The sequence below is a fragment of the Tasmannia lanceolata genome, unplaced genomic scaffold (assembly GCF_043159265.1).
Source record: "Tasmannia lanceolata isolate RefF3 unplaced genomic scaffold, GAP_Taslan_0.1 ptg000018l, whole genome shotgun sequence".
NCBI classification, from domain to species: Eukaryota; Viridiplantae; Streptophyta; class Magnoliopsida; order Canellales; family Winteraceae; genus Tasmannia; species Tasmannia lanceolata.
Window position 1 is genome coordinate 25,670,552 of NW_027518695.1, and position 144,179 is coordinate 25,814,730.

The window sequence follows — 144,179 nt, forward strand, 5'->3', positions numbered from 1 at the left end:
GGTGTAGCTAAGTTAGCTACACGTATGTGTAGCTACACTTTTCTATATATATATATGAGGAAACTGTTGGTGAGCTTAAGCTCACCAAACTTATGGTGAGCTAGCTTGCCCAATCACATGGGTCCCACATTTTGGGGAGTGATCCAAACCATTCATTTGCAAGGCCTTATCATAGATAGGGGGTGTACCAAAAATCAGCTCCATAGGATCATCCTAACCCCTCCATCTGTGGAGGACAAAAATGGGGCAGATTTGTGTCTGTCCATTTTTGTCCTCCACAAATGGAGGGGTTAGGATGATCCTATGGAACTGATTTTTGGTAAACCCCCCATCTATGTAAGGGACTTTCAAATGAATGATTTGGATCATCCTAACAAAGTGGGCCCCCATGTGATTGGGCAAGCTAGCTCACCATAAGTTTGGTTAAGCTCACCAACAGTTACCTCATATATATATATATGAGAACTTATATGATGGGTGGCCGTGAAAACACGTGAAGTCTAAAAAAGTAGGTACGGCCCACTTTTTTTGATGATCCAAACCGTTCATCTTTTTGGGCACAACGTAAATAGGTTGTGGCCCAAAAATCATTTCCATAGGATGATCTTAACCCTCCGATCTGAACTGATCTGAATATGGAGATTTCCAAAAATCATTTATGGAATCTTCTACAGATCGAAGGGTTAGGATCATCCTATGGAAATGATTTTTTGGGCACAACCTATTTACGTTGTGCCCAAACAGATGAATGGTTTGGATCATAAGAAAAAGTGGGTTGTACCTAGTTTTTTTAGACTTCATGTGTTTTCACGGATATATATATATATATATATATATATATATATATATATATATATATGAGAGAAAACAATAACAAGGAAAAAGTCCTTGTCATCAGTTTCTCAAGAGAAAAGACTCATTAAATATGACTACCATCCTTTATTATTGTATTCTGGTCGGGTTCTTGACTAACCCCAACTTACCCATAAAAAAAAAAAAAAAAATATATATATATATATATATATATATATATATATATATATATATATGAGGAAAATGATTGTGAGCTTGAAGCTCATATAGTTTATATGAGCTTGAGAGCCCAAACACATGTGGGCCCACATTATTAGGATGATCCAAAGCATTCATTTGAAAGGCCCTTACATAGATAGGATGTGTACAAAAAATCAGCTCCATAGGATCATCCTAACCCATCCAAAAGTGGAGGGCAAAATGGACAGACACCGTTTGCCACAAATCTGCCCATTTTTGCCCTCCGCATTTGGAGGGGTTAGGATGATCCAATGGAGCTGATTTTTGGTACACACCCTATCTATGATGGGGCCTTGCAAATGAATGGTTTGGATCACCACAAAAAATGTGGGACCCATGTGTTTGGGCCCTCAAGCTCATATAAGCTATATGAGCTTCAAGCTCACAATCATTTTCCTCTCTCTCTCTCTCTCTCTCTCTCTATATATATATATATATATATATATATATATATATATTTGACTACCAATTACAGTCCTTTTTGTCAAAGAGAGACATGTCATACAAGAAAAAAGACACAATTAACCCTTGTGAATTCATTGAAAAGCCATTTGTACTTTCTCAAAAAAGAAAATGAATTCTCTCTTCATTTCTCCCGTTCTTTCCATTATTTTAACATTTTACCTCTCTCTTTTGAGAAATCATATGTTGCCCAAGCATGAAGTTCAAGTATCACCCTTGATATTTGATCCAACAATAGCCCACTTTTTAAGAGGCTGTTGATCAGGCACCATATATTTGATCCAACAACAGCCCACTTTTTAAGAGGCTGTTGATCAAGCACCATATAAAAACTCTCTCTCTCTCTCTCTAAATATATATATATATACTAGTGGGTCCAACCGTGCGATGCACGATTTGGTAGTCCATTAAGATTGAAAATAAAATAAAAGTTGATTAAAGAACAAATCAGACGGGTTGAAAGAGATGGTGAAAGAAAAAATAAAAAATTTAACACCTAAATAGGTTAAAATAAGTTTGGAATCAGAGATGGTGAAAGAATAAATTGGAAATCCAATAACCAATTTCGCAATCACAACCCGTTCTCAAATTCATTAACAAAAAGGCTTAAATCACCCCAACACCCTATGTTACATTTTTAAAATATCTGAAAATCCTATCTTACTATAAAGAGAGTGAGCAGAGAAAAAGCTGAAACTCCAAGATTTCTCTCAATACCAACATGCTAAAACGGAAATGGATTCATAAAAGTGACATTTCCAAAAGGGGTTATCGTCATAAACACTGATTGTTAACATGTCACGGTGAAAATTTCAAAAGAAAAGCATGGATTTTGAAAAGCATGGAAACTTACATATTCAGGCCTTGGTTAAACAGTACTTTGGTTAGACTGCCCCAAAGAAATGAATAATAGATTAATTAGAATTTCTTAAGAGAACAAAACGATGCAAAAATAAATTATGAGCTAAAAAGAGACACAAGGCTAATTCTGATAAACAAATGTGTCCCGATCAAAACCCGCCACCATGTATGTAGGGAATACACGAACACATATACGTTATCTGATATATAAGGGAAAAATAAAAAATAAAATTGTCCATATGGGTGTTGGCTCTTCAGCATAAGTCACGGGTTTGCTCCCTGGAGACTTGTGATCGAATCCCACCCTGGATTATCTGATGCGCGTGGTTTATGGGCGATTGCGTGCATCCGTAGGGAATAGTCCTACTTCCAAAGGGGGTGGAGGCACCCTATATATATATATATATATATATATATATATATATATATATATATATATATGAGGAAACTGTTGGTGCGCTTAAGCTCACCAAGCTTATGGTGCGCTTAAGCGCTCAATCACATGGGGGCCCACTTTGTTAGGATGATCCAAAGCATTCATTTGAAAGGCCCTTACATAGATTGGGGGTGTACCAAAAATCAGCTCCATAGAATCATCCTAACCCATCCATTTGTGGAGGTCAAAATGGACAGACCTTGTTTGTCAACAAATCTGCCCATTTTTGTCCTCCACAAATGGAGGGTTAGGATGATCCTATGGAGCTGATTTTTGGTACACCCCCTATCTACGATAGGGCCTTGCAAATGAATGGTTTGGATCACCACAGAAAATGTGGGACCCATGTGATTGGGCGCTTAAGCGCACCATAAGCTTGGTGAGCTTAAGTGCACCAACAGTTTCCTTTATATATATATATATATATATATATATATGAGCAAAGTGTTCCTGCGCAGCTGCTCAGATAGCTTATCTGAGCAGCTGCTTCAAAAACTCATGTGGCCCCACATTTTTGGGGTGATCCAAAGCATTCATTTGGAAGGCCCTCTCATGGATAGGGTGTGTACCAAAAATGAGTCCTTTAGGATCATCCTAACCCTGCCATTTGTGGAGGGAAAAAATGGTCAGAAACAGTGTCTGTCCATTTTCCCCTCCACCTTTGATTGGGTTAGGATGATCCTATAGGGCTGATTTTTGGTACACACCCTATCCATGGAAGGGCCTTTCAAATGAATGCTTTGGATCACCCCAAAAATGTGGGCCACATGAGTTTTTGAAGCAGCTGCTCTTATAAGCTATCTGAACAGCTGTGCATGAACACTATTCTCTCCCTCTCTCTCTCTCTCTCTATATATATATATATATATATATATATATATATATATATATATATATAAGGGAATAACAAAATCTTGGAATATGACACAATTGTATTGAAACGACTTATTCCATAAACAGTGGGATGTATGCATTAGTAAAGTGGCCATGAATTTGGGAATACCAAATGAAAGGAATACCAAAGGAAAGGAATACTTCTATATTAAAGGATGGTATGAGGTTAATTGTGTCCTTTCCAAAATTTTCGAATTTGATTAGGGTAACTCAAATTTTAATAAGAGATTAATGGCTAAAATAAAGGAAACGTTACTATTTAAAGCGGTTACTTTCGAAAGGGAATAATATTTGGGACGGGAAAGGACACGTTAGGAAAAGAAAAAATACTTCTGATTTATTATTGCCACATTGGAATTTTATTGCCACGTAGATTTGAGGGAGGAACGGGAAGGCTACCACCTCAGCGGTGAACAGTAAACCCCCCATATATACATATGAGCAAAGTGTTTCTAGTCAGTCGACTAGAGAACCTTCTCTAGTCCGCCAACCAAAAACACAGTGGGCCCACGTTGTTGGGATGATCCAAAGCATTCATTTGATGGGCCCTGACATAGATAGGGTGTGCCCAAAAAATCATCTCCATAGGATCATCCTAACCCTTCGATTTGTGAACATTAAAATTGGACAATGGAGGTTAAAAACACAGTGGGCCCACGTTGTTTGGATGATCCAAAGTATTCATTTGATGGGCCCTGACATAGATAGGATATGCCTAAAAATCATCTCCATAGGATCATCCTAACCCTTCGATTTGTGGAGGTTAAAATGGATGCGTATAAACCTCCACAAATCGAAGGGCTAGGATGATGCAATGGAGCTAATTTTTTAGGCACACCCTATCTATGTCACGGCCCATAAAATGAATGCTTTGGATCATCCAAACAATGTGGGCCCACTGTGTTTTTTGGTCGGTGGATCATCCAAAGCATTCATTTGATGGGCCCTGACATAGATAGGGTGTGCCCAAAAAATCATCCCTGCCCCCACTCTCCTCTATCCCACTTCCCCTTGTTGTATGTCTTCTCTCTTCTCCTCTCCTCATGTTGAGTTTAAGTATCCATGTTAAGTTCGTTTGTCTAACTTAAAATTTTGGATAAAATGTCAAAAATTTCAAAAGAAATTCTAATAATTGCATGAGACTCTAACAAAACCATATCTCATTTTTCACTACTTTGTCTAATACGATAAAATACTAAAAAATTCCAAAAGAAATTTAAAAAATTATATGAGATCATAAAACTGCCCAATCTTCTTGCAATTTATAAAACCACCATTGGTTCTCTGTAAATGATCAAAATACCCTCATTTGATTGAATTTCATATTATAGTGTGGACCCCGATCCGAGGACGGTGAGGGAACGAGTCCCTAACACCCTCTGGATCATCCACGTGAATGGAGAGCTCTACCAAGGAACTCTCGAAACGGATGCCACCCTCACAGCATAGTATGAGTGGCGATATAAAAAGAAAGAGATACATCCTGATCCGGAGCCAGGGCTCAAAACCAAGAAAGAGATACACCCTCTGGTCCGTGCCTGATGACGAATGGGGAAGGTCCGAAGAGCACCCCCAATTCGACCGAGTGCGAACACTTGGTCTCTTATGCCATTTTCATTAACTCCAAAGAAGTTTGGGTAAAAATCATGTGAAATGGGAACAAAGTATCCCCGAAAGACGTCTACCTAATCATGCATGACCAGGGGATAAAATAATAAGCACACACAAAATAAAATAAAAGATGTGTCACCTAATGACAACTAGGTTATGAGTGACATGCCTAACTGGTGAGTTCTGGTGAACAAACACATACACGCTACAGCTAAAGGTATAGGATCAGTATAAGAAAATAAGAAAACACATCAAAACTGAAAATCCAAGGGTGGTCCCGAATTGGCAACTAATGAGGAGGTGAAATTTAGGTTGCTAACAAGTTTTAACCTTTTTAAAACTCAAACCCAAATTTAGAAGATTAAGAGATCAAGATGAAATTCAAGCACACAAGTTAAATCTAAAGGTGCAAATGCAAATAAAGAGCAAGAGTTTAAGAGAGAGTGCACCCGAGATTTAAAGTGGTTCGGTCCTCAAAACGCGAGGCCTACTCCACTCCACCAACCAAACCAGTTGATGGCTTCACTAGTGATCTTCTTAACTTCGGCGAAGATCAATGCCGATTACAATTCCAACCGCCTTTAACCTTGGTGGCGATCTTCACCACGGAGAGTGGGCTACGCTTCTCCGAACACTCGCCCGATACAAGTTCTTTTGAGTAAGAAAGAAAGAACAAAAAAATCTGTCACAAGGGTTTACAAGAAGTAGAAGATGTACAAATTTAGCCTATGATCCAAATCCCAATCTTAGAAGATGAGAGGCATAAACAAGCTTTGATTCACTCTTTGAATGTTCAAGTAAAGTTTAAGAGTGTTAGGATTCATCTTTGGTATGTTAGGAATACCCATATTTATAGGAAAACCAAAATATGACCGTTCAGTGGCATTGTTGTAATTCCTGGAAAATTTCCAACGGCTAAAAATCCGACAGTTATAGTGTTCTCGGAGTTCTGAGAAATTCTCGGAGTTCCGAGAAAAAATCTCGGAGTTCCGGGAATACAAACAGAAGTTGGAAAATGTCTACTGGATCATTTCTCGGAGCTCCGAGGATTCTCTCGGAGTTCCGAGAAGCCTATGTTGAGCAGATTTTCACTTCTTATTTTTGGGCTTCCAACTTTACACCAACTTGGGATTGTTATGAGGGTTCCAAAGTGTTGGAACACCACAAGTACAATCTCTTATACATTTAGGGTGTGTGAGATTAACTTAATTATGCCTCTTAAGATCTAAAAACTAAGATTGGATCTTATACATTCTAATATGACTTTGATCTTCAATGGATTCTTCAAGTCTTCAATTGTCTTGGATCTCCAATGTCTTTGGCCTTCATAAGCGGTTCAATGCGAGCTTCTTTGGCCTCAATCCAAGCAATCTTGTCTTAGCACCAATGTGATCTACAACTTAGACAATCAAACGCATTAGTGATTATAAATCACTTGTGTATTGGAATCATCAAATAAAGATGGGAATGCAAAGGTGGAAACCATTGGGCTTACAAAAACATATGATAACAACACAACAAATCCTAAGACTCTAAACCATTTAGCCCGAGTCTTTAGATGATCTGATATTCATCCAAAGAAGCCTATGTATCCCCGCCTCCACGAGAATTAAGGCAACGTAGTTCTTCGCACCTATTCTAAGCTATGATGCCTAAGACACCTAAACCTCTATCCTAGACTCGATCTAAAAGACCAGACTAGTTATTAAAGCTTCATGAACGATTATTTAGATTTCAGTGAATTGTAGATTTTAGGACACCCTATATGCCCTAACTAAATGCAGGTTAGCCCTAAGCTAACGCAGGTGGTTCCTACAACCTGTGTAACTAGGCTATATTTCCTAAGGAAAATAAAGGGTTGACTAACGCATCCTATTCTAGTCATCAGTCGGCGATGTGAATCGCCAACTGACCAGACGGAGGCGCTCCTATAACTCTAGGACAAACCCCTAACTCTAAAACAATCACAAACAAGCACACAACAAATCAAAGACAAAATCCTAACTCTAAAACTCTCTATCTAGGACAAACTCCTAACTCTAGAGGAAGATCTTGTTGAAAACAAGGTTTTGAAGAAAAAAAGGTTAAAGCATTTATTTACAAAGTTTGGCTGGACTTGGGATGAAGATCCCAAGCTGCACTACGTATCTCGTGGAAGAGGATCAAGCCAACGTAATTCGAAACGAACTCTCCTAACACTTCAAATGATTTGACGGTTTTAATGTTTTTTCAACTGTTTTTGATATTTTTAAAGTTTTTCAAATGTTTTTGATATTTTTAAAGTTTTCAAATATTTTTGAGTTTCAAATTTCTAATATTTTTTTGGATTTTAAAACTTGAAATGTTTTAGGACCTTTAAATGCTTTCAATCTTAAAGGGAACACGCAAGTAATACCACAAACTAGGGCAAAGCCCTAAATCTAAAGGGGAAACCCCGAACAAGCAACTAGCATATCAAAGAGACGAACCACAACACGTAAAGAAGTGTCCCAAGAACAGAGAAAACAATCTAAGATCCCAAGCAGGGAAGGCTCTATATGACTGAGTTAGTCTTTAATGGAAAAACTCCTAATTAATAACACTAGGGAGGGAGTACAAATGAGTCAGAGACTCTCTAATAACACTACCAAGTCAAAGACTCGTTCTAAAAGAGGAGGCCACTCTAACATGAGACTAGGTAAGCATCCTAAAGGGGAAACTCTCTATATGAGACAAGGCTTGTCCCTGAGACACAAATGACGTAAACAAGGGTTCTGATGAGACTGGGCAAGTCTCCTATATACAAAGGAGGGCTCAAAGTATCCCTATCATCGCCCTTTGTCTTACAATGACAAGGGAATCTAAAACTTAAAGGGATATCTAAAAGACTTAGAAAGTCTCGCTAAATAAAGAGGAGGACGCTACTAAGACTAAATAAGTTCCCCTAAAGAAATGGGCTTAAGAATGCGCATAAAACCGGAGCTAAACTACGGGACAGATTTGTGTTAACAGTGGCTGAACCATAGATTCACATTGTGCCAAAACAGGGAGCCAACCATGGGCTGAATTGCGAGTAGCTGAGCTGATAGAAAACTTTGGACTGAATTGCAAATAAATGGGCTGATTTTAGAATACTAAAATCACGGCTGACCTAGCTCTGTAGCATGAAAAATCATCTACTCTAGGAGATAACCCAAATGCGATCAGAATGTTAATCTCCTAAAATAAAATGAAAATTTAGCCAGAATATTTCCAACAAGGTTCTATGTAGAAATGGATTGGCATTATTCTACCTTCAAAGTATATCATCATATTAACCCATGTCTAATAAGAATGGCCAAAATGCCCATATACACTTTTAAAAGGAGCACGCGCCGGTCATCAACACATCAGCACTCATTGTGGACCCCGATCCGGGACGGGCGTGGAGGGACGTGCCCCCGCGCGAGTCTCTAGATCGTCCACGTGAAGGAGAGCCCCACCAAGGAACTCTCGAAAGAGTGCCCCTCACAGCATGAGCGGCGATGTAAAGTGAGATACCTCTCGATTCGGGGACTAGCCCGGATTCGAGACGCACCTTAAGCAAAGAAAGAGTCGCCATCCAAGGAAGTGGGCCCTGGATCCCATGCTGTGCTCTGTTGCAACAGATAACCAGAGATATAAAATAGGGTTCGTGCCTGATGACGAATGGGGAAGGGATTAGGCGCCCCCAATTCGCCCAAGTGCTAGCACCTGGTCTCTTATGCCATTTATTATTAATTTTGAAGAGTTTTGGGAGAAAATCATGCGAAATGGGAACGAATATCCCCGAGATAACGTCTAGCTAATCATGCACGTCTCGGAGATGAATAAGAAACACACATAAAAGAAGTGAAAGAAGTGTCACCTAAAATATCTAGGTTATGAGTGACATGCCTGATTGGTGTCTAAGTTCTGGTGGGCAAACACATGCATGCTACAGCTAAAGGTATAGGATCTGTACATAAAAATAAGAAAACACAGCAAAACACACAACACAACACGACTCGACACATGACCCGACACGACAAGCCCTAGACTCTAATGCAATACTTGACTCGGACCAGGATGGCCATCCATCCTAGCTGCACTACGTATCCCGGCCTCGGGAAGAATCAGAGCCAACGTAGTTCGGTGCCCTATTCTAAACTACGATGCCTAAAACTCTAGGACCGCTATCCTAGACTCGATCCACTAGACTCGACTGATGTTTAAAGCTTTTTGTGCGATTGCTTAAATTCAAGTGGATTGTAATTTTTAGGACTCTATATGCCCTAACTAATGCAAGTTGATTAGCCTTAAGCTAATGCAGGTGAGCCCTATATCCTATGTGTATCTAGGCTGTGCATTCTAAGGAAAACCATGGGTTGACTATATGCTTCCTAGTCTAGCCATCGGTTCGACTAAATGTCTAACCGATCGACTTGAGGCCTCCTAACTCTAGGGACACTCACACGACAGGACACACCATATCAATACAAATCAGGACCGACTCCTAACTCTAAAACACCCTAAATATCTAGGACAAACTCCTAACTCTAGGGGAAGATCTTTTTTGAAAAGGTTTTGAAGTTTTTTTGTATTTTTTTGGAATATTTTGAAGTTTTTTGTATTTTTGGAAATATTTGAAATGTTTATTTTTTAAAGGTTTGGAGATTTTTGTATTTTTCTGGAGTTTTGAAAATGTTTATTTTTAAAGGTTTGAAAGCTTATGGAAGTTTTGAAGTTTTTTGTATTTTTGGGAATATTTGAAATGTTTATTTTTAAAGGTTTGAAGATTTTTGTATTTTTCTGGATTTTTGAAAATGTTTATTTTTAAAGGTTTGAAAGCTTATGGAAGTTTTGAAGTTTTTTGTATTTTTGGGAATATTTGAAATGTTTATTTTTAAAGGTTTGGCTGGACCTGGGATGTGAACCCCAAGCTGCACTACGTACCCTGTTGAAAGGGATCAAGCCAACGTAGTTCGGAAAAGATGGTGAGAAATATTTGTAAAAAAATGGTGTAAAAAGGGGGGTGAAAGGGTGATGAAAAAAAAAGGTGACTGAACTCAGGGTGCCAGCAGCACGCCTGAGCTGCCTACGTACCCCTCAGCTAGGGATCAAGCCATCCGTAGTTCGGAACAGATTTTCCTAACTACACTCTAATGACTCGAGATTTTTGAGATTTTTGATTTTTCAGATGTTTTTGATTTTTTCGACACAAGAGGACAGAATCCTATCATCACAAGGGGAGGACAGACTCCTGATATCCCGCAAAGGTTGGACAGCATCCTATGCTTTGCGGGGGGAATGAACAGAATCACGACTCTGCAAGGGTTGGACAGCATCCTATACCTTGCAGGAGTGGATAGAAAAAAACGCACGACTTGATGAGAGGGTGACAGAATCCTAACCCCTATGATGATAGGACAGACCACTGAAAGACTGAAGGACTGACTCCTATGCTGAAGACTGACTCTGAAAGATTGAAGGACGAAATCCTAAATTTTATGAAGGGATAGGACATAATCCTAAACTCTACAGGGGTAGGACAGACACCTAAACCCTAGGATGGTAGGACTGACTCCTAAACTCTCTAGGACTGACTCTAAAGAGGAAGAAATCCCTTAACCTGCGAAGACTCTAAGGCAGGAAGGGAGGGGGTTGGCTCAAGAAGCATTCCGTCATAGCCTGGACCCGCCGAGGAAACCTCTGAAATCGATGGACAACCTCTTGAAAATCTATAAGAACTATGTCAATAGTCACTATGCAAGATTACTATACAAGATTACTATTCATAAGTACTATTCAAAACTACTATTCACAGTAGGACCTACCAAGTACTATTCATACATCAGCGGGCCCCACACCAGCGGGTCCCACATCAGTAGACTCCACATCAGCGGGTCCCACATCAGCGGGTCCCACATCAGTAGGCTCCACATCAGCGGGTCCCACATCAGCGGGTCCCACACAAGCGGGCCCCACACCAGCGGATCCCACACCAGCGGGAACCATCAATAATTGGAAACGAAATAATAATTAAATATTCCACCGACGAAAATAATACTTAAATAATATTATTCATCGCGACCGACAAAAATAATAAAATAATAATATTAATCACCGACAAAATAATAATTTAATAATATTAATCGACAAAATAATGATTTAATAATATTACTCATTCTAGTACTGTTCACACAACCTTTACTATGCACAAAAATAAATATTTCATCCTATTACTATTCAAACAGTTACTATTCTCGACAATTTAATATTAATAATCAACTTCAATAAAATAAAATAAAATAAAATAAAATAAAAAAGCTGGTTTGGTGCCATTATTAAAACTGGGTAGTCTCGCTATCAAAATTCAACCAAAGGATGCGAGATTACCAGTGTAATTGACGAGAGCTCAGCCAAGAATTTTCTGAAATTACCTCCTCATCGCTGTTCTCACTCTCTTTTGCTTCAACAAAATGATCCCTCCTTCCCAAAGAGAATGACCGAATCCTCCCCTCCTTTTCCCCCTTTTTCTTTTTAATTTCTTCACCCTGCTTATATCTCCTTCCCTCACAAATGGGGTAGATCGAAATTCCGATCCAATTTCGACAAAGACGACTGGGTCCCTCGGAGGATCGCCGGATTCCGGGAGAAATTTCACCGAAGGAGATGAGAAGGTGGGGTCTTCTCTAGGGTTTAAAGTGTCGGCTGTTGGGGAAGAGAAGGTGGCTGATGGCGGTGAATCTGGAGAGAGCTTGGTTTTTTAGAAAGTGAGATGGGAAAAAAGGGAAAATGGGTTTGATGGGAGGGTACGGTGGCTGAATGGGGGTGGGAACGGCAGAAGGTGGCGGTGGGTTGGATTTTTGGGTTTGGAAGTTTTTTTTTTTTTTTTTTTTTTTTTAAGAGATAAGAAATGGTGGCGGCTGGTGGTGGAGGAGCGGCGAGGCGGGAAGAGAAGAAACGGGGAGGGTTGCGGTGGCGGCTGGGGTGGAGGCAAAGGGTGGGGGTTTGGTGGGTCTCGGTGGAAGAGGCTCGGTGGTTTTTTTTTTTTTCTTCTTGAAATGGGTTTTGGATTTGCAGGAAAAATGCCGAATGATAGAGGTGGTGGTGGTGGTGGGCGGTTTTAATGGAGCTTGGGGTAGATTTTCGAGATGATGATGGGTGGCTGGGGGTTCGATGGTGGTGGCGGCGGGGCGGTTTGCCGGAGAAGATGGAGGAGGAGGTGTTTTTTTCGAAAATGGGGTTTGGGTTTGGGAGTTGCTGAGGGAGGTGGTAGAGGTTTGGGGTGGAGATGGTGGCTGTGGATGGTGGTTCGGCTGTGGAGGAGGAGGAAGGTGGTAGAAAAGAATGGAGGAGGAAGAAGGGGTTGTAGGCTTGCCGGATTCCGGCAAGCTCGCCGGAGAAGAAGGTGGCGGCTGTGAAGTGATCGGCGGTGGGAGGAAGAACAGAAAAGAAAAAAATAAGAATAAAAATGGGGAGAATGAGGGAGATGGCTGAGGTGGGTTTTTGGGGAAAAAAAGGGTTTTGGGTTTAATGGGTTTGGGTGGTGCGGTGGAGGATGGTGGAGAGTGGCTGTGGAGGAAGGGAGATGGGGTTTGAATGGCAAATGAGGTCGTGGGGTTGTTGGCCGAGGAAGATGGTGGTCGGAAGTGATGGGGGTTGCCGGATTTTTGCCGGATTCCGGCTAGGATGGCCGGAGAAGACGGTGGTAGAGGCGATTGGCCGGCGGTCTCTCTCTCTCTCCCTCTCTCTCTCTCTCTCCTTCTGTTTTGGTGGCTCCCCTCTTCGGCTCCCCTGTTGGGAGAAAAGATGAAGAAGCTCCCTCCTCTTGCTCTCCCTGCTGCTGCTGCCCTCTTTTTTTTTCTTTTTTTCTTTTTCTTCCTTTTTTGTTTTTTTTTTGAGAAAATCCTCTCTTATAACTAGGGTTAGGGACCTAGCTCTAATCTTCACCCTCTATGTGGCATCTTGCTTCCCTTGGTTGTTCTCAACCCTTGATCCTCTCCCTTGCTCTAATTCTATCCTAGAAACCCTAAAAACATAGAGTGCCTAGTTGATCTAAGCCCTACACCTCATCTCTTTAATCCAATGGCCTAAGTATGTTGCTTGCAAAGGAAGTAATGCCCATCCTTATTAAATGCCCCCAAGATAAAGCGATTTTACCCTATTGCCATTATGCCCTACTTGCTTTTATTTCCATCAATGAGCACCCTCACTTGGTTGTTTTCAACCCCCTCTTTCGTAATAAAGAGAGATAACACCAATACTACCCTGCTTCGATAGCCGCGCTAACCTGTTCCAAATTTTTACACCGATTGACCAATGGGCCGACATGGGCGCACCCTCATTTTGCATCGAACGAGGGGAATGATATGAGCACAGCCAGTTTTGATGATGGCACACACTCGCCCGTCTTGTTCTCCATTTTCTCATTTTGGGGCCACCCCTCAGGAATTTCGAGATTAATTTCGGGACGTCTGGGGACCCGAAATTCGGGAATTCTATTGGATTTTCAATTTTGGGGACTTTAGGGCCTTGTCAAAATGGGGTGTCTACAGATGCCCCTCTTTGGCAGAGTGCGCTTGTCGCACGAAAGCCAAAGCCGAGCAGACAGCACATTTTGACTGGCCCAAGATTTCAAACGGAAGGGATGCAAGGGGGGGACAAGATGGATCGACGAGACAGATTCTCATCGAGGGAATGATAAGATGAATTGACGAGACAGATTCTCAAAAAGAAAACTGAGATGAACTCTCAAGGGGTAGTGAGACAGACTCTCACAAATTGCAGAATGGAATAATTAGACAGCCTCTAATTAAGTCACTCAGGGATTTGGAGATTATAAAGCGGAATGATTAGACAGCATCATGATCAAACCTGAATTAGGATCTGAGAAGACAGCATCTTGACAGATGAACAAATCGGAATGATTAGACAGCATCATGATCAAACCTGAATTAGGATCTGAGAAGACAGCATCTTGACAGATGAACACAGCGGAATGATTAGACAGTTATCATGATCAAACCTGGATTAGGATCTGAGAAGACAGCATCTTGACAGATGAACACAGCGGAATGATTAGACAGCATCATGATCAAACCTGAATTTGGATCTGAGAAGACAGCATCTTGACAGATGAACACAGCGGAATGATTAGACAGCATCATGATCAAACCTGAATTTGGATCTGAGAAGACAGCATCTTGACAGATGAACACAGCGGAATGATTAGACAGCATCATGATCAAACCTGAATTGGGATCTGAGAAGACAACATCTTGACAGATGGACGAAGTGGAATGATTAGACAGTTATCATGATCAAACCTAAATTGGGACCTGGGAAGACAGCATCTTGACAGATCAATACGGCGGAATGATTAGACAGTATCACGATCAAACCTGGATTGGGATCTGAGAAGACAGCATCTTGACAGATGAACAAAGCGGAATGATTAGACAGTTATCATTATCAAACCTAAATTGGGACCTGGGAAGACAGCATCTTGACAGATCAACAGGGGGATCATTCCCAATTTGAAAATTTGATTTGAACGACGTGTTCAAGTTTCTCAAATCTTGATTTGTTAAAGCTGATATCTCAAACATCAATGCATGCTGGGTATCTTTTATGGTCTGACTTTCATCAGGACATAAAAGATGCCCCTAGTATAATTTCGCTTCCAGTTCAGGAGTCTTAACAAAACTCAAACAGATTCAAGCTTTCTTTTATGAAACTCGGGTAACAAAGATTTTGAAGGTACAAGAGACTGACTCTTGCTGAAAGGTCTACCACTTTTATGCCAATTGCAGGGGTTCCGGGCCTTAAAGGCTTTCAAAATGCACAAGAGACTGATTCTGCCTGAAATACCTTCAATTTTCTGCCAGCTATCAGAACTTCAGGTTGCAATGGTTTTCAACTTCCAAGCAGACTGATTCTGCTTGACACATCTTCAACCTCCTGCCTGCTGCAGGAATTTCAAATGGGCCTGAGAGCTTGCCGCGCTTCTAGACCATGTATAGGTCATCAATGCCTTCTGGAGATGCGACTTCATTTTCCGGTACCTGATACCCCAGCTTTTGAAAGGATACTGGACCAAACAGGTCATTTTGGGACACACCTGACTCGACTGAGTACATGACTTTGACTTGACAGAGAACGACCTTGACGACTGCTTGACAAAGGACTTTTGGTGAATACACGACCGAGTTACAAGACTGACTTTCAGGAAAGACTGAATCTGCTTCTCAATTTGATAATTGTTTTAAGATGGTACAGCTTACCACTCTTGGAACTCTTTGAAGACCGTGTTTTAAGGTGATCTCGCCTCTTTCTAGTATTTAGTCATGGTTATTATACCCTTTGGATTGCTCGGTTTTAACCCCTAGCTTAGAGGAATATCAAAGGAAGCCTTGCTAGCACTATTCAGACCTTGAAGTGAGGCCGATAAGGGTATGAAAGTCTTGCTAGCTTCTGAAATTTAGTCCTTTACGAGAAGTTACTGCCATGACCAGACTGCCCTTTTGGGTTTTCAATCCGGCGGACCGCTTGCCTTAATTTTTGCCTGGACTGCCTGCCCTTGCAGGTTTTCCATCCAGCAGGCTCTGCGCCCTGATTTTTGCCTAAGCCGCCCTTTCGGGTTTTCAACTTAGCGGGCGAATGACCCTAACTTTTGCCTAGACCGCCCTTTCGGGTTTTCAGTCTAGCGGGTCTAAGACTCCATTACTCTTTTCTTTTCTTTTTCTTTTTCAACAGCTTTGAAAGATTTGACCGAACCCGAGTTTGTCAGGTTGCCTACGTACCCTGTAGAAAGGGATCAGGTCACGGCGTAGTTCAGGCTTTGCATCTTTTATGACGTAAGACATAAAAGATGCCCCTGGTTTGAGTGTGACAAAGAAATTTTGATTATTGGCTCAAAGGGTTTGCAAACGGTTTTTGACTTTCCCTTCTTTTCTTTTTGAATGGGATTTTTGGCTTTGAAGCTCAGATCGACCAAGGACGGCCTCCTAGTGTCTTAGGCATAATATTTTTTTAGTTGATCAAGGTTTGTGGGTTCTGTTAGCTTTTCACCATTTTGATTAAGGAGTCTGACGGCTTTTCCAGGCAGGACTTCATCGACAATGTAAGGACCCGACCAGTTTGGTCTGAACTTCCCTCGGGGATCATGGACCGGTGCCCTGTAGGATTTCAAAACGAGGTCACCTTTCTGGAGATCTCTGATCTTCACCTTTTTGTTAAAGGCCTTCTCAATTCGACGCTGATACCCCTGGACATGATACAGAGCTCTGAGCCTCTTCTCATCAATCATTTGCAACTCCTGATACCGGGCCCTTGCCCATTCTGATTCTGGCAAACCAGCTTCCATCATTACCCTTAACGAAGGAATTCTCAGCTCAACTGGTAGGACCGCTTCCATCCCATACACTAGTGAATATGGCGTAGCTCCCGTAGAGGCCCTGATCGACGTTCTGTAAGCCCACAAAGCATATGGTAGCTTATTTGACCAGTCCCTGTACGTCTCTGTCATCTTGCTGATGATGGTTTTGATGTTCTTGTTTGCAGCTTCGACGGCTCCATTTGTCTGGGGTCTGTATGGTGAGGACTTGTGATGCTTAATCTTGAACTCCTCACATAGGCGTACCACTTCTTTCTTGAAGTGCGATCCATTGTCTGAGATCAGCTCATGCGGTACCCCATATCTGCAGATGATGTTCGTTCGAATGAATTTGGCAACTGAGGCTGAAGTCAGCGATGCGAACGACGCGGCTTCGATCCACTTAGTGAAGTAATCGATGGCTACCAGGATGTACTCATGCCCACTTGAAGATTTCGGAAACACCTTTCCGATAATATCGATTCCCCAGACTGAAAACGGCCACGGCGAAGTCAGAGAATGTAACTCAGAAGGCGGCACATGAATGAGGTTGGCGTAAACCTGACATTTATGACACTTCTTCACGAATGCGAAGCAGTCAGCTTCCATGGTTGGCCAATAGTACCCAAGTCTCAGGATCTTTCTTGACAGCATCTTCCCGTTCATGTGAGGCCCACAGACTCCTTCATGCGTCTGTTCTACGAGATTAGCTGCTCGATCTTCATCTACGCAAAGAAGCTGGATTCCATCAAATGACCTCCTGAAGAGCTCATTGCCGCAGATAATGAAGTTAGCCGCCAACTTCTGGAGAGACCTCCGCTCTTTTCCTGATGCTTCAGGGGGGTGCCCTTGGCCTAAAATGAGATTCTTTATATCAATGTACCAGGGCTTTCCATCTGGACATCGGGCTGCTATCTCTATAGCGTTCACATGCGCTGGAGCCCATTGTAACCGCACTGCTAGAGGCTGAACTTCCATTGATGCAGAGATATCTAACATTGAGGCTAGCGTAGCCAAAGCGTCCGCGAAATGATTTCTTGTCCTCGACAGATGAGTGAATGTAACATTCTTGAACCTCCTGACCAGGGAATCCAGGTGCGTGTGATACGGGATCAATCTATCCTCCTTTGTTTTCCATTGACCATTGATCTGACAAATGATCAAGATCGAGTCCCCGAAAACATCTATCTCTTGAATATGCAGAGCCAAGGCTGCTTCGAGACCAGCAATGCAAGCCTCATACTCGGCCTCATTGTTGGTACACTTGAACTGCAATTTGATGGACACGGGGATGTACTCTTTCTTCGGAGATATCAACACTGCCCCAACTCCTTGACCTCGGTTGTTCACAGCACCATCAAAATACATCAACCATCTGGTGCTTTGGACCTCCTCTTCTACAGCCATGATCTCTTCATCAGGAAAATCTGCCGTCAGAACGGCATTCTCATCTACAGGCGCATCAGCCAACTGCTCAGCTATCACACGCCCTTTAACTGATTTCTGGGTTACATAGGCAATATCAAATTCGGACAATAGCAGCAACCATCTGGATGTTCTCCCGGTGAGGGCGGGCTTCTCGAACAAGTACTTCCACGGATCCATCCGTGAGAGTAAGAGAACCTTGTTTGATAGCAGGTAATGCCTAAGCCTCTGAGTTGCCCAAACCAGTGCCAGACAAGTCTTTTCCAAGATAGAATATTTGATTTCGTACTCCAGCATCTTCTTGCTGATGTAGTAGATAGGCTTTTCTTTCTTCGACTCAGGGTCTTGCTGGGCTAACATGCAACCCATAGCTGTGTCAGTGACAGACAGGTACAGCAACAGTGGCTGGTCCGGAATAACTGGTGACAGGACAGGAGGCAAAGTTAGACACTGCTTGACTTTCTCAAATGCTTCCTGACACTCATCATTCCACTTCTTTGGAGAATTTTTCTTCAGCAGCTTGAAGATGGGTTCGCACGTCATTGTCAACTGATTTATGAACCTTCTGAGGTACTGAACCTTTCCCAGGAAACCACGGATCTGCCTCTCGGTCCTCGGTGGCTCCATCTCTTGGATTGCTTTGATCTTTTGAGGATCTACCTCGATCCCTCTTTCGCTGACCATGAATCCCAACAACTTCCCTGAAGTAACCCCGAAAACACACTTGCTCGGGTTCAAGCGAAGCTTATACTTCCGGATCCTTTCAAAGAACTTCCTCAGGACTACGGCATGCTCTGGTCGAGTCTTAGATTTAACAATCATGTCATCGACGTAAACTTCGACCTCTTTATGAATCATGTCATGCAATAAGGTGGTAGCCGCCCTTTGATAGGTTGCCCCTGCATTCTTCAACCCAAACGGCATCACTTTGTAGCAATATGTTCCCCATGGAGTGGTGAACGCAGTTTTTATCATGTCCTCAGGGGCCATCTTGATCTGATTATATCCGGAAAACCCATCCATAAAGGATAGCAAAGCATGACCAGCTGTACTATCCACCAGGAGATCGATGCTCGGCAAAGGAAAGTCATCCTTGGGACTCGCCTTGTTCAAATCTCTGAAATCCACGCACATTCTGACTTTTCCGTCCTTCTTGGGCACCGGTACTATGTTAGCCAGCCATTCCGGATACTCAACCACTTGAATGAAGCCCGCATCTAACAGCTTCTTGACTTCATCATGGACTTTCAATTCCCATTCTGGTTTTAGTTTTCGAAGTTTTTGCTTTTTCGGCTTGGCACCTGGGATTAGGGGAAGACGATGCTGGACTATGTCTTCGCTTAATCCTGGCATGTCATCATAGGACCAAGCAAAAACTTCTTCGTATTCTTTAAGCAAAGTGATTAATTCTTCACGCTCCTCCGGGGATAACGTTTTGCCAATCCGTATTTCCCGGATTAAGGTTTCATCACCTATGTTGACGATTTCAATTTCTTCTTCAAGTGGTTTAGCCCGACGCTGCTCCTCCTGAGTAATCATGTGTTTGATCTCAGGGGGAGTTTCGTCGACATCCTCGTAAGAGGGGGAGTCTTGATCATTGTTATTAGTTTTATCAATTTGAGAAGCAGAAACAGAGACAGGAAGATACTGAAACGAGTCCTTTATTTCATTCATAGAATCAAAGTTTACATCATTGATCAACTGGCCCACAGCAGGCTTTACAGTATGCTCAAAAAGAAAGTTTGCATCGTCAACTGAAATGCTGACACTTGACTCAACTGGACCATGTATGGACTTTGTAGTATATTCCATAACAGACTCATCTTCATAGACAACATCTATACCGGAGGACTCGCCACCCACACCAGGAATGTCTAAGCTTTCTAAGGTACCTGCATCCAAAGAATTGTTAGAAATAGCAGACTTTATATTTGACTCGGAAACAGACACATACTCAGAAACTTGAGACTCTTTTGGAGGAACATGACCACACTGAAGAACTAATTGAGGAATGACCTGAGAAGTCCAGTTATCAAGGGGTACCTCAGCTGGGGTAATTCGGCCCTTCGGATTCAGGAAGCGTGCATCTTTTCCGATCATAGCAATGACCGGTGCCTCAACCTCGAAGAGGGAGTCCAGAAGCTGCGACTCTAAGTTCTTAGCCCAATCAGATTCCTGCTTTTCGACGGCTACAATCTGTCCATGGAAGTATTCATCTGGCAATTCATCAGTGGAGAAGATTTCAAAACCTGGTAACTCTTTTCCAGACTCATCAAACCACGGCTCGGGAAAACCATAGAACGGGCGATCGGCTCCTTCTTTCCTGTACTTACCATTCATCAACAGACTGAACGGCCCCATAGGCAGCTCTAGGCCCCGACGACGCAGCTCTGCCCACTTCAGCATGTACTGCTTTCTCTCCTTGATCTCTTTCTGGGTGGGTTCATATCCTAACCCGAACAAATTGTTTGCGACCTTCAGCTCCGGCCACTCAGTTAAACCTTGCAGGCTTCTCCCCAGACCAGTTCCAGGAATATACCCATACTTGCGCATTATTCGGGCTACCTGCGCATTTGTACTGGACATAAACAAAATTTCCTCATTCATGGCTTCTTCCATAGTAATGGTTGAAACTTCGAGTGAAAACCCAGTCAGACTGACATCTATGGTGCTTGAACCGATCTGCTCTTGGGAAATCTGCCCAACCTCTGGTTCTGGATCCCCTCTAACAGTGATAATTCTGTTATTCTTGATGAACTTGAGCTTCTGATGGACAGTGGAAGGAACTACTCCGACTTTGTGAAGCCAAGGTCGGCCGAGAAGGAGAAAGAAAGAGGTCTTGATATCTAGAACTTGGAATTCTACGTCAAACACTTCACCTCCGATCTCAATTTCGGTGACCAAGGTGCCGATGACGTCTCTCCTAGTCCCATCATAAGCTAGTATCCCCTGCTCCGACGGAATATAGTCATTCGGCCCAAACCCCAAGGCAGTAGCGGTGCTCAAAGGACACACATTCAGAGCTGACCCGTTGTCGACCAAAACCTCTGGCACTTTCTTCTTATTGCACACGACGGTAATTCTGAGAGATTTTGTGTGATTCTTACCCTCCGGGGTCAAATCTTCATCCGAGAAGGACACGGTCATAGCTGATCTGGCCATAGATACGAGCCCAACCAGCTCATCAGGGGTTATATTCACAGACACCTGTGCTGTATTCAGTTCGCGAAGCATAACCTGACGATGTTTAGGTGATGACATCAACAAACCCCAGATAGAAACATTGGCTTGGGTCTTCCTAAGCTGCTTCAACAGAATGTCCTCATCTTCCTCAGGACTCAGTCTCTGATTCTGGTTTTCAACTGCTCTGGCGATCTCAGCAGGATTCTCTGCTCTCAACTCAGGAGGCTTAAAGAAACGTCCACCGCGGGTAACATGGCGAACCTCATCACACTGATCGTTCAACAGCAGCAAGTCCTCATCTTCAAGCTTAAGGACATATGGGACTTCGCTTTTCTCCTCCTCCCCCTCGAATCTGAGGACATAAGGACATCCAGAGGATTCCCCAACTTCGTGCGCAGAGGATAAGACATAAGGCTCTTCGCGCTTTAATTCTTCATCATCGGATTCCCATCTCAAGATATATGGCTCATCAGAGATGACTGCGCATATACGAGAATGGTCCAGGACAACCTCTTCAGTAAGAATGGCATAGACATTTGGAGGAGGCATAGTATGCGTCGGCAATGGATTCCTGGTGACATTGGGAAGAGCTTCCACCACAATTTCTTTTGCCTCGATCTTATCCTGGATCCTATGCCTTAGTGCCAAACATCTGTCAGTCAAATGCCCAACACTCTGGTGATATTCGCAGTACTGATCTTTTCTCCAGTATTTCGGGAGAGGATTGGGAACTTCCCGGGGTTCTAGTAGAGTGATCTTCTTGTCTCTCAACAGCTTTTTGAGAGCTACAGACAGGGAATAAGGTAAAGGAGTGAACTGTCTGGGCTCATTTCTTTCCGGACGAACTCCTCCGGGACCTTCTCTCCTAACTGGACGAGCAGTATTCACGTTGTTAACTTCCTTCGGAGGCGCCATAGGCCTTTTTCCCTCTCTGACATCTGAAGTGGAGGCCCTAGTTCTCAGGCCGCCCTTAGCCAATATGTCTTCGATCCTAGTCCCGGTCTTAATCAGGTGATCGAAGTCATTGAAGTATTGGATTGACATATGGGGAAAGTAAAAGGGGGAAAGGTTCTTGACGGCAATCTTGATAAGATCGTCATCCGGTAACTTGTGGGTCATTTGTGCTGCCTTTCTCCTCCATCGCCGAATGAAGGAAGTAAAGGTCTCATTGGGTCCCTGCTTCAGCGATTTCAGGTCCCTTTTTGTCACATCAATCCCCTCTTCCATGGAGAATTGCTGGACGAATTTGTTGGCTACACCTTCAAGGGTCCTGCTTTCTTCTGGTTTCAGATGCAAAAACCACTTCTTCGCTGTCCCAGTCAAAGTTCTAGGGAACACTAAAGCAATCTGTTCTGGGGATAAACCGTGTTGCTGCAACAAAGGAATGACTGACTTGAGATGGCTACGAGGGCACCCCATTCCGTCGTATTTGTCAAAGTCTGGCATTTTGAACTTGGGCGGAAGTACGACCCCTGGAGCTATCATGAACTCAGACATATCCAAATTTTTGGGACCTTGGCACTTCATGGTTTCCATATCCCGAGTCAGCTTCTCAATTTGGTCAGCCAATTCCTGTGCTTTATCAGGATTTCCCAGGTTAGGAAGACAGTTCTCTGCTGCGTACTGGCCCTCATCAAAGTCTTCGATTTCAGGCAATACAGCTGGCCTGGGAGAAACAAGAGGAACAGAAGGTATAACTGAAGGCTGCTGATTGGCCGGGTCTTTAGAGGTAGAAAGACGATCATTTTTCAGGAGGGCTATATCATCCTTCATGGCACTCAGCTGAAGAAGAATAGCCTTCATCATCTCATTCGTATCAGGACTGTTGTTACCGGTCCCTTCCATTGATTCAGATGCAAGTGAAATGGGTGAAAGAATTTCTGGACGACCAAGGAGAAGCGGCGCAGGAGAAGTAAAGGATTCTGGGGAAAGAGAAAGTCTATTCAGCCTGGAATCTGAAGACTGACGGGACCAGGCCGATTTTGAATTGGCTTTCTTAGGAGCGATGATGTCCTGCTAAGACTCCAGAATGGAAGTTAATAAGTTAGATTGCACATTTGATAATTGAGATGGAACACTTCACGTAAATTCAAGACGAGAAAAATAGAAAAGAACACATTTTCATTGATCACAAATCAAACTGTAGTTACGATTGATAAAACATGTCACTTTTAATTACAAGTAGATGGAACAAAATGAGTATAATGAAACTTGAAATTAAAATGACAATTGTATGAAAATGGTCTTCAATGCTCCATGATCCGAGCTCTCTTTCCCGCAGGCTCTTCTGGTAACTCCTTTCGATGGACTTTAGATGATAGAGCAAATCTCCTAGCGGTAACCTTGTTTCCCCAAGCAGTTACAATAGACTTTATGAGATCGGGAGTAAGCTTTTCGCAAGGAGGAGGGGTTACAAATCCGGGAGGACATGGACTTCCCGTGATCTGGTAAAGCAGACGAGTGGGAGCATAAAAGGTTGACTTTTCCAAACCCATAAGATACACAAATGGGTGTGGGCAGGTGCTAGTGATAACATGTAAGCATGAATGACTCACCCAGTGAAATTGATCCTTCTCCACGTGTTGCAACCAATTACGCCACTCATCAATGGATTGGGGTTTATTGGCCATTGGTTGCCACGAAAGATGATCCTTGAGGGTGTACTGAAGGGAACTCTGTGGCCGAAGGATGGTGAGTTTTTCACAGAGCCATAAATAAAGTAACTTGACGCACCCATGGAAATTATCCTTCACCTCTTGCCGGGCGATAAGATCCAGCCCAGAGAAGGTTTCTGCTAGCATGAGTGGGACAGGATTCCTTCCTTCACTAATTTGATCGACCACACTCAGTAAGGTCACAGGGGCAATACTGGAGTCTTCACGGACAACGTGACGTGCAAGGACACCAAAGATTAAGGCACTGCGTCTACAATTTTGAAAACGGGTATCAATAGGGTCAACGTTTTTAGAAAAACGCTCAATGAGGTCATCGAATTGCACGTACGTGTCTTTGAAATAGGGCATAGCATCAACAGTTTGGTTCTCGAAAAGCTTACAGAAAAGGGAACGAGGAGACGCTACACTCGAAGGTTGGATCCAGAGTCCCTCAGGTGGGAGTTCTAATAAGGCGCACCAATCCTCGAATATAGGACAGATTTCAAAGGGACCAAATTGAAAAACATGAAGAATAGGATCCCAGAGTCTTGCAGCTGCTTGAAGAAATTGCCAATTCACACCGGATGCGCTCAAATTATTAAACGTGCTGATGAACCTGTCGGCCGTACTCCACTGTGCACGCTCGCGCGGGAGAGCTCGAATTGACTCACTTATCCAAACCCTCATCACTTTGTTCGACATGATTTAACCTAATCACAGATAGGATAAGATCAGAAGAGAGTGAAGATAACCCTGAATAACGAAATAATAGGGATAATTTTGACCGATCATATGGGAAGGATACAACTGGTGACAATGATTTTGTTCATCAATAATCATAGACTTTCGAATAGATCAGAAAGGTAGACCACGGCCACAAAATGACAGAAGTAGGTCATAGACTGGATCTCAAATCTGATGATGGACATTGACAACTGTATGATCAAGAGGATCGATAATGATAGATCATGGTCATAGAGACAGCGGACAAGCCATCAACCATATCTAAGACAGAGCATGCAAGTAGCGAAAATCTAACCCAATGAGTAATATCCACACACAACACGGATCTATGACACATGAATAGACCATGGCTATGAGAGTGACGAGTATAGACCACTAACCAGGTGACTCTGAAAGAATGTACATATGATTGATTGAACCAGGAATCCCTCACTGGAAAAGAGGGTTCTGATCTAACCAATCGACAAAACGGGACATACCAAAGAGATTTGTACAATCTGAAGACAAAACGACAGATATAGTCTCAACAAAGGTAAAAGAAATACTATCGACTGCATCGAAGGAGTGCAATAGGATGGATCAGACCTGGAACACCTATTGTAAAAAGGTGGCCTGATCTGAACGACCGACTCGACACATAGGGTATGCACAAGAAGATGGCAAAACTGTACATCGACTCAGCGAATAATACATGTACAAAGGAACAAGACCACCGTACACTCAGGAGACAAAACATAGACCATGATCAGGACAAAGACCAGGGAAAATGATTAACCATTTTGAAGACTGAGGAATGAAACTATGTAGCTGATAGTTAGACCAGAAAATTCTATTGATAGACAGACCCTGGTCTAACAGGTTAGCACAAAGACCGATCAGGAAAATAAGGAATCAAGGACTGGACCATGACCATGAAAGGCGGTGAACAAAACCGTCGGCCAGACCCAAACTGAAAGAAGGAATAGACTTTACCTGATGTAATGGATCAGAACAACTCAAACACATGAACCCAACACACCGGGGTGACCGTATGATAAGAGATCACAGGGTAAATCACGATCTAGCTGACAACCGAGCAAGAGTAAGGGTCATCGATCAGGTCTGAAGGAATGCACGACTGCGACAGATACAGAAACCTAATCTAGGAGACATGTCCTAATCTGAGAATAAATATAACACATACACGTACATATATACATACATATCCTAACCAGGGGCACCAGCCCTAACCTGATCTAGCGGAGCCCAGATAATCTTGACTCAAAAGTGCTTGTGAGTGTACTAGAAAACGCGCGGGTAACCACGGTGTGACTTACCCTTCTACACTACATGGGTAGGCTGACTTCTATCCTAGGCTCACATATGCTGGTCGCACATGTTCGTCCTATATGAGTACATATATATAGTGTCCTAGCAAGGGTTCCCTAATTTTGGTTCTAAAGGGAGCAACTAATATATACATACATAATATAATGAAATAAAAGTAGGGCCCAGGCATCTCTGCAGGGTACTATGCTTATGACCATACCCTTGATGTATAATGCCAGCACACCCAGCATTATACAAAGTATGTTCATTGCTCATCGGCTGCTGTAGAACACCAGCACACCCAGTGTCTACGGCTGCAGCTCCGGCGCATAGCTCGGAAATAGATACAACGGTTCCCAACTGGTACGCGTCACATCTATTCCCTGAGGCCAATAATGAAAATAATGAAAGAAATAAAGAATATGACAATGTATGATGTGCAGTGTGTGAATCCCTTGTTTTAGTTACGCACCTACTTGGTGCCCCTGGATTTCTAACGATAAAGTTCCCATTTAACTTGGTTTTGACCCAAATTTCCTCAAAATTAATTAAAAATGGCATTTTTACAGAGTTAGGCAATGTTTCAAAGATTCCCCAGCAGAGTCGCCAGCCTGTGGACCCCGATCCGGGACGGGCGTGGAGGGACGTGCCCCCGCGCGAGTCTCTAGATCGTCCACGTGAAGGAGAGCCCCACCAAGGAACTCTCGAAAGAGTGCCCCTCACAGCATGAGCGGCGATGTAAAGTGAGATACCTCTCGATTCGGGGACTAGCCCGGATTCGAGACGCACCTTAAGCAAAGAAAGAGTCGCCATCCAAGGAAGTGGGCCCTGGATCCCATGCTGTGCTCTGTTGCAACAGATAACCAGAGATATAAAATAGGGTTCGTGCCTGATGACGAATGGGGAAGGGATTAGGCGCCCCCAATTCGCCCAAGTGCTAGCACCTGGTCTCTTATGCCATTTATTATTAATTTTGAAGAGTTTTGGGAGAAAATCATGCGAAATGGGAACGAATATCCCCGAGATAACGTCTAGCTAATCATGCACGTCTCGGAGATGAATAAGAAACACACATAAAAGAAGTGAAAGAAGTGTCACCTAAAATATCTAGGTTATGAGTGACATGCCTGATTGGTGTCTAAGTTCTGGTGGGCAAACACATGCATGCTACAGCTAAAGGTATAGGATCTGTACATAAAAATAAGAAAACACAGCAAAACACACAACACAACACGACTCGACACATGACCCGACACGACAAGCCCTAGACTCTAATGCAATACTTGACTCGGACCAGGATGGCCATCCATCCTAGCTGCACTACGTATCCCGGCCTCGGGAAGAATCAGAGCCAACGTAGTTCGGTGCCCTATTCTAAACTACGATGCCTAAAACTCTAGGACCGCTATCCTAGACTCGATCCACTAGACTCGACTGATGTTTAAAGCTTTTTGTGCGATTGCTTAAATTCAAGTGGATTGTAATTTTTAGGACTCTATATGCCCTAACTAATGCAAGTTGATTAGCCTTAAGCTAATGCAGGTGAGCCCTATATCCTATGTGTATCTAGGCTGTGCATTCTAAGGAAAACCATGGGTTGACTATATGCTTCCTAGTCTAGCCATCGGTTCGACTAAATGTCTAACCGATCGACTTGAGGCCTCCTAACTCTAGGGACACTCACACGACAGGACACACCATATCAATACAAATCAGGACCGACTCCTAACTCTAAAACACCCTAAATATCTAGGACAAACTCCTAACTCTAGGGGAAGATCTTTTTTGAAAAGGTTTTGAAGTTTTTTTGTATTTTTTTGGAATATTTTGAAGTTTTTTGTATTTTTGGAAATATTTGAAATGTTTATTTTTTAAAGGTTTGGAGATTTTTGTATTTTTCTGGAGTTTTGAAAATGTTTATTTTTAAAGGTTTGAAAGCTTATGGAAGTTTTGAAGTTTTTTGTATTTTTGGGAATATTTGAAATGTTTATTTTTAAAGGTTTGAAGATTTTTGTATTTTTCTGGATTTTTGAAAATGTTTATTTTTAAAGGTTTGAAAGCTTATGGAAGTTTTGAAGTTTTTTGTATTTTTGGGAATATTTGAAATGTTTATTTTTAAAGGTTTGGCTGGACCTGGGATGTGAACCCCAAGCTGCACTACGTACCCTGTTGAAAGGGATCAAGCCAACGTAGTTCGGAAAAGATGGTGAGAAATATTTGTAAAAAAATGGTGTAAAAAGGGGGGTGAAAGGGTGATGAAAAAAAAAGGTGACTGAACTCAGGGTGCCAGCAGCACGCCTGAGCTGCCTACGTACCCCTCAGCTAGGGATCAAGCCATCCGTAGTTCGGAACAGATTTTCCTAACTACACTCTAATGACTCGAGATTTTTGAGATTTTTGATTTTTCAGATGTTTTTGATTTTTTCGACACAAGAGGACAGAATCCTATCATCACAAGGGGAGGACAGACTCCTGATATCCCGCAAAGGTTGGACAGCATCCTATGCTTTGCGGGGGGAATGAACAGAATCACGACTCTGCAAGGGTTGGACAGCATCCTATACCTTGCAGGAGTGGATAGAAAAAAACGCACGACTTGATGAGAGGGTGACAGAATCCTAACCCCTATGATGATAGGACAGACCACTGAAAGACTGAAGGACTGACTCCTATGCTGAAGACTGACTCTGAAAGATTGAAGGACGAAATCCTAAATTTTATGAAGGGATAGGACATAATCCTAAACTCTACAGGGGTAGGACAGACACCTAAACCCTAGGATGGTAGGACTGACTCCTAAACTCTCTAGGACTGACTCTAAAGAGGAAGAAATCCCTTAACCTGCGAAGACTCTAAGGCAGGAAGGGAGGGGGTTGGCTCAAGAAGCATTCCGTCATAGCCTGGACCCGCCGAGGAAACCTCTGAAATCGATGGACAACCTCTTGAAAATCTATAAGAACTATGTCAATAGTCACTATGCAAGATTACTATACAAGATTACTATTCATAAGTACTATTCAAAACTACTATTCACAGTAGGACCTACCAAGTACTATTCATACATCAGCGGGCCCCACACCAGCGGGTCCCACATCAGTAGACTCCACATCAGCGGGTCCCACATCAGCGGGTCCCACATCAGTAGGCTCCACATCAGCGGGTCCCACATCAGCGGGTCCCACACAAGCGGGCCCCACACCAGCGGATCCCACACCAGCGGGAACCATCAATAATTGGAAACGAAATAATAATTAAATATTCCACCGACGAAAATAATACTTAAATAATATTATTCATCGCGACCGACAAAAATAATAAAATAATAATATTAATCACCGACAAAATAATAATTTAATAATATTAATCGACAAAATAATGATTTAATAATATTACTCATTCTAGTACTGTTCACACAACCTTTACTATGCACAAAAATAAATATTTCATCCTATTACTATTCAAACAGTTACTATTCTCGACAATTTAATATTAATAATCAACTTCAATAAAATAAAATAAAATAAAATAAAATAAAAAAGCTGGTTTGGTGCCATTATTAAAACTGGGTAGTCTCGCTATCAAAATTCAACCAAAGGATGCGAGATTACCAGTGTAATTGACGAGAGCTCAGCCAAGAATTTTCTGAAATTACCTCCTCATCGCTGTTCTCACTCTCTTTTGCTTCAACAAAATGATCCCTCCTTCCCAAAGAGAATGACCGAATCCTCCCCTCCTTTTCCCCCTTTTTCTTTTTAATTTCTTCACCCTGCTTATATCTCCTTCCCTCACAAATGGGGTAGATCGAAATTCCGATCCAATTTCGACAAAGACGACTGGGTCCCTCGGAGGATCGCCGGATTCCGGGAGAAATTTCACCGAAGGAGATGAGAAGGTGGGGTCTTCTCTAGGGTTTAAAGTGTCGGCTGTTGGGGAAGAGAAGGTGGCTGATGGCGGTGAATCTGGAGAGAGCTTGGTTTTTTAGAAAGTGAGATGGGAAAAAAGGGAAAATGGGTTTGATGGGAGGGTACGGTGGCTGAATGGGGGTGGGAACGGCAGAAGGTGGCGGTGGGTTGGATTTTTGGGTTTGGAAGTTTTTTTTTTTTTTTTTTTTTTTTTTAAGAGATAAGAAATGGTGGCGGCTGGTGGTGGAGGAGCGGCGAGGCGGGAAGAGAAGAAACGGGGAGGGTTGCGGTGGCGGCTGGGGTGGAGGCAAAGGGTGGGGGTTTGGTGGGTCTCGGTGGAAGAGGCTCGGTGGTTTTTTTTTTTTTCTTCTTGAAATGGGTTTTGGATTTGCAGGAAAAATGCCGAATGATAGAGGTGGTGGTGGTGGTGGGCGGTTTTAATGGAGCTTGGGGTAGATTTTCGAGATGATGATGGGTGGCTGGGGGTTCGATGGTGGTGGCGGCGGGGCGGTTTGCCGGAGAAGATGGAGGAGGAGGTGTTTTTTTCGAAAATGGGGTTTGGGTTTGGGAGTTGCTGAGGGAGGTGGTAGAGGTTTGGGGTGGAGATGGTGGCTGTGGATGGTGGTTCGGCTGTGGAGGAGGAGGAAGGTGGTAGAAAAGAATGGAGGAGGAAGAAGGGGTTGTAGGCTTGCCGGATTCCGGCAAGCTCGCCGGAGAAGAAGGTGGCGGCTGTGAAGTGATCGGCGGTGGGAGGAAGAACAGAAAAGAAAAAAATAAGAATAAAAATGGGGAGAATGAGGGAGATGGCTGAGGTGGGTTTTTGGGGAAAAAAAGGGTTTTGGGTTTAATGGGTTTGGGTGGTGCGGTGGAGGATGGTGGAGAGTGGCTGTGGAGGAAGGGAGATGGGGTTTGAATGGCAAATGAGGTCGTGGGGTTGTTGGCCGAGGAAGATGGTGGTCGGAAGTGATGGGGGTTGCCGGATTTTTGCCGGATTCCGGCTAGGATGGCCGGAGAAGACGGTGGTAGAGGCGATTGGCCGGCGGTCTCTCTCTCTCTCCCTCTCTCTCTCTCTCTCCTTCTGTTTTGGTGGCTCCCCTCTTCGGCTCCCCTGTTGGGAGAAAAGATGAAGAAGCTCCCTCCTCTTGCTCTCCCTGCTGCTGCTGCCCTCTTTTTTTTTCTTTTTTTCTTTTTCTTCCTTTTTTGTTTTTTTTTTGAGAAAATCCTCTCTTATAACTAGGGTTAGGGACCTAGCTCTAATCTTCACCCTCTATGTGGCATCTTGCTTCCCTTGGTTGTTCTCAACCCTTGATCCTCTCCCTTGCTCTAATTCTATCCTAGAAACCCTAAAAACATAGAGTGCCTAGTTGATCTAAGCCCTACACCTCATCTCTTTAATCCAATGGCCTAAGTATGTTGCTTGCAAAGGAAGTAATGCCCATCCTTATTAAATGCCCCCAAGATAAAGCGATTTTACCCTATTGCCATTATGCCCTACTTGCTTTTATTTCCATCAATGAGCACCCTCACTTGGTTGTTTTCAACCCCCTCTTTCGTAATAAAGAGAGATAACACCAATACTACCCTGCTTCGATAGCCGCGCTAACCTGTTCCAAATTTTTACACCGATTGACCAATGGGCCGACATGGGCGCACCCTCATTTTGCATCGAACGAGGGGAATGATATGAGCACAGCCAGTTTTGATGATGGCACACACTCGCCCGTCTTGTTCTCCATTTTCTCATTTTGGGGCCACCCCTCAGGAATTTCGAGATTAATTTCGGGACGTCTGGGGACCCGAAATTCGGGAATTCTATTGGATTTTCAATTTTGGGGACTTTAGGGCCTTGTCAAAATGGGGTGTCTACACTCATATAAACCTGTATGCTCACAGAAACATATAGGTGCAAAGATATATACTCATCCAATGGAATCATGATATCAAAGTGAGATTGCGAAAGATTGACCTATAACCCAAAGCATGCTCAATTTCTCTTATCTTGACCATATAGTAAGCCGCACGAGCATTATCATTATATATTTAAAATGAGCCATGATAACCCATTTAAATAGAAAGGACAAGTTAATTTGTGTTGAAATTTGCTAATGCCAATATTGCCGCCCCAGGGCACTGATATGGGCACTATCGTATTTTGATAAACACATCAAATTCGTCATGTCCTTTACCATTAACAGTCATCAGAAATCATAAAAAAATAAAATAAAAATCTCAACCTACATACATGAGGAAGACCAGCTATCGATTGGGAGATGACAGAAGAAGATACTTATTTAACTAATAGCAATGGAGGATACTTATCTGGGTGAAATATACGATCCAATTTTCACAACAATTAAGCAAAGATATGAACAAGAAGAACCCAAAACTGATAACTAGCAAGAAAGTCTGTGGGCTGAATTTCACAGCTTACTAATACCAAATGAGTCATGAATATGAAGAATATAGATCAAAGAATTTGACCCACATTCAAATCTCAATGCAGAAAAAGCTTCAAATATGAGAAATCTAGCCGAGGAGTTTGATTCAGATCCAGCTCTCTATGTCAAAATGAGCAACAAAATATGAAAAATCTAGACTACATGCCCTGATCTAGATCCAAATCAAAGAACCCAATGGTCTGTAAATGAAAATATTAAAGAGAAAATACCTCGAGCAAAGTTATTGGGCTACTTGAACATTATCCAAATTACCAAGAGTATTATCCTTCAGGAGTTATCTGAGCAATTTAAAGACATTGAACTTGATTTGCTGCCATAGTATGTTGGCAGCCACTATATAATTTCAATGTATGAAATCAAAACCAATTCCTAACACAGACCATTGCTCAATCCATTTGTAATCATAGATCATCAAGTTTAAAATCATAATAACTCCTAGGAACTAAGTAAAAATCCAATCCACATTATACCATAAGAAACAAATTCCTTCCAGGCAAACAAATGGGACAGACCTTATAATGTAAGCCATGGAAGAAAATGAAATTGGAACAGAATTACTGAATGGACAAAGAATCAAAGTTATAAGATGAGAAAAGAAAGAAGAAAAAAAAAAACCTTAAATGGTGAGGGCCGAACCTGAGTTGTCGGTGAAGATCCACAAGGAAAAATTAACCAAAGCAGAAATCTAAAATGTTGCCCCAAATGTCCAGCCAAGAAGGGTGAGGATTGGATTCGGGAGATGGTCAGAGAGATCACGGCCGGATCGAATGGATGCCGTCGGAGATACAAGTAATGGCGATTTAACAGGGCGGCTCGCCGTAATTCATGGAAGAAGCCTTCAGATGGGGTTTATAGAGGGTAAGTAGAGGGGTTTTCCAAGATGGGTTTTGATGGCTGTGAAGATGGTATTGGGATGGCGGTGGGTGAAGAGGGTTTCGGATTTGCAGAGATTGGTTGAGATGGTCGGATTTGATGGGTTTCGGTCGGAGAAGATGGTCTTGCCGGATTCCGGTACGGTTTGGCCGGAGATGGAGATAGGCTTAGAGGTAAAGGGAAAATGGGTATGGATTTGAAAGAGGGGTTCAATGGAGGAGCAATGGGGGTGGGTTTAATGGGGTTGTGAAGATGGAGGTGGTCGGAGATGGGGGTTTTACTGGGGAAATGGGAATGAGAAGCGGTTGAGAATGGAGGTGGCCGGCCGGAGTTGCAGAGATGGGTTTGATGGAATGGGCTTAAATCTGGGTGGAGTTGAAGATGGGGGTTGGAGATGATATGGATGGTCCAAGGAGCACATAAATGGAGGTGGATTTAATGGTGGTTGGCTCGGTTAGGGTAGATGGTGGACGTGGCTGGCCGGAGATGGTGGTAATGGGTCGGTGGTGAAGAAGAAGAAGAAGAAGAAGGAAAAGAGGGAGATGGCAGGGGATGGGGTTGTAAAAGAGGGAGATGGCAGGGGATGGGGTTGTAAATGAGAAGAGATGGGGCAAAGAGATGGTGGTTGAGATTGAAGATAGAAGACGGTGTCGAAGGTTGCGAAGGTGGACACGGGTCGGATGTCCGGCGGATTTGCCGGAGAAAATGGTGGATTGAAATGGGTTTTTAGCAGAAATAGGTGGAAGATGGCGATAGAAGAGAGTAGTGATGGTAGATGTGTGGCTAGATTGAGCAAAACGAAGTGGGCTTGGGGTAATGGGTTTTGCAGAGAAATGGGAATGGGGTGGTGGTGGTGGCTGGAGATGGTGGTGGTGGCTAGAGGTGGGTTTGGATATTAGGGGAAATGGGTATGGATGTGGTTGAGGTGGTGGGATAGAGGTGGAAGGTAGCAGAAAAGGGGAGATGGTTGTGGAGCTCGGGTTCCGGTGGCTTACCGGAGATGAGGAATGGCCGGAGAAGAGGGTGGTCGGAGGTGGGAAGAAAATCTCTCTGTATCTCTCTCTCTCTCTCTCTGCAAAATGTGTTTTTCTCCTTCTTTTTTTTGTAAAAAGCCTAACCGATTGGGTTTTGTAGTGATATATGGTAAATTCGACCCCCCCAAACCTTCCTTGGACAACCACCTCTAGTGCATTTTTATACTTTTCCTAACCTACAGGGGGGTGTCTCGGGTAAGACAAGCCCAAGCAAAAATAAGATATAATTGCCCCCCTCCTTTTCCATGGACAAACAACCCTAGTGTATTTATAATTACTTTTTCTACTAGCAGGGGGACCAAGTAGAAAACATGGGGGAAATAATCTTTGCAAAAAAATACCTTCTCTCCCTTTGATCTTAACCCTTCAAATCACCTTTTGATTCAAGGGTTAAGATCAAAGAAATCCTAACCACCTAGGAAGCTTCCTAAGATTCTCCCCTAACTAATTTTGTTACACACTAATCCGCATACCCCTTGTTTCGCCATGTACAACCTATTACGGAAAATTTGAACTGGTTTTCTAGATTCCTGCGCACCCATGTTTCTGGCTGAATCCCCATCCTTATTCCTACACTACACTACTCTACAAATGTCGTCCGTTTGCTAGGCAGACCACGACGGATTTTGATGAAATTTTATGGGGATTCTAGTGGGACCCTAAGCTAACCTGGGGCACAATTTGGGACCTTAGAACACTAGTTTATTAGGGCAATTATTTAAAACAAAACATGAAAGGGTTCGGTCAAAATGGGGTGTCTACATATAGTTGAGTATTTTGGTCATGTTCTGATAAAATCCTTGGTATTTTCCTATTTTACTGGTATTTTAAGACTTGCAAATGTTGGAAAATTTCAAATTTTTATACGATTTTTAATTATTAAGTATTTTAACTATCCACGTTGGCGTGTTTATGAAATACAAGTGTGGCAACCCAAGAGCGGGGGGGGGGGGGGAATTGGTCAATTTTAAATTTTTGCCTTAACTACAAGGGTTTGTGAGATTAATCTTAGATTATTCTAACCCTTGTTTAAATATGCTTGGTTGAAATTGAAGAATGACATAATATCAATTTTAAGCCATTTATATCTAACCCTTGTTCAATTAAACATAAACACAAGTAAGGTTAGAGATTACCAATCACCACATCCAAGAAGGGGGCAAGCAAGAGAAGAAGAGACACCAAGATTTATAGTGGTTCGGTCTATAAACAAGACCTACTCCACTCTTCCAAGTTTGGCTCCTTGGGTACTCCACTAATGTTGAGATTCTACACACCGAATCTCCAAGCGTTACAAACGTCTTCCCCTCCTCCGAGAGGACAAACCCTCTAGCTCCGGATTCTCCTTTCTTAACGGGCCGAATCAGAGACCCTCTTACAATCAAGCTTCTCATTCTAAGGCCGAAGAGAAAGCCCCTCTCCACAATGTTGATTCACCTTTCTTACAGGGCCGAATCAGAAGCCCTCAATACAATGAAGAACAAGGAAAAGGAAAAAATCTCTTAGCCTCTTAATAGGCATGATACAAAGATAATAGCTCACAAAACTCTCCAAAAGATTAAGCAAATAAAAGCCCTATGGAGATCTTCTTCAAGTATGGAAAATGTAAGTTCAAAGTTCTTGAAGAAAACCAATGGATTTGAAGGTTTAAGCTCAAATGAGGTTTTCAATAAGTCCAAAAGTCTTTTAATTCATGATAGAACAACATATTTATAGCCCACAATGATTCATGACCGTTTGGGGGTAGTTTGGGCAAGAAAAGATAAAAAACGGGTCAAAAAAGCAACTAGCTGTTATGCTCCAACGGCTAGTTTCTCCCGCTGTGGCGATCGACCGGGGTAGGGCGGCCGCCTGCGGGAGAGCTGCTGGAATTCTAAAAAATAGATTTTTTACTGCCCCGGTCGATCGGGGTTCCGAGGTCGACCGCGGCTGCAAAAACTAGTTTTTTACCGCGATCTTGTAAAATTCATATCTCACTCGTTTCTCGTCAGATTTTAAAGTTCTTGTACTCTACGGACATGAGAAAAATGAGAGCTATCTGTTAAAAATATTTTGAAAAATATTAGAAATTGGTCTGAACCAATTAAAATGGAAATAAGCTGATGTCCACTCAAGTGCCAATTTTGTCATTATTCACTTTTCAACTTAACTTAGCACTTTAGATTTAAATTCTTAGGCAATGACATTTTGTTTTAAGAATGTTTAAGACCTTTGAAAATAATTTTTCATGAAATATAATTTGGTCTCAATGGTGGTTTTGAAAAAGGTATGAAAAACTCTTTGAAATACAAAACCACATGAAAAATATCTCCAGTACAATCTAGAAATGTAAACTACTTAGCACCTTGATTGTATTGGCTTCAAAGGTCTTCCTTAGGCTCTTGGGCTTGGAAGTGAACACTTAAATTGCTTAGGTCATGTGACTCTCTCTCTATTGGATAGATCTTCACTTTGAATGCATGAGTAGGTCACCAGTGCTTGTTCATCTTCAAGCTCCTCTTGGCATATGGTAGGTTTGCTTGTTGGATCATCAACTTGAGCTCATTGACTTGAACATCTTCCAAGGATAATGTCTCCAATGTGTATACAAGATCTTTGGTTTGTGTGTGTTGATCCGCAAGCTATGTGTTGTGTTGAGTTGTGTAATGACGATATGACATGTCAAGTTCCTATCTAAGGCACAACACTAAAAACAACACATTAGTCTATACAGACTAATCAATTTGGGTTTGCTAGCAACAAAACAAGAAACTAAAGGTGAATGATTGAACCCATGGGAACCCTTGGGCTTACATTCTCCCCATTTTTATGATAGCAAACCAAATTAAATAGGGAGGTAGGAGATATCAAAAGAATAGACAAATAAGCATTAAATGATATAACCATAGAGCATAGCTCGGCCTCACTATATGCACAAGTATAATATATGAATGTAAAACATGTGGTGCATATAGACTATAGACTACCTAATCAATTCAAAAAATTCTCCCCCTTTTGGCAGCAGCAAAAATGGAGGTTTCAACAGTGAAAGCTCAAACTAATATGCTCAGATGTGCAATAAGTACTCCCCTTATCTACTTGTCATGAATATGATGTGCTCAAAGTGAATAATGCATGATAAGAATGAAACATCATAGGTAAGCAAGATATCCACCCCGTTTTATTTTTTTGAGGTATGCAAGTATAGACAACTTAAGAACAACTAAAGGGTATTGAGCAATATAACCATTTTAAACACAATCCTATGAAGCATACGAACACAAAAGATTTGACAGTTAAGCACTCTCCCTAAATTTTATTATGCATGAACAAAGATCAATCAAGGCATGGCATAACAAGTAAAGTGATTGAGAAGATATGACATTTGAAGGTTTTATTGAGAAACTATCATGATTATAAGGTAATCAACTTGAATACACATGATAGAAATAGGGACAAGCAAAAATATAGAGATATGATTGTCATTTGCAAGATAGTTCTATGTTTGGTCCTATGTAGAGCTATGCAAGATGGGCACAGGAAAAAGGGTAACAACAAAGTAACCTTGTGGCCCATGAAATATGAATGATATAACATTTTGAGTTCTCATAATGCTTATCATAAAGGATTTAGCAAGAAGCATTGAGTACAAAGCATGCCAAGCAGATTTTTTATATATACAAGATTTGCAATATAAGCACAACTAATGAGGTAATGGACAATGTGAGCACATCACTATAGTCCATATAAACATGAAAGTAAGACAATTTGGCTCTCCCCCTAAGTATTTGTCATTGGCCTTGGGTAAAACCTATGAGGCAAGGCATGACAAAGCAAACTGGCTATAGATGTGATAGTGAGAGCATAGCCAATGGATCTTATCATGGTAAGTGATGTACTTAGCTTCAAAAGCACATGATAAGAGTGAAGACTCATAGGATATAGGATTTATCAGGTAAGATAAGATCATATGAATAAGATTTCAAGGATTTGCAGGATAAGACACAAAGATATAAACTTATCAATGGCAAATGTGATAACTCTCATGAGGCCATTTAAGATAAGTTTGAAGCTTAATAAAGATATACACTAAAGCTCAGGCTATGGGCTTTTGTCATAAATGAGAGATGATCTCAGAATGAAAGCATGAGACATGCCCTAACTACAACACAAATGGAGCAATAAGGCTCCAAATGAGTGTACTTATCATATGTAATGTAGTATACATATCAAACAACATATGATAAGACTAACAAGGACAAATATTACATATATAGCTCCCCCTTTGTTAGAGACTCATATAGAATATGAATCCAAAGAGCTGTCCAACACAAAGTCACCAAGGGTTTGAGAGGTGAATAATTGAAAAACAACCCTTGCTCTACAACTACATGTTTGCTAAGGACACTCAATTGATATCAAATGAGATGATGAGGTATCCTAGCAACACATGCTCCCCCTAACTATGTGCGTATAATACATATATAAATAACAAATCAAGGTACATATGTCTTATCATGGTGAAGATGCTGGCAAAAAGCCAAAGCAATTAGATGTATTAATTAAAGTGAAGGTACAGTCTCCCTCTTAACTAGTAAGAAGGCTAAAAGTACCAATTGAGTAGCTTTTAACTTTAAGGTTTAACATTTTACCATGTAGTTAATACCACACAAGGTGAATATTACTTATATATGAAGTGCTATAAATAAGCAAATAAACAACACACCAAGGAGAATGAATTCAACCATCTAAGCAAACAAACCTAGGGCAAGCAACTCTATTTCAGTGTGAGCACAACTAGATCTTTAAAGATTTCTTATAAAACCAAGCTAGTTGTTATCTTTTAGGGAATGTTCAATTTCATTTTCATGTTCATGTTCCCTATTTGCTTATTATATGTGTTTTGATTGATTAAGTTCAATTTAAATGATTGAGTGTGATTTTCAAAACACATTTCATTTCATTTCTTCTTCTTTAAAGCCAATTTTACATATTTCTCAATTTTGAGTAAACTTTTGGCTTTTTAGGTATAATCTCATGATTTTGAAGATGTTCACAATTTACAATGAACTCATGAAATACAAGTTTGAGTATATGATAGATATAACTCAAACTTATAGAGATCTAGCTTGTGAGTCTTTTACTATGTCATACATAGATCACATATAATAGGCAAATGTGTGAATATATCATTTTAAATCACATGCCTCTTATTAAGTGGATTTTTATAATCATAACTTTTAAAGATTCCACTTAAATTTTGAAGTTCACAAGCATTTGTATCTTTCAAGTTCAATAATTCTTGTGAACAAATCAAGGTCATATGGATGATATATATATATATATATATGTTATCAAACATCATGTACACTCCATAGAGACCATGTGTTCTAATGTGCACACTTAGAGGATTTTACCTAAATTTTTATTTTTCTAGTGCTCATAGGTTTGATGTGAAGAGATTAAGATAATCAAGGTTTCTTAGCACCTCACATCCTTAAATCAAATTTCATTTGTTTGTTTGATTTATTGTTCAACTTATACTCATTTCAAAACAAGTGAGTTGCATGTCATAAGTGAATGATCACAATGAAGTTTTTAGACATGATTAGTTCAATGATGGGTTCATATAGCTTTTATGGATTTCTCACATTGAACTAAATTTCAATTTTTCTTAAATGTTATAAGGTTTCAAGTTCCAAGAGAATTATATAAAAAACCAAGGACATTCAAGAGTGTCTCATGAAAAAAAACCACTTTGGGCTAATGAACCAACTTGTGAATTTTTAATGATATTAACAATAGTTTGTAGAAGTTCACTAAGTTTTGTATTTTGACCCAACCTTGTTTGTTTAAAGAAGTCTAAGGATTGATTTTTAATGATTTTGCTTAGACATCATATTTTAAAATGAATTTTCTTTCTATTTTCAATTTTCTTTTAATTTCTTCTATGTTTGCTAGAATGACATATCAATAACTCTAAACGAATGAAATATAGCACTAGCAAGACTTATTTATATTTAAGTTCATGTTTCAAGGTATTAGACTTAGGGACCTAGCATGAACTAAACTAAGCTATTCCTTTGGGTCAATGAAGGTGCTAAGTGCATGAACAAATTTTAAGTGAGACATCAAACAGTTAGACCAATATACACGGTCATACCAAAACAAGAGTGAGTAATCTATTGTGTACAATAACATGAGCTTTTAGATATTAATATAAAATATTATGTTATCAATGGTAAGAACTCTAATATATAGATACATATAGATCATGCAAGATTAGCTTGTGTGTATCTATAAAACATTTTTAAAAAGATTTGATCTTTTAAGCACAAACATCTAGACATATAATATTCAAGCATGTCTAGAATAGAATTTCAATGATTTATCATTTTGGCATAATATGTTTAGATACAAATGATGATAAATTAGTATTATGTATCTAACATTCATTTACTAGATACAAAATGAATACACACTAAGTATAATATATCTAGTAATCAATTTTCAGAAGAATTAGCATTTAAGCACAAACTCTAAGTCTACTAGAATCAATAGTAGATCAAATAGGGGATTTTGGAACCCAAACCATCTTGGGCCCACTCAAGTTTGTTCTATATAATGAATCATTTATAATCCATACAAACTTAGTATCTTTTACAAATCTAAGCCTACACCTAGATTTGTAATGTCCATTTCTACCACAATAATCACACGTTACAATTGAATAGGTAGATGAACATGATGAAACACAAGGGTGCTTACATGGATGTTTACCTTTTTCTTCTTGTAGCTTGTGGTTATTTAGGGCAAGTTCTTCATTTTTTATTTTCATCTAATTAATTTCTTCTTTTAGAACATTTAACTCATGAGATGAGTTTGCTTTATGTTCTTCTTCTTTTAGTTTCAATTCCTCTATTTCTTTTTCCAATTTCTTATTATTTTCAATTAACTCATTTTCTTCATCTAATAGATCTTGATAGTCTTTCTCCGATTCTAATAATTAATTTGAATAGATGTAAGAGAGTGTTTGAGTTTTTTATTTTTAGAAAGTTCAATATTTAAAGCATTATTCAATTCTTCACATTTAACAATAAGTTCTTTGATGTTTGGAGTTTCATTAGATATACTATCATTTGAATTCTCCAAAATAACAAGACATTTTGCATTAAAATTGTTTTCAAGTTTAGTCCATATTTCATTAACGTTTCAACAAGTAGAAATACTATCAAATAAATATGCTGGTAAAGCACAACATATGGCATTCATGGCTTTAGAGTTTAGAGCAAAATATTTTTTGTCATATTCATTAATTCTTTTAGATTTGCATAAGGTGAAACCATTTTCAATTATTTTTATTAAGTAATTATCTAGACCCTTTAGATAAGACCTCATTTGGATCGACCAAGATCCAAAGCCGGTTCCATCAAAGCTAGGAAGCCTAGATGCCATTAGGTTGCCAATGATCTTTTCTCTACTAATTTTTAAATTAAAAAGCCTTTTAAGAGCCTAGGCTTTGATACCAAATGAAATACAAGTGTGGCAACCCAAGAGGGGGGGTGAATTGGTCAATTTAAAAGTTTTTCCTTAAATACAAGGGTGTGTGAGATTAATCCTAGATTATTCTAACCCTTGTTCAAATATGCTTGGTTGAAAATGCATCAATTTTAAGCCATTTATATCTAACCCTTGTTCAATTAAACATAAACACAAGTAAGGTTAGAGATTACCAATCACCACATGTAAGAAGGGGGCAAGCAAGAGAAGAAGAGACACCAAGATTTATAGTGGTTCGGTCTATCAACAAGACCTACTCCACTCTTCCAAGTTTGGCTCCTTGGGTACTGCACTAATGTTGAGATTCTACACGCCGAATCTCCAAGCATTACAAACGTCTTTTCCGCCTCCGAGGGGATAAACCCTCTAGCTCCGGATTATCCTTTCTTAATGGGCCGAATCGGAGACGCTCTTACAATCAAGCTTCTCCTTTCAAGGCCGAAGTGAAAACCCCTCTCCACAATGTTGATTCACCTTTCTTACCGGGCCGAATTGGAGACCTCAATACAATAAAGAACAAGGAAAAGGAAAAACCCTCTTAGCCTCTTAATAGGCTTGATACAAAGATAATAACTCATAAAATTCTCCAAAAGATTAAGCAAATAAAAGCCCTATGGAGATCTTCTTCAAGTATGGAAAATGCAAATTCAAAGCTCTTGAAGAAAACCAATGGATTTAAAAGTTTAAGCTCAAATGAGGTTTTTAATAAGTCCAAAAGTCTTTTAATCTATGATAGAACAACATATTTATAGCTCACAATGATTCATGACCGTTTGGGGGTAGTTTGGGCAAGAAAAGACAAAAAACGGGTCAAAAACCCAACTAGCCGTTATGCCCCAACTGCTAGTTTCTCACGCCATGGCGGTCGACCGGGGTAGGGCGGTCGCCAGCGGGAGAGCTGCTGGAATTCTAAAAAATGGAATTTTTACTGCCCCGGTCGACCGGGGTTCTGAGGTCGACCGCGGCTGCAAAAAACAGTGTTTTGCTCGAGCTTGTAAAATTTATATCTCACTCATTTCTCGTCAGATTTTAAAGTTCTTGTGTCTACAGACATGAGAAAAATGAGCGCTATCTGTTAAAAATATTTTCAAAAATATTTGAAAATGTTTTGAACCAATTAAAGTGGAAATAAGTTGATGTCCACTATTCAAGTGCCAATTTTGATGTCATTCACTTTTCAACTTAACTTAGCACTTGAGATTTAAATCCTTGGGCTATGACATTTTGTTTTAAGAATGTTTAGGACCTTTGAAAATAGTTTTTCATGAAATATAATTTGGTCTCAATGGTGGTTTTGAAAAAGGTATGAAAAACTCTTTGAAATACAAAATCACATGAAAAAAATCTCCAATACAATCTAGAAATGTAAAACTACTCAGCACCTTGATCGTATTGGCTTCAAAGGTCTTCCTTGGGCTCTTGGGCTTGGAAGTGAATACTTGAATTGCTTAGGTCCATGTGACTCTCTCTCTCTCTCTTGAATGGATCTTCACTTTGAATGCATGAGTAGGTAACCAATGCTTGTTCATCTTCAAGCTCCTCTTGGCATATGCTAGGCTTGCTAGTTGGATCCTCAACTTGAGCTCATTGACTTGAACATCTTCCAAGGATGATGTCTCCCGTATGTGTACAAGCTCTTTGGTTTGTGTGTGTTGATCCGCAAGCTATGTGTTGTGTTGAGTTGTGTAATGGCGATATGACATGTCAAGTTTCTGTCTAAGGCACAACACTCAAAGACAACACATTAGTCTATAAAGACTAATCAATTTGGGTTTGCTAGCATCAAAACAAAAAGGTGAAGGTGAATGATTGAACCCATGGGAACCCTTGGGCTTACAGTTTGTCAAGGCTTCTCATTTTAACAAGGCGAGAAACAGATTGGTGAGATCTGGGAAACAACTCCGAGTCGCTCCACAGAATCCCATTTTTTTGGGGGTGTAAAACGCGTAAAAGTGTGAAAATTTAGAGACGGGCTTCAGATGGATCAGGTGTGCCAAACAAGATTCTAGGAGTTCTTATTTTTTGTCATTCTCCACCCCTAAAAAATAGGCGGAAGTCATTATCTAGATGGTTGCCGAACACACGTTATCCACATTAAATTTGTGTGACTTAGTTACAAATCTTATAAAAATACCTGAAAATTGGGAAAAAAATTGTGAGACCCTATAACACCCGTATCATCTTTGCTATTTATAAATATACTAACATTTTTGTAAATAACCAAAATGCCCTCCTCTAATTGAGTTTCACACCCTTGTAGGGCATTTTAGTTATCATTCCATCAATTTATAGTATTTTTCCCAATTTCATTGTTTTATTGTTACCGTAAGGATATTATATATTTTTTTAGAATTTTTCCCCTTTTGAATAAAGAGAAATGATACACCCCCTGGTGGATAAAATCATCCCCCCTGACGTTATTTGGTAAGTTTTAAAGGGAAAAAATGTTAGAGGGATGAATTTATCCTCAAGCAGTGAACCATTCTCACAGAAACCATTTAGTGGGGTGGCGGAGGATATCATTAACCAAAAACTATCACCGAAGAAGATTCGTATTTGTACGAAGCCTGTGATCTCAAGTCTCAACTGTTGAGAATATTATAAATACGGCCGTATAGTCCAGTATTTTCTCAAAAATTACATCCAAACTGTCCATTTCTAAAGCCAAGATTTTATATGGTATTAGCTCTTATAGTCCCTTATTTTTCAAAAGGTACTGTTGAAATCCGAGGGGTGACTCGGTTTGGCAACCTAGAGGGGGGGTGAATAGGATGTTTATAAAACTTTTACCTTTTAAAAACTTTTACTAATTTCACCCTAGTTTTATCCCTTGTTTAATTAAGTTTGAAATGGTTGAACTTAAAACAATAATACAAATTAATATAAGTTCAAAACCCTTTTTGATTAGCAAACTTAATTAGGTGATTTAATAGCCTAGTTAGCAAGGTTAAGATTATTTAATTAAAATCAAGATGCTAACTACTCACTCAATTCTAAATATGTAAAAATGCAAGCACAAATAAATAAGAGAGTGAGAGGGAGTGAGAGAAATACCAATCACACAAGTGACACAAAGATTTATAGTGGTTCGGCAAACGGCCTACTCCACTCTACTCAAGGTCGCACTTGAGGATTTCCACTATTGAAACCTCCACGACGCCCGGTTCCGAGGCTTTTACACTCTAAGGGAATTAAATGAGGATGCCCTTCCACCTTTACAATCACTCTCCTACTTCCCCGAGTTCTAAGCGCTCCACCCAAGGGAATTAACACCGGATGCCCTTCCACCTTTCTTGTCTCTCCTACACCGCCGAGATCTAAGTGCTTTCCGAAGAAGATAGATAGCTTTGCCTCTAAGTAGGCTACAATGCACAATGAAGCTCTCACAATGTTCTCTAAGAAATAAACAAGTTTAAGCCTAAACCAATCTCAAATGATTTTCACTAATCAAGGCACAATGAGTTTGGTTGAGAGAAATTAACCCAAAAATGATTGCAAGTGTGTTTCTAGGGTTTCTTAGAGTTGGACAATGTTCATCTTGATGTTTTGAAACCATACAACTTGTATATATAGGTTCCCAACTCAATATGACCGTTTGAAGGGCAAAGTGGTACTTTTAGGGTCAAAAAATCCACTAGCCGTTGTAGCCGCAACAGCTATAATTTTTTGTCCCTAACTGTTTTCTCGGAGCTCCGAGAGATTTCTTGGAGTTCCGAGCTCGGAGTTCCAAGAAAATTCTCGGAGCTCCGAGACTGGTTTTCCAGCAGGATGTTTCTAACTTGTAAAATTCATATCTCCCTCATTTCTCGTCGGATTTTGACGTTCTTATGCTCTACGGATATGAGAAAAATGAGAGCTATCTGTTAAAAATATTTTCAAAAATATTTAAAAATATTTGAAATAAGTTTTGATAGGATTTAGTTGCTGGTCCAGGTTGTTGCTTCGGAACTTTATTTTGTTCAATGTTGGGTTGAATGCCATATGGGTCCCAACATGTTGGTACACCACCATGGCCATTCACTTATCCATCTAAGTCCTTAAAGGGTGTGTTAGTCTCTTTGAAAAACATATTTTTAGGGGTTTTAAGATGTGCCTTGATCAAGAGATAACACAAGAGAGAAAGGTGATACATACTACCCTTTTGAACACTCTCTTGAATGAACTCTTGAGCCAATCTTCATTTGATCTTCAATGTGGTTCTTGGATTGCTTGTGGGATCTTCACTTGAGCTCCTTGCTTTAACATCTTCCAAGGATGATGCCACCAATGTGTTCAAGCTCCTTTGCATGTTGATCCTCAAGCATGTGTTGTGTTGCATTGTGTAATGGCGATATGACATGTCAAGCATGTCAAGTTCCTGTCTAAGACACAACACTCAAGGCAACTGATCAGTCCATAAATGACTAATCAATTTGTGTTTGTTAATCATCAAAACAAGGTGATTGAATGAACCCATGGGGAACCCTTGGGGAACCCTTGGGCTTACAATCTCCCCCTTTTTGATGATGACAAACCAAATTGATTAGATAGGTGGGAGGAACCTCTTATGAGGATTAGATGGACAATTTAATCATGACTACTCCCCCTCAACATATGCATGAGATATATTCAACAAGGTATAATACAAGAATGCATATGATAATGGATCTAATCAATTATACAAATTCTCTCCCTTTTGGCATAAGCAAAAAGGAAGAATTAAGCACTTAAGCACAATACATAAAGCATCAAGATATACAATGAGAATATGATGCTCCCCCTAGTTTCTTGTCATGATTTACCAATTAAATTAATGTATATATGGCATGATAAGAGATAATCAACATAGGAAAGGAATGACACAAAACAAATCAAGCCTATGTTGGAAAAACAAAGAGACATTCCAAATTTAGCACAACTTTTTAGGGTATATCTTAGTATATATATAATTCCAATATAAATCTACCCTATGACCCATAATATAGTAATAGATTAGCAAGTTAAAGCTTATATTTTACTTATCATGAAAGAAATTAAGCAAGTTTTAGACTTAGCATGATAAGCCCCCTTTTATTTTTAAAATTCCTATTAGAATCTTATCATGAGGTGATGTGTAAGTATAGACTCATCATGATAAGCAAGAATATATATATTTCAAGTTAAAAATATATTCTTAAATTGTCATGCATAGAAATGGACATTTGATCCTAATATGGTTAACTATTAGGATATATGGCATGACAGTGAAACTTATCATGAAAATACAAATTTTCAAGTGAAAGTACACATGATAAGCAATCAAATTCATAGAGATTAAGATTACAAAGTATAATTTTCTCCTATGAATGGGAAACAAGAAAGATATTCAAGATTGAGCACAAAATTCAAAAAGATGAACATTTAAGCCTTTTTTTGTTTTTTTTTGTTAAAGTATGAACATATAAGCACATATAGGTGGGGAATGAAAAAATGAACTATATAAGCAAGTCATTATAGTCATTTTAAACATGAATATAGCAAAGGTAATCTCTCCCCTTTGACAATTGAATAACAAGGTATGACATTACACAATAGGCCAAAGATATGACAATTGAATGCTTGGCCATCAAAACTTATTCTTGGAATAGATGATACCAATCTAGATCATCCAAGATATGTCTAAAAGCCTAAAAGATATGACTTTAAGTCCTAGGCTATGGGCTTTTTGTCTTAAAACAGTCACATGCTAGATGATACCAATTTAGGAGCATAAGACAAGCCCGAACTAACCACATATGGAGCAATCATGGCTCCTAATGGGTGTACTTATCATAATCCAAATGATATATACATTGAGTATCATATGATAAGCTACTAAGGATAAATCTTGACCTTTAAGCTCCCCCTTTGAAAGAGAGTCATGCAATGCATGAATCCAAAGGGTAGTCCTAATATAGACTCTAAGGGATCTTCAAATGAATGATTTTAGATCAACCCTTGGGTTACGAAGACACTTTACTCTCCAAGTTTCGGTTTATCATGATAAAATGATAGTCATAGTCTAGCTCATCATGATAAACAAGCATAGCACAAAAGATGTTCAATCTTTGGCTCATGCTCCCCCTAAATGTGATATAATATTTTTCAAATTTAAGTTTTACTTCCCTAAGTATGCAACATATATAACTAGCCAGGGAGATCACATGTAAATGTATACCTATTCATGTTTGAGAGGTTGGCACAATGCCAATTTGTTAGATATTTTAATTATGGTGAGTGTACCATCTCCCTCTTAGAATCTAAGAAGGCTAAGGGCACCAATTGAGTGACTTTTAAGTTAAAGTTTGACATCTCATACATGTAGATATAATCAACCAAGGGGTGATATCTATAGAATATATATATAAGAATTCCAATTTGACTTGATTCTATAGAACTTAGACATAGAAGAATGGACATTAAAGAACCATGTCTAAGAGAGACATCCATGGCTCATGAGTGAGAGTATACCACTATGGGTAATCATGAGGAAGATATGATCTATATCAAAGCTTCCATGGATAGTCTACCATGTTTGGACACAATGATCATGATACATAAGGTACATGGTCCAAACATCTTCTTCCTACATTCGCATACCACAAATGTAAAGATAAGGCATTAAGCACATAGTGCATAAGCCCATTGAAAACCAAGATGTGTGGGAGATATATGTTCCCATCATAATCTAGTGTACACAACCACCATAGTGAATTTTAATTTTACTCAAGTGAGTAAATGCCCAAATATGATTCTAGATTCCTATGATATTTTCATTTCAAGTGATACATTGAATCTAGGCATATTTTCAACTTCCTTACAAATTATATCCTTTTATGAATTTTGGGAAGAGACCAAGGATTTTAAAACCATTTAGGTTCAAGTCTTAAACCTATGGGTTTCCTTTGGTTTTGCTAGAAAGATGTGATCATTTAGTGCGTGTTTGGCGTACCGTTTAAAACGCCGTTTGGCGTTTGAAACACCGTTTTGGGGCCAAACGGCCGTTTGGGAGTGTTTGGGTGCGCAGCCACTGTTTGAAACTCCGTTTGAAACACCGTTTTGAACCCTCAAAACGGCGTTTTGCAAACGGAGGGAGGGAGGTCCGTTTGCAAAACGCCGTTTTGAACGGAGTTTTTGAGGCTTGGGTTTTTACATGTTTACCCTCAACAAACCCATTTTTACACCTTCATTTTTTTGGCACAAGTTAAAAACAAAATTTTCCCCGACTCTCGCTGTGCTCCAAAGAAAGAAGACACGAGACTTGTCTTCCACCTCCAGACGTCTCCTTGCAACCTCAGACTCTCCAAGCTTCATAGCAGGTACGGAGATCTCTCTCTTCTTTCCGTTTATTTTTCCTTTTTTTTATCTTGTTAAATCTCATAAAATAGGGTTTCTAAAAACCCAAAATAGGGTTTTGTGGTTCTCTATTTGTTGGGGTTTCATGTTTTTTTATTGTTCCTGTATCTGTTATCTTGGTGAAAAACCCAAAATAGGGTTTTGTGGTTCTCTCTGTTTGTTGTGGTTCTCTGTTTGAGGATACCTTATAAAACAGAGGAGAAAAACGTGAGTTTTTTCTCATCTTGGTATGTTTACCCTGCCATTGGAAGGTTGGGGAGGAAGCTTTGATATGTTTATATGGGATTTTGTTCAATTTCTATGTGAACTGAGATTCATTGATTTCCTTCCGTGCTGCTCTATTGCTAAATCTGCAAATATGCTCGCCATCTAAAGTCATATGTACTGAACTGAGTAATAATTTTTTTTAATGGTTACTGAGCCGAGTAAGTTTGACTCTATTTAAGATGAATGGTGCTTTAAACAATTGTAAAATTGGGCTCATATATTGATTTGATCATTGGTAAGTAGTGACTACTTGTCACCAAAAGCATCAACTCTTCTGAGCTTGGCCAATTAACCTATTATAATGATGACAGAGAGTGAGTTTCATGTTCAGGGATGGTAAAACACCCTCTGGTCTCTTATGGATCAACTTTGTGGCATGAATTTTCATAATCTTCTTTTAGAAAGCATGGTAAAACACCCTCTGGTCTCTTATGGATCAACTTTGTGGCATGAATTTTCATAATCTTTTTTTAGAAAGCATGACTTCTGGTAAAAATTCTGGTTTTGACACCATGCAATGGTCTGAACACCATATTTTAGGGGAAGCAGGTTGTCAACCCACAAATCGATTTTCTAAGTATTGCAGGCTAAAGTGGAGCCTACACTAGGTGCCTCTTTTGTTTTTTGTTTTGTACTGAGAAGTAATTTTGAGTCCAAAACTGATTACTCGACTCAGAATTAAGGCCAGTTTGTTTTGGAGTTTGAGAATTGATTTCGAGTCAAAAACTGATTATTGGCCTCAAAATTAAGGGCTGCTGGTTTTGGATTTTCAGAATTGATTTTGATTCCTAAACTGATTATTGACTCAAAATTAGCTGGACATTGAATGGCATTGACCGGCTCTTGTCAATAGATTGTTTGAGAATTGAATGATTCCAAAACAGATTATTGAACTCAAAATTGCATATAATTTTTGAGTCCCCAACAATAATCAGTTTTGGACTCGTAACCAGTTTTTTCATAATCCAAGATGAATAGGGAATAAACGTAATTTTGAGCCCAATGATCAGTTTTGGACTCAAAATCCAAAACGAACATGGCCTTGTAGAAATCTATTCTGAAGAAAATTTTGAAGGATATGATATTTCAACCTCCTTTTGCAGCAATTCAAAACCCTGCTGTGGGATTTTTAGCCACATCTCATTGCAGTGGCATTGGGACTCCTTTTTCTTTCTTCCTTTTATCTTTCTCTTGTTAATTCTCATGGTGGGTAGAGAAAGCTAATCAAAAGGCATTGGGACTCTTTTTTCTATCTTCTTTTTGTTTTTCTCTTGTTAATTCTCATGGTGGGTTCTGTTTAAATGCCTATTTTCTGGGTTAGATTCAATGGTTTTTTCTCCATTCATTTATTAGAATCTTGATAGCAAAAGCCCAGTTTGATTTTAAAAACCCACGTCCAAAATCCAATTTTTTTATTGATTTAAGTGGTGTTTCTCATTTTCTCTGGTTTGTAACGCTTTTGGTTTTGCATTGTCTGTTATTCTACTTAGAATTGTTGGGAAACTCAGATCTCCTTGATAAGCACAAACCTTAAAAACTTCTAATCTTTTGGTAGTGGTTTTCCTTCTGTTCCTTTCTCCTTTTTACGTTAGCAATTCCTTGATAAGCACAATCCTACTTTGAATTTTTTAGATGGAAAGTGATCAAGCAAAAAAATCTTCCCAGACTACAAAAGGGAAGGCAAATGGAAAAGAGATTATTAAGAAAGCTCAATGGGACACTGATAGCCATTATGCTTGGATTGACATATGTAAGGACTTAGTTAGGAGGGGATTTAGACCCGGTTCACACTTGAGTAAGGAAGGGTGGGCGCTAGCAACTGATGGTTTTAATGAGAAGACGGGCAAGGGATTCACTAAGGAACAAATGAAAAATCATTGGGACTCGACTAAAAAGGAGTGGCAGTTGTGGCATTCTTTGTTGACCAGTGCAACTGGTTTGGGTTTTGATCATGCGAAGCATTGCATAGATGCATCAGACGATTGGTGGGATACTCAAATTAAGGTAATCAATAAACTTAAACTTAATTTATTTTTATTATAAGTTTTTTTTCCATTTCAGTAAAAGGATAATGTTTCTTTTTTTGTTTTGTGTAGAGAAATAAAAAGTATGCGTGCTTTAGGAGTCGAGCCTTGGAAAGGTGTTGGGATCTTGAGGAGTTGTTCTTAGATGTTTCTGCAACTGGAAGACTTGCATTTTCTCCTTCTGCAAGCCAAGTTGAGACACAAAATAGCAAACCATCTACCCCATTTGATATAGAGGAAGAGGGAGATGAAGATGTAGGCACACCAGTATCTTCGAATGAGCCTTTTTATGGTGAAGATGAGACAGAACCAGATGTAGTAGCAAGGAAGAAAGAGCCTAATGTAAAACAAAGGGTTGCAAAAAGAAGATCGGTTGCAAATCATATTTCCAAAAACTTAGAGCGTCTTGCGACTGCAGTGGAAAGCAGGAGCACGACTACATCTGTCCGTATGGAGAAGTTTGATGCTGACATGACTAAAATCGTGAGGCAATTAGCCTTGTTGCCAGGTTATGAGAGGGGGTCACTAAATTTTTATGCCGCTTGCAAATTGTTTAAGGTGAAAGAGAATCGTGCATTGTGGGTGGCTATGGGAGATGACAAAACAAAGATTGGTTGGCTACATTATGAGTTGGGAGTCCCATTGCAACCGTCATTCGATGATGACGATGTTTACTATCCCCAGCCCATTGATTAGTTTTCTATCTGTTGGTTGTGAACTTGTGTTACTTGGATGTTGACAAGTCACGTTATTTTTTATCTTGTGATCGATGGTTGTAAACTTCTGATAGTTTTTTGGGTATTGCAACTTGTTGGTTGTTACTTTTATTTCTAACTGGTTGGTTTTTATATGTTAGTTGAACAAGCTCAAGACAATGTATAACTTTTTCATTCGTATACAATTTATTTTGAACTGTTTTTACACTACAGAGGCCTCGAGCATACCAGTAACATCTTCCCTTGGTGTGCCATACGGGATTTGAATATGCTAGTTGCTGGTTTTTTATTTGCAGGGAATATGGATTCAGGAGATGGGTCAGATGCATCAATTGAATCAATTGACAGTGACGAAGATTATGATGATGAAGATTTGATGGCCATGGTTGTTGAAGGTGTGCAAGATGCAATTAGGTATTATTCTATGTATTTTTGCAAGACACCTTGCCGAACAAGTAAATACACTGGGCATAAATTTATCATGGACCTATTAGATGGTGCACCAAACCGATGCTATGAGCAACTTCGTATGGAGAAACATGTATTTAGGAACTTGTGTAATTTATTCAAAACAAGATATGGGTTAACACCAACGAAAGCAATGTCTATTGAGGAGATAATGGCAATGTTTCTGATGACATTAGGACATGGCGTTTCTAATAGGTATATGCAGGAGCGGTTCCAACATTCTGGAGAGACAATTAGCCGGCAATTTCATAAAATCTTAACTTGTGCAATGCGATTTTCGTCTGATATGATTAAGCCAGAGCCTAATTACAATGATATTATCCCTGCATACATCCAAAATAGGGCAAAATTTTTTCCATACTTCAAAGATTGTATTGGAGCTATTGATGGCACCCACATTCAAGTGATTGTGCCTCAAGCAGAGCAAATTCCATATCGAGGAAGGAAAGGTTACACCTCAACAAATGTCATGGCATGCTGTGACTTTGACATGTGCTTCACCTTTACATGGGCAGGATGGGAAGGTGCTGCTCATGACACAAGGATTTTTTCAGAGGCACTGCGTACGCCGGATCTTAATTTTCCTCACCCAAGGGGAGGTAAGTACACAAATAATACTATAAATTTAATATAATATAATATATAATATCTTACATAACTTTCTTTTCAAATTTTGATGTAGATAAATATTATGTGGTTGATGCCGGCTACCCCAATATGAAGGGATACTTGGCCCCGTACAAGGGAGAAAGGTCACATGTTCCAGCTTTTCGACATGGTACTCAACCAATAAGTGGTTCAAATGAGCAATTTAATCAAGCACACGCCTCTCTTAGGAACATTATAGAGCGCACATTTGGTGTATGGAAAAATAGATGGGCCTTGCTATCCAGAATGCCTAAATTCGATTTAAAAACCCAGATACAACTAATTGTAGCATCAATGTCACTACACAACTACATCAGAAAGCATGCAAGTCGTAATGAGGAGTTCGATAGAGCTGACCATGATGATACATATATGCCTACTGTTAATGTTGGTTTGGGTTATGATCATGCTATGGATCATAACGATACATTTGACTATGCAGATGATGATGCTTTCATGGGTTCAGTTCGGGATCGCATTCGTGATGAATTATGTTCTATATAAATTACTCATTGTGCCACTTTTTAAATTTTGTTTTTTGGAACAATAGTATAACTATTTATGGCAATGATGTTTAATTTTAATTGTGTTGAATGAGATCCTAATGACCTTCTAATATTGAGCCTAATGAGAGAATAATTGAGTTACATTGAGGCCAACCAAACAATGCCCTTTTTGGTCATTTAACCACTAAAACTCCGATTTGGGGCATTTGCAACCAAACACACAATACCTCCGTTTGCCGTTTAAAACGCCGTTTAGATCTGGCCAACCAAACACCAAAACACCGTTTGGCAAAACGCCGTTTTGAACCAAAACGCCGTTTTACAAAACGGCGTTTCAAACGCTATTTCAAACGGTACGCCAAACACACCCTTAATGTAATTACTAGCAACTACCAATATGGGTTCAAATGCTAAGGATATACTTGTAGATTTAATTTGAACACATGGGCAAGTGATGTGGTTGTATATTCTATTAGGATCAAATTATGATTTTCACATTAAATTCTATAGTGGCATGAATGTGGATGAATACTAAGTGCAATAAGATCTAAATCATAGTGTGTGCACTTAGAGTAGAACGTATAGATACATGAGAATCAAACAAAAATAAGTACATGGTATCTACACAAACAAATCTATCAAAAGATATTTCATTTTAAGCTCATTACCCCTAAATCTACTAATCATATGATGTGATTCAAGTAGGGGATTTTGGAACCCAAACCATGTTGGTTCCAAGCAAGTTTGTTCTAGTTAATTTATCTTTTCTAACCCAAATAAACTTACTACTTTTTACAAATCTAAACATGCATTTAGATTTGTAATGTCCAAATCTATCACAATAGTCACAAGATGCATAAGGGTAGGTAGATGGACGGGATGAACATGATGAATTACAAGAGTGATAATGATGGCAATTGAATTTTACATTCTCTTGTAACTTATGATTATCCAACTTTAATGTTTCATTCTTAATTATCAAATCATTGATTTCCGTTTTAAAATTCATTGATTCAAGAGATGAAAACATTTTGATTTTCTCTTCTTCTTCTTTAAGGAGTTGGTTTTCTTCTCTTAGTGAAGCAATGGTATCACTTAGGTCAATAAAATCTTTTTTAAACATTTTATTTTCTTCACTAAGATGTGCATGATCTATTTCTAGTGACCTAAACTCCTTATTAATACTAGCCAAATTATTTTTCAAGTTTGAATTCTTAGCTAGTTGATCCTCAAGTTTCTTATGTAATTCTTGGACATTTTCAACAAGTTCTTCAAATGTGAATTCGGCATTATCCAAGGAGTCTTCATTAGATAATCCCATTAAGCACATGTTTTGATTTTGAAGATTTTCAATATAGTCCAAAACATCTTTAGCATTTTTGCAAGAGGATACTTTCTCATAAATGTTAGGTGGTAATGCACAACATATTGCAATTAGGGCTTTTGTATTTAGTAAAGATAATTTCTTATTATATTCATTTAATCCTTTAGATTTTGAATTTAAAATAAATCCATTTTCAATTATCTTTACCATATCTTTATCTAGACTTTTAAGATAAGTCTTCATATGAATCAACCATGATCCATAATCTGAACCATCGCAAATAGGTAGTCTAGATCCCATCTTTTAAAGTTGCCAAAAATTCGATCGATTAACTCTTAACCGGTTAGGGTCTTAATCAAGAGCCCAAGCTCTGATACCAACTGAAATCCGAGGGGTGACTCGGTTTGGCAACCTAGAGGGGGGGTGAATAGGATGTTTATAAAACTTTCACCTTTTAAAAACTTTTACTAATTTCACCCTAGTTTTATCCCTTGTTTAATTAAGTTTGAAATGGTTGAACTTAAAACAATAATACAAATTAATATAAGTTCAAAACCCTTTTTGATTAGCAAACTTAATTAGGTGATTTAATAGCCTAGTTAGCAAGGTTAAGATTATTTAATTAAAATCAAGATGCTAACTACTCACTCAATTCTAAATATGTAAAAATGCAAGCACAAATAAATAAGAGAGTGAGAGGGAGTGAGAGAAATACCAATCACACAAGTGACACAAAGATTTATAGTGGTTCGGCAAACGGCCTACTCCACTCTACTCAAGGTCGCACTTGAGGATTTTCACTATTGAAACCTCCACGACGCCCGGCTCCGAGGCTTTTACACTCTAAGGGATTAAATGAGGATGCCCTTCCACCTTTACAATGACTCTCCTACTTCCCCGAGTTCTAAGCGCTCCACCCAAGGGAATTAACACCGGATGCCCTTCCACCTTTTTTGTCTCTCCTACACTGCCGAGATCTAAGCGCTTTCCGAAGAAGATAGATAGCTTTGCCTCTAAGTAGGCTACAATGCACAATGAAGCTCTCACAATGTTCTCTAAGAAATAAACAAGTTTAAGCCTAAACCAATCTCAAATGATTTTCACTAATCAAGGCACAATGAGTTTGGTTAAGAGAAATTAACCCAAAAATGATTGCAAGTGTGTTTCTAGGGTTTCTTAGAGTTGGACAATGTTCATCTTGATGTTTTGAAACTATACAACTTGTATATATAGGTTCCCAACTCAATATGACCGTTTGAGGGGCAAAGTGGTACTTTTAGGGTCAAAAAATCCACTAGCCGTTGTAGCCGCAACGGCTATAATTTTTTGTCCCTGACTGTTTTCTCGGAGCTCCGAGAGATTTCTCGGAGCTCCGAGACTGGTTTTCCAGCAGGATGTTCCTAACTTGTAAAATTCATATCTCCCTCATTTCTCGTCGGATTTTGACGTTCTTATACTCTACGGATATAAGAAAAATGAGAGCTATCTGTTAAAAATATTTTCAAAAATATTTAAAAATATTTGAAATAAGTTTTGATAGGATTTAGTTGCTGGTCCAGGTTGTTGCTTCGGAACTTTATTTTGTTCAATGTTGGGTTGAATGCCATATGGGTCCCAACATGTTGGTACACCACCATAGCCATTCACTTATCCATTTAAGTCCTTAAAGGGTGTGTTAGTCTCTTTGAAAAACATATTTTTAGGGGTTTTAAGATGTGCCTTGATCAAGAGAAAACACAAGAGAGAAAGGTGATACATACTACCCTTTTGAACACTCTCTTGAATGAACTCTTGAGCCAATCTTCATTTGATCTTCAATGTGGTTCTTGGATTGCTTGTGGGATCTTCACTTGAGCTCCTTGCTTTAACATCTTCCAAGGATGATGCCACCAATGTGTTCAAGCTCATTTGCATGTTGATCCTCAAGCATGTGTTGTGTTGCATTGTGTAATGGCGATATGACATGTCAAGCATGTCAAGTTCCTGTCTAAGACACAACACTCAAGGCAACTGATCAGTCCATAAACGACTAATCAATTTGTGTTTGTTAATCATCAAAACAAGGTGATTGAATGAACCCATGGGGAACCCTTGGGCTTACAACTGTACGGACCAAATGATAGGATGATCCATACCACAACGTAAATAGGTTGTACCCATAAAAATCATTTCCAGAGGATGATCCTAGCCATCCGATCTATGAGGAACGACTTATTATGGAAACCTCTATCGATCGGAGGGCTAGGGCCATCCTCTGGAAATGATTTTGGGGGCACAACGTATTTACATTGTGTTCCACCAGATGGATGGTTTGGATCATCCTATGATGTGGACTGTACAATACCTTTTTGAAAAATAAGGGACTATAAGGGCTTGCAACATATAAAATCTCTCTAAAGTCACACTGTTAATGAGTTTTTATATGGTGTAAGCCTGTTTAGGCCAGTATTTTTCAAAAAGTACTTTATATGCCACACCATAGGATGATCAAAACCGTCCATTTGGATGGGCCACAATGTAAATAGGTTGTGCCCAAAGAAATCATTTTCCATAGTATGATCCTAGCCCTCAGATCAGAATCTACATATTATGAAACCCTCTAGATCTACGAAAATAATTTTGGGGCAAAACCTATTTATGTTGTGTGGCCCAACAAATGGACAGTTTGGATCATCCTATGGTGTGGCCGGTACAATGCTACTTGAACCCAAAAATTCATTTTCATAGGATGATCCTAACCCTCCAATCGCTATTTAAACCTCTACAGATCAGAGGGTTAGGATCATGGTATGTAAATAGGATTGGGGCGCAACCTATTTACATTGTGTCTTTACAGATGAACGGTTTGGATCATCCTTGAATTACGGCGTATAGTACTTTTTGAAAAAAAATATTGGACCATATACGGCCACACGCCATGTAAAATCTCTATGTGCATAATATAAGAAGTTTCTTAAGGGGGGCATCAATGTGAGATCAAGACCATGATCTTACAGGTCATCAGTAGGCGACCCATGATATTCATCCCATTCTGAAAGGAGTACAAAATCAACGATTTAGATTTACTTAGTTGAACCCTTAATGAGTATCGTTTGATCTAGGGCCGGGGTCTTTTGTCAAGCGCATTTGGCATAGATCAACGGATCGGATGACATTCAAGAGGCATAGGGTTTTTAGGGATAAATGATAAACCAAAGGCACCCTTACAAAAAACAGCCCCAAGGTCACCCCTATTTGTAGTATCTTTGTGTAGACATCCCATTTTTCCAAGATCAGACTAGCTATAGTTTGGCACGATGATGGTCCCAATGATGAATCCATGCTTGGGGGACCATCCTGTAGACACCCTCATTTTGCTACACTTTAACCAACAATAACCTAATATATTGATCCGTGGAATTTCACTGGTAAAATATTCTGGACCCCGATCCGAGAGAGAAGCGGAGGGACTGGCCCCACACAAACAGTCTCAGGATCATCCACGTGAATGGAGAGCTCTACCAAGGAACTCTCGAAAGAATGTGCCCCTCACAGCATGAGTGGCGATACAAAGGTGAGATACCTCTCGATTCGAGGACAAGCCCAGATTCGAGGCGTACCTTAAACAAAGAAGAGTCGCCATCCAAGGAAGTGGGCCAAGGATCCCATACTATGCTCTGTTGCAACGGATAACCAGAGATATAAAAGAGGGTTCTTGCCTGGTTACGAATTCGGAATGTCCAAAGAGCATCTCATCCGCTCAAGTACAAACACCTGGTCTCTTATGCCATTTACTTAATAATTTTGACAGTTTTGGGCGAAAGTCATATGAAATGAGAACGAATATCTCCGAGAAAATGTCTATCTAATCATGCATGTCTCGGAGATGATTAATAAGCACACATAAAAAAGAAATGAAAGAACTGTCGTGTAATAACCGGTAAAATATATATATATATATATATACAAATAAATAAAAATGGCCTCATAGGTGGGTAATCATCGGCCATTACTCATTTTTCCCCGAGTTAATCGGGCATGAGGACATCTGGCATAATGGGGCGTACGCGATTCGAACCCAACGCTGAGCGAGGATTGAACGGCTTCCTACCACTAAACCACCGTCCCAGATGTCAACTAAAAATGAGTAGATACTTACACATATTAAAAATTACCAATAGTCACTATTCATAATTACTATTCACAATAGTCACTATGCAAGATTACTATGCAGAAATACTACGTAAGATTACTATGCAAAAATACTATGCAAGTTCACTATTGAGATAAACTATTCAAAATTACTATTCACAGTAGGACCCACCGAGTACTATTCACAAGCGGGTCCCACCAACAGTGGGTCCCAGATCAGCGGGCCCCACACAAGCGGGTCCCACATCAGCTGGCCCAACACAAGCGGGTCCCACATCAGCGGGCCCCACACAAGCGGGTCCTACCACCAGTGGGACCCACAACAAGCAGGACCCACAAATAGCGAGACCCAACGCCAGCGGGACCCATCACTAGTGGGAACCACTACCAGAAGGACACACCGCAACCACTTTCATTAACTCATTGGTTAAGCGGGTCACTCCATAACCACTATCATTAATGAGTAGTTGCGCTTCACCGACGAAAATAATAATTAAATAATATTAATCATCCTGTTACTATTCAAGCAGCCTTTACTATTCATTTATTTATACCTTTACTATTCCTATATTTTTGTAAAAGCATTTAAGAGAAGCATTTAAGAGAGTAGTTGTGAATTTAAGAATGTAGTATCTATAAATAGAGGCTCTCATTTTGTTATTTAGACAAACCCTAGTAGAGCTAAAAAAATTTAGAGAAGAAAGAGTAAGACAGAGAGGGAAAAAGAGAGAGAGGAGAAGGAAAAGGAAATCCACTTCATCACTACCAAGGTAAGTCTTTCATAAAAATAGTTAAAGTATTTATTATGGGTAATATGGTTGGTTCTACAACCTATGTAAATATTAGGATAAAGCATGCATAAGAGGCGATAACTCGCTATAGATTATGCAAGTTTTATCATCTTATTTGAACGGTGAAATGCTAGCATAGTAACCGTAAAGTAAACTTTAATCAAAGAAAGGCGAACTGCTGAGCATAATAGCCCATCTTATTTGAAAGGTAAAATGCTAGCATAGTAACCGTAAAGTAAACTTTAATCAAAGAAAGGCGAACTGCTGAGCATAGTAGCCCATCTTATTTGAACGGTGAAATGCTAGCATAGTAACCGTAAAGTAAACTTTAATCAAGGAAATGCGAACTGCTGAGCATAGTAGCCAAGAAATAAACTAAATCAAAGAATGGTGAACTGCTGAGCATAGTAACCTGTGGGGTCCACATGAATAGTAACATGTGGGGTCCATATGAATAGTGCATGCTGGGCCCCATGATTTTAAAAATTTAATAGAAAGAACACTGAACACAGAGAACATTATCTTGGACATAGATGGACATTACCTGGACAGAAAGGACACTGCCTTAAAACATGAATTTGATAAAATTAGAATATATTTACAGGTTATCCACTCCAAGGTGTAAGCTCAAACAAACCTGTGATCGGAAAGCTATAAGTAAGGGTTTTCTTCCATTGATTCTCTTTTGCTATATGTAAGGGTTTTCTTCCATTGATTCTCTTTTGCTATATGTAAGAGTTTTCTCCATTGATTCTCTTTTGATATACTGGATGTGAATATTTCATATTCTTTGATTCTCTTTATACGCAATTGCTATAAGAGTTTCTATCCTTCTAAGATCCCCAACTGATGAGAATCCAAGGGGGATCCTTTCTTTCAGACCCCATTCCTTTCAGATAAATGATTTTACTGATAAAGTTATAATTCTATTTTGTATCCTCGAAACTTGTTTCCGTGAGATATGTTTATGTTTAGGGTTTATCTTGTGATACCCTAATTCTGGATATGGACTGAGTTATGATATGATGACGGGTGGACGCGTTATAGTCCTCCATGTGCACGTGGGTAAAGACGACTCTAGAGAGTGTAAATCTAGAGGATTATGAGCCGAGGTATGGCTATGAATGGGCCGAGATATGGCTATGAATGAAAGCATCTATGCTTAATGAAGTATATATATATAATTCTATATATATAATTCTTGATATCAGTTCTGTAAGTTTTATCTATACGTTTGGAAAGTATGTTGTGCTTATTCCTTCTTTTCATGTTTATAATGTGAGATGTCTTATCTGCAAAATATCATGTTCTTATGAGTTTGACAATTCTACATCACTTGTTGTTTATACCCTACTGGGCTATTTGAGCTCACCCCTTTCTTTTTCTTGTTTTATTGTTCCAACCCCCAGGTGAAGTATAGATGAAAGATGAAGAATGCTAGAGTTGAATGCAGAACTGTTCTAAAGGACAAATATGTTTTAAATATGTATCAACTATGTCTTGAATTAAGATGTAATAAGTTAGACCTAATTTCTGTAAACCCTCTAAACGTAGTTGTTGTATTTGAGATCTTGGAAATAATGAAAGTTTTTGAAAAAGATGATGTAATATTCTTCTACGCACCGAGTTGGTATTTCCAAAAATCCGGGGCGTTACATTTGGTATCAGAACGAAGTTTAGTCGATTTTGGAAATTAGGATTCAAAAAGATAGGATTAGAATTTACCCTATCTAAATGTTAAGTTAGAATATGTTAACTATACCGCTAGTCGTTGGTTAATATAGAACTTATGTGCTATTTATGACTTCTGTGATACTTCTGTATATAAATGCTTTTAAATATGAGTTATAATTTAGATTACTAATGTGATACTATGATATGAAGATGGTGGAGAATCAGGAACAGATTTTTGCAATCGAGGCTGAGGCAAGGAGGGGACGTGGCAGGCCACGCAGAGAAAGGCAAGCAAGAAACGAACAACCTACAGCCAACGCTAGAAACAACAACGCAGGAAATGATGCCATTGCCACTGCATTGGCAGAGCTAGCCCAAGCAATGACAGCAAACATGAACCAACAACGAGCCCCATCTGCTCCACTTCAAAACGAAGGAGCTATACTGGAACAGTTTATAAGGCAACATCCTGCTGCCTTCTCGGGAACTACAGATCCCTTAGAAGCTGAAAGATGGATTCACTCCATCGAAAAGATCTTTTCGGTGATTGACTGCACCAGTCAACAACGTGTAAGATTGGCGGCGTATAGATTGGACGGTGACGCGGATCAGTGGTGGAATTTAGTCCGAAATACAAAAACCGAAGAAGAAATGAACGCAATGTGTTGGAATGAATTCAAAAGAATCTTCCTCAAAAAATACTTCCCACAACCACTAAAAGCTCAGCTAGTGAGAGAATTTATTTCATTAAAGCAAGAAGAGGGAGAGACAGTCTCCCAATATGAAGCAAAATTCACAAGACTGGCTCGATATGCAACCCATCTAGTGACTGACGTTCAAAGGTGGACAAATTCCAATACGGATTAAAGCCTAGTGTCAGGCGAGCATTAGCAGCTTTAGATTTTCAAAGCTACGAAGCCGTGGTGAGATGTGCTTTGAAAGTGGAAATTGAACATTTGGACTTTCAGCAGTCCAAAAACAAGTTGACCGGCGTCAAGAGAACGAATGAAAGCCAACCAGGAGGATCTGGAACAAAGAGACCTAATGTCAAGGAAGCAGGAGACCAGCAACATTGCTCAAAATGTGGAAAGAGACATGGAGGTGTCTGTTACGTGGGGACACGAAAATGCTTCTAATGCGGAATGGAAGGACATGTGGCAAAGGACTGCAAGACGGTCCCAAAACAGGAACAAAATCCAACTTTGACTCGGAACAGTCAGCCAACCCTCAAGCAGACTCTGAATGCTCACCCAGACATCAAGTGTTTCAATTGTAACGAAATGGGACACTATTCAAATCAATGCACCAAGCCTAGAGCAGTAGGAGGAGGTCGACAACAACAGCAACAGCCAAGGGGACAGGCCCGTACTTTTGCTATCACAACTGCTGAAGTGGAGGCAACGAATGATGTGGTGACAGGTACTTTGTCTGTAAGTTCGAAGAATGCACATATATTATTTGATTCTGGCTCTACGCATTCTTTCGTTTCACCAAAGTTTGCCAAGCATTTGAGCATACCACTTCAGAAGTTAGATCTTGAACTTTCTGTTAAAACGCCTGGTGGAAATTCTCTAGTTACATCAGGAGTTTATCGAGCATGCTCTGTTGATATTTGTGGTAGAAACTTATCGGTAGATCTTATCTCCTTACCTATTTTAGAATTCGATGTTATATTAGGAATGGATTGGTTGACTTTAAACCATGCTAACATAGACTGTTACAGGAAAGAAGTCAGGTTTACTATTCCTGATCAACCCCAACTTGTATATAAAAGCCTTGACAGAAACAAAACTCCAGCACTAATATCATCGTTGCAGGCAAGACGATTATTAAAACAGGGCTGTGAAGGATATCTCGCTCAAGTTCAAGTTGTGGACACGAGTAAAAAGAAGATGAAAATGGAGGACGTGCCTATTGTGCAAAAGTACGTGGATGTTTTCCCTGACGATCTACCAAGAGCCCCACCGAATCGAGAACTGGAGTTCTCTATCGAGCTAGTACCGGGAGCAAATCCAATATCCAAAAGACCGTATCGAATGGCGCCGATAGAATTGGAGGAACTAAAGAAGCAACTGCAAGAACTATTAAACAAATGATTCATCCGGCCCAGTGTATCACCCTGGGGAGCTCCCGTCCTGTTCGTAAAAAAGAAGGATGGATCAATGAGGTTGTGCATTGATTATCGAGAACTGAACAATGTCACAATAAAGAACAAGTACCCGTTGCCCAGAATCGACGACTTGTTCGACCAACTTCAAGGTGCCATGTACTTCTCCAAGATCGATCTCAGATCTGGTTACCACCACCTGAAAGTAAAGAAGGAAGACGTTCCAAAGACGGCGTTCCGCACGCGATACGGACATTATGAGTTCATTGTCATGCCATTCGGACTAACGAATGCCCCAGCCGTATTCGTGGATCTAATGAACAGAGTATTTCACGACTATCTTGACAAGTTTGTCGTGGTGTTTATCGACGACATTCTTGTCTATTCTAAGAGTCGCGAAGAACATGAGGAACATCTGAAGATTGTTTTACAAACACTTCGACAGAAGAAGCTGTATGCCAAATTCAGTAAATGTGAATTCTGGTTGCAGCAAGTGGCGTTCTTGGGTCACACAGTCACCCGAGAAGGAATTTCTGTGGATCCAGCGAAGACTAAAGCCGTTGAAGAATGGCAAAGACCCACGACAGCAACAGAAATTCGGAGTTTCTTGGGACTTGCCGGCTATTATAGAAGGTTCGTGGAAAACTTCGCTCGATTAGCAAATCCATTAACGAAATTAACTCGGAAAGGCGCGAAGTTTATCTGGACCAAAGAATGCGAGGAAAGCTTCCAAACGTTAAAGAAGAGACTCGTCAGCGCACCTGTGCTAGCATTACCAACACCAACCGGAGGATTTGTGATCTACAGTGACGCATCAAAAGAAGGGCTCGGCTGCGTATTAATGCAAAATGAAAAAGTTATAGCTTATGCATCACGCCAACTAAAATACCACGAGCAAAACTACCCCACGCATGATATGGAATTGGCGGCAGTAATCTTTGCACTGAAGATCTGGCGACATTATCTCTACGGGGAAAAGTGTGAAATTTATACTGATCACAAGAGTCTCAAATACATATTTTCCCAGAAGGAGCTTAATATGAGACAAAGAAGGTGGCTAGAGTTACTAAAGGATTATGACTGCACCATTCATTATCATCCTGGAAAGGCGAATGTAGTGGCAGATGCATTGAGTAGAAAAACTTCCGGAACCTTGGCAAGAATGCTAACCACTCAAAAGCATTTACTCCAAGATCTGAGAAAACTGGATATGGAAATAGTAGCACCGCGAACCAAGGGCTACATAGCACAGATGGTTGCTCAACCATCACTATTGGAGAAAATCAAGGCCACTCAAGTCGACAATCCTGAATTAAAAGGAAAGATCGAAGCAATTCGGAAAGGCAAACTTTCCGAATTCAATGTTGATAAAGATGACATCTTAAGATTCAACACAAGACTGTGTGTGCCCTCCGATCCAGAATTAAGAAGGAAGTTGTTAACTGAGGCACATAGTTCGGCATTCTCCATACACCCAGGGAGTACGAAGATGTATCGAGATCTTCGAACCCATTATTGGTGGAATAATATGAAGAGAGAGATTGCTGAGTTCATGTCTACATGCTTGGTTTGCCAACACGTTAAAGCAGAACGACAGCTACCAAAGGGAGCCTTACAACCACTAGAGGTGCGTATATGGAAGTGGGATATGATAGCAATGGATTTCATTACGGGACTACCGAGGACTACGAAAGTAAATGACGCAATATGGGTCATCATTGATCGACTGACGAAGGTAGGTCATTTTATCCCAATACGAGAAAATTTTTCCTTAGATCAATTGGCAAAGCTCTACATCAAAGAAGTAGTCCGTTTACACGGCATACCAGCATCCATTGTGTCTGATCGTGACCCGCGCTTCACATCTAATTTTTGGAGGAGTATACAAAAGCATTGGGGGACAAAGTTGAACTTCAGCACTGCCTTTCATCCTCAAACAGATGGTCAATCCGAACGGACAATTCAGACACTGGAGGATATGCTTAGAGCTTGCATAATAGACTTCCAAGGTAATTGGGACCAACACTTACCATTGGTTGAATTTTCTTATAATAACAGTTATCACTCTAGTATAGAGAGTGCACCCTATGAAGCTCTCTATGGTAAGAGGTGTAGAACACCGACGTGTTGGGATGAGGTCGGAGAAAGAAAACTTCTAGGCCCATAGTTAGTACAAGAAACTACTGACAAAGTACGTATGATCCAACAACATATGAGGACGGCTCAAAGCAGACAGAAGAGCTACGCGGATCATCGACGTCGAGACCTAGAGTTTGCAGTGGGTGACCGTGTATTCTTAAAAGTATCACCTTGGAAGGGTGTGATAAGGTTCGGAAAGAAAGGGAAGCTCAGTCCCAGATATATTGGACCATACGAAATACTTGAACGAATTGGACCAATAGCATACCGTGTAGCTTTGCCACCAGCCTTGTCACATGTTCACAATGTGTTTCACGTCTCACTTTTAAGGAAATACTTGGCGGACCCATCACATGTACTGCAAACAGAACCAATGCAGTTGGAACAAGATTTGTCTTATGAAGAGCAACTAGTACAAATCCTTGATCGAAAGGAACAAATTCTTCGGACAAAAAGAATATCACTGGTGAAGATTCTGTGGAGGAGCCAAGCCACCGAGGAAGCAACATGGGAACCGGAGGAGGAGATGAAACAAAAGTATCCTCATCTATTTACTTCTTAAGGTATGTAAAATTTCGAGGACGAAATTTTTTTTAAGGGGGGTAGAATGTAAAAACCGGTAATATATATATATATATATACAAATAAATAAAAATGGCCTCATAGGTGGGTAATCATCGGCCATTACTCATTTTTCCCCGAGTTAATCGGGCATGAGGACATCTGGCATAATGGGGCGTACGCGATTCGAACCCAACGCTGAGCGAGGATTGAACGGCTTCCTACCACTAAACCACCGTCCCAGATGTCAACTAAAAATGAGTAGATACTTACACATATTAAATATTACCAATAGTCACTATTCATAATTACTATTCACAATAGTCACTATGCAAGATTACTATGCAAAAATACTACGTAAGATTACTATGCAGAAATACTATGCAAGTTCACTATTGAGATAAACTATTCAAAATTACTATTCACAGTAGGACCCACCGAGTACTATTCACAAGCGGGTCCCACCAACAGCGGGCCCCACACAAGTGGGTCCCACATCAGCGGGCCCCACACAAGCGGGTCCCACATCAGCAGGCCCCACACAAGCAGGTCCTACCACCAGTGGGACCCACAACAAGCAGGACCCACAAATAGCGGGACCCAACGCCAGCGGGACCCATCACTAGTGGGAACCACTACCAGAAGGACACACCGCAACCACTTTCTTTAACTCATTGGTTAAGCGGGTCACTCCACAACCACTATTCAAGCAGTTGCGCTTCACTGACGAAAATAATAATTAAATAATATTAATCATCCTGTTACTATTCAAGCAGCCTTTACTATTCATTTATTTATACCTTTACTATTCCTATATTTTTGTAAAAGCATTTAAGAGAAGCATTTAAGAGAGTAGTTGTGAATTTAAGAATGTAGTATCTATAAATAGAGGCTCTCATTTTGTTATTTCGACAAACCCTAGTAGAGCTAAAAAAATTCAGAGAAGAAAGAGTAAGAGAGAGAGAGGGAAAAAAAGAGAGAGGAGAAGGAAAAGGAAATCCACTTCATCACTACGAAGGTAAGTCTTTCATATAAATAGTTAAAGTATTTATTATGGGTAATATGGTTGGTTCTACCACCTATGTAAATATTACGATAAAGCATGCATAAGAGGCGATAACTTGCTATAGATTATGCAAGTTTTATCATCTTATTTGAACGGTGAAATGCTAGCATAGTAACCGTAAAGTAAACTTTAATCAAAGAAAGGCGAACTGCTGAGCATAGTAGCCAAGAAATAAACTAAATCAAAGAATGGTGAACTACTGAGCATAGTAACCTGTGGGGTCCACATGAATAGTAACATGTGGGGTCCATATGAATAGTGCATGCTGGGCCCCATGATTTTAAAAATTTAATAGAAAGAACACTGAACACAGGGAACATTATTTTGGACATAGATGGACATTACCTGGACAGAAAGGACACTGCCTTAAAACATGAATTTGATAAAATTAGAATATATTTGCAGGTTATCCACTCCAAGGTGTAAGCTCAAACAAACCTGTGATCGGAAAGCTATAAGTAAGGGTTTTCTTCCATTGATTCTCTTTTGCTATATGTAAGGGTTTTCTTCCATTGATTCTCTTTTGCTATATGTAAGAGTTTTCTCCATTGATTCTCTTTTGATATACTGGATGTGAATATTTCATATTCTTTGATTATCTTTATACGCAATTGCTATAAGAGTTTCTATCCTTCTAAGATCCACAACTGATGAGAATCCAAGGGGGATCCTTTCTTTCAGACCCCATTCCTTTCAGATAAATGATTTTACTGATAAAGTTATAATTCTATTTTGTATCCTCGAAACTTGTTTCCGTGAGATATGTTTATGTTTAGGGTTTATCTTGTGATACCCTAATTCTGGATATGGACTGGGTTATGATATGATGACGGGTGGACGCGTTATAGTCCTCCATGTGCACGTGGGTAAAGACAACTCTAGAGAGTGTAAATCTAGAGGATTATGAGCCGAGGTATGGCGATGAATGGGCCGAGATATGGCTATGAATGAAAGCATCTATGCTTAATGAAGTCTATATATATAATTATATATATATAATTCTTGATATCAGTTCTGTAAGTTTTCTCTATACGTTTGGAAAGTATGTTGTGCTTATTCTTTCTTTCCATGTTTATAATGTGAGATGTCCTATCTGTAAAATATCATGTTCTTATGAGCTTGACAATTCTACATCACTTGTTGTTTATACCCTACTGGGCTATTTGAGCCCTTTCTTTTTCTTGTTTTATTGTTCCAACCCCCAGGTGAAGTATAGATGAAAGATGAAGAATGCTAAAGTTGAATGCAGAACTGTTCTAAAGGACAAATATGTTTTAAATATATACCAACTATGTCTTTAATTAAGATGTAATAAGTTAGACCTAATTTCTGTAAACCCTCTAAACGTAGTTGTTGTATTTGAGATCTTGGAAATAATGAAAGTGTTTGAAAAAGATGATGTAATATTCTTCTACGCATTTGAGATCTTGGAAATAATGAAAGTGTTTGAAAAAGATGATGTAATATTCTTCTACGCACCGAGTTGGTATTTCCAAAAATCCGGGGCGTTACATGTCGCCTAATAATAGCTAGGTTATGAGGGACAAGCCTAAAGAGCTAAGTTATGAGTGTCATACCTAATTGGTGTCTGAGTTCTGATGTGCAAACACATGCATGCTACTGCTAAAGGTATAGGATCTATACATGAAAGTAAGAAAACACATCAAAACATAAAACACAAATCAATCCTATATATGACAGGACAAGACAAATCCTAACTCTAATGTGACTTGACTCGGACCAAGATGGCCGTCCATCCCAGCTGCTCTACGTATCCCGGCCTCGGGAAGAATCGGAGTTAACGTAGTTCGATGACCTATTCTAACTACTATGCCTAACTATCTAGAACTGCTATCCTAGACTCGATCCACTAGACTCAACTGATTTTTTAAAGCTTTTTTTTTGTACGATCACTTAAGTTCATGTGAATTGTAATTTTTAGGACTCTCTATATGCCCCAACTAATGCAAGTTGATTAGCCTTAAGCTAATGCAGCTGGGCCCTACATCCTATGTGTAACTAGGCTGTGCAACCTAAGGAAAACCATGGGCTGACTATATGCTTCCTAGTCTAACCATCGGTTCGACTAAATGTCTAATCGATCGACTCGAGGCCTCCTAACTCTAGGGACACTCACACGACAGGACACACCAAATCAAACAAATCAGGACAGCCTCCTAACTCTAACACACCTCAAACAACTAGGACGGACTCCTAACTCTAGGGGAAGATCTTTTTTAAAAGGGTTTTGAAGAATTTTTGTATTTTTTTGGAAGATTTGAAATGTTTATTTTTAAAGGTTTGGCTGGACTTGGGATATGAATCCCAAGCTGCACTACGTACCCTGTTGAAAGGGATCAAGCCAACGTAGTTCGGAACAGAATTCCTAACTACTCCTAAGGACTCAAGATTTTTGAGATTTTTGGTTTTTCAGATGTTTTTGATGGTTTTTGACACAAGAGGACAGAATCCTATCATCATAAGAGGAGGACCGACTCCTGATATCCCACAAAGGTTGGACAGCATCCTATGCTTTGCGAGGAATGAACAGAATAACAACTCTGCAAGGGTTGGACAGCATCCTATACCTTGCAAGAGTGGATAAAGATCACATGATTTGATGAGAGGTTGGATAGAATCCTAACCCCTATGATGATAGGACTGACTCCTAGTGCACAACCCTAAGAGGGGAGTGCCAATGAGACTAGGCTAGTCTCCTAAAAGAAGAGGAGATAAGAAGGGTGCTAGTGAGACTAGGCTAGTCTCATAAACACAGAGATGGGTTCCATTGCCCTTGCAAAGACAAGATGGGTACAGTTTTTAACAGACCAAGTCGGTCTTTAACCTAAAGGAGGTGTTCTACTTGAGACTTGGGTAGTCTCCTATGTATGACTCGCTAATGAGACAAAGCTTGTCTCCAAAGGGGGTTGATTTTCCTGAGACACAGCTTGTCTCCTAAAAGAGGGCTCTAGATATCCCTTTCATTGCCCTTACAATGAATGGGCTTCTGATATTCAAGGTTCTTGTCGAAAAGACTAGGTTAGTCTTAAATAAAAAGAGGGGAGAGTTATTTGGACTAAGCAAATCCCCTAACCTTTATCAGATGCTTTTCATTCGATCATGGACAACAAAGTTAGATTTGTTTAGCACCAAAACAAGGTAAAACAACTAGCATGGGTGCTACTTCGTTTCTCCTTGCATTCGAATCAACACATACTAAAAGTGACAAAGCAACAGGTGTTATATTTTGGACTAAAAATATAATCAAGTATAAATAATCAATACATGCTATGCATAGTATGGTTTTGACGAGAACCGTTCCTCCTTGAAATACATTAAGAAATGAATTTATGAACATTTTTTCCCTACCCCAGGTCCATCAATTATACATTAGCACAATTGGGCTAGCAACTATTTGCAACTTGTAAAACAATCAAATGAATTTATCTGGTAATAATTATTTAGTATTGACAAAATTTATATTTCATGTAGACTATAAAATTCATACACAAATCAGCACTTTATAAGCAAAATCCACAACTTAACAAGAAACAATAATTCTCAATGAAAAAATCTTATGAACCATAAAATATTACAGGCACACGAATCAGAACTCGATAAACAAGATCCACAACTCATCCAAGAAAAACCATTATTAATGAGAAATTTGATGAATTTAAAGAAAAACTAAAAAATCAAACTAAAAAAAATGGAATCGACTCACCTGTGTTGAGCTGAAGCAATATCCAAATCGAAATAGGTGCTTATAAATGTAGAGAATTCCCAAAGCAAAATCTTTCACCGAATAGCAGATTTACCAGATCTGACGAATAATCTTACTGTAGCTGAAATTATTGCAATTAGATCCGTACTATCCGAACTAAATTGAAGTTCCAAAAGGAAATTTTCAAATCCAAACTAGATGATCTTCACTCATAAAATTAGAAGCATGTATTTAACAAGTGATGATGTATATCTAAAGCTCTTCATTTCAAAAAACACTGGATCGAAGGTTCTTTATAGAGGAAAATATGGCAGATCTGAAATTTGTGACCTAGTTCTAGGGTTTAGAAGGATGAAAATGATAGAAATGAGATAGATTTAAGGTTCCTAAAACTGGATCTAGAGTTTTACAAAATGAATATGAGATTAGGATGCTCAAATCTCAATCAAAGCTCAAGAAAATAAGATCTGCTACAGGAATGAAGAGAACAAGATGATCAAAGTAAAAATCCGGCCAGAAAGCTTACCGGAGACTCGCTGGAAAAAATGAGCTTCGATCGGAGAAAAGAAAGAGATAAGCTAGGGTTTCAAGAATTTAGGGAAAAAAATCTCTTGCTCTTTCTCTCTGCCAAATTTTTTCTCTCTCTCGCTCTCTCAAAGATTTTTCAGATCTAAAAATGAGGCTCCTCTCCGATCTCCTACTCTTTTCTAAGATTGCAGATCTCTCTCGGAGTTTAAAGGAATGGCCGGAGCTGAGGTTTCAACAATAAAATTTGAATTTTTGGAGAAATTTAGGGCTTCTAGCTAAGAGGAAACAACAGATGTATTAAAAGAAAAGAGATTTAAAGGATTGAAACCTTGGACGGAGCTCTGACAAACTCACCGGAGAAGAGGATCTGAGCCTTGCCAGAGAAGAAGGAGAAGGTGATACCGATCCTTTTTCCCGGAAGAAATGAAATCGCAGCAGATGATTTTTTTGCCGGAAAATGGCAATCGGAGATGATCGAAGAAAAATGGGGATCTCTCTCTCTCGCTCTCTACTTCTCTCTTTCTCCAACAGATTTTTTTTCTTTTTCTTTTTCTTTAAAAAAATGACTTAAACTAGTATTTATAGAGAATTTTCAGAATCGATATTGGCACCCCATTGATGGGCGCACAAAAACATGATAAGGCACGCCCGTAACTCTTGTCCCATTCGGCCCAGGTTCAAACACCATTCAGGATAATTCGCCCCCCTTTTCTGAACTTGCACTACGACTTTGCTCGACTTGTTCGCTAGGCAAACGCGCTCGGATTTCAACGAAACTTTGCAGGGACCTAGCTGGGGCCCTAACCTAGCTTAGGGTGAATTTTGGGACCCTAGCTCATTGATTTGATGGGGTTTTGCACAAAATTGGAAGGTTTAAGGCACGATCAAAATGGGGTGTCTACAGATGCCCCTCTTTGGCAAAGCGTGCTTGTCACGCGAATGTCAAAGCTGAACAGACAGCCCATTTTGACTGGCTTAAAATTGATTGGAGAGAAAGAAGAATGAAGAAGATGATTTTGTGAACATTGAACTGTTGGAAGGATCAAATACCTCAGGGGTTGTGATATGGAATGGATGCCTCAGGGGTTTTAAATGGAAGAGATGCCTCAGGGGTCTTCATTTGGAAAGGTTGCCTCAGGGGTCTTCAGATGGAATGGTTAATTTTGGTTGTTTACTCGGTACTCTCAGAGACTTTGGTTCTTTCTACGCTCGGAGAGAATACTATCAAGAAGAATTTAGATTTTACGTTCAGGACGAAAACTTTCAAGGAAAATTTGGCTTCTTCACTCGGGGTGAATGCTCTCAAAAAGAAATTTGATTTTACATTCAGGACGAAAACTCTCAGGTGAAATTGGATTCTACGCTTGGAGCGAATGCTATCAGAAAGAATTTTGGTTCTACGCTTGGAGCGAATGCTTTTCGAAGAGACAAATTGATTTTACGCTTGGAGCGAATACTTTCTGGAAGAAATTGGGTTCTACGCTTAGAGCGAATGCTTTTCAGAAAGACAAATTGATTTTACGCTTGGAGCGAATGTTTTCAGGAAGAAATTGGGTTCGACGCTTAGAGCGAATGCTTTCGGGAAGAATTTTGGTTCTACGCTTGGAGCGAATGCTTTTGAAAGAGACAAATTGATTTTACGCTTGGAGCGAATGCTTTCAAAGAATAGGTACTACGCTTGGAGCGAATGCTCTCGAGGAGAAATTGGTTTTACGCTTGGAGCGAATGCTTTCAAAGAATAGGTACTACGCTTGGAGCGAATGCTCTCGGGGAGAAATTGGTTTTACGCTTGGAGCGAATGCTTTTCAAAGAGACAAATTGATTTTACGCTTGGAGCGATTGCTTTTCAAAGAGACAAATTGATTTTACGCTTGGAGCGAATGCTTTCAGGAAGAATTTTGATATTTTGCTCAGTGCTGATGTTTTCTGGGATAATTCGGTTTCTTCACTCGGGGTGGATGCTCTCAGGGAGAAAATGGTTTCTTCACTCGGGGTGGATGCTCTCAGGGAGAAAATGGTATTTTCACTCGGGGTGGATGCTCTCAGGGAGAATATGGTTTCTTCACTCGGGGTGGATACTCTCAGGGAGAAAATTTGGTATTTTTCACTCGGGGTGGATGCTCTCAGGGAGAATTTTTGGTATTTTCACTCGGGGTGGATGCTCTTAGGGAGAATTTGGTTTTTTCACTCAGGGTGGATGCTCTCAGGGAGAATTTGGTTCTTCACTCGGGGTGGATGCTCTCAGGGAGAAAATTTGGTATTTTCACTCAGGGTGGATGCTCTCAGGGAGAAATTGGTTGTTTCACTCGGGGTGGATGCTCTCAGGGAGAAAATCTGGTATTTTCACTCGGGGTGGATGCTCTCAGGGAGAATATGGTATTTTCACTCGGGGTGAATCTAGGGTCCATGTCAAGAAACCATGAAGAGCCAAGCATTGAATCTGGGGTCCATGGCAATAAGCCACGAAGAGCCCAGCAGAAAGGAATCAAGGGTCCACGGCAATACTCCGTGAAGAGCCAAGAAATGACAAGGATAGTGGGTCCATGATACATCGTAGAAGACAGATCACGAAGAGCCACTCAAGAAGCAAGGGTCCATGGTATACCTGGATAGTAGACCACTAAGAGCCTTGGGAACCAACGGGTATTGCTCATAATTGATTGATTTTGAATGATTTTTTCAGACTGATTGCCTCTTGCCGAGGAAATTGGGAGTACGAGTTTCTTGCTGAGAATTGGACTCAAATAATTTGCAGGGATTTGGATATTGGCCTTTCGTTGACAGGTGAAAAGCATTATGCTAAGGTTTTGAAGCTTGTGGGAGCAAATTCTAGAGTCCGCTGGGAAAATTGATTTTTCTTTGAAAATTGACTCTTTTAGAAAGAGGGCTCATTTGAGGAGTTTAGAGATTTGGCTTTAGATGTGCTCGCATCTCTCTTATCTCAACTTATTGAAAATATTGCATTTATTGCCTTTTCTGCTTGATATCTTTTATGATGCAAGTCACAAAAGATGCCCCTAGTGTATTATACTTCCATGACAAGAGTCCTAAGGAAAGTAGAACCATGATAGGTAAGAAAATTTGGGTTTACATGTGTTTCTTCTTTGGAATCAAGATAGGATGATGGCTGAGCAAGAAAAATTTCTTATTCTATTGACCATTATTTGAGGTTCACTCTTTCCACCACCTACTGCTTGAAATTTGACATCTTCGCCATGTCTGAACAGGATATCTCTTGCCTTTCTCTGATACCTAAACTAGGGGTTTATTCATTTTTATCACTTCAGAATGTATACACCCATTCTTCCAGTGCCAGACGACTTGGATCTTGAAGGAAAACAAATATGAATGAGGAACAGACTTTCAAGGACTCTATCAAAGAAGACGTACATTATTCGAGAGACTCGACTCACTTTTGATTCACCCTTAGACCTGATGCGTATTTTTAAATGGTAAGGCTAGCCGCTCTCAGAATAATTTTGAAAACCATGTCAAGAGGCAATAATTTTCTCCATCAGGATTTTTGTCATGGTTATTAGCCCCTTTGGATTGTTCAGTTTTAATGCCCCTAGTTTAGGGAGGTGTCAAAGTAAGTCTCACTGACACTACTCGGATTCCAAGATCCTGCCCTGTGTAGTGATTGTTTCTCCATCTCTTCGAATCTCCTCTGATTGGAACTCATGATTATTGCATTCCAGGTTTCTGGTCTAGCAAACCATTTGCCTCAGCTTTTGCCTGGAATTCTCACACTATTCAAACGTCAGAGTTCTTCATAACCGAGGAAACTCCTTTCATGCTTATCAGCTCACTTTTTGGAAAGTCTTTGCCCCTGACTGGATTGTCTTCTTGAGTTTTCAATCTAGCGAACTGCTACCCTTTCTTTGTATAAGCTAATTGTTAGCCCAAGGGTTCAATAAGTACTCCTATTGAAATGTTTTGATGATTAACAAACTCAATTTGTTATAAAATAAAGGTTTTATACACTAATGATTTCCTTTGGCAAAGTTATAATGTTCACAGCATAGCATCCTCAAGAGTGCATGACAAATGGCAATTCATTCAAGCTCAAAGGGATCTCAAAGGCATGAAGAAGGCATCACCATCTCAAAGGTATTCAAAGACAAGGTTGAACTCAAGCACAAGAATGGCATTCAACTCAAAAGTTCAAGCTTGGCTCAAGCATTAATGGAGTTGAGTGAAGACATGTCAAAGCCTCTACAAGGTGCCAATAAGATTGAAGACCAAGTAAATTTAGAATGTAAATGGTCCTTAATGTATAGTCTAAGTCTATGGCACAAAGGAGATTTAAAATCAAACTAATTAGAACTTAATGGGTTTGTGAATGATCATAGTGGTGTCCCAACATTGTTGGACCCTCATGACATTCCATTTCACTTGAAAAATTAAAGTTCCAAAAGCCCAAACAAAAACAGCAAAAATATAAGAAAATATCTGTTGTCGTAGGCTTCTCGGAACTCCGAGAATATTCTCGGAGCTCCGAGAATTGTTCCAGGTTAAAAAAAATAGACTCGGAGCTCCGAGCCCGGAGTCCAAGAAGACCGTTGGGGAGCGAAAAAATTGTGTATTTTTCTCCCCTCTATATATGAACCTAGGGACTCTTGGAACACTACCTAAGGAGTTTACAAAGATTTTAAGAGCAGTAAAAGGCATTCATTCTCCTTCTCTTCAAGATCTTCACTCTCAATCTCTCTCTTGTGCCATTTACCTTAGATTATTCTTGAGAGACTTTAGGACCTTCATTTGTTCATCTTGTTCTTGTGAGAGTGAGTGAGCTTTACTTTAAATTAGCTTATCTAGAGGCAAGCAAGCTTTTTCATTTCATCTTCTTTGTATTTGGCACAAAGGGCGCCGTAGAAGACCCTTGGAGCGTGAAGCTCGATTTGTACAAGGCGGAAGGAACGCCGTATTTAAGTTCCTTGGAGAAGATAGTGGAATCCTCAAGGAGAGTAACTTGAGAAGAGTGGAGTAGGTCTTGAGCTAAGACCGAACCACTATAAAAATCCTTGTGTCAAAGCTTCCTTGTCTCTTCACCTCTTCTCTTGTGGTAAGCTTTTTACTATTGCTTTAAATACTATTTTTGATTTCCTATTCAATTTAAAACTAGTGCAATCTAAGTTTTCAAAATCCTTAAAATTTGAAAAGAAACCCAATTCACCTCCTCTTGGGTTGCTAAGTGGAATTTCACTTGGTATCAGAGCATAGGCTCTTACATAGGATTTCTCTTTGAAAACCTACAAGGGAAATATCCAAATGGCAACCTTTTCTCATAGCAATGAGGGGCAATCCACTACTAGACCTCCATTCTTCAATGGCTTAAACTATGCATATTGGAAAGCTAGAATGAGAGTGTTTTTAAAATCCTTAGATTTTGATGTTTGGAGAAGTATCCAAAATGGATATAATGAACTAGAATTGATATGGAACTATGGGATGAAAATGAAAGAAAAGAATCCACTATCAATGCAAAAGCAATGAATGCCTTGATTTGTGCCTTATCTCCCAAGGAGTTCAATCGAGTTTCTACTCTTGAAACCACTAAGGAGATTTGGGATATGTTAGAGATAGCTCATGAAGGGACAAATCAAGTGAAAGAGTCCAAGATGAATCTTCTCTTGAGAGAGTATGAACTATTCATGATGGATCCGAATGAAACCATTGCCGAAATGCATACTAGGTTCACAAACATAACAAATGGGTTGAGATCATTAGGTAAACAATTGTCTAGCAAGGATTTAGTTACCAAAATACTTAGGTCATTACCTAAAGACTGGGATCCCAAGGTCACCGCCATTGAAGAAGGAAAAGACGTTTCAAAAATGGGCTTAGAAGACTTAATAGGTTCATTAATAACTTTTGAAATGGTTTTAAAAGGAAGAGAAACCTTAAACAAACAAAAGGAAGATACAAAAAGAAAAAGAATAGCTTTCAAAGCCAGAGTTGAGAGTGAAGAGGAAGAGAGTGAAGATGACACGCAAGATGATCTTGCTCTCTTCACCAAGAGATTCAAGAAATTTCTCAAGTTCAAGAAAGGAGGCAACTCTAGCCAAGGAAGAAATAGGCCTTCAAGCAAAGAGGAGATGAGATGCTATAAGTGCAACAAGGTTGGTCATATACGACCAAATTGCCCACTCATCAACAACAATGACAAGGATAGGAAGAATAGAAGGAATGAAAAAAGGCTTTGTGTGCGGCGGCTTGGGATGAAGGGAGTGCTTCATCCGGAAATGAATCCAACGGAAAGGATAAAGATGACCTTTGCTTCATGGGACTCGCCGATGTGACACAAGATATCTCCGTATCCGAGGTAAATGATGTTGATGATATGTCTCATGAATTCTCTAATGATGAACTAATATTTGCTTGTGAAAAACTTCATGAAAATTTGGATTTACAACTTGCCAAAAACAAAACAATGAAAAAAATCCTTACAAGATATCACTAGGAAATTTGGGCTCTTGAAAAAGGAATTCGATTTGCAAACCAATACAAGTGAAAAATTGATTTTGGAAAACAAAGCTTTGAATGAAGAAATAGACAAATTAATCCTTCAAAACAAAAGCTTGAAAGAGGAAAATGAGACACTTGTTTTGAAATGCAAAGAACTTGATTTAACGTTTAGAAAATTCTCATGTGGCAAAAACAAACTAGATGAAATTCTTGAAAATAAGCTTGTCTCTTTAGAAAAAAATGGTCTTGGTTACAAACCCTTTTCTAAAGGAAAAACTTCATTTAAAAATAAGTTTATAATAAATTCCTCCCACATCCATGCTAACACTAGTGCCTTTATTCCTACTTGTCACTATTGTGGTAGAATAGGACACTTAAGGTTTGCATGCAATGTTAAGAAATCAAAGGCATCTAAATTTATGTGGGTTAAAAAAGATGAGCTTTATGATGTTGCTAACCTTGAAGGACCCAAGAAAAAGTGGGTACCTAAAACTTCAACATGAGCTTTGATTCTTGTAGGTGTGCTTGAAAGGAAAACCCTCAAAGGACAAGTGGTTCTTGGATAGCTGTTGCTCAAGGCACATGACGGGAGATGTAACCAAGTTCGCCTTTGTCACCATGAGTCATCAAGGAAATGTCACCTTTGGAGATGATACAAGAAGCAAAATCATCGGTGAAGGTAGCATTAAAATTAAGGACATTAAGGTTGATCATGTTTTGCTCGTTGACGGTCTGTCATTTAATTTAATAAGCATTAGTCAACTATGTGATCTTGGTCACAAAGTTCTTTTTGAAAAAGATAGTTGTAAGATTTTGAATGCTAAGAATAATGAAATTGAATTTGTTGCATATAGAGATGGCAATATGTATTCATTAGCATTAGAAGACCTTGAAAATCAAAACATCCAATGTCTTTCCGCCATGGATGATAACCCTTGGTTATGGCATAGGAGACTTGGTCATGCTCATATGGATTTGATTTCAAGATTATCTTCTAAGAATCTTGTGAGAGAGTTACCTAAACTTAAATACATTAGAGATAAAGTTTGTAATGCTTGCATTCATGGAAAACATGCTAAAGACTCTTTTAAACCCATAAGTGTATTATCTACCTCTTGTCCACTACAACTCCTTCACATGGACCTATTTGGTCCCATGAAGACTAGTAGTAGAGGAGGCAGTAGATATGTATATGTGATTGTTGATGACAACTCTAGGTTCACTTGGGTATTGTTTTTAACTAGTAAAGATGAAACCTTCAAGAAATTTGTCAACTTGTGCAAGCGAATTCAAAATGAACAAGGGGTTTTCATAAATGAAATTAGAAGTGATCATGGAACCGAGTTTGAGAACATTGAGTTTGATACCTTTTGTAATGAAAATGGAATCAAGCACAATTTCTCGGCTCGAAGAACTCCCCAACAAAATGGGGTAGTTGAAAGGAAAAATAGATCACTTATTGAAATGGCTAGAACCATGTTAAATGAGCACAATGTTCCAAGAAACTTTTGGGCGGAAGCTGTTCACATGGCTTGCTATCTTTTAAATATAGTGCTTATTAGACCTCACCTTAACAAAACACCTTATGAATTATGGAGTGGAACACCCCCCAAAGTTAGCTACTTCAAAGTTTTCGGTTGTAAATGTTTTATATTAAACATGAAAGACACCTTGCACAAGTTCGATTCAAAATCCGATGAAGGTATCTTCTTACGTTATTCAACCCATAGTAAAGCTTATAGAGTCTACAACAAAAGAACTCAAGTTGTGGAAGAATCCGTGCATGTCAAATTTGATGAGTCATTTGAACCTCCTAAAGTCATTAATGAAGATGATGACGGTGTCAATCCTCTATAGCCTCATAGCCAAGTAGAGTCTATTGTTCAATCCTTAGAAAATCTTGATTTAGAAGGTCAACCTATAGAAGAACTTCAAGTTGAAGGTCTTCCCAAACATAGTAGAATCATGTCTAGTCACCCTTCTACTCAAATCATAGGTGAAACCTCACAAGGAGTTAAGACAAGATCTCACTATAGGAATATTTGTGCCAACACGGCCTTTATCTCCCAAATAGAACCCAAGTCCATAAAAGAAACTGAAAATGATGAATTTTGGATGATTGCTATGCAAGATGAACTAAACCAATTCGAGAGAAACAGAGTATGGAGGTTAGTTCCTAGGCCTAGTGATCACCCAATTATTGGGACTAAATGGGTGTTTAGAAACAAACTCGATCAGCATGGAGATATTCAAAGGAATAAAGCTAGATTGGTAGCCCAAGGTTACAACCAAGAGGAAGGTATCGATTATGATGAGACCTTTACTCCGGTTGCTAGATTGGAAGCCATAAGGATGCTACTTGCATTTGCCTCCCATAAAACTTTAAGTTGTATCAAATGGATGTAAAGAGTGCATTCCTAAATGGGTATATTATGGAGGAAGTTTATGTTGAACAACCTCCCGGTTTTGAGGATTTCAAATACCCTAATCACGTATATAGGTTGGACAAAGCCTTATATGGTCTAAAGCAAGCTCCTAGAGCTTGGTATGAGAGGCTTAGCTCCTTCCTATTAGAGAGTGGCTTTCAAATGGGCACGGTTGACAAAACTTTGTTCATTAAAAGAAAAGGAAAATATATGCTTATTGTTCAAGTCTATGTAGATGATACAATATTTGGTGCTACCAATGAAAAGATGTGTGAAGAATTCGCACAATTCATGCAAAAAAAGTTTGAGATGAGTATGATGGGAGAGCTTACCTATTTCCTAGGACTTCAAATCAAACAAAGTAAAAATGGAATTTTCATCTACCAAGAGAAGTATACTAAGGAACTCCTTAAGAAATTTGGCATGGATAGCTCACAAATCAAGCCAACTCATATGAGTACTTCCACCAAATTAGAAAATGACGAAATTGGCAAACCGGTTGAGGAGAAAAAGTTTAGAGGAATGATAGGTAGTCTATTATATTTGACCGCTAGTCGGCCGGATATAATGTTTAGCGTATGTATTTGTGCTAGGTTTCAATCGGCTTCTAAAGAGTCTCATTTGAGTGCCGTTAAGAGGATATTTAAATATCTCAAAGGAACTTCTTTAGGTTTATGGTATGAACGATCGAATGAATTCAACCTAGTAGGATTTTCAGACGCCGACTTTGCCGGTTGTAGAATTGATACAAAAAGCACAAGTGGCACTTGTCAATTTCTTGGAAGGTCTCTAGTGTCTTGGTTTAGCAAAAAACAAAACTCGGTAGCCTTGTCTACTACTGAAGCAGAATACATTGCGGCCGGTGCTTGTTGTGCACAAATCCTATGGATGAAGAACACTCTCATGGACTACAATCTTACATTTAGTAATGTTCCAATCCATTGTGATAATACAAGTGCCATCAACTTGACAAAAAATCCAATTCAACATTCTAGAACTAAGCACATAGAGGTAAGGCATCATTTCTTAAGAGATCATTCTCTAAAATGGGATATTGAAATTAAGTACATCCACACCAATGAACAATTGGCGGATATCTTCACAAAACCCCTTAATGAGGATCAATTTTGTGACCATAGGAGTGGACTCAACATTTGGAGTTTGGATCAAGTGAAAGAGTTTGCACATGAAGCATGAATAGAAGACAGAATTCTCCTTATATATATATCTATATATATCTCTTGTTTTGATAGTGACTACATGGTTTTAGATGATCCAACCCTAACTCTAAAACTCACTCAATTGGTACCCATAGCCCACTTCATTTCAAGGGGGAGTCGGTACTATCACCCTTAATTAAGATATCTAAAACTTTGGCAATGTGCCATCATCTAAACCTTCGGTAAGTCGTATGTGTGATTCATGCATTGGATCATGGTTTCACTTGCAATTTAAAATATCATATGTAACTATATTCTCCTTCCATTCAAAAATAAAATAAAAAAATTCTCGGAACTCCGAGATAGAAAATGGACAGAGGGAACCTGGATCGGTTCTCGGAACTCCGAGACAATTTCTCGGAACTCCGAGATCTCGTCCAGGTTGTCCTCAGAGCTCCGAGAAAATGTCTTGGAACTCCGAGAATCGGGACAGTAGAAAAAAAAATGCGTGTGTTCTCCGAACTCCGAGAATCGGGCCAAGAGCATTAAAACCCTGGACCCGGTTCAGTTTTTCTCATTTTTTCTTCTCATCTTTCCCTCTTCCTTCCATTTCCCTTCAAACCCTACCTCCATTTTCGTTATTTTTCTTCATTTTCTCCCTTGATCTTCCTCCAAAACCCTCTTCTCCTTTCTAAATCCCCCTCTTCTCCCTAAAAGCCCTAGTTTTTTCTTCAAAATCCCACTCTTCTTCCTAAAACCTTTTTTTTCCATTCAAACCCTAGGATTTCCCCCATTTTTTGTTTTTTCCTTCCTCCTTTCTCCATTTCTCCTAATTTCCTCCATTTTAGGGCTATTCTTTCTTTTAACACATTATCCTTCTCCATTTCTCCTAATTTTCCTCCATTTTAGGGCTATTCTCTTTTTTTTTAACACATTATCCTTCTATACACCCCCATTTCCTCTCACCATGCCTCCTAAAACCAAAAATCTCAACATTGGAGGCTCCTCCCAAGCTGCAGACCCCGAATACGTTCCTGAAGAATTTCCTGAGGAGGAAGGGCCTTCACGGAAGAAGGCGAAGGCCAAGGCTGTGGTGGCCGAGGTTGTGTCCAACTCCTTTTTCACTGGGGATAAGGCCAAGAAACTCTGGGCCGATGTCGGTACTCGGGGCATCCTCACTCGCAGGTACATTGACCCCCCTGTCCTTCAAAATTTTGATTTACAGGCCAGATTTGATGCCCTTCATTGGACACTCATCCTTCACCTCAACGAACCAGTTTACCCTCGATTGGTGCTTCTCTTTTATGCAAATCTCACCATTTCCCCTTCCTTCTTCAAAATCGAATCCAAAATCAAGAAAACAGTAATCAAACTCAACTATCACACTTTTGCCACCCTTCTTGGGATTAGCTCTGAGGGCCTCTCCCACTATTTCTGGCCGGAAGATGGGACCCATTCACTTGATGATATTGATCATGACACTGTCTATGGTAGGATTATGCGGCGCTACCACTCTAATATGCCCGTACAATCCGCCGACCTCATTCCGGTTGCGCGCATGCTTCACAACTTCATGTACCACATCTTCATCCCTCGTGCTGGGATGCGTGAAGCCCTACGACCCTTAGAGGCCTATATTATCTACAGCATCCTAGAGGGCCGCCAGCTCTGTCTGCCTTATATCATGTTTCGCTACATGTTTCAGACCCCTGGCCGTTATCGCTCTTCCTTGCCATATGGCATGATTCTCACTCGTGTCTTCCGCCACTTTGGCATCATCTTGGATGGAGAGATGACCATGACTCCAACTGCCCCGTTTGATGTTCAGACCTTTAACCGCATGGCTCTCAATCAAGCAGCGATTGACATTGATTCTGACAATGGAGGCGGCTACGAAGCCGAGGCCCAGGCTGCACCAGCACCCCAGCCATCACAGGATACCTCTCAGTTCTGCACTCGCCAGGATTTGGCTCACAGTTTGAGCGGCTGTCTACCCATGTCGATCAATGGCCTCACAGTTTGAGCGGCTGTCTACCCATGTCGACTCTGAGATTTCGACTCGCTTCCAGACCTTGACCACCCATGTTGATGACCAGTGGGCCGCCTATTATTGCTACCTCTCCGGTGACCAGTGGGGCCAGGCGCCGGGCAGTTCTTCTCATCAGCCACCGCCTCCTCCGCAGCAGTAGATGGCTCTCGTTCTCTGATGGTGGATCCCATTTTGCTCTGATTTAGGCTTATCTATCTGTTTCTATTATCTGTTAGTTGTATGGATCTTATTAGCTAGATCCTTCTCCAGTCAGTTGGATCTTTATGGTGCTGTATTCAGTTTATCTAAATTCTGTCACTGTTGTAATGTGTCGTGGATGCTATGTCCTTTGACTGGTTGTATGCTCATTTATGTATGCCATTTCACATCATCTATATATCTATATATCTTTTTGGTTTACTGTGCGGTGTGCTTCTCTGTTTTATTTCTTTGCTTGCATACCTTGTCTTATGCCTGCTTTCTCTATTGAATTGCACTTCACTTGTCTCATTGGCTCTCACCTACACCCTTTCCTTTTATTCCACCTTTTTGGTGATGACAAAAGGGGGAGAATATTTGAGCTCCCAATGCATATATTAAGGGGGAGCAAAGCTCTACGCTTATAATTTTGCAATCAAAATTCAATCATTAAAAGTAATGCCTTAAATGTTCAATTAAATCAAACTCTTAGGGGGAGCCCAAATTGTTTTATTCATCCCTAAAGGGGGAGCTCCTACCCTAAAACAAATTATGTTTGTCATCATCAAAAAGGGTTTGATGATTAACAAACTCAATTTGTTATAAAATAAAGGTTTTATACACTAATGATTTCCTTTGGCAAAGTTATAATGTTCACAGCATAGCATCCTCAAGAGTGCATGCCAAATGGTAATTCATTCAAGCTCAAAGGGATATCAAAGGCATGAAGAAGGCATCACCATCTCAAAGGTATTCAAAGACAAGGTTGAACTCAAGCACAAGAATGGCATTCAACTCAAAAGTTCAAGCTTGGCTCAAGCATTAATGGAGTTGAGTGAAGACATGTCAAAGCCTCTACAAGGTGCCAACAAGATTGAAGACCAAGTAAATTTAGAATGTAAATGGTCCTTAATGTATAGTCTAAGTCTATGGCACAAAGGAGATTTAAAATCAAACTAATTAGAACTTAATGGGTTTGTGAATGATCATAGTGGTGTCCCAACATTGTTGGACCCTCATGACATTCCATTTCACTTGAAAAATTAAAGTTCCAAAAGCCCAAACAAAAACAGCAAAAATATAAGAAAATATCTGCTGTCGTAGGCTTCTCGGAGCTCCGAGCTCGGAACTCCGAGAAAATTCTCGGAGCTCCGAGAATTGTTCCAGGTTTAAAAAAAAAATAGACTCGGAGCTCCGAGCCCGGAGTCCGAGAAGACCGTTGGGGAGCGAAAAAATTGTGTATTTTTCTCCCCTCTATATATATGAACCTAGGGACTCTTGGAACACTACCTAAGGAGTTTACAAAGATTTTAAGAGCACTAAAAGGCATTCATTCTCCTTCTATTCAAGATCTTCACTCTCAATCTCTCTCTTGTGCCATTTACCTTAGATTATTCTTGAGAGACTTTAGGACCTTCATTTGTTCATCTTGTTCTTGTGAGAGTGAGTGAGCTTTACTTTAAATTAGCCTATCTAGAGGCAAGCAAGCCTTTTCATTTCATCTTCTTTGTGTTTGGCACAAAGGGCGTCGTAGAAGACCCTTGGAGCGTGAAGCTCGATTTGTACAAGGCAGAAGGAACGCCGTATTTAAGTTCCTTGGAGAAGATAGTGGAATCCTCAAGGAGAGTAACTTGAGAAGAGTGGAGTAGGTCTTGAGCTAAGACGGAACCACTATAAAAATCCTTGTGTCAAAGCTTCCTTGTCTCTTCACCTCCTCTATTGTGGTAAGCTTTTTACTATTGCTTTAAATACTATTTTTGATTTCCTATTCAATCTAAAACTAGTGCAATCTAAGTTTTCAAAATCCTTAAAATTTGAAAAGAAACCCAATTCACCCCCTCTTGGGTTGCTAAGTGGAATTTCACTAACTCTTTGACTTAGCAAATACATGAACCTCTTTTCTCTAGGCCGCCCTTTCAGGTTTTCAACCTAGTGGGTCTTCAGACTCTCATTCTTTTTTTTTCTTTCTGTTTTTGTTTTCAATTGCCTTGAACCTTTGCTCGTTTCACCAGAAGAACTTTATAGGTAGGCTCGGGTTCAAAAGGGTTAGATATCAAAAGTTCAAATGATTTGGACCGAATCTGGTCTTGCCAGATTACCTACGTACCCCAAAAATGGAGGATTAGGTCCGCGTAGTTCGCTTTGGGTTTAACAAAGAATGGTTTAGCTTTTCAGCTTCAAAAAGATTGAAGGGGAATAAGTTTCCTTTTATCCCAAAGGTTGACCGAACCTGAATTGATCAGGTTGCCTACGTACCCCTGAAGAGGTGGGGATCAGGTCCGCGTAGTTCGGGTGCATAAAATTCCCCTGGTTTATAATGTAGTTGAAAGAATTGTTTGGTTTTAAAATGTTGGCTCAAAGGGCTCACAAAAGGATTTTTTAAACGTTGGGATTTTGGCTATAAATGCTCAAATGTCCAAGGATGGCCTCCTGGTGTTTTGATGTACAAGTTTTTGAATGTTTAAGGTTCAAGACTTTGAAATTTTTTTTTTTTCGAGAGTCTGGCTGTATTTGCAAGCAAGGCTTCAACCACGGTGCTCCACTTAAACTTGTGCGCTTCTCAAATATCTTGAATTTATGCTCAAGATTATACCGCTCTCGATAGTTTCTAAATGTTGGAGACAATTCTGATATTCAATCTATCTCATAGACTCCATCACTTGGGTCTTTGATTTTTCTAAGGAGTTGTCTTAGGGACACATTCCCTTCTCCTTTTTATCTTTCTCAGGTTCTTGTTTCTTTTAGAATATTCTCTTTCTTTTGGACATAAAAACTGTCCTTACTATCTAAATACAATGACTTGAAATCCCACCAAGATGTACAACCCGAATGTTCTTCTTGGGAATCAAGTTCTATGAATACAACTTTGCATCTGAAAACCTTCTCTCAATGTTCTCATCAGCTTCACTTGATGTCGGATGCTTCACTCTCTTGAATTCTTTGCTTTTGACTAAATGTCTAAAGCTGATGGAGTCTTGCTTTTCACAACAACAGGGCGTTCACCCTGTTTATCCTTATAGGATCAAGCAAGACTACTTCAAACCCCTCTAAACAGGTTTATCAATTCCTCGCGCTCCTCGGGAGATAAAGTTTTGCCAATCCATCTTTCCCGAGTTTCGGATTTCAATACCACTATCAACAGCTTTGATTTCTTCTTTAAGTGGCTGTGCCCGACGCTCTTCCTCTCGCTTGATCATGTTTCAGATCTCGAGGGGAATTTCGTCTGCATTCTCATCCGAGAAGGGTGTGTTTAATCATTTAAACATTAGATCTAAGAGTAAATCACAAGAATATTGAAGATACAAAGTGAACAACTTTATTGAATTGAAGACTCTTAAGTACATCAATAACTCTTTTTTTTTTTCAACGCGCCTCAATGGGCTCTTCATTGAACTTGACAAAGGATGGAAGCAACTGACTATGAATGAACACGACTAACAAACATGACACTTCTTCGTCAGTAATGCACTGGCACTGAAAGTTTATGGGTAGCACCCCTTCCTCTATGATGTATGACTGGGAAGTCTAATCCTGGTATAGGTTCTGTTGACCTGGCTGGATGAAATGAAAGAAAACTGGTTCAACAAATGGGTGAAGTCAGTTAGGTCTGACTCCTGTCATGGAAATGACAAACACTAATTTTAGTGTGAGACAATCTCGTTGAATGTTATACACAAGTTGAAATAAGAGATAATGCAAACACATCTCTCCCTTGGGTAAGAACCGACGGCATAAGAATGGTAAGAAGGGTTATGGTAAGATAAACACATGATTTATCAATAACCCTAAACGATAGCAATCACACTGAAAATATTTTGGGTAAAATTCGGCAGTATGACGGCAACACAAAGGGACCCCACAAGTCATCATAAGTGTATATGGATAAACTCGGTAGTATAGGACTTCCAGCAAGGATACTTGCACTCAAATGATGGTGGCAAGATATGCTCATGAGCGAAAAACAGAATATGGTCATCAGAGGGATGTGAGGGACTGACCATGAATGACGACATTTAGAGATGGGTTGAATTTGCAACCAAAAAATTGAAGGATAGATCGTGACCATAAGAATGATGATTAGAAGCCATCGATCTGATCATAATCTAAAAGAATGAATAGATAGGGATAATTGATTATATTAGGAAGGAAAACATAACTAAGAGGTAAACCCTAATCTAACAATGAAAAACAAGGATCAATTTTAAGACCAATAGATCAAGGAATAGATTATGGATAAAGAACCAATAATCTAATGATAATCCACAAAATGGATAAATAGAAAGAATTGATTAGATTAAGAAGAAAAACCTAACTAAGAAATAGGCCCTAATCTAAATATATGGAATATGGATCAATGACACAAGGTATGAATCAGATTTATGATCAAAAGATCAGAAAAAAGACCATAGTCATAACGATGACAAGTAGAAGTCATCGACCAAATCTAAATCTCAAAGAATAAGACTGATTCGATTAGATAGGAAACATTACAAAGAAATAAGCCCTAATCTAATAATTAATGTATAGATATATACATATATATCCTAACCAGGGGCACCAGCCCTAAATATAATCCCGCAGAGTCAAGACACTTGACTCAAGACAGACATGTGAGTGTACTAGGATTGCGTTGTAGCCACATAAGGTGAGCTACAATAATCTATGGATAGGACATGGCTCCTAAATCTAGGCTTCAACATGAGTCAGCAACACATGTTCGTCCTTATATGAATGCAATATATATATAAGCATATGCAGATCCTAATTGGGTTTTACTAACTCAACAAATATATCCATGTACATAATATATGTAAAATGAAAGTAGAGCCCCGGACTCAATATATCGGGTACTATGCATATGATCCATACTTTAAGTATATAACACAAGTACACCGAGTGTTATATACAGTATGCTTCATTGCTCACCGGCTGCTGTAAACACAAGTACACCGAGTGTTTACGACTGCAGCACTGGCGCATAGCTTGGAAATAAATACAACAGCACCAGCAGGGTAATGACATCCCATCTGGCACGCACTGTATCTATCCCGTGGAGCCAATAATAATAAAATCAATAAAAGAAAAAGAAAAATAAAATGATGTATGTTGTGCAGTGTGAGAAACCCTTATTTTAAACACCTATTTGGTGCCCCTGGATTCTAAGCGATTAAATTCCCATTTATAATGATTTTAGCCCAAAATTCTTCGAAGTTAATAAAAAATGGCATTTTAACAGAGTTAGGCAATATCTCGAAAGAATTTCCCAGCGGAGTCGCCAGCCTGTGGACCCCGATCCGAAAGAGGCGGCGGAGGGACGGGCCCCACACAAACAGTCTCAGGATCATCCACGTGAATGGAGAGCTCTACCAAGGAACTCTCGAAAGAATGTGCCCCTCACATCATGAGTGGCGATACAAAGGTGTGATACCTCTCAATTCGGGGACTAGCCCAGATTCGAGGCGTACCTTAAACAAAGAAGAGTTGTAATCCAAGGAAGTGGGCCAAGGATCCCATACTATGCTCTGTTGCAACGGATAACCAGAGATATAAAAGAGGGTTCGTGCCTGGTTACGAATTCGGAAGGTCCAAAGAGCACCTCATCCGCCCAAGTGCAAACACCTGGTCTCTTATGCCATTTACTTAATAATTTTGAAGAGTTTTGGGCGAAAGTCATATGAAATGAGAACGAATATCTCCAAGAAAAAACGTCTATCTAATCATGCATGTCTCGGAGATGATTAATAAGCACATATAAAAAAGAAATGAAAGAAGTGTCGCCTAATAATAGCTAGGTTATGAGGGACAAGCCTAAAGAGCTAAGTTATGAGTGTCATACCTAATTGGTGTCTGAGTTCTGATGTGCAAACACATGCATGCTACCGCTAAAGGTATAGGATCTGTACATGAAAGTAAGAAAACACATCAAAACATAAAACACAAATCAATCCTATATATGACAGGACAAGACAAATCCTAACTCTAATGCGACTTGACTCGGACCAAGATGGCCGTCCATCCCAGCTGCTCTACGTATCCCGGCCTCGGGAAGAATCGGAGTCAACGTAGTTCGATGACCTATTCTAACTACTATGCCTAACTATCTAGAACTGCTATCTTAGACTCGATCCACTAGACTCAACTGATTTTTTAAAGCTTTTTTTTTGTACGATCACTTAAGTTCATGTGAATTCTATATGCCCTAACTAATGCAAGTTGATTAGCCTTAAGCTAATGCAGGTAGGCCCTACATCCTATGTGTAACTAGGCTGTGCAACCTAAGGAAAACCATGGGCTGACTATATGCTTCCTAGTCTAGCCATCGGTTAGACTAAATGTCTAATCGATCGACTCGAGGCCTCCTAACTCTAGGGACACTCACACGACAGGACACACCAAATCAAACAAATCAGGATAGCCTCCTAACTCTAACACACCTCAAACAACTAGGACAGACTCCTAACTCTAGGGGAAGATCTTTTTTAAAAGGGTTTTGAAGAATTTTTGTATTTTTTTGGAAGATTTGAAATGTTTATTTTTAAAGGTTTGGCTGGACTTGGGATATGAATCCCAAGCTGCACTACGTACCCTGTTGAAAGGGATCAAGCCAACGTAGTTCGGAACAGAATTCCTAACTACTCCTAGGGACTCAAGATTTTTGAGATTTTTGGTTTTTCAGATGTTTTTGATGGTTTTTGACACAAGAGGACAAAATCCTATCATCATAAGAGGAGGACCGACTCCTGATATCCCACAAAGGTTGGACAGATCCTATGCTTTGCGGGGAATGAACAGAATAACAACTCTCCAAGGGTTGGACAGCATCATATACCTTGCAAGAGTGGATAAAGATCACATGATTTGATGAGAGGTTGGATAGAATCCTAACCCCTATGATGATAGGACTGACTCCTAGTGCACAACCCTAAGAAGGGAGTGCCAATGAGACTAGGCTAGTCTCCTAAAAGAAGAGGAGATAAGAAGGGTGCTAGTGAGACTAGGCTAGTCTCCTAAACACAGAGATGTGTTCCATTGCCCATGCAAAGACAAGATGGGTACGGTTTTTAACAGACCAAGTCGGTCTTTAACCTAAAGGAGGTGTTCTACTTGAGACTTGGGTACTCTCCTATGTATGACTCGCTAATGAGACAAAGCTTGTCTCCAAAGGGGATGATTTTTCTGAGACACAGTTTGTCTCCTAAAAGAGGGCTCTAGATATCCCTTTCATTGCCCTTACAATGAATGGGCTTCTGATATTCAAGGTTCTTGTCGAAAAGACTAGGTTAGTCTTAAATAAAAAGTGGGGAGAGTTATTTGGACTGAGCAAATCCCCTAACCTTTATCAGATGCTTTTCATTCGATCATGGACAACAAAGTTAGATTTGTTTAGCACCAAAACAAGGTAAAACAACTAGCATGGGTGCTACTTCGTTTCTCCTTGCATTCGAATCAACACATACTAAAAGTGACAAAGCAACAGGTGTTATATTTTGGACTAAAAATATAATCAAGTATAAATCATCAATACATGCTATGCATAGTATGGTTTTGACGAGAACCGTTCCTCCTTGAAATACATTAAGAAACGAATTTATGAACATTTTTTCCCTACCCCAGGTCCATCAATTATACATTAGCACAATTGGGCTAGCAACTATTTGCAACTTGTAAAACAATCAAATGAATTTATCTGGTAATAACATGTAGACTATAAAATACATACACAAATCAGCACTTTATAAGCAAAATCCCCAACTTAACAAGAAACAATAATTCTCAATAAAAAAATCTTATGAACCATAAAATATTACAGGCTCACAAATCAGAACTCGATAAAGAAGATCCACAACTCATCCAAGAAAAACCATTATTAATGAGAAATTTGATGAATTTAAAGAAAAACTAAAAAATCAAACTAAAAAAAATGGAATCGACTCACCTGTGTTGAGCTGAAGCAATATCCAAATCGAAATAGGTGCTTATAAATGCAGAGAATTCCCAAAGCAAAATCTTTCACCGAATAGCAGATTTACCAGATCTGACGAATAATCTTACTGTAGCTGAAATTATTGCAATTAGATCCACACTATCCAAACTAAATTGAAGTTCCAAAAGGAAATTTTCAAATCCAAACTAGATGATCTTCACTCATAAAATTAGAAGCATGTATTTAACAAGTGATGATGTATATCTAAAGCTCTTCATTTCAAAAAATACTGGATCGAAGGTTCTTTATAGAGGAAAATATGGCAGATCTGAAATTTGTGACCTAGTTCTAGGGTTTAGAAGGATGAAAATGATAGAAATGAGATAGATTTAAGGTTCCTAAAAATGGATCTAGAGTTTTACAAAATGAATCTGAGATTAGGATGCTCAAATCTCAATCAAAGCTCAAGAAAATAAGATCTACTACAGGAATGAAGAGAACAAGATGATCAAAGTAAAAATCCGGCCAGAAAGCTTACCGGAGACTCGCTGGAAAAAATGAGCTTCGATCGGAGAAAAGAGAGAGATAAGCTAGGGTTTCGAGAATTTAGGGAAAAAAATCTCTTGCTCTTTCTCTCTGCCAAATTTCTTCTCTCTCTCGCTCTCTCAAAGATTTTTCAGATCTAAAAATGAGGCTCCTCTCCGATCTCCTACTCTTTTCTAAGATCGCAGATCTCTCTCGGAGTTTAAAGGAATGGCCGGAGCTGAGGTTTCAACAATGAAATTTGAATTTTTGGAGAAATTTAGGGCTTCTAGCTAAGAGGAAACAACAGATGTATTAAAAGAAAAGAGATTTAAAGGATTGTACTGAGAAAACCTTGGACGGAGCTCCGACAAACTCACCGGAGAAGAGGATCTGAGCCTTGCCAGAGAAGAAGGAGAAGGTGATACCGATCCTTTTTCCCGGAAGAAATGAAATCGCAGCAGATGATTTTTTTGCCGAAAAATGGCAATCGGAAATGATCGAAGAAAAATGGGGCTCTCTCTCTCTCGCTCTCTGCTTCTCTCTTTCTCCAACATATTTTTTTTCTTTCTCTTTTTCTTTAAAAAAATGACTTAAACTAGTATTTATAGAGAATTTTCAGAATCGATATTGGCACCCCATTGATGGGCGCACAAAAACATGATAAGGAACGCCCGTAACTCTTGTCCCATTCGGCCCAGGTTCGAACACCATTCAGGATAATTCGCCCCCCTTTTCTGAACTTGCACTACGACTTTGCTCGACTTGTTCGCTAGGCAAACGCGCTCGGATTTCGACGAAATTTTGCAGGGACCTAGTTGGGGCCCTAACCTAGCTTAGGGTGAATTTTGGGACCCTAGCTCATTGATTTGATGGGGTTTTGTACAAAATTGGAAGGTTTAAGGCACGGTCAAAATGGGGTGTCTACAAATATGCATCCTTAAATTCCCTGAAAATTAAAATAATAAAGAGATGTACCTGGTAAGATGATTATATCTGAAAAATTAAAAAAATGCCCTGATTGGTGACTTTAGAGTATTAAATCCATGTAAGAGTCCCTCTATCATGGATTTATATGTTTTGGGCATTAATATCTCGATCTGACTTTACGGATCATCAATCGGGACAAAATAAGCTAGGGTCACTTCACAACTCGGACCCTGATTTCATCCTGAGACCCGATTTCCGTTAATCGTCAGATCGAGGGCTGATTTTTGACCTGGGTATCTTTCTTTACCAAGAATTTGTAACCATTTATTCAAAATAATATCAATCAAGGTCAATCTCAAATTTGGATTAAACATTGGGCCACTTTAATTAAGCAAAAACCCAGTGAAAAGTTACGGATCAAGGCGGGATAAGCGAGATCCGTCGAAATCGTCCCATTAAATCATCGATATCAAAGCTTTCTAATGTCTCAATCATTGTCAATATCATGGTTTTAACCGTTGACCCAAAGTTGATCGAATCGGTTGGTTCGTTTAGATCGCCGATTTGCTCGATCTTTGGAAAAACGATCTACAGGCGGAGATCGGGAGCCCTCACTGGTCGAAAATTTCAAAATCAGTATTTCTATGGCAATATTGGGCTTAAAAGAAAGAGAAAAAATCAACGATTCCAACGGCGAAAGAATTATCGAAATCGGACTTTAAAATCTCCTGAAAACCGCATTTTTTTATTTTCACATTCAAAATATATTGAAAGTCTTTCACAAAGATTCTAGGAGATTTGGAGGCATCATCTCATTCATTCTTTTGATCCCCTAAGGATTGCAATTGATCTCAACCACCCAATCTTAGTCTATATCTTTGCAAAGATTTCAGGATATTTGGAGACCTCATCTCGCCCGTTCTTTCGATCACATGGAGATTGCAGTTAATCGCAGCCATCCAAATCATTGCCATTCTCTACAAAGGCAACCAAATTGGATGTTTCTCTTGTCTTGAAATTTGCTTCCAAATCCACAAAGATTCTAAGGACAAGTGACGTCGTCCTGGACCTTGAATTGATTCTAAATCTTTAGTGCTCAATGCATGCCACACAAATACTTGTTATTTTTAAAAGATCATGTTTAAAAGAGAAGTTGCTAAAGAGGAAGAAGAATATTCTGGAATAATGCAATCCTGGCCATCCTTTTGTATTCATTTTTTCATCACTCAATCTCCACCGTACACCTTTAGGCTCCTAAGAAGGTAACCTAGCTCACCATTCACCTATAATTACCCATGCTCTCTTCTCCTCTGGACATAACTCAATACTCCAAGAGCCCATACAAAAATCTCAGCTCTCTCTCTCCCTTCAAATTCGTCCCACCCTCTCCCCTCTCTCTCTATCTCTCTCTCTTTCAATAAGAAAAACCTCCATACCCCCACCGCGCACATCGTGGCCAATCATCATCTATAACTCTCGGCAAAATTTCATCAAAGGATCGGGCTCCGTTGGATTACATCAAAAGGCAAGGATCGACTTCAAGCATCGTAGCGAGGTAGGCCCACTTTCTTTTGAAATGGAAGTTAAGTTAATTATACAAGTTTTTTTTAAGTTAGAACCTTTCAAATCTAGTAGGCTATATTCTTAGAAAGTTATTTTCCAACCTCGGAAATCAAGTTTTCTAAAGATATAACTTTAAAATTTGGAAGGTTCTATGCCTAGAAACTGATTTTTCTCCCTTTGGAAAATAAATTTTCAAAAGAGAAAACTCTCTAGCCTAGGAAATTCTATTTTAAAGAAAGTTTCCCCTTGTGATAATTGGCTAGAAATTTGGATTGTCATTTCGGTATTTCTTTTTTCTTTCCTCTTTTCTTTTATTTTGTACCCAAATCCATGTGATCCATGAGCCCAAGATCAAAACCCAAGTGAACCAACCCATTCGGCCATGTTGCATAACCCATACCCAACCTTAACCCAGAATTGCCTATCCAGTGCCTAGAATTGCCTATCCAGTGCCCAGAATTGCATGTCCAGTGCCTGGAATTGCCTATCCGGTGCCCAGAATTGCCTGTCCACTGCCTGGAATTGCCTGTCCAGTGCCTAAGACGCACACCCAGAATTGCATGTCCAGTGCCTAAGACACCCACCCAGAATTGCCCAAGACGCCCACCCAGAATTGCCTGTCCAGTGCCTGGAATTGCCTATTCAGTACCTAAGACACCCACCCAGAATTGCCTATCCAGTGCCTGAAAATGCCTATTCAGTGCTTAAAATCGAAACCCAGAATTGCATGTCCAGTGCCTAAGACGCCCACCTAGAAATTACCTGTCCAGTGCCTAAGGATGCCAACTAGTGCCTAAGATTGGAACCTAAAATCCATTCCCAAATAGCCCCTTGAATTGCAAAATCTAGTCCCAAACAGCACCCGAAAACCCATTTCCCGCAACCAAACAGCACCCAAAAACCCATTTCGTGCAACCAAACAGCATCAAGAAACCTATTTCTTGAAACCAAACAGCACCCTAAAGTCATTCCTACAACCAAACAGCACCTAGAAACCCATTTCCTGCAACCAAACAGCCCTCGGAAACCCACTTCCTGAAACCAAACAGCGGCTATAACCCATATCATGCACCAATCATCTAACTGAGAGTCCAACCAAGTTGCACCTCCTTTCTTTATCGAGTTGCACCCCATGCCTAATCAAGTGGACCCACCCCAGTCAAGTAAGCCCCCCTAGTGGAACCCCTGGATCCTAATCAAGTTGCATCCATATGCCCAAACCCGATTGGCCTAAATCCTTAAAACCCATTCCCAACCCAATTCTATCCCTTATGGAACTATGTGTGGCTTGATCCCCACCACGGGGTACGTAGGCAACTTGGCACTCCTAAGTTCAGTCGCACATTTCTCCATCCTTCTCATTCCCCTACACCCTTCTTCATCCCTTCCATTCCCTTGTTCACTCTTTCATTTTTCTTAAGCCTTTTTGCATGTTAGATGTTTCTTTTTGCTTAGTTGCATGTTTCGATCTCTTTAATTGTTCTTATCGTATGCTTAGAATCACATGCTAGTTGTTTTGCTTTGCTCTTTGCCTGTTTTGGTACTTTGCATGCTAGTTGCTTTCTTTGCATGATTAGTTGTGTTTGTTAAATTTAGAACTCAAAAGAATTCAAAAATTCCAAAGAATCTAAGAACTCCTAATCATCTAAGTTGGAAAATCTCAATCTCCAAAACATAAAGTTATAGGTTTTAAACTTATAAATCACACTCTAAGTCCTCAAAATAGAATTCTTAGAATCCAAAGTTCACAAATATAGTAAAAATACAAATTAGGCCAATTACATTACATCTAGGTTCATATAGCATAGGTCACTTTACTTCAAATTAATCAATCAAATTCAACTTCAACCAAATCCCCCCAACTTCATAAAATATAAAAAACACTTACATAGGCACATAGGCATGTAGTTGCTTGTAGGATGCACTCCTGGCCCACCTGAGTCTAAACTGTGAACAGCCAAATCATTAGTAATATTTAGATTTCTCAAATAAAACTCACAACTAACCCCTTTAGTTAAAACTTAAACACCTAAAGCATTTAAAAGGTAAAGTCTGACTTTCGTCAGGCAAGATCGATGCTATACACTTCATGCGGTACACCTTCTGATCTCGTAATCAGGTAACTTACCCAAAATTTAAGTCGTAGACCAAATATATAGAGTTAATCATGGGTCCTAGATCCCTAATCTAGGTGGCGACTCTGGTCCTGACTTCTCTGGTAAATTAGGATTTTTATCCCAAATTTATGAGAAAAGCAACCATATTCAAATCCAATGGACAAAGGCGCTATCATCATAAAATGATTTCATTAGTTGCCAAGGGCTGATACAGTTTTAGCAATCTTAAAATGTGAATAGGAAGAAGAAATGAATGGGGTCTGAATTATTCAGTGGAGAGTTGTTGTTTGGGTTAGTTTAGGACGGATTTATTAAAATGGATGAGAATTAATCTCAAACCATTTTAGGCTAGGGTAAAATTTCAGTTCAGATAATTTAGGGGTAAGTGCAGGCTATGTCTTGGAATCCTTGTGGTGTTGTGTTTGTGTATGGTTTCTATGCTCTTCCTTCTAGTGCTATGGCATGTGGAATGCCCAGTTTGTGTTCATTTTTAACCGAGATAATCTTGTGGTGTGTGAGTAGTAGTGGGTCAGGGAATCACTTTTGCTAAGTACCCTTAGTTGCCTAAGGCTTGTAATTTTGCTACTGCTTCAATGCCTAAGGTCTATAATTAAAGTAGTCTAGTCTTAAGGCAACTTTCACTTTGGAAAAGGTATTTACTGGTCCTCTTTTTTATTAGAAATTGCTTGATAAAGGTTCTCTAAAAGCCGGGTATAGTGTGATGGTTGCCAATTGATACTCATGTGAAGTGTCATTAGGAATGTTGGTTTGGTCATTCGATTGTGTTACTTGTAAAGATTAATGGTATGAAATGTTTACCTGATCATTAATGCATGTATTGGTTCATGGTTTGAGTTATAGAAGGGTGTAATGTTTTGGAGTAACCCCATCATATTTGAAGGATCAAAGATACTACCTACAGGGGTTAACCCTGAAATAATCCTCAAGGTCTGCTACTTTATCCGTACGGTGATTTAATTTTCTCATCTAGTTCTACATTTCAAAAGGGTGAGAATACTCATGGCAGTTGACATTTTGGTTGATAGAAATGCTAGCAGGTTTTAGCAGTGGAATTTGTTTAGATTATCTCCGAAGAGATGTGCGCCCATCCCATTGTCTGGGCCTGATGATGAGAGTACCAATGGTCTCTTCACATGAAAAGATGAGCAGAGTGCGAACACATGAAAAATGAGTAGAATGCTAACACAGACACAAAATATCTATCATGATGATCTTTGAATGACTTTAGCTTGGGCATAAATTTTTACAGGTTCAAAGCCACTCCACAATTCATTGAAAATCACGACAAAGATCATTCAATGGATAACTAAATCTTTAGAAGTACAGACCCAGTGAAAATCCGATATAGGGGGTCCCAAGTTATAATAGAAATGGCAACTATGAGGAGGGAGAATACGGTTGTTTAAGAAAACTAGAATTTACCAATTTGAAAAACTTAAACCTATTAAGAGATCAAAAACAATATTTTAAGCATACAAGTTAAATCTAATGGTGCAATGCAAATGAAAGAGCAAAGAGATAGAAAGAGTGCACCCGAGATTTAAAGTGGTTCGGTCCTCAAACCCGAGGCCTACTCCACTCCACCAACCAAACCCGTTGATGGCTTCACTATATGATCTTCTTAACCTTGGCGAAGATCGGTGCCAATTACAATTGCTTTAACCTTGGTGGCAATCCTCACCACGGAGAAAAAAGGGCTCCGCTTCTCCGAATACTCGCCCGAATACAAATCTTGAAAGATGAAAGAAAGAACTAAAAAATCCCTTCACAAGGGTTACAAAAGATGTACAATTGAGAGCCTATGATCCAAATCCTAGAGTTGGTGATGAGAGGCACAATTGAAGCTTGATTCACTCTTGGGTATTCAAATGAAGTTTAAGAGTGTTAGGATTGATGGTTTGTATGTTTAGAACACCCATATTTATAGGAAAAACAAAATATGACCGTTCAGTGGCATTACGGTAATTTCAGCAAAATTCCAAACGGCTCTTTTTCAGACCGTTGGAGTGTTCTCGGAGTTCCGAGAAAAAATCTCGGAGTTCCGAGAAGCCACACAGAAATTGGAAAAAGTCTACTGGACCATTTCTCGGAGTTCCGAGAATAATTCTCGGAGTTCCGAGAATTCTCGGAGTTCCGAGAAAACCTCTCGGAGTTCCGAGAAGCCTATGCAGAGCAGATTTTCAATTCTGTTTTTGGGCTTCCAGTTCTCAACCAAGATGGGATTGCTATGAGGGTTCCAAGGTGTTGGAACTCCACAAATACAATCACTTGTCTATTTAGGGTGTGTGAGATTACCTTAATTATGCCTCTAAAAACCTAATCTAGGTTTGGATCAATTACATTAAAAAATGGTCTTCAATATTAATTTCTTCATGTCTTCAAGTCTTCATGACTTCTTGCTTGATGACTTTGGCCTTCCAATTAGTGGTCCAATGTGGGCTTCTTGGCCTTCAATCCAAGCATCCTTGATCTTACTTTATCAAGATCTACAACTTAGACAAACAAACACATTAGTGATAAATGATCACTTGTGTATTGGAATCATCAAAACAAGATGGGAATGCCAAGGTAAAAACCATTGGGCTTACAATCTCCCCCTTTTTGATGATGACAAGCACAAGAGATTTACAAATCAAAGCATATACTCTTTTCACATTTTTCTTACACTAGAGACTTTACTCTAGATTCTTCTCCCCCTTTGTCATCAACAAAAAGAAGGGGTAAGAAAAACAAGGGTTTAAAATTTACAATTTTAAAGCTCCCCCTTTTTCAAAGAAAAATTCAATTTTAACTCCCCCTAGTTAAAATAATTTTACAATACAAGAGGGGTTATCAAACAAAACATACAAATGAAATATATTCAATTTTAAGTTCAAAAACCCCTAATCTACACAATATGAATATCATCATATGGGGGTTTTGGGAACCCAAGATTTCTTGGTCCCACATCTAGCCCTACTCTTGGATGCACATTGGAATTGGTAATGACCATTCATTCCACAAAAATGGCATCTAACAAGAGGGTTAGATACACTAGTCCTATCATGATAAGCATGTTGAGGTCTAAGACTAGTTTTACTTAGGATTATGTCAATAATTTTATTTCCATTTAGAAATCCATGTAAACATGATCTAAGTCTTTCATTTTCATTATGAAGATGGGATGTTTGAACTAAAAGCTCATTTCTTTCATCTTCATAAGAATTGGAGGAGCTTGCCATATTTTGAAATTTTAAAAGTTGGCAAGTTTTCTCATCCAAACTACCCTTAAGGGTATTAATCTCAAGTTTATGATTTTCAAGTGTAACTTGTTCTTGAGATATGGAAGAAGATAAATCACTTTTCAAAAATTCAAGTTCTTTTTTTAACTTTAAAATGGATTTTTTAAGAACTTTATTTTTGGAAATTTGGGTATGCAAGGTTTCACATAATTCATCATAAGGTATGCTATCACTTTTACTACTAGATGAAGAATATGAGGGGTTAGAGTTTACCTCAACTTCATGGGTGATTGTCATGAAGCAAAGATCATCTTTTTTATTTTCTTCCCCTTCACTTGAGCTTTTGCCCGATGTGCTTAACGCATCCCAACCGGCGGCAAGAGCCTTATGCTTCTTCCAATCCTTCTTACCCTTGTACTTAGAGGAAGTTGATTTTAGAAGTGAACAATCCGGTCTTTTGTGTCTTATCTTCCTGCAATTGAAGCATCTTAAGGCTCCATCAACATCACTTTCTTCTTTCTTTTTCTTATCTTTCTTATGCTTCTTTCTCCACAAGCTCTTGAATCTTCGTAAAGCTTCTTCTTCGTCACTATCCGCTTCACTTGATGAGTCTTCCTTGGAAGCCTTGAGTGCTAGGGATCTAAATTCCCTCTCCTTCTCCTTTGGCTTCTTTTCCTCTTGTCGGCTAGTAAGGAGCATCTCATGGGTGATGAGAGATCCTACAAGCTCCTCTATGGTTAGCGTCTTGAGATTTTTTGACTCTTGAATCGCGGTCACCTTTGGATCCCAATGGGGAGGAAGAGACCTAAGTAACTTACAAGCTCATCGTTAGGATAAGATTTACCAAGATTAGCTAGTTCGTTAGAAATAATAGAAAAACGAGTATACATTTCCGAAATACTCTCGTTTGGACTCATTCTAAACATTTCATACTTGCTCTTTAACAAGTTTATTTTGGAATCCTTGACTTGTGATGTTCCCTCATGGGTAGTTGCAAGGGTATCCCAAATAGTCTTGGCGGAATCAAAAAGAGCAACTCTATTAAACTCCTCGGTAGCTAAGGCACAAAACAAGGAATTTATTGCTTTGTAGTTCAAATTAGCTTGCCTTTTCTCTACCACATTCCATTCTTCAAAAGGATTGGAAGGTACATTGTATCCATTTTCAACAATGTACCAAAGTTCTACATCTATCGAAAGAAGATAGATGCACATCCTTGTTTTCCAATGTCCATAGTTTGACCCATTCAAGAAAGGAGGTCTAGTTGTGGAATGGCCTTCCGGAAGTCTGGTTCCTATTTGGTGTGCCATTTCACAATTAGAAGTTGCCAAATAAAATCTTTCCCTAGTTAGATTTTGAAATAACTTTCACAAAAATTTTAAAATCTTTTAAGAGCTAAGGCTCTGATACCAAGTGAAAATCCGATATAGGGGGTCCCAAGTTATAATAGAAATGGCAACTATGAGGAGGGAGAATACGGTTGTTTAAGAAAACTAGAATTTACCAATTTGAAAAACTTAAACCTATTAAGAGATCAAAAACAATATTTTAAGCATACAAGTTAAATCTAATGGTGCAATGCAAATGAAAGAGCAAAGAGATAGAAAGAGTGCACCCGAGATTTAAAGTGGTTCTGTGGTACCCGGATCCCGCGAGAGGGGTGGGGCGCGAGCCGCCTCGCACTCTCTCTTGGTCTCTCGTTTCCACGCGATTGGCGTGTGCATTTTAATGTTGATTTGAATTAATCTTTCCTGTGAACTTGGGATCACTAAGGCAATCCGAATTCCACACGAAAGAGACTGACAGAGTCGCCACCTAGATGTGGGATCTAGGACCCGTAATTAACCAGAAATCTAGACTCGCTACCTGGTTACGAGAATGGAAGGTATGGGGAGTTATCCGCCACATGCACCATTCCTGCCCGATAATCGGTCTTCGATTCCAAAAGCTAACTCTTTTAAATTTATTTTAAATGGCTCATTCAACTCTATGTTAATGTGCGAACTAAGTGACATGCATCCTATGATCTAATTTCAATGAGAATCCTAAATGTGTATCTTGATTTATTAATTTGTCTGGATTCAATCTAAGTGAAAGTTCTCCTAGAATTCTAATTTCATGGAAAGTCCTAAGTGATTTGATTAAGTATTTACGAGAAAATTAATATACAAAACACCACAATTTGTTGTGGTGCCGACTCGCGGGTGGTATGCCATCAGACATCCAAGCTGCCTACGTACCCAAGCCTCACTGGGATCAGAGTCGACGTAGTTCGGTGCATTTAAGCTAAGCTACATATGCCTAACTCAACTAGGACACCGATCTAGACGGGATTGACTGTTTCAACAGTTTTAAGAGAAGTTATTTAATTCAAGTTGAGGATTTTATTATCTTAGGATTTCATCGAAAATGCTATATGATCCTATCTAAATGCAAGTTGTCCCTTAGACTAATGCAGGTTAGCCTACATCCTAGTTTACTAGGCTTGTCCTAGGGAAAAACTGGATGACTAGTGTAACTTGACCTATGGCACGGTTGCTATACATAGCAAGCGTCCGTGATGAGGCTGGACTCCTAACTCTAGGACTCCCTAAAACTTAGGACACAACACGACACGACACCATTGTTCCTAAATTGGGCTCTAAGGGTTCTTACGACGGAAACCATAATCCAATGGTTCCGAGAGACACGAGATGAATCGAGATGATGAATAGTGTGAGGGAATGGGAAAGATAGAGAAAGGTGCGACTGAACTTGGGAGTGCCAAATTGCCTACGTACCCCGTGATGGGGATCAAGCCACACGTAGTTCCACTGGGGAGGTTGCTTGGATTTTGGAAAACAGGATTGGAATTTGGATCAGGAATCGGGTTTGTATTTGAGCATTGGACTTGAGATTCAGAAACATTGATTTAGCAATGGGATTTTGGAATTGGGAATTTGCATCAAAGAATTGAGCATACAGGAATCATCAAGGGTTTGAATTTTGGGAATTCAAAATGGGCGGGCTTATGAGATTCGGCCAAATGGATTCAAACATGCGACTCAGATTGTGTTGGGATATGACTTGGTTAGGCAAAAAGGAGGAAGTTCTATTAGGTGTAAAAGGGCATTAGTAGAATAGGGGAATGACTCGGTTGTGACATGGAAGGCCGCAACTTGGTCGAATGCGACTCGGTTGCATTGGGATGGGTTGATTAAGGAATTGGATTGAGTCAACTAAGGGGAGAGTCCAATTAGTTAAAGAGGTTGAGCATACTCGACTAGAGAGTTGGGTCAACTCGACTAGGGAGGTTGGCTAGAGTTGACTCAGTTGAGCTGGGTTGGGATCCCACTTGGTTGGATTGTATTGGGGCGATTTGACTTAAGCTGCAGGTGGCCTGGCTGGGTTAGATTTAATGTAACCAAATTTATGGATAAATGGTGTGCCTCAGTGAGTGGACAAAGGTATGGCTTGGGTTGATGTGTGGCTATGGTTATAGGGTTTAAGGCTTATGGGTATGGGGTTTAGTGAGTCGGGTCTAAGTTAGGAGCAAACCCGAGACTAGCCATGGTCTAACCAGGAGGAAGCAGGGTACAAACCAGGGTGCGGACCAGGGTGCACCAGGGTGCGAACCAGCAGGGAACCAGGGTGCGAACCAGCAGGGGAACCAGGGTGCAACCAGCATCGAACCTGGGTGCAACCAGCAGCGAACCTGGGTGCAACCAGGGTCTAACCAGAGGCTAACCAGGGGGAACCAGGGTGTGAACCAGGGTGCGAACCAGCAGGGAACCAGGGTGCGAACCAGCAGGGGAACCAGGGTGCAACCAGCATCGAACCTGGGTGCAACCAGCAGCGAACCTGGGTGCAACCAGGGTCTAACCAGAGGCTAACCAGGGGGAACCAGGGTGTGAACCAGGGTGCGAACCAGCAGGGAACCAGGGTGCGAACCAGCAGGGGAACCTGGGTGCAACCAGCAGCGAACCTGGGTGCAACCAGGGTCTAACCAGAGGCTAACCAGGGGGAACCAGGGTGTGAACCAGGGTGCGAACCAGAGTACAACCAGGGGCTGGCCAGGGTGCGAACCAGGGTGCGAATTAGTAGGGAACCAGGGTGCGAACCAGCAGGGGAACCAGGGTGCGAACCAGCAGGGAACCAGGGTGCAACCAGCATCGAACCTGGGTGCAACCAGCAACGAACCTGGGTGCAACCAGGGTCTAACCAGGGGCTAACCAGGGGGAACCAGGGTGTGAACCATTAGGGAAAAATAAAAATGAAGATAAGATGGGTTAAGAGAAGAGGGAAACATGTATAACTTCAAAGTCTACCATCAAGAAGAATATGATTAAGGATTGATCCTAGATGCTTCCTAACATGGTTTTTCTTTTAAAGTAAAAGATATGCATGAAAGCAGACCGTACATAGAATTGAAATAAATGCCTACCTCTTTGAAAATCCACTTTGTGTTTGATTTTTCTTTGATGTTAATTCCTTGAAGATGATTCCTTGCTTGATAATGACTGCTTTTGATATATATCACCCAACGTATAAAATCACCCGATCCGGCAAGGATGGCCGAACCCTTGAAGAGATGAGGGAGAGGGATGAATTTTCTAAGAGAGGGGTTCCTTTTCTTCTTTTTGTTGGATGGTGGGATGAGAGGGTATTTATAGGAGAATGGGATAGGAGGTTAGGTGAGGTTAGGTGAGGTTAGGTAAGGTTAGGTGAGGTTAGGTGGTTAGGTGAGGTTAGGTGAGGTTAGGTGAGGTTTGGATGGTTAGGATGAGAGGAGAGGTTAGGTGAGGTTAGGTGAGGTTTGGATGGTTAGGATGAGAGGAGAGGTTAGGTGGTTTTGGATGGTTAGACCCAGGTCAAGATCTGCCATTGATCTAACGATTTACGGAAATCGGGTCTCGGAATGGAATCAGGGTTCGGGCTATGAAGTGACCCTATCTTATTTTGTCCCGATTGATGATCCGTAAAGTCAGATCAAGATATTAATGACCTAAAACATATATTAGGTTATTGTTGGTTAAAGTAAAGCAAAATGTGGGTGTCTACAGATGCCCCTCTTTGGTAGAGACGACGTAGTCATCGAATACCAAAGTTAAAATGACAGAACCATTTTGCGTAACTTTAATCGACAAAGGAACCCCCTAAACACAATGCAACCTAATATAATGCAAGACCTTAGATGAAATCCTAGAATTGGAATGCAATAAAACAAACCCGCTGCGGTGCCGCTGGCAACGAGAGAAATGGGATACCATTTTCAAATGGATTTTCGGAGGGAAAGGAATATCGCTTTTGAACAGCTTCAGAGGAAATGAGACGTCATTTTCAAATGGTCTCAGAGAGAATAATGGATGACTTTTGAAAGATTCTTAATGAAAATGCAGCATCATTTTTGAATGGGCTTGGGCAAGATAAAATACCGTATTTATACGGATTCCAAGGAAATGAGACATCATAGTTGTATGATGTTCAAAGGGTATAAGAGATCATTGTTGTATGGACTTGAAGAGAATGAAATACCGTATTTGTACGGATTCCAAGAAAATGAGACATCATAGTTGTATGATGTTCAAAGGGGATAAGAGACCATAGTTGTATGGACTCGAAGAGAATGAAATACCGTATTTGTACGGATTCCAAGGAAATGAGACATCATAGTTGTATGATGTTCAAAGGGTATAAGAGACCATAGTTGTATGGACTCGAAGAGAATGAAATACCGTATTTGTACGGATTCCAAGGAAATGAGACATCATAGTTGTATGATGTTCAAAGGGTATAAGAGACCATAGTTGTATGGACTCGAAGAGAATGAAATACCGTATTTGTAAGGATTCCAAGGAAATGAGACATCATAGTTGTATGATGTTCAAAGGGGATAAGAGATCAAAGTTGTATGGACTCGAAGAGAATGAAATACCGTATTTGTACGGATTCCAAGGAAATGAGACATCATAGTTGTATGATGTTCAAAGAGGATAAGAGACCATAGTTGTATGGACTTGAAGAGAATGAAATACCGTATTTGTACGGATTCCAAGGAAATGAGACATCATAGTTGTATGATGTTCAAAGGGGATAAGAGACCATAGTTGTATGGACTCGAAGAGAATGAAATACCGTATTTGTACGGATTCCAAGGAAATGAGACATCATAGTTGTATGATGTTCAAAGGGTATAAGAGACCATAGTTGTATGGACTCGAAGAGAATGAAATACCGTATTTGTAAGGATTCCAAGGAAATGAGACATCATAGTTGTATGATGTTCAAAGGGGATAAGAGACCATAGTTGTATGGACTCGAAGAGAATGAAATACCGTATTTGTACGGATTCCAAGGAAATGAGACATCATAGATGTATGATGTTCAAAGAGGATAAGAGACCATAGTTGTATGGACTCGAAGAAAAGAGGCACCGTTCACAAACGGGCTCAAGGAGAAGACAAGACCATTCACAAATGGACTCGAGAAATGAGGCACCATTCACAAACGGGCTCAAGGAGGACGATACCATTCACAAATGGATTCGAGAAAAGAGGCGCCATTCACAAATGGGCTCAAGGATAAGACAAGACCATTCACAAATGGACTCGAGAAATGAGGCACCATTCACAAACGGGCTCAAGGAGAAGACGAGACCATTCACAAATGGATTCGAGAAATGAGGCACCGTTCACAAACGGGCTCAAGGAGAAGACAAGACCATTCACAAATGGACTCGAGAAATGAGGCACCGTTCACAAACGGGCTCAAAGAGGACACGAGACCATTCACAAATGGACTCAGAAAATGAGGCACCGTTCACAAACGGGCTCAAGGAGAAGATGAGACCATTCACAAATGGACTCAGAGAATGAGACACCGTTCACAAACGGGTTCAAGGAGAAGACGAGACCATTCACAAATGGACTTGAGAAATGAGGCCCCGTTCACAAACGGGCTCGAAGAATTTAGAGATTTTTTATGAACCTGAATTTGACATAGGATTGGATTTTTTTTTATTTTTTTTTTAATTAAGGATTTGGATTTGATAAATTTTTTTATTTTTGGAAAATGAGGTACCGTCCGCAAACGGGCTCAAGGAGAAGATGAGACCATTCACAAATGGCCTCGAGAACAGAGGCACCGTTCACAAACGGGCTCAAAGAGGACATTAGAGCATTCACAAATGGACTCAGAGAATGAGAAACCTGTTCACAAACGGGTTCAAGGAGAAGACGAGACCATTCACAAATGGACTCGAGAAATGAGGCACCTTTCACAAAAGGGCTCAAAGAGGACATGAGATTTTTCATGAACTTGAATTTGACGTAAGATTGGATTTGTTTGAATCGGGGATTGGATTTGATGAATTTTGGATTTTTTTTTTTTTTTTTTTTGAACTCAATGAAATCGGGGACATTATAGATCGTGCCCAGTAAAGATATTGGAAACCAAGACTTTGACGAATGATGAGACGACCAACCTTATGAACGAAGAACCATTAGTAACAAGAATGGATTAGGAACACTTTTATGAAACTTCAACAAGATTTTTCTCAATGAGACTGTTGGTCTTGTCTTCTGGGGATTTTGATAACTGAAACCTTGAACAAGATACTTGAAATTGGTAATTTAGAACAACGGCTCTCTAACATGGAAAAGCGGGATCTGTTTTTTGACAGGTGCTTAGATGAACATTTCTTGACCAGGATAGTATTTAACTAACCGGAAGGAAATTCTGAATTTTAATGGTTCATCTTTCTGAGAAATTGGCTCAACCACCATTGCATCTGGGGCTCTTCCAAGCTTAAGGTGCCTTCCTGGGGTATGATCTTTTTACGGAAGCTGGGCTTTCTGATGTTTCTACTTCTGAACTCTTCTGAGTTGATCTTCTTTGAAATGTAGCTGTTTGACTAGATTCTCGAACCCTTTCAGGTATAATTGCAGGGAGCTGCCTAGGCCGGGCCTCCTTCACCAAGACAGTTACATCATTTGGACATAGGAACGACGATTGACTCTTTCTAAAGAGAAAACTTAGATGAAAGGCACTACTCAAAGGATTGAGCAGCCCTGAAGGAGTGAACTTAGAATAACAAAGATTGACTGACTATACTGACAAACACAGTGATGCTTCTGACTTAGTTAATATTTTGTTTGGTAAGTCTATCCTTTCGAGGAATAGTTTTTCAATTGGTAAACACTGGACTTTTTCCTTAAAACAGTAATGCCTCAAGGATTTAATTACGCCCCCTAAGATTGCTTAGCTTCAATGCCCCCAGTTTTGAGGATATCACTTGAATTTGCTTGAACTTCAGTTGATCTTCAGTCTTGATACCAGCTGTAGCCTTCTTATAATGATTCTCTTACCGTGACCAAGTCACCTCTTCGGGGTTTTTAACTTGGCGGACCGCGCTAGCCTTAACTTTTGCCTGAACCACCATTCTAGGTTTTCGATCCAGCAGGCTATCCCCTTAGCTTTTGCCTAAGCCGCCCTTTCGGGTTTTCAACTTAGCAGGGGAATGATCTTAAATTTTGCCTAGACCGCCCTTTCAGGTTTTCAGTCTAGCAGATCTTCAAACTCCGTTCGTTTTCTTATTCATCATTTTTTTTTATTGTGTCTCGGGACCTAGCTCATTAGTTCTGAACACCAGAAGGACTTTTATAGGTAGGATAGGGCTTTTCAAAGAATGGCTTAAGGCTCAACAAAGATTTCGACCGAACCTGTGAACAGGTCGCCTACATATCCCAAGGTAGGAATCAGGTCGTGTGTAGTTCAGGGCAAATGCCCCTAGTTTGAAAATAAATTGTTTGAAGGTTAATTGATTTTTCTTTTTTCTTTTCTTTCTGGAATAATTGGTTTCTCTTCTTTTGGAACTTGTCCTTTTTTTTTCTTTTTTTTTTGAATCGACCGAACTCGGTTTAACCGAGCTGCCTACGTACCCCAGTGTAGGGATCAGGTCTCGCGTAGTTCGGGGCGGATGCCCCTAGTTTGATGGGTTTTCAAGAGAATTTGATTCAGGCTCGAAGGGTTTGCAAACCGGTATTCTTTTGACGTTGGGTTCTGATTTTGGGATTTATTCGGCCAAAGGAGGCCTTCCGATGTTCAAATTGGGAATCGATCTAGGTTACTAGGGTCCCTCTGGTACTGATTATTTATTTATTTTTTCTTTTCTTTTTTTTTCACAGAATTTGACGGCATTTCCAGGTAAGAGATAATGGATCTTCTTCTTCCAAGATTCTAATACGTGCTTTTGACTTTCATAGAGCGAAACTTGTTCTTTGACATCCTCCATCTATGGATTCGTACTCTCGATATCTGATGATCACTTTTCATTGTTTGCTCTTGAACTTTTCATCTTGAATTTGTTGGCTTTTTGTTATGAATTTGAGAACCAAGGTCATTGATTGGAAATATGAAAGTTGTTTCCACTCTATGCCCCTTGTATAGCATATATCTTCTCACTTTCTTCATTTTCTTTGAGCTTTCCATCTATGTCTTGCCCCTGGTATCGGTTGTAGCTTTTCTAGACAATCTTCTTATTCTTGAAATAATTTTATCAATTCTTCACACTCTTTAGAGGGTAATGTATTTTCAATCGGCATTCACTGAATCAAAGTTTCAGTGCCAGTGTTTATCATTTCAATTTCATCTTTGAAAGGTTGGGATTGGCGCTCCTCCTCTCGTTCAAGTAATTGCTGTGACTCAAGTGGAGTTTCGTCAATTTTGTCCTCATTTGAAGAGGGAGTCTTATTTTAAGATCAGAAGCACACTTAAGAACAGACACAAGTGAACTTTTTGGAACTGACTGAAATTTTATTTAAAGAAAAGCTATTACATCAGACGACCTATCCTGAACATGCTCAGGATTCACAACTCTAAATAAGAAAGGGAAACAGAAGATAACTTGCCTGGACTAGGCATTGACCTTTAACTGTAAGACCGGACTCAACAATTATACTGACCATGATGACTGACTCAACATAAAATAGTAAGTGACTAAAACTTTAACTGCTGCAACTGTTTGGCGTTGAAGGCTCGGCGAAGGCTGGTTCGTTCTGAACATCATCATGGCTGATACTTTCAATTTTGGACAATGATGACTGATTCTGGTTTTCTGCCATTGGGGAGGATGAGGATGGGAAAGAAGGAGATGCTGGGGTCCTCAGAGAAGGTGGCGGGGAGACAGATTTCCTCTGCAATCGAGAAGAGATCCGAACCCAAGGAATAGTAGGGTTAGCTATGGTGTTTAGTGCCCTGTCTTGGAAATAATGAACACGAGGTATATGAGCTTGACATTCATGGAGTGTTTCTTCTCAATGACTGAAAAATATTACACATTTAAGCAAGTAATTGGGACAATAGAATGAATCCAAATGATGAGGGGAATGCCCTTAGTTCAAGGATTATAAGAGTAAACTCTGAAGGATTTAGCAGAAATATTCTTGAAAAAGGTAGCCCCTAGAGGAGGAAGAGATCAAGGGTACAGGCAAGATTGGATCATCAAGATTGCACGATCAAATGATTGAGACACAATTTCCGCCAATGAAGACACAATCGAATCCCACAAGAGACGAATGATAGACACATGATCAAAATGTGAGATTGCATAGGATTACTTTCAACGGGTAGATCAAGAATAACTAATCCTATGAGATCTTTGGAAATGATGGGATTTATATCCTAACCCCAAAGGAAAAGTTTTTAGTCTTCGCACATTTTAACAGTGTTACCTGAAGGCATCAACCCTAATCCTAATCTAGCGGAGTGGAGAGAGGATCTCGACTCATGACTTTGTTTGTGTACCTAGGACCGATCGTAGCCATTGGAAGATGGACTACGGCCTAATCTAGACACAAATGGGTAAGATATCCTAAACTAGGCTCACACATGTGGTGCACATGTGTTCGTATACTGCATGCATGTGTGGGTTAATCTAGGGGTAAGGCCAAGAGTCCCCTTAGTGCGAATCCATGTTCGATATACTGTACCAGTGTCCGGCGTATCAGTACGTGAACAAGAGATCCGTTTACGCACCATAAAGGTACTAGGCTAAGGGTGGAATGCTTCTCTAGCACAGAGGCACCAGGTGATGAAATCCCAGTCAACCATGCTAGATAACACTCCGGGTTCCTAAAATAGGACGTGTGTGCATGTGAAATGCAAGGGTTTAGATGCAAGTGATGTAAGTGTGTGCAATAAGTTCGCGCAATCTATGATGCCTTCAGGTTTTGTTAAATTAAGTTCGAGTAAAATATGATGAGAAAATAAAACGAGACAAACTAATCTAACAAGTATAGAGTTTTTATGAGCCAGTTAAATTAAATTCAAATGAATTATCTTTTGAAATTTTAATGAAGTTAGGTGATCCCCAGCAGAGTCGCCAGACTGTGGTACCCGGATCCCGCGAGAGGGGTGGGGCGCGAGCCGCCTCGCACTCTCTCTTGGTCTCTCGTTTCCACGCGATTGGCGTGTGCATTTTAATGTTGATTTGAATTAATCTTTCCTGTGAACTTGGGATCACTAAGGCAATCCGAATTCCACACGAAAGAGACTGACAGAGTCGCCACCTAGATGTGGGATCTAGGACCCGTAATTAACCAGAAATCTAGACTCGCTACCTGGTTACGAGAATGGAAGGTATGGGGAGTTATCCGCCACATGCACCATTCCTGCCCGATAATCGGTCTTCGATTCCAAAAGCTAACTCTTTTAAATTTATTTTAAATGGCTCATTCAACTCTATGTTAATGTGCGAACTAAGTGACATGCATCCTATGATCTAATTTCAATGAGAATCCTAAATGTGTATCTTGATTTATTAATTTGTCTGGATTCAATCTAAGTGAAAGTTCTCCTAGAATTCTAATTTCATGGAAAGTCCTAAGTGATTTGATTAAGTATTTACGAGAAAATTAATATACAAAACACCACAATTTGTTGTGGTGCCGACTCGCGGGTGGTATGCCATCAGACATCCAAGCTGCCTACGTACCCAAGCCTCACTGGGATCAGAGTCGACGTAGTTCGGTGCATTTAAGCTAAGCTACATATGCCTAACTCAACTAGGACACCGATCTAGACGGGATTGACTGTTTCAACAGTTTTAAGAGAAGTTATTTAATTCAAGTTGAGGATTTTATTATCTTAGGATTTCATCGAAAATGCTATATGATCCTATCTAAATGCAAGTTGTCCCTTAGACTAATGCAGGTTAGCCTACATCCTAGTTTACTAGGCTTGTCCTAGGGAAAAACTGGATGACTAGTGTAACTTGACCTATGGCACGGTTGCTATACATAGCAAGCGTCCGTGATGAGGCTGGACTCCTAACTCTAGGACTCCCTAAAACTTAGGACACAACACGACACGACACCATTGTTCCTAAATTGGGCTCTAAGGGTTCTTACGACGGAAACCATAATCCAATGGTTCCGAGAGACACGAGATGAATCGAGATGATGAATAGTGTGAGGGAATGGGAAAGATAGAGAAAGGTGCGACTGAACTTGGGAGTGCCAAATTGCCTACGTACCCCGTGATGGGGATCAAGCCACACGTAGTTCCACTGGGGAGGTTGCTTGGATTTTGGAAAACAGGATTGGAATTTGGATCAGGAATCGGGTTTGTATTTGAGCATTGGACTTGAGATTCAGAAACATTGATTTAGCAATGGGATTTTGGAATTGGGAATTTGCATCAAAGAATTGAGCATACAGGAATCATCAAGGGTTTGAATTTTGGGAATTCAAAATGGGCGGGCTTATGAGATTCGGCCAAATGGATTCAAACATGCGACTCAGATTGTGTTGGGATATGACTTGGTTAGGCAAAAAGGAGGAAGTTCTATTAGGTGTAAAAGGGCATTAGTAGAATAGGGGAATGACTCGGTTGTGACATGGAAGGCCGCAACTTGGTCGAATGCGACTCGGTTGCATTGGGATGGGTTGATTAAGGAATTGGATTGAGTCAACTAAGGGGAGAGTCCAATTAGTTAAAGAGGTTGAGCATACTCGACTAGAGAGTTGGGTCAACTCGACTAGGGAGGTTGGCTAGAGTTGACTCAGTTGAGCTGGGTTGGGATCCCACTTGGTTGGATTGTATTGGGGCGATTTGACTTAAGCTGCAGGTGGCCTGGCTGGGTTAGATTTAATGTAACCAAATTTATGGATAAATGGTGTGCCTCAGTGAGTGGACAAAGGTATGGCTTGGGTTGATGTGTGGCTATGGTTATAGGGTTTAAGGCTTATGGGTATGGGGTTTAGTGAGTCGGGTCTAAGTTAGGAGCAAACCCGAGACTAGCCATGGTCTAACCAGGAGGAAGCAGGGTACAAACCAGGGTGCGGACCAGGGTGCACCAGGGTGCGAACCAGCAGGGAACCAGGGTGCGAACCAGCAGGGGAACCAGGGTGCAACCAGCATCGAACCTGGGTGCAACCAGCAGCGAACCTGGGTGCAACCAGGGTCTAACCAGAGGCTAACCAGGGGGAACCAGGGTGTGAACCAGGGTGCGAACCAGCAGGGAACCAGGGTGCGAACCAGCAGGGGAACCAGGGTGCAACCAGCATCGAACCTGGGTGCAACCAGCAGCGAACCTGGGTGCAACCAGGGTCTAACCAGAGGCTAACCAGGGGGAACCAGGGTGTGAACCAGGGTGCGAACCAGCAGGGAACCAGGGTGCGAACCAGCAGGGGAACCTGGGTGCAACCAGCAGCGAACCTGGGTGCAACCAGGGTCTAACCAGAGGCTAACCAGGGGGAACCAGGGTGTGAACCAGGGTGCGAACCAGAGTACAACCAGGGGCTGGCCAGGGTGCGAACCAGGGTGCGAATTAGTAGGGAACCAGGGTGCGAACCAGCAGGGGAACCAGGGTGCGAACCAGCAGGGAACCAGGGTGCAACCAGCATCGAACCTGGGTGCAACCAGCAACGAACCTGGGTGCAACCAGGGTCTAACCAGGGGCTAACCAGGGGGAACCAGGGTGTGAACCATTAGGGAAAAATAAAAATGAAGATAAGATGGGTTAAGAGAAGAGGGAAACATGTATAACTTCAAAGTCTACCATCAAGAAGAATATGATTAAGGATTGATCCTAGATGCTTCCTAACATGGTTTTTCTTTTAAAGTAAAAGATATGCATGAAAGCAGACCGTACATAGAATTGAAATAAATGCCTACCTCTTTGAAAATCCACTTTGTGTTTGATTTTTCTTTGATGTTAATTCCTTGAAGATGATTCCTTGCTTGATAATGACTGCTTTTGATATATATCACCCAACGTATAAAATCACCCGATCCGGCAAGGATGGCCGAACCCTTGAAGAGATGAGGGAGAGGGATGAATTTTCTAAGAGAGGGGTTCCTTTTCTTCTTTTTGTTGGATGGTGGGATGAGAGGGTATTTATAGGAGAATGGGATAGGAGGTTAGGTGAGGTTAGGTGAGGTTAGGTAAGGTTAGGTGAGGTTAGGTGGTTAGGTGAGGTTAGGTGAGGTTAGGTGAGGTTTGGATGGTTAGGATGAGAGGAGAGGTTAGGTGAGGTTAGGTGAGGTTTGGATGGTTAGGATGAGAGGAGAGGTTAGGTGGTTTTGGATGGTTAGACCCAGGTCAAGATCTGCCATTGATCTAACGATTTACGGAAATCGGGTCTCGGAATGGAATCAGGGTTCGGGCTATGAAGTGACCCTATCTTATTTTGTCCCGATTGATGATCCGTAAAGTCAGATCAAGATATTAATGACCTAAAACATATATTAGGTTATTGTTGGTTAAAGTAAAGCAAAATGTGGGTGTCTACAGGTTCGGTCCTCAAACCCGAGGCCTACTCCACTCCACCAACCAAACCCGTTGATGGCTTCACTATATGATCTTCTTAACCTTGGCGAAGATCGGTGCCAATTACAATTGCTTTAACCTTGGTGGCAATCCTCACCACGGAGAAAAAAGGGCTCCGCTTCTCCGAATACTCGCCCGAATACAAATCTTGAAAGATGAAAGAAAGAACTAAAAAATCCCTTCACAAGGGTTACAAAAGATGTACAATTGAGAGCCTATGATCCAAATCCTAGAGTTGGTGATGAGAGGCACAATTGAAGCTTGATTCACTCTTGGGTATTCAAATGAAGTTTAAGAGTGTTAGGATTGATGGTTTGTATGTTTAGAACACCCATATTTATAGGAAAAACAAAATATGACCGTTCAGTGGCATTACGGTAATTCCAGCAAAATTCCAAACGGCTCTTTTTCAGACCGTTGGAGTGTTCTCGGAGTTCCGAGAATATTTCTCGGAGTTCCGAGAATATTTCTCGGAGTTCCGAGAAAAAATCTCGGAGTTCCGAGAAGCCACACAGAAATTGGAAAAAGTCTACTGGACCATTTCTCGGAGTTCCGAGAATAATTCTCGGAGTTCCGAGAAAACCTCTCGGAGTTCCGAGAAGCCTATGCAGAGCAGATTTTCAATTCTGTTTTTGGGCTTCCAGTTCTCAACCAAGATGGGATTGCTATGAGGGTTCCAAGGTGTTGGAACTCCACAAATACAATCACTTGTCTATTTAGGGTGTGTGAGATTACCTTAATTATGCCTCTAAAAACCTAATCTAGGTTTGGATCAATTACATTAAAAAATGGTCTTCAATATTAATTTCTTCATGTCTTCAAGTCTTCATGACTTCTTGCTTGATGACTTTGGCCTTCCAATTAGTGGTCCAATGTGGGCTTCTTGGCCTTCAATCCAAGCATCCTTGATCTTACTTTATCAAGATCTACAACTTAGACAAACAAACACATTAGTGATAAATGATCACTTGTGTATTGGAATCATCAAAACAAGATGGGAATGCCAAGGTAAAAACCATTGGGCTTACACCCAGAATCTTCAGTAGAAATGATTTAATGGACTCAAAGCTCGTTTGGCAACACTGTGAAAACTACAAGGAAAGTCATTTCTAGGGATAAGCACCATGTAAATTTTGAAATAAATGAACCCAAAGTATTCGATAAGAAACATTTGACAGTTCTCAATGCAACACATCAACCTGATGGTGGGTGGAAATTCATGTACCTTATAATGAATTATGACCAGTTGAATGGACTACACAAAGTGCTACAATGGAGATAACCATGCTTATCAATTCCTAAAGTAGGTCCTATTTCCAAGAATAAGGCACAATGGAATCCCTCCTATTTGCGCCACCTGAATAGAGATCAAAGGAATCTAAGTGAAATCATAAAAAGAGACCCAAACTTTACCTTGAACCCTTTCCAAATAAAACTCTCAATCTGGTAGCTCAATGCCCACTAATTTTGAAGAACAAAATTATCTTTACATGTGAATATGACATCATAAGCATCTATGACAAAACAATGTATCCACTATTCTGACCAAAAGATCATTATAGACACAAAAAAACTTTAGTCAACCACTTCAAAATACGAATACAAATTATGACCATGTAATTTTTAAAGCCTGACCAGCATTGCCTAGCATCACCATGCATCAATGTTTGTAATAACCCATCTTTTTAGCATTCAAGGAGGTATCAAAGGGTTATCACAGGCCCTATGGAAGATTTTTTAAAAAATAAATAAATAAACCCAATGAAAATAGGCAACAAAAAAGGAAAACACTGAAATATGATTGTACTGATAACATCTCTTTCATCTAAACATAACATACCATCTACCTAGACAAACTGGATTCATGCAATGAACAAAATGTAATAGTGTCTAAACTGAGAATATAAGAGAATCACTTGTTTGAAAACTACCCGGCCTTTGTAATTACTTTAAACTCGTCTTGTCTCCTTATTAAAACAGCCATTAGAAGTCATTTTAGCGTCCAAAAGAAAGAAAGAATAAACTATTTCATCACAAGGATATCATGACCTAAAATTATAAAGCTCTTGACTTCACATCTTGGATTTTCCCATTAACATATCCCAAACGGCATATAGAAAAATTGATTAGAAGAGAGAAGACAAGCCAATTTAGTGTTATTACCAAGACCAGGTGATATTGTTATCAAAACCCTAACCAAGAAAATCAGGGCTTATCTAGATTGGAGAGAAATTACCGGAGGGTGGAATCCACCCTCCGGTAATAGAAAAAGCTCTTGACTTCACATCTTGGATTTTCCCATTAACATATCCCAAACGGCATATAGAAAAATTGATTAGAAGAGAGAAGACAAGCCAATTTAGTGTTATTACCAAGACCAGGTGATATTGTTATCAAAACCCTAACCAAGAAAATCAGGGCTTATCTAGATTGGAGAGAAATTACCGGAGGGTGGAATCCACTAGAGGTTGCAGAGGTCACTGGAATTGAAGCCGTACTTCGGTAAGATGGCGGTAGAGAAGTAGACACTTCAATTTCTTATTTTTCTTTCAAATCACCGAAGAATGAGTGTAGATGATCGGATCTTCTCTTCCTTCTTCATGACTTTTCTGGAATCCTTGAAACCCTAAATGAACTCTATCTCCCCTTTTCTCTTTTCTTATTCAAGCAATAGCAATCTAGTCAATGATCTCTAAGATCGAGTACTGCTGAATTTCGAGATGTGATTTTAGGTTTTGCTGAAGAAGAAGGTGGATCTAAAGTTTCAAAGGTCAGATCTAAAATTTTAGAGCTCAAGCTAGAATTTCATTGATAATAGACACCTGATCTAAGGTTTCTAAAAGATAAAATAAGGCAGATCTAGGGTTTCTAAATAAGTAAAACAGGGAAATAGCTTGGAGAAGAAGATAATATGAAACAATATGGTGATAATGGCTGGCCGGAGCTTGGCCGCATTCCGGTAAAACTTGCCGGAGAAGATGAAGAACGAGTTAGGGTTTCAAACGAGATCTACTTTCTCTCTCTAAAATTCACAGAGTTTATCTCTCTAAAATTAGCTCGGCAAACCTTGATTATCAACAAATGAGGGGTTAATTATTATTTATAGGTGAAATGAGAAGTATTGGCACTACCATTTGATAAGGTGCTCGGAAAGTTGATAAGACGCGCGGAATATTGATGGGTGCACAATCCAAATCGTGTCCCATTCGGATCCATGCGGGTTCCCTCCAGGATAATTCACTCCCCTTCTGGATTTACACTACGCACAATGTCTCGGCTCATTCGTTAGGCAAATCAGCTCGGATTTCAACAAAATTTTGCGGAGACCCAGATGGGACCCTAAGCTGCCCTCGGGTGGAATTTGGGGTCCTACCTCACTGATTTGATGGGGTTTTGTACCAACATGGAGGTAAGGGCACAGTCAAAATGGGGTTGTCTACACCTTCGTACAATTGTTATGCTGGAGGATTTTACCCAGGGGGAGATGTGTTTATATTACCTTTTGTTTCAACTTGTGCATAATATTATCATGTGATTGCCTCTTATTAAAATTGGTGTTTTTCATTTCCATGACAGGAGTCTTAGCCATTCGCTTGCAGTTGACACCAAAAGAGCCTTTATTTCTGAACCTATTGGATCCCATTAACCTTTGAGGCTAAGTCACCACTTTACTTCATTTGTTTTCCCTCAACCTAGATGGCCGAGCTAACTATGAACAATAAGCTATCCGTGGCTGAAATGTGGGAAATAATACATTCTTGGAATAAAGAAACAACTCCTATGAAAGACGAAGCTAAGGAGAAACCAATAACTTCTGAGGAGCCTGTAGTCCAAAATCCCCCTCCTGTGACCCTTGTTCATATTCCGACCATGGTAGCACATATTGGTGATTCTAAGGAAGAATAACTTACTGAAAAGAAGTGTTTTACACCTCCCACAGCAGTAGGAAAGGAGAAAGAACTTATTACAGAGGGTGAGAAGTTGCTTCCTGTAACCTTTGTTCCTATCCCATCCATGGTAGCGTCAATTGGCGATTCTAGAGATAAGCAACATGTTGAAGAGAAGTGTCTCCCATCTCCAACTTCAGTAGGAAAGGTGAAAGAGCGTATTAAAGAGATTGAGAAGTTGAACCTTAATCACCAAAGTGGGAAGAACCTAAAGAATGATGGCAAACCCGTTGTTTATTCCCAGAAGATCGGCAGTATTGAGTCATCCCATCAAACATCCCAAGCTATCGTGCATAAGTTTGGTCAAGGAGAGGAGAAACCAGCACGTAAACCTAAGAAGAAGTTCACTGCATCACCAAGACCTCTAGCGGTTATTCTTCGAAAACTTGTCAAGGATGGGCAGTTGAAACTCATGGCACTGAAGCCACCTCCTAGGGTTCTTCCAAGGTTCTACAACAAGGATGAATACTGTGAATATCACCAAGTCCCTGGTCACATCTCTAATCGTTGTCGCTCCCTCACATTTGTGATCCAGGACCTCATAGATAGGGACCGTCTCATTTGGCCTGGGTTTAATGCTACTCAGAATTCTTTACCTAGATATGTTGCAATTCCTCTAACTGTTGCTAAAGCTAACTCGACAGTTGAGTCTTTTGAAGATCCAATTATCATCACCCGTCCCACTTTTGAGTCTGGGAGTTCTTCATCTTCAAACTTGGGAGTGTTAGAGCTTAAAATGTCAGGAGGTGGTTATATGCCAAGAAAAATGTTATCGATGCCAGTTATTGAAGATCAGCTGAAGCCAGGTCAACTGGACCTACACCAGGGTTGAACCCCAAGTCATTGACATCATGGAAGGAGTACTACTCATAAATTTTCAGTGCTAGTTCATCATTAACAAAGAAGTGTCTTGTTTTGTTAGGTTTGTCTTTCCTTGAGTATACACCAACCTTCTTCTCTCAAAGTTGGTAAGTCTTACTGTTGATGTCAAAAAAAAAGTGTCATGTTTGTTAGTCGTGTTCATTCAGAGTCTGTGTTTCCGTCCTTTGTCAAGTTCAATGTAGAGCCCATTAAGGCGCGCTGAAAAAAAAAAGAATGCTACTGATGTACATACTGTTTTCAATTGAATAAAGTTGTTGATTTCATATATTTGATGTTCTATGATTCACTCTTAGATCTAATGTCTAAATAATTAAAGACACTCTTCTCGTATGGGAACGCAGATGAAATTTTTCTTGAGATCTACAAGATGATCAAATGAGAGGAAGAGCGTCGAACATAGCCACTCAAAGAAGAAATCGAAGCTGTTGATAGTGGTATTGAAATTTGAAACTCGAGAAAGATGGATTGGCAAAACTTTATCTCCCGAGAAGCGCAAATAATTCATAGACCTATTTAGAGGGGTTTGAGGTAGTCTTGTTTAATCTTTGTGGACCCCGATCCGAGAGAGACGAGCGAGGGAATGGGTCCCTAACACCATCTGGATCATCCACGTGTGAAGGAGAGCTCTACCAATGAACTCTCAAAACGGATGCCACCCTCATAGCATAGCACGAGTGGCGATGTAAAAAGAAAGAGATATGTCTTGATCCGGAACCGAGGTTCGAAACCGAGACATACCTGAAATAAACTCAGAGTCGCCATCCATGGATATGCCATGGAACCCTAAAATCAAATCCTCTGTGCAATGGATAACCAGAAATATATATGGGTTCGTGCCTGGTTACGAATGGGGAAGGTCTGAGAGCACCCCCAATTCGTCCGAGTGCAAGCACTTGGTCTCTTATGCCATTTTTAGTAACTCCAAAGAAGTTTGAATAAAAATCATCTGAAATGGGAACAATCCTCAGGACTCGTCTACCTAAGCATGCATTTCCTGAGAATAAAAATAATAAACGCATATAAAATAAAATGAAAGATGTGTCACCTAAGCATAGCTAGGTTATGAGTGACAAGCCTAATGGGTGTCTAAGTTCTGATGTACAAACACATGCAAGCTATAGCTAAAGGTATAAGATCAGTACAATAAAGTAAGAAAACATATCAAATTATACAATAACAACACAACAAAACCTAAGACTCTAAACGAAATAGCCCGAGTCCTCGGATGGTCTGGTATTCATCCAAAGAAGCCTACGTATCCCCGCCTCCACGAGAATCAAGGCAACGTAGTTCTTCGCGCCTATTCTAAGCTAGGATGCCTAAGACACCTAGACCTCTATCCTAGACTCGATCTAAAAGACCGGACTAGTTATTAAAGTTTATTATATGATTATTTAAATTCCGATGAATTGTGGATTTTATGACACCCTATATGCCCTAATTAAATGCAGATTAGCCCCAGGCTAATGCAGGTGGTTCCTACAACCTATGTGTAACTAGGCTGCGTTTCCTAAGGAAAACAAAGGGTGGACTAACGCATCCTATTCTAGTCATCGGTCGGCGATATGGATCGCCAGCTGACCGGACGGAGGCGCTCCTATAACTCTAGGACATACCCCTAACTCTAAAACAAGCACACAACAGACAAACAATCAAGCAACCTAACAAAAGAAAATCCTAACTCTAAAACTCTCTATCTAGGAGAAACTCCTAACTCTAGAGGAAGATCTTTTGAAAACAAGATTAGAAAGGTTGCTTATTCAAAGAAAAAGATTTTAAAATGTTATTTACCAAAAGTTTGGCTGGACTTGGGATATAAATCCCAAGCTGCACTACGTACCTCGGAAGAGGATCAAGCCAACGTAGTTCGAAACGAACTCTCTAACTACTAATTCTAAAACACTCAACACTTTAGGCTTTTTAAGGTTTTTCAGATGTTTTTCATATTTTTAAAGTTTTCAAAAGTTTTTGAAGTAAAGAGTTTTCACCCTTTTGGTCAAAGACCTAAGGGAAAATACAAAGCAAAACCCTAGGGCCAAACCCTAGGGCAAACAGAGGAAACCCATAAACAAGGCAAACTAAACTATCGAGGACAACAAAAAGATCTACGATCTCAAAAGGCAAAGCTATAATGAGACTAGGCTAGTCTCCAAAGAAGAAGAAATGACAACAAGACTAAGGAGAAACTCCTTACTAACAGCAACAAAGAAGACAAATGAGCCACAAGCTCTCTAATACTACAACTTAGAGGAAGAATGAGTCAAAGACTCCCAAATAACACCAACGGAAGAACCAACGAGTCAAAGACTCCCTAGTAATACAACAAAAGAACGAATGAGTCAAAGACTCTAGTAATATCAACTAAGAAAATGAAGTGAGTCAAAGACTCTCTAAAAGAAAAGGAAACACGAGTCAAAGACTCCACTAACACCAACTAAAGGATAGATGAGTCAAAGACTCTCTAAAAGAGAAGGAAACACGAATCAATGACTCCACTAACACCAACTAAAGGATAGATGAGTCAAAGACTCTCTAAAAGAAAAGGAAACACGAGTCAAAGACTCCACTAACACCAACTAAAGGATAGATGAGTCAAAGACTCTCTAAAAGAGAAGGAAACACGAGTCAAAGACTCCACTAACACCAACTAAAGGATAGATGAGTCAAAGACTCTCTAAAAGAGAAGGAAACACGAGTCAAAGACTCCACTAACACCAACTAAAGGATAAATGAGTCAAAGATTCTCTAGAAAAACCAATAAGAGAAAGATTGAATAAAAAACTCTTCAATAACACCACCTGAAAGACAAATGAATCAAAGACTCTTCTATAACACCACCGAAAAGGCAAATGAGTCAAAGACTCTCCTATAACACTACCTAAAAGGCGAATGAGTCAAAGACTCTCTAATCAAGGCTGACTCCTATGCGAATGGACTATTGACTAAGGAGAGGCTTACAAGCAAAAGGAATAAGAGACCTTGTGCATATTTAGCAAAGGTAAAACACCCAACCGGGCCGGACAGCTACCTAGCCCTAGGGTGCAACAAATGTGCAACCCAATACCCATAAGGGTAAGGGTATGAAGCCAAGCCGAGTAGGGTGTTCTCCCAAAATCAAAAAGCACACAAATAGGACTAACGAGAGAATGAGACCGGGTGGGTCTCCCAAACACACATAAAGATGGGCTTCAAGCAACCTTATCATTGCCCTCAAGGGGTAAGCAAGGCTAAGACAACTATTTGACCAAATTGGTCTCTAATTAACAAAGGAACAAACTGAGGTGCAATCTCAGAGAGGATTCTACAAATGAGGCTTGCCTCCAAAGGAGGATTGCCTAACGAGACAGAGTATGTCTCCTAGTACAGGTTCTAGTATCTAAAGAAGTCTAGAAGACTGCGTTAGTCTACCAAGAGATCATAAAAGAGCTACTAGGCAATCTCAAATTTCCATTCAATTCTTATATAAACAAATCAAGTACTAAGCAAAGAAAGACTTATAACTAAAGAGTACACAACCTGTAATAATAGCGATCATAGAATGATAAACAATATTAATTAGCCCAGACCAGCCGCTGGGTAGCCTAATGAAGTAAAAACAATATAAAACACTTCAAAGCCAACCACAAACCCCAATACGGGGACTCCAATGAAATCAGATGATGCCAAAGTAATCATCTGATTTCCTACACATATAATATTTCTACAAACCGCCTTGAAATCAGACGATATTCGTGTCAAGGACATCGAATAGAGTAGTCATCTGATTTCCTCCTTCAATTAAACAATTTATTTTAATAATAAAAAACAAGTTTATGAACCTCAAGAGAGTCTCACCTGAATAATCCATTCATCACCATCTTCAAAACCTAACTCAAAGCTTAGTATAAGAAGAGTATTAGATTTTCAACAGATTATACGAATATATCAAATGATATTCCCAATTTATAAAAATTTTAGTGCAAAACATAGTTGAAAAGTGGACAGATAAAGCTAGCTCTATAGAGACACAAATTGTCTCTCTAAAGGGGAGGCTCCGACTATCGCCATCATAGCCCTTGCAATGATAAAGGGAACTAAAATCTAAGAGCATCTAAAAGACTGGGAAAGTCTTCCTAAAAGAGAAAGGAAAGAAGTTAACGGGACTTAGCAAGTCCTCTAAAAGATGGTCTTGGGCTAGCACCTTCATTGCCCTCATTGCAACATACACTGCGGATCAACCTCCCTGTCTAAAAGTCCTGAGGGAAAATAGGGCTGAATTATTAAGTTGAACTGCGACAAAACAGGGCTGAATTATGGACCGAACCTCGTCAAGACATGGGCCAATTCAGAGGCTGAATTTATGTACAACAGGGAATAGCAAATAAGCACCAAATTATTATGCGTTATCATTGGATAAAACCTCAAAATATCAAGGGAAAGAGATCATGCCCTTATCAAAAGTGATGTGAGGGCTGCCAATATCCAAAATATTAGGGCTGCCAATATTAAAATGAGTAGGGATTTTAAACTCAAGGTATAAGGGTTGCAAATATTAATTCTCCATGATGATGCTCTAAGACCCAAGAAATTTAACATTGTTAACTGATCTCACCCATCCATAAAAATAACTTGTGCTTCTTCCAAGAGTTATCATTTTTACATTGTTCTCTCTATAAACAGTAATCAATTATTATAACTTTTTCGAAATTTACAAAAATAAAGCAAAACAACTCTGTTTGTAATTCCTAAAGAGGTTACAGGAACACCTGAATGGCCAAAATAATTTGCAATGAAAAAAATGAATCCCATTCTTGATAAGTCATTTCATAAGGAGAAAGGGCTTTTTGGTTCAGTTCAAAGTTGATCAACACAAGGAATCATTTAGAAATAAAACAAAACTACGAAGCTCAAATCAAATCTTGACTATGGTTATACTCCAACAAAATTAAGATGCTGAGAACAAAGTAAATGTCACAGGAACAACAATAATTTCTCCACACCATAAGAACGAGCTTTAATCTCCTATTTTCTACCATTTTCCAGGATGAAACACTAATTATCCCCAATACCAAAGAGAATTAATAACAAAAATAATTACAAGTGAAACAGGTTCAAAATATCCCATCATTTGCTACTACGAAACCTCGAGGGACATTAGTGTAACTCATGAGATCAAGGCATACACCACTGACATTCACACTTCCTCAAATTTGATGCTCGATCTTTCAACCACAAAGCACTTCTACCAACTCAAATTCATTAAATCACTCAAGGAAATACATATGTTAACTCTGATAGAAGATATGACAACAGGAACCATTTGTATTGCTAGATCTACCCTGAATTAAACAACTAATTAGAACCACAATCATTCACAGAAACAGTATGATACAGGGTAAGATCATTGGAAATTACCTCAAAAGATTCTGGAAAAGTGCAGATCTTACTGGATTTCTTGAGCTATCAATGATTGAACACCAATTGGATACAAATGTTCTAGTTCATACCAAAGCAACCAAATCCAAAGAAAAGAGAAGGTCCGATTAAAAAGAAAAAATGGCCGGAGCTCCGGTGAAGTGACCGGAATGGCCGATCGGAGAAGATAATCGAAGAGAAAAAGAACAGCAAGATCTCTCTCCCTCTCTCACTTCCTTTCTCTCAAATCCTCTCTCTCTCAGATCTCTCTCTCTCCCTTTCTCTCAAATCCTCTCCCTTCTCAGATCTAAAATCTCAGATCTGAAAAGAGAGTGGCGGCGGAGGGCTCGGATTCTAGCAGATGATGAGGGACGGTGACGGTGCTCCGGCAAGGAAATCGGAGATGATAGAAGGTCAGAATTTCTACATGAATATAACCGGAGAAGAAGACTCAAGTTAGGGTTTCGGTGGGGAAAAGAAAAGGGGTTTTTCTCTCTCGTTCTTTCGATTTCAGATCCAACAGAAATTCTTGAATCTGGAAAATGATGAAAGGAGATGGAGAAGAGAATGAAGAAAGGAAAATGGGACTAGCTTACCGGAATCCATGGGGCTTGCCGGAGCTTTTACCAGTGCTAAGCCGGAGAAATGGTCGAAAAAAAAAGATGATCGGAGATAGGGTTTAATTGCCGGACTCTGGCATGGACTATTGAAGAAGATGAAGAAGAACAAGGTAGAATAGGTAGATCTGGCGAGTATAAAATGGGAAAACCAGATACGAAGAAGATCGGAGCTCAGCCGGAAGCTTGCCGGAGCTAGATCTGAGTTTTTTCCCCTTTCTCTCCTTCTCTCTCTCTGTGATTTCTTCAACGAAAATCAATAATCCCCCTCTCTGCTCTTCGTATATTTTTTTTATATTAAAAATTTGAATGCTGATATCCGCACTACCCATTTGATGGGCGCACAAATGCTAGCTGCCCCCCGCCCGCTTTGTCTTATTAGACAAAAGGCAAAACCTCGGCTATTTTACAAAAGGACACCCCCCTGTGCGGATAATTTGCCCCCCTTCCAGATTTGAACTACGACCACTGCCTCGATCCGTTCACTGATCAAACGTGCTCGGATCTCGATGAAATTTTACAGGGACCTATGGAAGACCCTAACCTAGCTTAGGGTGTAATTTGGGGGCCGAATTCACTGGTTTGGCGAGGTTTCGCACCAGCAACACGAACTTGGGTCCGGTCAAAATGGGGTGTCTACAATCTTATAAGGATAAACCGGGTGAATGCCCTGTATGGTGCAAAGCAAGACTCCATTGGCTTTACACAGCAGTCGAAAAGCAAAATTCAAGAAAGAAAAGCATCAGACATCTAGTGGAGTTGATGAAAATTTAATAGAAGGCTTTCAGAAAGACGAAGTCATAGACTTGATCCCTAAAAAAAATATTTGGGCTGTGTATTTTTAGTATGATTCCAAGGTGGTACATTTCAAGAATGAGGACATTCCTAACGTCTAAAGGCAAGAGGAAAATGAAAGAAAATATTCAAATGAAAGTACGAGAGAAAGACAAAAGAGAAGGGAATGTGTCCCTAAAAGAACTCCTTAGGATCATCAAAGACCCAGATGAGGGAGTCAATGTGATAGATTGGATATGACAATCATCTTTAGTATTTGGAGACAAATGGGAGTTGTAGAATCTTGAGCACAGATTCAAGATCTTTGAGATGAGCATAAATTCAGGTAGAGCATTGTGATGGAAGTCTTGCCTAAGAATACCGCCAGACTCCTCGACAAAAATATTCAAAACCATTGAACCTTATTCCTCAAGAAGCTTGTACGTCAAAACACCATGAGGCCATCCTTGGACGTCTGAGCCTTTATAGCCAAAATCCTTACGTTTAAAAACCATTTTGTAAACTCTTTGAGCAAAAAAGTCAAATCAAACCATTCTTTTAAACATATTATAAACCAGGAGCAGTTTTGCACCCGAACTACGTTATGACCTCATCCCCATCTCTTTAGGGGTACGTAGGCAACCTGATCAATTCAGGTTCGGTCAACCTTTGGGATAAATGCTAAATCATCCCCCTTCCAAAATTTTGAAGCTAAAAAGCTAAACCATTCTTTGTTAAATCCCAAAGCGAACTACGCGGATTTGATCCTCTATTATTGAGGTACGTAGGTAGTCTGGCTAGACCAGATTCGGTCCAAATCTGTATAACCTTAGATATCTAACCTTCTTGATCCCAAGCCTACCTAGAAAGTCCTTCTGGTGAAACAAGTAAGGGTTCGAGGCGTATGAAACAATAACAGAAAGAAAAGAAGAACGAGAGTCTGAAGACCCACTAGGTTGAAAGCCCGAAAGGGCAGCCTAGACTCATGTATTTGGTAAGTCAACAATCAAAAGAGGTTGGCTTATGCAAAAGTTAGGGTAGTGGTCTGCTGGATTGAAAACTTGAAGAGGCAATCCAGTCAGAGGCAAAGACTTCCCACAAAGAATGAGCTTACAAAATACAGAAGGAATTCCTCAATCATGAAGAATTCCAAAGTTTGAGTAGTATGAGAATTCCAGGCAAAAGCTAAGAAAAGTGGTTTGTTGGACCAGAAACCTGGAAAACAAGAGTCATGAGTACTAGCAAGGTGTAATTGATGAGATGGAGAAGCAATCTCTAAGCAGGGCAGGATCTCATAAACAGATTGTTGATGAGATACAAAAAGAGTTCCTTAGTCATGAAGAATTCCAAAGCTTGAGAAATACAAGTGATCCAGGTAAAAGTCAAGACAAGCGATCTGCAAAATCGAAACCCTGAAGACAATAGTCTTGGATTCCCATCAGAGGAGACTCGAATGAGATGGAAAAACAATCACTAAATAGGGCAGGATCTTGGAGTCCGAGTAGTGTGGCGAGACTTGCTTTGATACTCTTTTAAACTAGAGGTTGTGGACCCCGATCCCGAGGACGGGTGCCGAGGGATAAGAGATCCCACTGCAATCCTCAAAGATCTCCACATGTGAAGGAGAGTTCTACCAAGGAACTCTCGAAATAAAACAAAACTCAGAGTCGCCATCCATGGTATATGGCCATGGATCCTTAAAAAAATGCTCTGTATACCATGGATAACCAGAAGTAAATGGGTTCGTGCCTGATTACGATTTGGGAAGGTTTTAAGCACCCATCTCGCCCAAGTGCTAGCACTTGGACTCTTATGCCATTTATTATTAACTCCTAATAATTTTGGGCAAAATCATGTGAAATGGGAACGAATATCCCCGAGAAGATGTCTACCTAAGCATGCATGACCCGGGGATAGGCAAAAGAAAAAAAAAGAACATCCAAATCCTAAAGACAAGTGATACCGATATCATCTGTCATTAGAAAGAATACTGGAATCCACTGTCTCTCAAAGAGGCAGAGAGAACTAGGACCAATCTAATATCAGACAACCCTGCTATCTATCTCCATACATCACATCTAACATCCATACGTAAAGAGAAATAATACCAGTATCATCTGTCATTAGAATGACCATTAGAATTCAACGTCTCTTAAAGAAGTAGAGGAGACTAATGTCAACCCAATAACAGGTAACCCTGTTACCAATCTCTAAACATTTATCTAATCCTAACACAACACATCTAGGAAAAACAGTAAACAATCGCATGCATATCTATAACTAAAGATATAAACCTGTACAGTGAACAAATGTCAGTAGATGATAGCAACAGTAAAAATCAGTAGTGATAAAGGACTACAACTAAGCATGTGAGTAAGCAAAGTAATAATAAAGAGCTACAACTAAGCATGTGAAAAGTAAGTAAGCATGTGAAAAAACAAGTAGTAAAGGACTATAACTAAGCATGCGAATGTTATCTAAGCATAAAATCAGGAGATAACAACAAATGAAACAACTAAATATGTGACTAAGTAGAGCAATAAAAATAAACATGCAAACATGCTAAATAATCTCGCTACAAAAGAGAACACAAGAAATTATGATGACTACAAACACAAACCCTAAAATACTAACAACAAAACCCTAAGACTCTAATGTTGTCGCTCGATTCCTTGGATGGTCTGGTATTCATCCAAAGCTGCCTAAGTATCCCTGCCTCCACGAGAATCAAGGCAACATAGTGCTTCACACCTATTCTAAACTATGATGCTTAAGACATCTAGACCTCTATCCTAAACTCGACCTAAAAGATCAGACTGATTTCTAAAGCTTCTTTAACGATTATTTAAATTCAAGTGGAGTGTAGATTTTATGACACCCTATATGCCCTATCTAAATGCAAGTTAGCCTTAAGCTAATGCAGGTGGTTCCTATATCCTATGTGTAACTAGGTTGCATGTCCTAAGGAAAACAATGGGCAATCTAAAGCACCATACTCTAATCATCAGTCGGTGATGGGGATCATCAACTGACCGGATGGAGGCGTTCCTGGCTAGGACAAACTCCTAACTCTAACACAAACACACAACAACCAAAATACTTTATCTAAGACAAACTTCTAACTTTAGAGGAAGAGCTTTTTGAAAACAATGTTTATCGGGAAAGCTTTGAAATATTTTTGCATTTTTGAAAGGTTTAAACGGTTTATTTATAAAGTTTGAAATGTTTATTTTGAAAGGTTTGACTGAACTTGGGACGAGAATCTCAAGCTGCCTACATACCTCATGGAAGAGGATCAAGCCAACGTAGTTCGGAAACAAACCCTCCTAATACGCTCTTAAAATTTCTTAATTTTTTAAATGTTTTTGGTGTTTTAAATTTCAAATATTTTTTAGTTTCAAATTTCTGATGTTTTTGGATTTTAAAATGTTTTTATATTTTTGTGATTCAAAATTTAAATATTTTTTATGTTTTAAATGATTCAACCCTTAGCCAAAGAGAACAAATGAGAAAAACACACTCGGTAATCCAAATTGCGAAAGAGTGCAAACACCATAAGGTAAAACCCCTAGGGCTAAAAGGAAAAAAAACTAAAAAGGTATACAAGTGTCCCAAAAATAGTAAGGGTACACAAACAAGTAAACTAGTGTGATAAGGTAAATGAAGAAAATCCCAAAAAGGTAAAACTATAGCAAGACTGAGTTAGTCTCTAAAAGACGAAAAGGCAATCAAGCTAAGCGAGAAAATCTTATGCTAAAACGTTCTACAAAGGAAGTGCTAATGAGAAAAGGCATGTCTCCTAAAAGGATAAAAACAAATAGAGCAAACGAGACAAAGCCTGTTTCCAATAAGAAGAGGATAACTAAGATAAACGAGACAAAGTCTGTCTCCTAAAAGAAAGGGGAAATAAGAATGCTAGGATTTCAATCAAGAAGATGAGGTCATTTTAGAATCTAGGGCTTAACACCGAGGGAATCGAAAGATCTACAATTTCTGAGCTTTTGAAATCACAGAACCTCCGTATTACAACTTTGATTTCAGGTTTTAAGACTCCAGTCTGCTCTTGGAATGAGGTTTGAGGTTCAGATCAAAGATTTAGGGTTTCTAAGACAAAAACATAACAGATCTAAGGTTTTAAAAGGAAGAACGACTACAAAAGCTAACAAAAGAAAGAGAAAGGAAGCTCGCCGCCGGTGAGAATTGGCCAGTTTTCGGTCAAGTTTGCCGGCAAAATCTGATCGGAGAAGAAATGGAATGGTTAGGGTTAGGGATTTGGAGATTTTGCTCTCTCTAGATTAGGTTAAGAAAACGCTCATTAAAATGAAAAATGAGAGGTTAAGTTGCTATTTATAGAGAAAATGGGTGCCGATATTGGCACAACTATTTGATAAGGCGCGCGGTTGCGCTAAAAAATTGATATGCGCACGGACAGTCGTGTCCTATTTGATCGCGGGTCGGTCTCTTCTAGGATAAGTCACCCCCTTCTGGATTTACACTATGCACAATGTCTCGGCTCGTTCGCTAGGCAAATCAATTCGGATTTCAATGAAATTTTTCAGAGACCTTGGTGAGACCCTAACCTAGCTTAGGGTGACAGTTGGGGTCTTAATTCACTGATTTGGTAAGGTTATGCTCAAATAAAGTGAATAGGGGTTCAGTAAAAAATGGGGTGTCTACAGATGCCCCTCTTTGGGAGAGCGTGCTTGTCACGCGAATGCTAAAGCTGAACAGACAACACATTTTGACCCCGAAAACAAAGCGAAACAAATTTTTGGGTTTTGACTCTAAAATGGTATTCACAAGGGTAAAAATAACAAAACGACTCTGTTACAAGACTTACAAATCTGCAAACATTTAGAGATGGCCTCTCACTGACTCTTAACATCTAAAATGAGATAGCCTCTCTCTATTCTCACCAACAATGATATCTAAAATGAGATAGCCTCTCTCTATTCTCACCAACAATGATATCTAAAATTAGATAGCCTCTCTCTAATATTCGAACTCAACAAAACATACCAGTCAACAAGGACTTTAACGAAAACAAACATACATAAAACACACTTTTTTTTTACTAGTAAACTAAATCCTTATCAAAGTAAAACATAAGACAAAATACTCAAAGAATAAAATCAAACTTCAAACATTCACTTGTATCAATGAATAAGAATTTTTGCTGACATTCGGACCAAAAATCACTTGGCTAATTGTATACTTCACCAGAAATTTCTTTCTTTATTTAAACTTTCTCTTTTAAACATTTTCAAATGAACAAAGAAAAGACCAGACTCCAAACACACGGAGCTACTTCACTAAAAATTTCTTTATGAAAACCTTTTCCTCTAAAACCTTTTCAATGGATAATCGGACTCCAAACACACAGAGCTACTTCACCGGAAATTCCCTTATGAAAACCCTTTTTAAAACCTTTTCCAAGAAATGACCGAACTCCAAACACATGGAGCTTATTCACCAAAAATTCCTTCTAAAAACCTCTTCCTCAAAAGCTTTTCAAAAGAAATGACCGGACTCCAAACACACGAAGCTTCTTCACCGGAAATTCTTTCTAAAACCTCTTACTCAAAAACCTTTTGAAAAGAAATGACCGAACTCAAAACACAAGTAGCTTCTTCACCGGAAATTCTTTCTAAAAATCTCTTCCTCAAAAACCTTTTCAAAAGAAATGACCGGACTCCAAACACACAGTGCTTCTTCACCGGAAATTCTTTCTAAAAACCACTTCCTCAAAACCTTTTCAAAAGAAATGACCAGACTCCAAACACATGGAGCCGTTGGCAATTCCATTTTTAAACCTTCGTAAAACGGTAAGAAAAAAAACCAAACCCCAAATCACGGAGTCATTGGCAGAAATTTACGAAATGATAAAAGAAAATGCGAAACTCCAAAACACGGAGCCATTGGTAAAAATATTTACAAAATGATGAAAGCAAATGCCAAACTCCAAATCACGGAGCCATTGGCGAAAATATTTACAAAATAATGAAAGAAAATGCCAAACTCCAAATCACGGAGCCATTAGCGATATCTTACTTTATGTAGACACCCCATTTTGCTCTACCTTAATCGATAAAGAAATTAGGGTTTGTTTTCCGTCGGTTTTCCAATGTCTTTCTTTCCCGCATCCGTTTGTTACATTTCTAAATATTTTTGGTCGTTTCCGTCGTGTTTCGTATTTTCCCGCTAAATGTTGAGAAGGATTATTCAGAAAAATCTAAACCAGAGAGAATTGGGACCCGTTTGGTGGGCCCGCATTGGGTGCTTCGATTAAATTTGGATCGAGAAAGTTGGACCCATTTGGTGGGGCCGCATGATGCATTTTGATTAAATTTGGACTCGTTTGGTGGGCCCGCATTGAACATTTGTTTAAAATCGAATCAACCGAGGGCCCACATTGTGGGGCCCGCGTTGTGGGGCCTCAGTGGGGCCTCTTGTGAGGCCTCTTATGAAGAGCAATGATGGTAGCTCTCCACTAAGACAACATGATGGGCCCTCCACTAAGAGCAATAATGATGGACTCTCCACTAAGAAACATGATGGGCCCTCCACTAAGAGCAATAATGATGGACTCTCCACTAAGAAACATGATGGGCCCTCCACTAAGAGCAATAATGATGGACTCTCCACTAAGAAACATGATGGGCCCTCCACTAAGAACAATAATGATGGATTCTCCACTAAGAGGGACAACATGATGAGCTCTCCACCAACATATCTCTCTCTCTCTCTTTCTCTCCCTATATATATCTCCCTTCCCATCCATAAGAGGGAGGAAAAAAAAAAGAAATTTATCTTCCATTATCTCTTTCTCTTCCATTATCTCTTCTAATCACTCCCTCCAATCCCTTTCCTCAATGTATTCTTCCATCCCTCTCCCTAATATTCTTCTTCCATTATCTCTTCACTCCCTCAATCACTCCCTCTAAACACTCCAGAGAAAGCGAAAGACGGCGGAGCGGATCGGCGGCGGCAGGATTTTTTATATTTTTTGGATTGGGCGGAGATCTTCACCACAGGTAGGTGCATTGTTCTCAAAATATTTCTGTATTTTTCCGAATTTTTCTGATTTTTTCCGCAAATTGTGTTTTAAAAATGGAAAACTCTTCAAAAAACATCTTTTGAAGAAGAAAAATTAAATTATATACCAAACAGATTCTAAAATTAATGAAATTTCGTGGGAAAATAATATGTTACTTATTCATTTTACCATGAATTTATAAAGATTGTTGGAGTTTATTTGGTATATTATTTAATATTTTCTTTGAAACTTATCAGATTTTAGGAGAATTTTTACTAACATCAGATCATCATTAAAATTCATAAAATTTTTACAGTAGTCGTATCTTCCATATTACTTGTTACTGTAAAAGTTTCGTGTGATTTGGATCTGTTTTAATATGGGATGTAGTGTTAATTTATAATCTGGTCTAGAAATTGTAAAATCCGAAATTGGTAGTAAATAATTTCTAAAATTCATGAAAATCTCACTGCATGCTATTTTGATTCATATAGTATTTCTGTAGAAATTTCATAGAATTTAGAGTTACGTTTCTACTAGTTTATGTGTTAATTGTGCAATCTGGACATTTAATGGTTTAATCAAGATTAAATGTGAATTTAATGTAAAAATATGCAAAACTCATCCTGTAAGCTACATACATTTTCATCTTGCTGCTGTAGAAATTTCAAATCATTTCGAATTTATTTGCAACAATTTCACTTGTAAAACCGCTCATATGCTTAAAATTGATAAAATCCATGGAAAATTCGAAATTAATTGAAAATCATATAAAAATTCCTAAAGAACTTTAAAATTCTGTCACATGTTCACTCCTTAATTCATTGAAACAGAAATTTTAGGATCTTTAGATTTTCCTGGAAAAATGGCCCGTGCATCCATAATCGTATCCCAATTGCAACTTGATCTTTGACAATTTGAATATTTAAGTTATAGCATGTTGTTGGCTCCGAGGTTGGTGTCCACGGAAATCCTGAGATTCTGCCAGGCAATAAGATGCTATAACCTAAGTATTAAATTGCACAAGGAAAGAGCGCACGATTCCCTCCTTTGGATGCCATTCAAGGCCGAAATTGGTGAACCCTAGAACCATTGGTAATCCTTAAATGTCTAGAAACTGAAAATCTTCGAAATCTGAAACTCATTAACCTCGAGAACTTAAATCGATTTATCTTGTGTCTTTCGGAACCATTGGATTATGGTTTCCAATCTAAGAACCATTAGAGCCCAATTTAGGAACACTGGTGTCGTGCCGTGTCCTAGGTTTTAGGGAGTCCTAGAGTTAGGAGTCCAGCCTCATCACGGACGCTTGCTATGAATAGTAACCGTACCATAGGCCTAGTTACACTAGTCACCCGATCTTTCCCTAGGACAAGCCTAGTAAACTAGGATGTAGGCAAAACCTGCATTAGTCTAAGGGACAACTTGCATTCAGATAAGAATCATATAGCATCTTAGATGAAATCCTAAGATAATAAAATCCTCAACTTGAATTAAATAATTCCTCTTAAAACTGTTGAAACAGTCAAATCCGTCTAAGTCGGTGTCCTAGTTGAGTTAGGCATATGTAGCTTAGCTTAGGTGCACCGAACTACGTCGACTCTGATCCCAGTGAGGCTTGGGTACGTAGGCAGCTTGGATGTCTGACGGCATACCACCCGCGAGTCGGCACCACAACAAATTGTGGTGTTTTGTATATTAATTTTCTTGTAAATACTTAATCAAATCAGTTAGGGTTTTCCATGAAATTAGAATTCTAGGAGAACTTTCACTTAGAATGAATCCAGACAAATTAATAAATCAAGATACACATCTAGGATTCACATTGAAATTAGATTCTAGGATGCATGTCACTTAGTTCGCACATTAACATAGAGTTGAATGAGCCATTTAAAATAAATTTAAAAGAGTTAGCTTTTGGAATCGAAGACCGATTATCGGACAAGAATGGTGCATGTGGTGGATAACTCCCCATACCTTCCATTCTCGTAACCAGGTAGCGAGTCTAGATTTCTGGTTAATTATGGGTCCTAGATCCCACATCTAGGTGGCGACTCTGTCAGTCTCTTTCGTGTGGAATTCGGATTGCCTTAGTGATCCCAAGTCCACAGGAAAGACGAATTCAAATCAATATTAAAATGCACACGCCAATCGCGTGGGAACGAGAGACCAAAGAGAGAGCGCGCGGCGGCTCGCGCCCCACGCCCCTCTCGCGGGATCAGGGTACCACAGTCTGGCGACTCTGCTGGGGACCACCTAACTTCATTAAAATTCCAAAAGATAATTCATTTGAATTTAATTTAACTGGCTCATAAAAACTCTATATTTGTTAGATTAGTTTGTCTTGTTTTATTTTCTCATCACATTTTACTTAAACTCAATCTAACAAAACCTGAAGGCATCATAGATTGCGTAAACTTATTGCACACACTTATATCACTTGCATCTAAACCCTTGCATTTCACATGCACACACATCCTATTTTAGGAACCCGGAGTGTTATCTAGCATGGTTGACTGGGATTTCATCACCTGGTGCCTCTGTGCTAGAGAAGCATTCCACCCTTAGCCTAGTACCTTTATGGTACGTAAACGGATCTCTTGTTCACGTACTGATACGCTGGACACTGGTACAGTATATCGAACATGGATTCGCGCTAAGGGGACTCTTGGCCTTACCCCTAGATTAACCCACACATGCATGCAGTATACGAACACATGTGCACCACATGTGTGAGCCTAGTTTAGGATATCTTACCCATTTGTGTCTAGATTAGGCCGTAGTCCATCTTCCAATGGCTACGATCGGTCCTAGGTACACAAACAAAGTCATGAGTCGAGATCATCTCTCCACTCCGCTAGATTAGGATTAGGGTTGATGCCTTCAGGTAACACTGTTAAAATGTGCGAAGACTAAAAACTTTTCCTTTGGGGTTAGGATATAAATCCCATCATTTCCAAAGATCTCATAGGATTAGTCATTCATGATCTATCCGTTGAAAGCAATCTTATACTATCTCATCTAATCTCTTGATCGTGCGTCTTTCATTCTTCTGTCATACGATTCGATCGTATCTTCATGCCATCCCCTAACTGGCAGGAGCAGAATCTCACAATCTTTCGATTATGCAATCTCATGATCTGATCATGCCTGGTCCAGATGATCCAATCTTGCTTGTACCCTTGGTCTTTTCTTACTCTAAGGGCAACCTTTTTCAAGAATATTTTGCTAAGTCCTTCAGAGTTCACTATCATAATCCTTGAACTAGGGGCGTTCCCCTATGCGAATCAGTAATCATGGTCAGTACAATTGTTGAGTCCGGTCTTACATTTCAAGGTCAATGCCTAGTCCAGGCAAGATATCTTCTGCTTCTCTTTTTTATTTAGAGTTGTGAATCCTAAGAATGTTCAGGATAGGTCATCAGATGTAATAGCCATTTCTTTAAATAAAAATTTCAGTTCCAAAAGTTCATTGGTGTCTGTTTCTTAAGTGTGCTTCTGATCTTAAAATAAGACTCCCTCATCAAATGAGGACAAAATTGACGAAACTCCACTTGAGTCACAACGATTACTTGAACAAGAGGAGGAGCGCCAATCTCAGCCTTTCAAAGATGAAATTAAAGTGGTAAACACTGGCACTGAAACCTTGATCCAGTAAATGCCGATTGAAAATACATTACCCTCTGAAGAGTGTGAAGAATTGGTAAACCCATTTTGAGGATAAAAAGATGGTCCGGTAAGTGTTACCATTAATGCCAAGAGAAAGACCCAGATAGAAGGTTCAAGAAAGAATGAAGTGAATATCATATGCTATGCAAGGGGCATGGAGTGGAAACAACTTTCATATTACCAATCAATGACCTTGGTTCTCAAATTCATAACATGAAGCCATCAAATTCGAGATAAGAAGTTCAAGAGCAAGCATTGAAAAGTGATCATCAGATATCAAGAGTTACAAATCCATAGATGGAGGATGTCGAAGAACAAGTTTCGCTCTATGAAAGTCGAAGGCACGTATTAGAATCTTGAAAGAAGAAGATTTATTATCTCTTACCTGGAAATGCCGTCAAACTCCGTAAAAAAAAGAAAAAGAAAATAAAAAAATAAATAATCAGTACCAGAGGGACTCTAGTAAACTAGATCGACTCCCAATCTGAACATCGGAAGGCCTCCTTTGGCCGAATAAATCCCAAAATCAGAACCCAACGTCAAAAGAATACTGGTTTGCAAACCCTTCGAGCCTAAATGAAATTTTCTTGAAAACCCATCAAACTAGGGGCATTCGCCCCGAACTACGCGAGACCTGATCCTTACACTGGGGTACGTAGGCAGCTCGGTTAAACTGAGTTCGGTCAATTCAAAAAAGAAAAGCAATTCAATCAATCCAAAAAAAAAAAAAGAAATTCAATCCTTTCAGAAAAAAAAAAGGGGGACAAGTTCCTAAAGAAGAGAAGTCAATTATTCCAGAAAGAAGAAAAAAAAAAGAAAAATCAATAAACTTTCGAACAATTTATCTTCAAACTAGGGGCATTCGCCCTGAACTATACACGACCTGATTCCTACCTTGGGATATGTAGGCAACCTATTCACAGGTTCGGTCGAAATCTTTGTTGAACCTTAAGCCATTCTTTGAAAAGCCCTATCCTACCTATAAAGTCCTTCCGGTGTTCAGAACTAATGATCTAGGTCCCGAAACAAAAAAAAAAAAAATGATGATGAATAAAAAAAATGGAGTTTGAAGATCTGCTAGACTGAAAACCTGAAAGGGCGGTTTAGGCAAAATTTAAGATCATTCCCCTGTTAAGTTGAAAACCCGAAAGGGCGGCTTAGGCAAAAGCTAAGGGGATAGCCTGCTGAATCGAAAACCTAGAAAGACGGTTCAGGCAAAAGTTAAGGCTACCACGGTCCGCCAAGTTAAAAACCCTGAAGAGGTGACTTGGTCACGGTAAGAGAATCATTATAAGAAGGCTACAGCCAGTATCAAGACTGAAGATCAACTGAAGTTCAAGCAAATTTATAAGAAGGTTACAGCCGGTATCAGGACTGAAGATCAATTGAAGTTCAAACAAATTCAAGTGACATCCTCAAAACTGGGGGCATTGGAGCTAAGCAATCCTAGGAGTTGTAATTAAATCATTGAGGCATTACTGTTTTAAGGAAAAAGTCCAGTGTTTACCAATTGAAAAAAATATTCCTTGAAAGGATAGACTTACCAAATAAAACGTTAACTAAGTCAGAAGCATTACTGTGTCTGTCAGTGTAGTTAATCAATCGTTGTTATTCTATGTTCACTCCTTTAGAGCTCCTCAATCCTTTGAGTAGTGCCTTTTATCTAAGTTTTCTATTTAAAAAGAGTCAATCGTCATCCATATGTCCAAATGATGCAACTGTCTCGGTGAAGGAGGCCCGGCCTCGTCAGCTCCCTGCGATTGTACCTGAAAAAGTTCGAGAATCTAGTCAAACAGCTATATTTCAAAGATGATCAACCCAGAAGAATTCAGAAGTAGAAACATCAGAAAGCCCAGCTTCCGTAAAAAGATCATACCCCAGGAAGGCATCTTAAGCTTGGAAGAGCCTCAGATGCAATGATGGTCGAGCCAATTTCTCAGAAAGATGAACCGTTAAAATTCAGAATTTCCTTCCAGTTAGTTAAATACTTTCCTGGTCAAGAAATGTTTATCTAAACACCTATCAAGAGGCAAGTCCCACTTTTCCATGATTATATCCAAGAGAGCCGTTGTTCTAGATTACCAATTTCAAGTGTCTTGTTCAAGGTTTCAGTCATCCAAATCCCCAAAGACAAGACCAGCAGTCTCTTTGAGAAAAATCTTGTTGAAGTTTCATAAAAGTGTTTCTAATCCATTCTTGTTAGTAATGGTTCTTCGGTTTGCCGTTTCATCATTCGTCAAAGTCCTAGTTTCCGATATCTTTGTCAGGCACGATCTATAACATCCTCGATTTCATTAAGTTCAAAAAAATCAAAAATTCATCAAATCCAATCCTATGTCAAATTCAAGTTCATGAAAAATCTCTAAATTCTTCGTTATTGAATTCATCAATCAAAGCTATCTTGTTTCTTTGAGCCTGTTTGTGAACGGTGCCTCTTTTCTCGAGTCCATTTGTAAATGGTCTCGTCTTCTCCTTGAACCCGTTTGTGAACGGTGTCTCATTTTTCTGAGTCCATTTACGGTCTCATGTCCTCCTTGAGCCCGTTTGTGGACGGTGCCTTATTTCTGAAAAATCAAAAATTCATCAAATCAAATTCAAGTTCATGAAAAAACTCTAAATTCTTCGTTGTTGAATTCATCAATCAAAGCTATCTTGTTTCTTTGAGCCTGTTTGTGAACGGTGCCTCTTTTCTCGAGTCCATTTGTAAATGGTCTCGTCTTCTCCTTGAACCCGTTTGTGAACGGTGTCTCATTTTTCTGAGTCCATTTACGGTCTCATGTCCTCCTTGAGCCCGTTTGTGGACGGTGCCTTATTTCTGAAAAATCAAAAATTCATCAAATCCAATCCTATGTCAAATTCAAGTTCATGAAAAAACTCTAAATTCTTCGTTGTTGAGTTCATCAATCAAAGCTATCTTGTTTCTTTGAGCCCGTTTGTGAACGGTGCCTCATTTCTCGAGTCCATTTGTAAATGGTCCCGTCTTCTCCTTAAGCCCGTTTGTGAACGGTACTTCATTTTCTGAGTCTATTTGTGAATGGTCTCATGTCCTCCTTGAGCCCGTTTGTGGACGCTGCCTTATTTCTGAAAAATCAAAAATTCATCAAATCCAATCCTACGTCAAATTCAAGTTTATGAAAAATCTCTAAATTCTTCGTGGTTGAAGCTATCTTGTTTCTTTGAGCCCATTTGTGAACGGTGCCTCATTTCTCGAGTCCATTTATGAATGGTCTCATGTTCTCCTAGAGCCCGTTTGTGAACGGTGCCTCGTTTCTCGAGTCCATTTGTAAATGGTCTCGTCTTCTCCTTGAACCCGTTTGTGAACGGTGTCTCATTTTTCTGAGTCCATTTACGGTCTCATGTCCTCCTTGAGCCCGTTTGTGGACGGTGCCTTATTTCTGAAAAATCAAAAATTCATCAAATCCAATCCTATGTCAAATTCAAGTTCATGAAAAAACTCTAAATTCTTCGTTGTTGAGTTCATCAATCAAAGCTATCTTGTTTCTTTGAGCCCGTTTGTGAACGGTGCCTCATTTCTCGAGTCCATTTGTAAATGGTCCCGTCTTCTCCTTAAGCCCGTTTGTGAACGGTACTTCATTTTCTGAGTCTATTTGTGAATGGTCTCATGTCCTCCTTGAGCCCGTTTGTGGACGCTGCCTTATTTCTGAAAAATCAAAAATTCATCAAATCCAATCCTACGTCAAATTCAAGTTTATGAAAAATCTCTAAATTCTTCGTGGTTGAAGCTATCTTGTTTCTTTGAGCCCATTTGTGAACGGTGCCTCATTTCTCGAGTCCATTTATGAATGGTCTCATGTTCTCCTAGAGCCCGTTTGTGAACGGTGCCTCGTTTCTCGAGTCCATTTGTGAATGGTCTCGTCTTCTCCTTAAGCCCGTTTGTGAACGGTACCTCATTTTCTGAGTCTATTTGTGAATGGTCTCATGTTTTCCTTGAGCCCGTTTGTGAACGGTGCCTCGTTTCTCGAATCCATTTGTGAATGGTCTCGTCTTCTCCTTGAGCCCGTTGGTGAACGGTACCTCATTTTCTGAGCCCATTTGTGAATGATCTTTTATTCTCCTTGAGCCCGTTTGTGAACGGTACCTCATTTTCTGAGTCTATTTGTGAATGGTCTCATGTTTTCCTTGAGCCCGTTTGTGAACGGTGCCTCGTTTCTCGAATCCATTTGTGAATGGTCTCGTCTTCTCCTTGAGCCCGTTGGTGAACGGTACCTCATTTTCTGAGCCCATTTGTGAATGGTCTTTTATTCTCCTTGAGCCCGTTTGTGAATGGTACCTCATTTTCTGAGTCCATTTGTGAATGGTCTCATGTTCTCCTTGAGCCCGTTTGTGAACGGTGCCTCGTTTCTCGAGTCCATTTGTGAATGGTCATGTGTTCTCTTTAAGCCCGTTTGTAAACGGTACCTCATTTTCGAGTCCATTTGTGAATGGTCTCGTCTTCTCCTTGAGCCCGTTTGTGAACGGTACCTCATTTTCTGAATCCATTTGTGAATGGTCTCTTATCCTCCTTGAGCCCGCTTGTGAAAGATGTCTCATTTTCTTTTAAAAAAAAAAAAAAAAAAAAAAAAAAACCGCTTGAGAACGATCTTTGTTCTTTCTGTTCGGAATCCATTCGAAAGTGGTATCTCATTCTCTCGTTGCCCGTTTGTGAACGGCACCGCATCAGGATTTCTTATTATGTTCTAATTCTAGGATTTCATTTAGGGCCTTGCATTAGGTAGTAAATGTTTGCGTCTAAGTTCCGTTTGTGTAGAGTCTTTTGTCGATTAAAGCTACGCAAAATGGCTCTGTCATTTTGACTTTGGTATTCGATGACTACGTCATCTCTACCAAAGAGGGGCATCTGTAGACACCCCATTTTGCTCTACCTTAATCGATAAAGAAATTAGGGTTTGTTTTCCGTCGGTTTTCCAATGTCTTTCTTTCCCGCATCCGTTTGTTACATTTCTAAATATTTTTGGTCGTTTCCGTCGTGTTTCGTATTTTCCCGCTAAATGTTGAGAAGGATTATTCAGAAAAATCTAAACCAGAGAGAATTGGGACCCGTTTGGTGGGCCCGCATTGGGTGCTTCGATTAAATTTGGATCGAGAAAGTTGGACCCATTTGGTGGGGCCGCATGATGCATTTTGATTAAATTTGGACTCGTTTGGTGGGCCCGCATTGAACATTTGTTTAAAATCGAATCAACCGAGGGCCCACATTGTGGGGCCCGCGTTGTGGGGCCTCAGTGGGGCCTCTTGTGAGGCCTCTTATGAAGAGCAATGATGGTAGCTCTCCACTAAGACAACATGATGGGCCCTCCACTAAGAGCAATAATGATGGACTCTCCACTAAGAAACATGATGGGCCCTCCACTAAGAGCAATAATGATGGACTCTCCACTAAGAAACATGATGGGCCCTCCACTAAGAGCAATAATGATGGACTCTCCACTAAGAAACATGATGGGCCCTCCACTAAGAACAATAATGATGGATTCTCCACTAAGAGGGACAACATGATGAGCTCTCCACCAACATATCTCTCTCTCTCTCTTTCTCTCCCTATATATATCTCCCTTCCCATCCATAAGAGGGAGGAAAAAAAAAAGAAATTTATCTTCCATTATCTCTTTCTCTTCCATTATCTCTTCTAATCACTCCCTCCAATCCCTTTCCTCAATGTATTCTTCCATCCCTCTCCCTAATATTCTTCTTCCATTATCTCTTCACTCCCTCAATCACTCCCTCTAAACACTCCAAAGAAAGCGAAAGACGGCGGAGCGGATCGGCGGCGGCAGGATTTTTTATATTTTTTGGATTGGGCGGAGATCTTCACCACAGGTAGGTGCATTGTTCTCAAAATATTTCTGTATTTTTCCGAATTTTTCTGATTTTTTCCGCAAATTGTGTTTTAAAAATGGAAAACTCTTCAAAAAACATCTTTTGAAGAAGAAAAATTAAATTATATACCAAACAGATTCTAAAATTAATGAAATTTCGTGGGAAAATAATATGTTACTTATTCATTTTACCATGAATTTATAAAGATTGTTGGAGTTTATTTGGTATATTATTTAATATTTTCTTTGAAACTTATCAGATTTTAGGAGAATTTTTACTAACATCAGATCATCATTAAAATTCATAAAATTTTTACAGTAGTCTTATCTTCCATATTACTTGTTACTGTAAACGTTTCGTGTGATTTGGATCTGTTTTAATATGGGATGTAGTGTTAATTTATAATCTGGTCTAGAAATTGTAAAATCCGAAATTGGTAGTAAATAATTTCTAAAATTCATGAAAATCTCACTGCATGCTATTTTGATTCATATAGTATTTCTGTAGAAATTTCATAGAATTTAGAGTTACGTTTCGACTAGTTTATGTGTTAATTGTGCAATCTGGACATTTAATGGTTTAATCAAGATTAAATGTGAATTTAATGTAAAAATATGCAAAACTCATCCTGTAAGCTACATACATTTTCATCTTGCTGCTGTAGAAATTTCAAATCATTTCGAATTTATTTGCAACAATTTCACTTGTAAAACCGCTCATATGCTTAAAATTGATAAAATCCATGGAAAATTCGAAATTAATTGAAAATCATATAAAAATTCCTAAAGAACTTTAAAATTCTGTCACATGTTCA

At 39.7% G+C, this 144,179-nt stretch overlaps 4 protein-coding genes and 1 long non-coding RNA gene across 6 annotated transcripts; 3 read left to right on the plus strand and 2 right to left on the minus strand.

Moving 5' to 3' along the window:
- Positions 1 to 19,659: 19,659 nt before the first annotated feature.
- LOC143851924 (uncharacterized) lies at positions 19,660 to 21,292 on the minus strand. Of its 2 annotated transcripts, none has more exons than XM_077361435.1 (2): positions 20,142 to 21,292; positions 19,660 to 19,990 (listed from the first exon to the last, which is right to left on the minus strand). In XM_077361435.1, exons 1-2 carry the CDS (start codon positions 21,258 to 21,260, stop codon positions 19,982 to 19,984), a joined length of 1,128 nt encoding a protein of 375 aa, XP_077217550.1. In that variant the 5' UTR covers positions 21,261 to 21,292; the 3' UTR covers positions 19,660 to 19,981. The 2 variants fall into 2 exon arrangements, with proteins under 2 accessions (XP_077217550.1, XP_077217549.1); XM_077361434.1 differs by having other exon boundaries at positions 20,115 to 21,292.
- Positions 21,293 to 23,527: 2,235 nt separating this feature from the next.
- On the minus strand, positions 23,528 to 105,131 carry LOC143850223 (uncharacterized). Its single transcript, XM_077359487.1, has 2 exons — positions 104,824 to 105,131; positions 23,528 to 24,645 (listed from the first exon to the last, which is right to left on the minus strand). Exon 2 carries the CDS (start codon positions 24,635 to 24,637, stop codon positions 23,528 to 23,530), a length of 1,110 nt encoding a protein of 369 aa, XP_077215602.1. The 5' UTR covers positions 24,638 to 24,645; positions 104,824 to 105,131.
- LOC143852029 (uncharacterized) lies at positions 49,088 to 51,737 on the plus strand. The gene is made up of 3 exons (XR_013236619.1): positions 49,088 to 49,110; positions 51,047 to 51,418; positions 51,511 to 51,737. It is a non-coding gene; the product is annotated as an uncharacterized LOC143852029 (long non-coding RNA).
- Positions 51,889 to 53,774, plus strand: LOC143850224 (uncharacterized). The gene is made up of 3 exons (XM_077359488.1): positions 51,889 to 52,051; positions 52,451 to 53,221; positions 53,305 to 53,774. Exons 1-3 carry the CDS (start codon positions 51,889 to 51,891, stop codon positions 53,772 to 53,774), a joined length of 1,404 nt encoding a protein of 467 aa, XP_077215603.1.
- Positions 62,839 to 63,792, plus strand: LOC143850225 (uncharacterized). The gene has a single exon (XM_077359490.1). The coding sequence runs from the start codon at positions 62,839 to 62,841 to the stop codon at positions 63,790 to 63,792; it is 954 nt and encodes a 317-aa protein (XP_077215605.1).
- Positions 105,132 to 144,179: the final 39,048 nt, after the last annotated feature.

Coding starts and splice junctions, on each gene's coding strand:
- LOC143850223 (XM_077359487.1), bottom strand. CDS start 24,637: ATGTCGAACAAAGTGATGAGGGTTTGGATAAGTGAGTCAATTCGAGCT.
- LOC143851924 (XM_077361434.1), bottom strand. CDS start 21,260: ATGGCCAGATCAGCTATGACCGTGTCCTTCTCGGATGAAGATTTGACC.
- LOC143850224 (XM_077359488.1), top strand. CDS start 51,889: ATGGAGAAGTTTGATGCTGACATGACTAAAATCGTGAGGCAATTAGCC. Junction 52,052..52,450: donor AGATGACAAAACAAAGATTG/GTTGGCTACATT, acceptor TTTTATTTGCAG/GGAATATGGATTCAGGAGAT. Junction 53,222..53,304: donor TTTTCCTCACCCAAGGGGAG/GTAAGTACACAA, acceptor ATTTTGATGTAG/ATAAATATTATGTGGTTGAT.
- LOC143850225 (XM_077359490.1), top strand. CDS start 62,839: ATGGAAGGACATGTGGCAAAGGACTGCAAGACGGTCCCAAAACAGGAA.